Genomic DNA, 121,896 nt, shown 5'->3' with positions numbered 1-121,896 from the left:
GCTCAAGAGAGTTATAGTTAATATCTCAGGATATTTCGTTATAAAACAGGTTTGGAGTCTGATAGATTGAGAACTCTGAATCACGCTGTTTGCTGAGATTGATTTCAACATACGGATAAGACCCAACACGAAGAGGCCTTTTTATTACTATTATGTATATTTTAAAAAAAAAAATTACCACGGTTACATAAAGCGTTTTCAGGCACTATCCTGTCCTCTGCCTCCGGGCCGGGAACATTCTGTCCCTCCTGGACAGTCCCGGTGGAGACTCAGACCGGAACCTTGGCGCGGTGACGCAAGTTTCCGGCGGGCTCCTTTGAGCGCTGAACAGCTTTGGGCCCAAGGACCATGCGAGGGCCGGAGCCGGGTCCCGAACCTACCATGGAGGGTGACGTGCTGGACACACTAGAGGCGCTAGGGTGAGTGTTCCTGGGGACGCCTTTCCTCCCGGAAAGCGTAAACCCCGTCTCTGCTTGACCGCTGCAGCCTACTCCCCGTGGCCCTCCGCCAGGCCCGGGCGGCCGGGGAGGCCTCCTTGCCTGCTCGCTGCCTCTGGCGCCGACGGAGTTAAGCGGGGGGCGGGAGAGAGCTCCGTGCGGAGGTGGAGCGGGCCCGGGAGCTGCGGCGCGCGGCCGCTCTGTCTCGCTGCTTCGCTGGGAGCTGCGCGGCCGGGGCCTCCGGGGCCGGCGCGGGGCGGCGGTGCTCGGGGCGCGCGCGTCCGGGCCGCGGGGATACTTGCCCTGACGTCGTTGTGGCGCCCGGGGCGGCGGGCCTGGCGTCCCCTACGGCGCCCCACCTGGGGCGGACGCGGGAGCCATTGTCTCCTGCCTCCTGGGCCCGAGAGCGTGTGGTAGCCCGTTCATCGTTAGCAGCGTGGGAACTTGGCTTCAGCGCCTATTTATTCACTAACCCACTGCCGTTGAGTCGTTCCGACTCATAGCGACCCTATAGGACAGAGTAGAACTGCCCCATAGAGTTTCCAAGGAGCGCCTGGCGGATTCGAACTGCTGACCTTTTGGTTAGCAGCCATAGCGCTTAACTACTACGCCACCAGAGTTTCTTATTTATTCACTAGTGCAGATGTGTGTGCCAGGCAGTGTTGAGATTACCAGTAGTTTACATAGCCCTTGTCTCTCTCCCAAATGATCTTGCCCCCGCCATTTTTTTGTTTATTGTCACTCGAACCCCCTTCCCCCATCCTTCCCTGGCCTCTTGCACCCTCCTCTCCCTCTAAAAGTAGCTCCGGAAAAACTGTTCCCTTACCTGTTTCGTTCACGGATACATTTCCAGTGACACCTAGAACGGGGTCAGGCGCAATAAGTAGTGATTTAATGAATGGGGTATGAATGGAGAAAGGCCCAAGGAAGAGAGTGCGCCGAAGTACGCTCTGGGCCAGAGAGTTGATAGTATAAAAATACACGTCCGTAGGGAGCTTGGAGTCATTTGTACAATCGTTTGCCTTTGCACCTGCTGGAGTTTTCTTGCCTGGGGTAAGCTATGCGTTTGCAGTGCTATTGTGAAGCTTGAAAAGCTCCCACCTCTTTATTTTTTCCTAAAACTGCGCTGACTCCTTCATCAACGGCTTCTTTAGTTGGGTCTGGGTAATACCTGCTTTGCAATGACCCAGTGTTACACAGCATTGCAAGTAGTCGGTCCTGAATAAATATTTGTCAAGTAAAACAACATTGCCAATGATGATTTAGGGGGCATTTGTACTGTCGTGAAATCCCTTGGAAATTCTCACTTTCCTTGGTTAAGGAAGTAACCAAAACAAAAGGTTAAAATACTTAGTAGAAGTTTTTGGGCCCCAAACAGTTTGAGCTCCCAGGTACTTCAGATAAGAATGGTGGGATTCTGTAAATACTTTATGAAAAAAGGAAAGAGAGTGCTTTTTCCTTCCTTCATTCCTTAAACTTATTCTCATAGGTGTTTTGAAAAATGAAGTTTGCTATAATTTTGACCTTTAACAAGGAAAATTAAGTTTCAGGTTATTTAATATGGGAAGTAAAACCATTTTGACACTTTAGACTTGTTTTTTCTTGGGATAACTGAGGACAAGATTTTGAAGTTTCAGTTCTCCTATGGAGATAATGAACTGTGAAAAAGGAGTACTTGTTATTTACAGTAAATGTGTATTGAATACGGTTTTTAAGTACCCATGCAGTTTATGAGTAATGCATTTTCTTTTTTTATTGTGCTTTAAGTGAAAGTTTATGATTCAAGTCAGTTTCTCATACAAAAACTTATACACACGTTGTTATGTGACTCTATTTGCTCTCCCTATACTGTGACAGCATACTCCTCTCTACCCTGTATTCCCCATGTCCATTCAGCCAGCCCCTGTCCTCTGCCTTCTCATCTCGCCTCCAGACGGGAGCTGCCCATCTAGTCTCGTGTGTCTACTTGAGCCAAGAAGCACACTCCTGGCCAGTATTATTTTATGTCTTATAGTCCCATCTAACCTTTGTCTGAAGAGTTGGCTTCAGCAATGGTTTTAGTTCTGGGCTAACGGAGAGTCCAGGGCCCATGTCTTCTGGGGCCCTGCCAGTCTCAGTCAGACCATTAAGTCTGGTCTTTTTACTGGAATTTGAGATCTGCATCCCACTTCTCTCCTGCTCCATCATGAGTAATGCGTTTTCTGTTGTGGTTAGAACATTTTAGATATCAGTGAAGGTGCCTTAGTTTGTCAGAAAGAAAAATAGAAAACCAAAAGGAAGGATTAAAAGAGGAAATCTACATGAAAGAACAATTTAGTGATACAGTGTATTACAAATAAAAACAGGGTGGGAATAACCTCACTTTTCTCATCTGAAATGAGCAAGCTGTAGAAGATGATTTCAGAAGTCTCTTTCAATTCTGACATTCTCTCATCTCAACCTTGGTTGTGCATCAGGCTCTGATACAGAGCTTGTGAGAAATGTTGAAGTCTGGCATATACACCTGACTAACTGAATCATAATATTTAGGCGTGTAGTGCAGACATGAATAGTTTCAAAAAGCTTCACAGCTTTCACTGAGAACCACTGTTACGGAAGGAAGCGTATCCTGAGTATTTATTGAGCACAACTGTATTGGATGAGGAGCCCTGGTAGTACAGTGGTTAAGTGCTCGGCTGCTAACGAAAAGGTTGGCAGTTCGAACTCACAGGCACTCCACGGTAGAAAGATGTGGCAGCCTGCTTCTGTGAAGATTACAGCCTTGGAAACCCTATGGGGCAGTTCTCTTCTGCCCTATGGGTTGCTATGAGTCAGAATCAACTTGACAGCGACAGGGATTTATTTATTGGACATTGTTCTGAAGAGCCAGTGGTGAGCAAAATAGACTTGGTCCCTGCCCCTGTGGACCTACAAGCTAGTGGAGAAACATGAGAACACAAATATTTGTGAAATATAGTAAGTGCTCCAAAGGAAAAGAACAGGGCAATATAAGAACATGGCAGGAGGACTTATGTTTTCTTAGGGGTTAGTGATAGATTCTTCAGGAAGTGACAGTGGAGTTGAAATAGAAAGGTTAAATAGGGTTAACTAGGTGAGATTTTGCAAACCGTGATGCCATAGTGGTTAAGAGCTACGGCTGCCAACCAAAAGGTCGACAGTTTGAATCCACCAGGTGCTCCTTGGAACCTCTGTAGGGCAGTTCTGCTCAGTCCTATGGGATCACTATGAGTTGGAATCAACTCAGTGGAAGTAAGTAGGTTTAGGTAGGTGAGATTGGATGATGTCATGGATTGAATTGTGTCCCCAAGAAGTATGTCACCTTGGCTGGGCCATGATTCCTAGTATTGTGTGATTGTCCACCGTTTTGTCATCTGATGTGATTTTCCTATGTGTTGTAAATCCCATCTCTATGATATTAAGGAGGCGAGATTAGCAGCAGTTATGTTAGTGAGGCAGCGCACTCTGCAAAATCAGGTTGTGTCTTCAGTCAGTCTTTTTAGATATAAAAGAAGGGAGCAGAGAGGCATGGGGACCTTATACCACCAAGAAACTAGAGCCAGGGGAAGAGCACGTCCTTTGGGCCGAGGGTCCCTGTGCTGAGAAGCTCCTCAAACGGGGGAGATTGTTGAGGAGGACCTTCCCCAGAGCCAGCAGAGAGAGAGTGCCTTCCCTCAGAGCTGGTGCCCTGAATTCGAACTTCTAGCCTCCTAGGCTGTGAGAGAAGAGATTTCTCTTTGTTAAAGCCATCTCCTTGTGGTATTTCTGTTGTAGCAGCACTGGATAACCAAGAGAGATGGGGGAGGAAAAAAAAAAAACCAAACCAAACCTCTTGCCGTTGAGTCGATTCTGACTCACAGTGACCCTATAGAGCACAGTAGACCTTCACCATAGGGTTTCCAAGGAGCGGCTGGTGGATTCAAACTGCTGACCTTTTGATTTAGCAACAGTAGCTCTTAACTACCGCACCATCAGGGCTCCTTGGATGGGAAGGGAGGACAAAATGTCCTTAAAGTGAGAACAAAATATGCAAAAACCCTGATGTGGGCAGGAACATGCTGTATTAAAAGACTGGAAAGAGGCCAGTGTGGCTGGAGGATAGACAGCAAGGGGCAGAGTGATGGCACCTTGGATTGGAGAGTTAGGCGAGGTCATGCAGCACCTTTTAGGCTGTGGATTTTCTTTATCCTAACAGCAGTGGAAATTCACTGAAGGACTTTAAATAAGAAAGGGAATGATTAAATGTCTATTTTGAAAAGATTAGCTCTGTAAGTAAGGTGGAAAATGGGCTGTAGAATTTAGTTAGTAGACGAGGAAAGAAATGATGGTTGCTTAATGGCAATGATGGAAAAAAGTGCATTACAGGACTTAGTGATTGATTGGATATTAGGGCTAAAGGAGACAAAGATATCAAGGATTAATGTTTTAAAATAGCTTTTTGTTGAGCACCAAAATGAAATGATACACTTAGGAAACTAAATTGGATAGGGAAGAAATTGAAGATAGCAGGGAGCTAATAAACATGGAGAGTGCAGAGGAACCGATGGAATAGAAGTAGTGATGGGATCAAAGAACAGTTGTAGGCAAGTGGTCAAAAAAGCCAGGTCGAAGGATAGGTGTGGTCAGAGAGTGACAAGTTTGAATTAGTGATTTTGGAAGTGGAGTAGTTCCAGGTCCGGGGGTGGCTGACTGAGGTGTAGTGAGGAAAGATGGAAAAGAAGAAGTTAAGGAAATGAGGACTCTGCATATTAGTTAGGATATTAGACAAGGAGCCCTGGGTATTAGACAAGGAGCCTTGGTGGTGCAACAGTTAAGCGCTTGGCTGCTAACCGAAAGGTTGGCAAGTCAAACACACCCAGTGGCTCTGTGGGAGAAAGACCCGGCAATCTTTCCGTAAAAATTACAGTCAAGAAAACCCTATGGGGCAGTTTTTACTCTGTCACGTGGGGTCACTATGAGTCGGAGTCTCTATGAGTCAGAATCGACTCACTGGCACCCAACAAAAACAACAACAGTAACAGTTCTAATGGACTTTGAAGAAACTCAGTATAATAACAAGAATAGGTGTGGGGAGGAAAACTGAGCAAAGGAAATGTCAAGAAGTACCTAGGAGATTGATAGACGACAGCCACAAGAGAACGAGCGTGGCAAACCCGACTGGCCTGGGCCTCAAGAGAGCCGGAGGTATTTATAAAATAATGGGAGAGCAATGATGTGTATTGCTGTACGGTACTGGAAACAGAGGAAGCCAAAACCCTACCATTTGTTGTTGTTGTTAGGTGCCTTCGAGTCACTTCTGACTCATAGCGATCCTGTGTACAACAGTATGAAACACTGCCCAGTTCCGTGCCATCCTCACAATCATTGCTTTGTTTGAGCCCATTGTTGGCAGCCACTGTGTTAATCCATCTCATGGAGATTCCTCCTCTTTTTCGCTGACGCTCTGCTTTACCAAGCATGAATTCCTTCTCGAGGGACTGATCCCTCCTGGTAACATGTCCAGAGTATGTGAAACAAAGTCCCGCCATCCTTGCTTGCAAGGAGCACTCTAACTGTACTTCTTGTTAGTGCTCTTGCATCAGGCGCGCCTTAGTCCTCAAAGTGACATCTTTGCTTTTTAACACTTTAAAGAGGTCTTTTGCAAGAGCAAGCTTCAGAGTCTCTTCTGACATCCATTTTGGTCTTTTCTTTCTTTCCTGTCTTTTGATGACCTTTTACTTTCTTCATGTATGACATCCTTGATGTAATCCCACAACTCATCTGGTCTTCAGTCGTTAGTGTTCAATGTGTTAAATCTTTTCTTGAGTTGGTCTTCAGATTCAGGTGGGATCTACTCAAAGTCATAATTTGGTGGTCCTTGGACTTGTTTTAATTTTCTTCAACTTTAGCTTGCATATGAGCAATTGATGGTTTGTTCTGCAGTTGGCCCCTGGCCTTATTCTGACTGATGATACTGAGGAACTTGAGAGAGTAAGAATAGCCAGTACTGGTGGTGGCAGAAATAATCTCTCTGAGAAGAGTTTGAGAATATAGGAGAGTTTTTTTTTTTTTTTTAATGGCTGGAGCATAGTGGAAAGAGTTTGGGAAATAAGGAAAAATGGAGAGCTGAATCAGAGATCAGGCCAAAAGGGTGGATAAAAGATAGGGGGAAAGAAAGGATCTTGTATTTTTTATGTTGGTTGATGAAAATAGTAAGTAAGTGAGGCCCTGGCTGTCTCTTTAAGGAGGGTTGCCAGTAACCGTAAATAGAGTATAGATTTGGATCATCCAAGTTGAGTGTCAGACCAGCCAGCAACTGTGGTTCTGGTGCATGGCTTCTGCGGGGGCCCTGGAAGGTCTAGGCCTAGGGGTGTATCTTCAGAGTTTAGAATAGCAGAAGTACTTTCCTAAATAAATAGGGTTTCCAAGGAGCGGCTGGTGAATTTGAACAGCCGATCTCTTGGTTAGCAGCCAAATGCTTAACCACTGTACCACCAGGACCCTACAAGAATAACTAGAACAAAGTAAAAGCATGAACAGTAGAATTGCATTGAGCATCACTGGAATTGCATTGGAAATGAAAGAAAGCATGAAATAAACGAAATGTGACAGGTATGAGATTGTTGTCAACTGTAACATAAGTAGACTCTTAAATGTCGTTGTTAGGTGCTGTCGAGTCCGTTCCAATTCGGGGCAACCTTACATACAACAGAATGAAACACTGCCTGGTCCTGCACCATCATCACAATCATTGTTATGCTTCTGCCCATTGTTGCAGCCACTGTGTCAATCCATCTTGTTTTTTTTAACAAATTTCCTAAACTTTTGTTTATCTGGAAAGGCCTTAATTTCACCATCGTATTTGAGAGACAGTTTTGCTGGTTATATAATTTTTGGCTGGCAATTTTTTTCCTTCAAGGTTTTATATATATCATCCCATTGCCTTCTTGCTTGCATGGTTTCTGCTCAGTAGTCTGAGCTTAGTGTTATTGACTGTCCTTTGTAGATGACTTTTCATTTATCCCTAGCTGCTCTTAAAATTCTCTCTTTATCTTTGGTTTTGGCAACTTTGAATATGTCTCGGTGACTTTCTTTTGGGATGTACCTTGTGTGAGGTTCCCTGAGCTTCTTGGATAGATATTTTCTTTAACAATATCAGGGAAGTTTCCTGCCAGCAAATCTTCAACAATTCTCTCTGTATTTTCTGCTATCCCTCCCTGTTCTCATACTCTGATCACTCAGGTTGTTCCTCTTGATGCAGTTCCACATAACTCTTAGGGTTTATTCATTTTTAAAAATTCTTTCATCTCATTTTTCCTCAAATAAGTTGGTTCAAGTGCTTTATCATCAATCTCACTAATTCTGACTTCCATTGCCTCAGTTCTGTTCCTAAGACGTTCTGTTGAGTTTTCTAATTCTGAAATTTTATTGTTAATCTTTTGGATTTCTGTTTGCTGTCTCTCTGTGGATTCTTGCAGCCTGTTAAATTTGTCGTTATGCTCTTGTATAACCTTCTTAAGTTCCTCTCTTGCTGTATCTCTGTATTCCTTGGCTTCTTCTGTGTTTTGCCTGATTTCCTTCCTGATTTCTTGAAGAGCTTTGTATATTAATCTTTTGAGTTCAGCCTCTGGTAATTCCAAGTTATCTTCCTCTGGAAGGTTTCTTGATGCTTTGTTTTGGGTGCTTGCTGAAGCCATCATGGTCTGCCTCTTTATGTGATTTGATATCGACTGTCGTCTCTGAGCCATCAAGAAGTTATTATATATATTTATCTTATGTTTGCTTACTGTGTCCTAGCTTCTTGTTTTGTTTTGTTATGCCCAAATACACTGGTTGTGTGAGCTAGTTTGATTATTGACATCTTTGAAGCTCTCATGTCCTGTCACAGGTGGTTAGAGCTGTCACTAGGTTTGTGAGTCCAGGAGTCTGTTTACTTTTGTTGTATGGATTCAGCTTAGGTGTCCAGGAAGTCAGTCACCGAGTGTGTGGTGCAGGTTCTCACCTGCAGTCCTAGATGGGCAGTAGGTGTAGGCACAAGTATCTTGCTGCAGTAGGGGGTCATGCGCTGAGCAAGGCAGGGGGCTAACGGTTGCCCTTGAGTGTCTTGGAGGAAAGCGTGTCCCTGTTCCCTAGAGGGTATAGGTGGGTGGGTTTTGCAGCTGGACTATGGGGATCCAGTGCTGTTGACTGTAAGGACTGGGAGGCACCACTTGTTCTTGAACCCCTGTTGTGAGTGGCTAAGTAGCGTGGGTAGAGCCACCAGTTGTCAGGCCCTTGATGTGGGTAGGTAAGGACCCTGCTTAATGGGTAGAGTGGTGTCAGATGTCACGAATCTGCCGTTCCACCTTATAGCTGATACAATTGGAAATAGACTTTAGGTATATACCCTGTTGTACTGTGCTAATGAGGGCCTGTGCATTGAAATGGGCCCACACAGGTCTATGTGGGGGTGAAAGGCATTCAAAGTCCGTGGACCCCTTATTCCTGTGCCTAGGCAAAGGGGCTGTGTGTGCCCTGAGTTCCTGGCTTAGGGGAGCTGGCAGGTTATTTTTTTCCTGTTTGTTAATTTGTTTCCACTCCAAAGTCTGGAGAATGGCCCAGGGCACGTGACGGGTCCTACTTCTGGCCTAGGGGACACAGCAGGCCCAGGGGACACAGCAGTCGCTGAAGCTGGCCTGGGGCCAGTGCAGAGCAGGGAGGGGGCAGATAAATGGGAGAGAGGTTCTTCCCAAAGGGGGTGTGTTTTGATCTGCACGGTAGGTTAGATGCATGTACTTTTGCAGATTGAGCGCTGCATTTCACTGGTTCTGAGGGCTTGAGTAGACTCTGCGCTGCCCGATCTCTCCTGATGTGGAACATGCATCCAGAGCACTGCTGCTTGCCTCACTGCGCATGCCGGCGGATCCAGCTTGCAGGGTGTTGGTTCTCACCAGGTCAGGTCTGGTAACTCCTTGTTGCTTCTGAACCGTTTCTTCCTCCCCCTGCCACTCAGTCCGATTCCTCAACTTTACCTTTGATGTTCAGGGCTCCTAGATAGTCATATATATTTGATTCACTTGATTTTTCGGTTCTTAAAAAAAAGTTTTTTTGTTGTTGTTGTAAGAGGGACGACAGGAAGGGTCTGACTACTCCACCGTCCTAGCCCCATCTCCCTCAGTCCATCTTTTGAGGGCCTTCCTCTTTTTCGCTGACCCTCTACTTTACCAAGCATGATGTCCTTTTCCAGGGACTGACCCCTCCTGATAACATGTTCAAAGTATACGAAATGTAGTCTCGCCATCCTTGATTCTGAAAAGCATCCTGGCTGTATTTCTTCCAAGACAGCTTTTTTGTTCAGGTCCTCTTCACTTTCAGCAAGCAAGGTTGTGTCATCTGCATAAGGCAGGTTGTTAATGAGTCTTCCTCCAATCTTGATGCCCCGTTCTTCTTCAGATAGTCCAGTTTCTTGGATTATTTGCTCAGCATACAGGTTGAATAAGTATATGAAAGGATACAACCCTGACGACTTTAAACCACAGAGTATCTTCTTGTTCTGTTCGAATAACTGCCTCTTGATTTATGTACCGATTCCTTATGAGTACAATTATGTGTTCTGAAATTCCCATTCTTCACAATATTATCTGTAATTTGTTATGATTCATATAGTCAAATGCCTTTCCATAGTCAATCAAACGCAGGTAAACATCCTTCTGGTATTCTCTCCTTTCAGCCAGGATCCATCTGACATCAGCAGTGACATCCCTGGTTCCACGTCCTCTTCTGAATTTCTCTCAGTTCCCTGTCGATGTACTGCTGTAGCCGCTTTTGAATGATCTTCAGCAAAGGTTTACTTTTATGTGATATTAATAATATTGTCTGATGATTTCCACCTTCGACTGGATCACCTTTTCTTTGGAATAGGCATAAATATGAATCTCTTCAGTCAGTTGGCCAGGTAGCGGTCCTCCAAATTTCTTGACGTAGGTGAATGAGCACTTCCAGTGCTGCATCCATTTGTTGAAGCGCCTCGGTGTTCTGTTAATTCCTGGAGCCTTGTTTCTCACCAGTGGCTTCGGTGCAGCTTGGACCTCTTCCTCCAGTACCATTGGTTTTTGATCATATGCTACCTCCTGAAATGGTTGAATGTCAGCCCGCTCTGTTTGGTACAGTGACTGTGTATTCCTTTCATCTTCTTTTGATGCTTCCTGAGTTGCTTAAGTTTTTTTTCTGTAGAATCCTTCAATATTGCAACTTGAGGTTTGAATTTTTCCCTCAATTCTTTGAGCTTGAGAAATGCTGAGTATGTTCTTCTCTTTTGGTTTTCTAACTGCCAGTCTTTTGTGAATGTCATTATAATACTTTGTCTTTGAAATCTTCTCTTCAGCTCTTTTACTTCATGATTTCTTCATTTGCTTTAGCTACTTGATGTTCAAGAACAAGCTTCAGAGTCTCTTCTGACATTCATTTTGGTCTTTTCTTTCTTTCTTGTCTTTTTAATGACCTCTCGTTTTCATGTATGTTGGCCTTGATGTCATTCCACAGCTCCTCTGATCTTTGGTTATTAGTGTTAAACACATCAGACGGTCTCTAAACTCAGGTGGTTTGTACTCAGGGTCGTAACTTGGTTCTCCTGGAGTTGTTTTAATTTTCTTCAACTTCAGCTCGTTTATGAGCAGTTGATGTTCTGTCCAGCATTCAGCCCCTGGCCTTTTCCTGACTGATGATATTGAGGTTTTTCATCCTCTTTTTCCACAGATGTAGTTGATATGATTCCTGTGTGCTCCATTTGGCGAGACCCACTTGTGTAGTCACTGTTTACGTTGTTGAAAAATGGTATTTACAATGAAGAAGTCATTGGTCTTGCAAAATTCCGTCGTGCAATCTCTTGCATCATTTCTATCACCAAGGCCATATTTTCCAACTACTGATCCTTCTTTGTTTCCAACTTTTGCGTTCTAATCGCCAGTAATTATCAATGCTTCCTGATGCATGTTTGATCAATTTCAGACCACAGAAGTTGGTAAAAATCTTCATTTTCTTCATTTTTGGTCTTGTGGTTGGTGTGTAAATTTGAATAATAGTCGTATTAACTGGTCTTCCTTATAGGCCTATGGACATTATCCTATCGCTGACAGTGTTGTACTTCAGGAGAGATCTTGAAACGTTCTTTTTGGTGAGGAATGTGATGCCATTCCTCTTCAAGGTATCATCCCTGACATAGTAGACCATATGATTGTCTGATTGAGAATGACCAGTACCAGTCCATTTCAGCTCACTAATGCCTAGGATATCAGTCTTTATGCATTCCATTTCATTTTTGACGATTTTCAATTTTCCCAAATTCATATTTCGTTCATCCCGGGTTCTAATTATTAATGGATGTTTGCAGCTGTTTCCTCCCATTTTGAGTTGTGCCATATCAGCAAATGGAGATCCCGAAAGCTTGATTCCATCCACATCATTAAGGCCGACTCTACTTTGAGGTGGCAGCTCTTCCCTAGTTGTCTCTTGAGTGCCTTCCAACCTGAGGGGCTGGCTCATCTTCTGGCACTATATCAGACAGCGTTCCGCTGCTATTTATAGGTGTTCACTGGCTAATTCTTTTCAGAAGTAGACTGCCAGGTCCTTCTTCCTGGTGTGTCTTTGTCTGGAAGCTCAGCTGAAACCTGTCCACCATGGGTGACCATGCTTGTATTTCAATACTGGTGGCATAGCTTCCAGCATCACAGCAACACGCAGGCCCCCACTGTAAGACAAATTGACAGATGCGTGGGGGAAACTCTTAAATACTTGCTCCAATTTCTCATGTATCGCAATCCTCAGGAAGAGAGCAATGGGGAGTGATGATAAATATTGAGAAATACTTTGGTCAAAATAAAAAAGTACTTGAATACTATGCTACTTAAAGTGAGGTCTCTGTACCAGCAGTGTTGACATCACCTGGGAGTGTTGTAGAAATTCAGTAACCTGGACCTCACTCTAGCCCTGCTGAATCAGAATCTTTACTTTTAACAAGATGCTCAGGAGATTCATATGCACATGAAAGTTTAAGAAGCACTGAGTTAGTAAGATATATAATTTCATAGTCATTAAATTATGTAGTTGAATGGTTTTAGACACTTCTGTTGTGTGATGCAATTAGGAAGATAAGTTTTTGGCTGGCGAATGTTCAGTAGGGGTTGAGGGTGTGATAGGTTGCCATGGTTTAGATCCCAGTCAGTTGTTAGCTGGGATTCTGGCAGTCCTGGGCGAGTTATTAATCTCTCTGTTCTGAGTATCCGCATCTGTAAAATGAGGATGGTGGTAGTACCTCGCTGATTGGGTATTGCGGCCATCAGATGAGGTAATTTATGCAAAGCACTTAGCACAGGCCTGGCATACAATGAGTACTTCCTAAATGTTACCTGCTATTTGTGATTATGTTTGTTATTAGATGTTCAGGTTTGTTACATGTGTTTATTTTTTTTCTATTTTTATTTTTACCTCATCTGATGAGCTTGAGGCATTAAGGATTGTGATGCTTATTTATTTTTTTCTTCCCTAAATTAATTCACTATTTTTGGTGATTTGATTAACTTTTGTTGAATTTTTTAATTGGCATTTCAGCAAAAATAACTTATCACCACCAAGTACACGTTAGTTAAATTTATGAATGTTGCTTTATTGCAGAAATGAAAGCAAGTAGAGAGAAATAAGGTGTTTATTATTAAATCTCAGTGAGAGGCATTGTGAGGCATGGAGAAAGGGTAATGTGTAGAGGGAGCAGACCTGGGCTGGAGGTGCAGAGACTGTTCTAGGCTCAGCTCTGCCATTGCTTGGCCAGGTTATTTGCTTAGGCTCCTTATAGTCGGAGACAGAGTTTTGAGAGTTTACATGGAGAATTTGGAGTCAAATCTGGATTTGAATCCTGGTGCCATCGCTTAGTTCTTATCCCAGCCTGCAGTATTGGGGTAATACTAACTTCAAAATGTGGCTCTGAGTTGTAAATGCATCATAAATATGTATATATGCCTAGCACTGTGCCTGGCCTGCTACTTACAGTGGGTATCCTATCTTCTTTAAGCCTTAATTTCTTATCTGCAAAATGGAGATTTGATAATACTGTCCCTTTAAGAGATAAGAACAGAGAACTCTGAGAAAAAGAAATGCAAATGGCTTTTAAACATATGAAAAGACGTACAGCCTTACTCATAGGAGAAACATAAATTAAAACTAAACAGATATCAGACTATCAAAAATCCAAAAGTTTGATGACAATGATGAACAGCGAGGAAATGGATATTCTCATACCTTGGAAGTACATCCCCTAGAGAGGAAAATTTAACAGTATCTAGCAAAATTACATATCTATTTACTCTTTGTCTCAACAACCCCACTTCTAGGACTCTATCCACGGACAGAAATTTGCAACAAAATTTATAGTAGCAAAACACTGGAAACAACCCAAATATTCTGATTTAGTAAAAGAATTTCCTAAATTCTGATTTAGTAAAATATGATGCATCTAGACAGTGGAGTACTATACATCTGTAAAAAGTGATTGAGTAGTATCTCTAAACACTGCTCGCTAAGGTTTTTTTTCCTAATTTTTTTGTTTTTCCATTACAGGTATAAGGGACCACTGTTAGAAGAGCAAGCTCTGATCCGGGCAGCAGAGGGCGGACTGTCTTCACCTGAATTTTCAGAGCTCTGTATTTGGTTAGGCTCTCAAATAAAATCATTGTGCAACTTGGAAGAAAGTATCACCTCAGCTGGTATTACTATTGATTTTATTTACTTTTTTTTGTTTAATAGTAAAAATGAAATGATAGCTTATGATTTATCGTTTTATCAATAGTGTGCCCGCTGTGCAAAGATAAGTCATTAATGTTATGAAGAAATTCAGTTTGTGATATTAAAAACCTTTGGATTAAATTTTATAATTAAGCCAAAATTATTTCATAAATTTGCAATCGAATTATAAGTTATTACTGTTTATCAGATGTCTTAGTGTTAGAAATGAATCTGAATTTAGTTACTTAAAAGTTTAATTTTTGAATGTTGCACCTTTTAAGATTTTTTTTTAATTAGAAAAAAAAAAAAAAAATACAGTCCCTCATTTGAGTTGTATTCCAAAGCCTGTAACTGTGGACATGAATTCATATAGAAACACCAATAAAACATTCCTCTACTGGCTCATAAAAGTTTGTTAACTTACTACTATCTTGGTAGCTGGAGTCCTTGTGGTGTCTTTCATTGGTAGAATTGCAGGTAGTGTGATAAAATCAAAAAATGTTAAAAAGGTGGGCATTTGGCTCGGAGACCAAGTTACCCTCTCTCCCTTCTAAAGCTGTCTTTACTTTTTAATTTTTTTTTCCTTGCCGTATCCAACAGGATTCAGTTGATGCAAAGTAAAATCAGCAAAATTGAAAACATCTAAGTGCCTATGTAATTCCGTTATGAAATAACAATAAGCGGTGAGGCTTAGAGATGATATTTACTATCTGAACACAGAGAAATACAATAGAAATGGAGCCTTTGCTGGGAAGTCAGGCAGTCATTGTAGCCACGATAATGCTTTCAATATTCTAGTTGCTGACGTGTTTCCCGTTTATCTGCTTTAAGGAAAGTCCCTTAGAAGAGACGGAACAGGGATTTAAATATGGAGTATGTCCAAACTCACGTTCTTAAATTGAAAGTCGTGGTTTTAAATTTATGTTACTTTCTGTATGTAGAAACTGTTCGCTTTTATTAAGCTTTGGGGTCATACATGTAAGGAGTTAATGTGAAAGTGAAAAGAAAAAGTAATGCCTGTAATTTAGAATTGCATGTAAAGTTGAAATCCATTAGTGGTAGATTTTATAGTATGGGGAAATATGGTAAATACTCAGTAAATGTTTTATGATTTTTGTTTTTTTTAAGGGAGAGATGACCTAGAAAGCTTCCAGCTTGAGATAAGTGGTTTTTTAAAAGAAATGGCATGCCCGTATTCTGCACTTGTATCAGGAGATATTAAAGACCGTTTACAAAAGAAGGATGACTGTTTGAAACTTCTATGTAAGCTCTCTTTCTTTGAACGTTTAAGTGTATATGTTCAATCTGGTTTTTGTTTTTAAGTCAGGATTTGTGATATTTCATTAATGAGGCACAAGGCATTTGGAATATTAAAAAGGTTTTAATATTTGATTTGAAAAATGAAACCGTCTCAGGAGTATTTAAAGAAATGTAGTGTGAATCCTAGTCATATACCACTTCAGGTTTCGAACACTTGTGATGCATCTCGCCAGTACAGAATGCCCTGTGTTTGTGATTATTATGTAGTACTTCAGCGATTTTTCCTTTAGCTAATTCATCCCTTGGCATTTATGACTAGATGGCTAAAGATGGTGATTTCCGAAGTCCTATTTAGTTTTATTTGTATATTTTTTTAGTCCTGTTTAATTTTAAAACTCTGAAACCAGGCTGCTAAGCAGTACATTAGATCTTACTTGTTCAGAAATACTTGTTGATCAGCAATTATTATATCAAGAATTGTTGTAGGCATAAAAGTTGTATCAGTTAAAAACAAAAACAAATTCTGTGCCCTCAGTGCACTTAAATCCCAGGGAGTGTGACATATTTTAATGGGGGGGGGGTTGGAGTATAGATCACCCTGTATTCAAGTAATTATCATAAATATTTGTTCTATTTCTGTGTATTGAGTCTCTTTAAAAATTTTTTTTTACTTGAGCTAGTTTAATTTTGTAATATTTTTAAAGTTCTGCAAAAAAGGCTATTTGAAAGCATTTGTCTAGTATCTATTATTGAAGATTTCTGTTAGAAATAGAAATGTTTTTATAGAAAGATCTATGTGACATGTTTTTCCTTGGCTTTACTGCCAGCAAAGTTTGTTTCATTAGAGCAGAAATTGTGTGTGTGTGTGTGTGTGTGTGTGTGAGAGAGAGAGAGAGAGAGACTAGTGGTGGTGGTGGAGGGGTTAGCATTTGAACTACCTTGTGTGTATTGGGACGGGGATAAAAATTTTGTTCCCTTCACTCCCAGTTCTTACAGTGCTTCCCCGTCTACCTGCTGTTCGGTGTGACTCAGTGATTTAATGAACCATTGTTATTAATGGGGGTGGGGGGAGGTCACAGTACCCTTACGTCTATTGAAACAGAAAGGAAGCAAAGAAGCACAGGCCTAGGGGAACTTGCACACCCTTTATGTCAGTCAATTAAAAACCCAAAACATAACTCCTTCCCGTACTGTGGATTCTGACTCATAGCGACCTTATGTAATCCATCATGTTTCCTCTTTTGCATTAGCTGCAAAGACCTCAGCAATAATAGTGATATTATAGGCTTCTGGTACAGGTAAGAATATAAAGGAGATTTAAGAAGAGTTGCTGTATTTTCTTCTGATTGTAAAAATTTATATCATAGAAACCTTAGAAAGTGGATAAAACTATGAAGAAGAAAATTATTTATAATCTCATTGCTCCGAGAGAATCATGAGTAACCTTTTGGTATATTTCCTTTTCTTTCTCTTTTTCCTATGTGCACGCACACATTCACACACTTAAGTAAGATTGCGATCTTGTTACAGAAGCAGTTTCTTCCTTCCTCCTCCTCTTCATTTACTGTGTTGCAGCTCTCCAGTTCCACAGCAGCTAGCAACAACAGTGCGCTGTGAGAAGTGCTGGGCTGTCTCTCCGTTCCCCCTTGGCCCGAGTACTCTGTGCGTAGGAGAGAGGGTATTTTATCACAGAGTCTTACATGTTCTCAAATTGTTGATCCGCTTGTAGGTCCGTTCTACTGGGCTGTGTGTAGGCTGTATGTGTCTGTTATTTGACTTTGTATCCTCATTGTCCACACAGTGCCTGGCTCAGAATAGGCCGTTGGTAAATGTGTGCTTATTGAAATAGCAGTCTGCGTCATTTAATGTATTAATTAAAATAAAACAAACCAGCTAGTGTGAAATCAAGGAGAATAAAATCAGCCATTCCATGATTCCCTGACAGTATTCAGTAAATTGACCCTTTAGGACCCTTTTTTGTACTCATTCATATGTTTCAAAGTAAATTGACCCTCTAGGACCCTTTTTTGTACTCATTCATATGTTTCAAAGTCTTAGCCCAAACCTCTATTACAGGGAACGTAGATAAAAACAAAGCTGCTCTGATGGGGAGCTGCTCAAGCACTTCCAGTGTGGAAAACAATCGGCCGGTTAAAGTGTAGTACAAACCTTGAAGAGAGTATAGCTTTGTTTTTTTCTCATTTCATTTTCAAGTTTATGGTGCTCTACAACTATTGGTATTGCTCTTTGGTTCTCTGTAATTTGATATTTCTTATTGGTATTGTTGACATTGGTTTTAAGTATATTATTTCAGTAAAATAGTTTAAGGAATTCTTGTGCATTTATTAATATTATTTGTTTTTTACTTTTGTATTATAGTATTTTTAAGTACAGAGCTTCAAGCTTTACAGATACTTCAGAACAAGAAAAGTAAAAATTCTCATTTAGATAAAAATAATGAAATTTATCAAGAAGTTCAAGCTATCTGTGATACCCTTGCTATACCCAAGTCAACAACTTCTGACATTCCACTTATGCTAAGCCAAGTGGAATCAAAGGTAATAGATTGGTTGTATTTTTCATTTTCTGCAGAAATTCACCTGAATGCTAATGTTTAAATGTTATATTAAAAATGAAAATATTTCCTTTATGTATAAGGTATACTTTCCATTTAGAGAGAAGTTTATCTTCATGTAAACTAAATTTTGGATTCTGACTTAATGTGCACGTGACCCGATGTAACTTTAGCTGATATCCAGGAATCAGATCTTAATAATTGCACGTCCTTACATTTTGCCAGAGTTTGCCAGGATAGAAATCACTTTGCAAATTTAACGTTCACTTTCCAAAACAGGGTTTTAATACAGTATTGTGAAAAAGTAGAGTCATTCTATAAATTCAAAAGGCAGATGTCATGGATTGAATTATGTCCCCCCAAAAATGTGTGTATCGACTTGGTTAGGCCACGAGTCCCAGTATTGTGTGGTTGTCCTCCATTTTGTGGTTGTAATTTTATGTTACAAGGATTAGGGTGGGATTGTGACCCTGCCCTTACTCAGGTCACTCCCTGATCCAAGGTAAAGGGAGTTGCCCTGGGGTGTGGCCTGCACAGTCTTCTATCTCTTAAGAGATAAAAGGAAAGGGAAGCAAGCAGAGAGTTGGGGACCTCATACCACCAAGAAAGCAGCACCAGGAGCAGAGGGCATCCTTTGGACCCGGGGTCCCTGTGCCTGAGAAGCTTCTTGCCCAGGGGAAGATCGAGGATGAGGACTTTCCTCCAGAGCCGACAGAGAGAGTAAGCCTTTTTCCTGGGAGCGCACACCCTGAATTTGGACTTGTAACCTGCTAAGCTGTGAGGAAATAAATTTCTCTTTGCTAAAGCCGTCCACTTGTGGTGTTTCTGTTATAATACCACTGGATAATTAACATGGCAAACTAAACTTTTTTCTTCCTTTTAGTGGATGTTCTTAATAGAATTGCAATGTGGTTGTCTTTGGCAAACAAGTTTCTGGTGGATAAGTGGTGTATGGTTAGCAAATGAGTACCTAAAAGTAATAACAAGCTATGTACTTCTTGAATTTTTGAGAATTTTTTCCCCAATTATTAAAGCATGCTGGTTTCTAGTCTAGCCATATATTAGACTACCACTCTTGCAGACTGTTCAGATTCTGGCCTAGTTGTTTGATTTTGTCTGCTCTGTGTGGAGTCTTCTAGGGGAATAGTATAGGATCCCTTTTAAAGGAAAAGAAAATTCTCACTAACCCTCAAGAAGAGATAGATACTAACACCGTACACTGCCTTAAACTAAAGCCTCGTTCAATAAAGATCTCTTTTATAGTGGTAATTCATGAATTGGAAAGTAAGATTTGTTTTAGTGATTGTAAGACAATTTAGTATCATTGAGATGAAAACACAATATTAAATGGAAAAAAAAAAAAAATCCTGGCACTTGCAAGCCAGAGAATAAGTGTGAATTCCAGCTCAAAAACTTTGTTTTAATGTTAATAAGTTACTTTTCAGAATTTTTTTCTCTTTTCCTCTGGATTAATAGTGATTACAATTTTGGGGACTATTTTGAATTGAAATAGATTTCTGGACTATTTGTAATCATCCAGTGCTTCCATTATTGAATCTCACATAGGCTTTTCAGTGTTATGGTTTTCAGTTAGTATTAACAACATCCCCAGGCCCCTGTTTTCCCTGCTTGAAGCAGGGTATAATGCCTGTTTTCAGACGCTAGCAGGCTCTTTATAAGGTGGCTGTTACTGTGGCCCTTGTGGCTAAATATTTACCTGAAAGAACTTCCTGTTCCATTCAGTTTCTATCAAAAGTAAGAAAGTTTACGTTTCCTTTCTTCTACATACGGTGTGTTCAGAAGACACTTTGAGGGTAGGTACTGCTATTATCTGCAACAACTATATGAGAAAATTGAGGCACTGAAAGATTTAATAACTTTTAACAAGCAAGCTTCCAAGTAGTGACAGAGCTGAGGTTTGAATCCAGGCACACCGTAGAGTTTATGCTCTTAACTCCCTCTGTAACAGGTAATTCTGAAACTCACTAAAACTGTTATATAATGTTGAAATCCTAGGAATTGAACTGGATGTGATTACATGTAAGAAATGACAGGTATACATTTAGAGCTCCCCTTGACTGAGGAGTTAAATCTTTTAGGAATGTATAAAATAACATGATCAAAGTTGGAGTTTCTTCCAGTAGTGGGTGAATCTACAAAAATGGTGTATTTTGAGAAAATAAGTTAATAATTCCTTATAATCTGTACGAATTTATCAATTATGTCACTGGTGTAAAGAGTAATTGTATTATATGTTATATTTACTATGAAGCTAATAATTTTTTTAAATAGCTTTCTGGAGCTATTATTTATTACCGTAAAACTCACTCATATTAAAGTATGTAATTCAATGAATTTTAGCATATTTACAGAGTTGTACAGCCATCACCAAATTCTAATTTTAGAACATTTCTGTCACCCTAACCTAAAACAAACAAACAAACAAAGTCTTGTTCCTGTGACATTCATTTCCCATTCCACCCCCAGATGGTCACATCCTTCTCCCTGAAAGCGGCTCCTCCAGGGTCACTTCATGAGCTGCAGTCGACTCAATGGCAATGGATTTGGTTTCAGTTTTTGGTTTGGTAGTTGTCTGTGTACATTATTTCTAGTTATTCTGGAAAAGAAGGTGTTCTACAACTCGAATTAATATATTTGAAAAATGTATTCTGCATTGTAGTGAATTATTTATTTTTGGTGTGTGAGGGTGTATTTTAATTCACTTTTAACGTTTTGTTTCTTGTCTAGTTTTCAGAACAACACTTTAAATTGGGGATATATATTTTCCTCAAAGATGCTTTCTTTTGTATATGTTTTCAGGTGAAGGATATTCTCTCAAAAGTCCAGAAAAATCATGTGGGAAAACCACTGCTGAAAACTGATTTAAATCCAGAACAGGCGGTAAATCTCTTCCTCATTAGTTTTATGTAATTAATGAATATGACTTAATTCTATAAATGGACATCTTGATTTTACAGTGTGTTGTTGGCATATATTTTTTTGTAGAATTAAAATGGATTAATATTCTAGAGTAAGAGGTCCTAACTGTTCTTCAATCGAATTATTAATTTTAAAAATACCTGGCCAAGAATATTTATAGCAGCCAATACGTTAGCACAGTTGTGATTCAAAAAGGATAAGTAGCTCAAAGCCAACAAGATGGGAAGTTACTGATATTTTCTTTCCTTAACTTGTCCCGACTACTTAGCAACTAGATGTTTTACATAAATTAACATGTTTGTTTGAAAATAAGACAAATTCTACCAGTGGTTGGGTTTAATTTATATTTTAATATCTTCTGTATATTATAAATGTTCTATCAAGTGCTCTTTATTATTTAAATAACTTATCATAAAGTCTCATAATGTCAGAAAATGTTCATCAAGTGAAACTTCTTTTGAATCAGTAGGAAGCATTTCCAACAATTTTCACATTTCTGTGCATAATGAAAGCCTAAAGTTTATGATTTTTCTTTCCAACTTCTTTAGGAACAACTGGAGAGAATCAATGATGCTCTTTGCTGTGAATATGAATGCCGCCGCCGGATGCTAATGAAACGTTTAGATGTGACAGTGCAGTCCTTTGGGTGGTCTGATAGAGCAAAGGTAAGACTGTTTTTCCATTTGTGTCCTGTAGGTGGTAGCTTGTGACAGCTCTCCAGGCTGTCCTTTACACTCTGATGTAACTGTTACATTTCTGCTTTATCACTCTATCCTGGGCCAGCTACTGGTCTTATGTAATGGTCCTGGTCTTATATAAATCCTTGCTTGCAAATACCTTAATATCTCTCCAGATCTTTCACATTTATTTTAAACTCATAGATGTTGTGGTTTATGGAAGGATACGTAACATACGAGATAGTGGAATGTAGTGAGCAACCAATCAAGATAGTAGAGCTTAGGAATAGGTACAGGTAGTATTGCTGCTTGAAAAGGTCTCATTAAAAGTACCTTAAGGCTAGGCAAGTGTGGAGCGTGTTCCAGTGGAAGAGTGGGGTGGGGACACACCCAAATATGAATCTCTTCAGCTAGTTTTCTAGAGAGCTGTCTCACATTGCTTACTTTATGCCTTTAACCTGTACCCAGGCTTCCTCTAGACCCCCCTCCCTGCAGCATAGTCAGGAAACTCTCTAGGTAGTAAGCTGGGGCAGTTATTGGGCTTACCTCATTTGCTCCCGTCTCTCATGGGTCACCGTCCTGTGCTCCCTGATATCCAGTGCCTGGTGGCTGGGCTGGGCTGGAACATCTAAGATACTATCTCTCTAATGTCTAGGTCCTTGGTGCTGACTGCCTGCTGGCATGCTTCGGTTTTCCCCTAGGCGCTCACGTGGTCTCTGACTCCATGTGGCGTCTTACACACCTATTCCTCACTTATCGACTATCTTGTTATTTGACATTTTGCATTGACAACAGTAGTAGAAAATTTACTGTCCGACTATTTGCACATTAAGGAGGCAGCGGACATGGCGGCAGTGGCTGCAGAAGGTCTCGTCCCTCGAGGAGACTCTCTGGGCAGTCTCCAGAAAGCTCAGCCATGCTGCACCGTGCCCTCTGCTCCCTCCGCTTGCTGTGTCCAGCTGCTGCATGGGGCTGGCCTCCTCCGTGGCCATGGTCAATGGGTAGATGTGCGGGCAGCGCCGAGCCAGTGGTTGTCTGTTCTGACTTTCTAGCTTCTAGGCGGCCTGACACCCTGCAGCTCAGAATTGCTGTGGAGTGGGAAGGGAGGAAAGGAAAGAAAGAGGCATTGAAGAGGGCGTTTGAAAGAAATGCATGTGAGGTTAATGACATATCAAAGTGAGCTGAACTGGGCCTCAAGCCTCTTTCTTGGGGGGACTGGGTGTGCCACCAGACTTCCAATGGCCTCTCAGGAAGCTCCAGCCTTGGTGACTCGCCAGGATCCTGAACTCTGGGCTTGCAGGCGTGGGAGTGGAACCCTGGAGGCAGCTTTGCGAGGGAAGCTTTAACGCAGCACAGGAGGAATGTGAAGTGGTTAAGTCATGGGCCTTCCAGTCACACAGCCTGGCTTTATCCAGCTTTGTCTCCTCCAAGCCTCCTCTGCAGAGGTATAATCTGTAGCTGGACTCCTCAAAGCGATGAGCACATTAATAAATCATACCTGTTATTATTTCTATGATCATATTTTCTAAATAAAAAAATAATAAATGATCTGAAAACAGGAAAAAAAAATCCTCCTTTTTCTCATAACAACCTGGTTTTTGGAATCTAACCATGTCAATAAGTGAGGAGTGGGTGTATTAGTTTTCTGTAGCTGCTATAATAAATTACTGCAGGCTGAATGGTTTAAATTATATAAATTTATCCTCCTGCGGTTCTAGAGGTCAGAATGAAGGTGTTGACAGGGCTGATTTCTTCTGAAGGTTCTAGGGGAGAGTCCTTTTCCTTGTCTTTTCCACCATCTAGAGGCCACCTTCATGCCTTGGCTCATGGCTCCATCCTTTGTCCTCAAAGCCAGTGGTGGTGCCTCTTCTCTCTTCCCTGACCTCTGCTTTCATCCTGACATCTCTAAACCCTGGAGGCGTAGTGGTTAAGTGCTACAGCTGCTAACCACAAGGTTGGCTGTTCGAATCCACCAGGTGCTCCTTGGAAACTGTGTGGGGGAATTCTACTCTGTCCTTTAGGTTTGCTATGAGTCGGGATTGACTAGACAGCAATGGGTTCTTTTTTTTTCTTCTTAAGAGGACCTTGTGATTACATTGGACCCACGCACATAATCCAGGGTAATCACCACATCTCAGGCTCCTTAACCTGAACATGTCTGCCGAGTCCCTTTAACTATGTGAGGTGACAGTTTACAGGTTCCAGGGATTATGATGTGGCCATCTTTGGGAGGCCATTATTCAATTTACCACATGCCTCATCTTCCTTCTAATTACGTTTTATTTTTTCAGGTGTTGTGTTGTATTATCATAAGCTTTTCTTTTTTTCTTTCTAAATATCCTTCTTAAAATCAGATATTCTAATGAGTTTTTCATTTTCTGTTTACGCACTCTCCCAGAAGCTCGTAATTGCAATCTGGGCTGTTTGCATAGCTGTTCTTTGTTCCACTGTTTCCTGGATCCCATGGCCTCCTCCATCTTTTTTTTTTTGTATTTCTTTATTGAAATATAATTCATATACAATAAACTTAACCATTTAAAGGTGTACAGTTTATTGGTTTTTAGTATATTTGCAAGGTTATGCAACTATCACCCTATCTAATTCTAGAATATTTTTATTACCCCCAAAAGAAATCTGATGCCCATCAATACTCACTTCCCATTCTTTGTTTCCCAAACCCCTGGCAACTACTAACCTGCTTTCTGTCTTTATATATTTGCCTATTGTGGACATTTCATATAAGTAGAATAATACGATATGTGGCCTTTTGTGTCTGACTTGTTTCACTAAATACAACGTTTTCAAGGTTCATCCATGTTGTAACATCCGTGTGTAATTCTTTTAATGACTGAATAATATTCCATTGTATGGACTTAACAACAACAACAACACAAAAAACCAAACCCATTGCCATCGAGTTGATTCTGACTCACAGTGACCCTAATAGGACAGAGTAGAACTGCCCTGTAGGGTTTCCAAGGCTGTAATCTTGACAGAAGTAGACTGCCACATCTTTCTCCCCTGGAATAGCTGGTGGGTTTGAACCACCAGCCTTCTGGTTAGCAGCTGAGCCCTTAACCACTGTGCCACCAGGGTTGGATCTAACACATTTATCCGCTCACCCATAGTTGGATATTTGGGTAGTTGCCACATTTTGGCTGTCGTGAATAGTGCTGCTATAAACATTTGTGTACATGTTTGAGTACCTGTTTTCATTTCTTTTGGGTATATGCCTAGGAGTGTAATTACTGGGTCATGTGGTAATTTTATGTTTTAACTTTTGAGAACCACCAGACTGTTTTCCATAGCAGTTGCACCATTTTACATTTCTACCAGCAATACACAAAGGCTCCAGTTTTTCTACATCTCACTAACATTTGTTATTTCTCTGACATTGCTTATTCCCTCACTCTGCTGTAGCAAATCCTCAGGTAACTTCCTAACAAAGGGTGCATAGGAGATGATTTTTTCCTGAGTACTTACATTCTGAAAATGTGTGTATTCTGCTGTCGTATTTTATATCTACTCAGACTACCAAATTTAAGTAAATATAAAATTCTAGGGTGGTAAAGTAGAGGGTCAGTGAAAAAGAGAAAAACCTTCAACGGGGTAGATTGACATAGTCACTGCAATAATGGGCTTAAACACAGCAATGATTGTGAGCATGGCGCAGGACCAGGCAGTGTTTTGTTTTGTTGTGCTTAAGGTCACTATGAATTGGAGCTGACTCGATGGCACCTAATAACAATAACAGGTTGAAATCATTTTTCTCTAAGGATATTGAAGACATTGCTTCATTGTTTTCTAACATTTAGTGCCATTGTTAAGAAATCTGATCCTTTAAGGTGATCTTTTATTTTTCTCTGAAAGCTTTTAGGCTCTTTTCTCCATCCTTGGAGTTCTGAAATTTCACAATGATATGTATTGGTATGGGTCTTTTTTCTTTCATGTGGTGAACAGTAGGTGGGCCTTTCAATCTGTAAACTCTTGTCTTTTAGGTTTTTATATTTTCTTTATTAATTTCTTTGTTCTCTCTGAAACTCGTTAGTCAGTTATTGGACATCCTGGATTGATCTTCTCAAGGTGCTTTATTTTTTCTCTCATTTTCCATCCATAGCTCTTTTTCGTTCATCTTCTTGGAAATGTCCTCAATTTTATTTTCTACTGGGTATTAAATTTTGTTTTTGTCATCATGTTTTGATTCCCATAAATTCTTTCTGACTTGAGTTTTTCTTTTTCCCTTTTTTTATGGATGCAGTATCTTGAATGAGCCTGAAAAATTTTTTTTGTAACTTCCCCCCCGCCTTTCATTATCTGTTTTCTTCTAGGATCATTTGTTGTTGCTTACTTGCTTGTTTTTCCTGGTTTCTCTCTTGGTGGCTTTCTTCAAATGTGTGGTGGTCCTTGGTTGTTTTCATTTAGAGTAAGACACTGTAGTCATTGATAGGGATTATTGACATCAGGCTTTGGAGTTGGCTGTTGTTCTGTGGGAATTCTCTACACCAACAGGTAGAAAATTTGTCTTTGGAGCTGCTATTTTTTCAAGAGGAAACAGTTTTTCCTGTATACCCCTATAGAATTTTTTTTTTTTCTTTTGGTCACGAAGAGTGACAGGATGGCACCAGGGGTTCAGATAGACTTTAAATTAGCCCCGATTTTCAGCTCCAAATTTTATTTTCTGAAATGTTCTGTAGGTCAGTTGGTTCTCTTCTCATCTATATCTCTTTCTTCCTTTTTTGTTATATAATATATTTTTACGCAAGTAACACGTGCCTTCTATGTTTGCCAACCTCACCCCGCCCCCCAACCAGGTATTTTCAGAAGCATGCTATGCTAATTTTGCTGTAAAAAAAAAAAAAAGAGTCCAACTGCCCCATAGGGTTCCGTAGGCCGAAATCTCTACAGGAGCAGATTGCCAGATCTTTTTTCCCACGGAGCGGCTAGTGAGTTCAAACTGCTGACCTTTCAGTTAGCAGCTGAGCGCTTAGGCATTGCACCACCAGGCTCCTTGGAAACTTAACAGAGGGCTGTATATATGTCGAGTCACTGGTTTAACTTGATAACTTGATAGAACTTTAGATGAGAAGAGGAATTTAGGAAAAACGGGAAATTGTAAAAGCAACATTAAAGGTATCTAATACTAAACTCAGGATGTTTTTCAGTGCTGTATTTAAGATTAGTGTAGAGAATCCAAGCGTGAGTTTTGACGTATTCTGTTTTTGAACATTTAGAAGGGCGTGGATTTGTGGGCATATTGACTTTTTACTGGCCTTAAGCTTGGGGAGTTTGAGCAGATACACCTTTAGTGAAATAGCTTAGTATTTTCATCTTCTGATCTTGGCTTTTCTCATCATGTTTTCGAGCAGAGGGGGTTGTGTTTTTGTTTTTTTTTCCTTAGCCTGAAAGATTTTTAAAAATATTTTTTTCTTAGACTGTTTGTAGGTCATCTTGGCCTTTCATCTGGTCTTTTTGCACTTGATTATATGCATTTGGATCCCTAATTTTTCTTTTCCTGTTACATTTGTTTTAGCTTTATAATTTCTCCTGTTTTTATGATAGAAAAGTATGTCTGATATTGTTGAGTGAGCATCATCAAATTACTGTTTTTATAGCATTTTAAGTCTTTTGAAGAATATTTGATCATATTGTTATACTCTATTGACATACATTGAAGCTTTCTCTAGTTTTGTCTCTTCTTTGACCCTTTACTGAAATCCCTTGTAGTAAATTCTTGTCTGTGGAATTTGTTGATCAAAGAATATGCATGGTTTTAAGGCTGTTGGCAGGAGCCCTTGGGTGGCATAAATGGGTAAACACTTGACTGCTAGCCGAGAGGTTGGCGATTTGAACCCACCAGAGGCACCTCAGAAGACAGGCCTGGCAACCTGCTTCTGAAAGGTTACAGCCTTGAAAACCCTATGGAGCATTTCTGCTCTGCATACATGGGGTCACCATGAGTCAGAATCAGCTCGATGGTAACTAACAAACTTTTGATGCCCACTAGAGTTACCTTCGGAAAGATTGTACAGATTTATTCGGAAAGTTCATCTAATTTTTTTCCTCTATTATTTTGCGAGGACACTCTGAATATAATTTTAGTTTGCATTTTTCATTTAGTGTATTATGACCATTGTCCATGTCTGTGAGTGCTCTATTTCAATATCCTTTTTAAAAATGTTATTTATTCTTATTTTTTTTATTGCATATAATTCACAGACATAAAATTTACCATTTTGAAGTGTATAATTCGAGGTTTTTAGTATATTCAATGTGTTGTGCAACCGTTACCACTATCTAATTCTAGAACATTTCTGTCACCCTAAAAAGAAACCTCACACCGATTAGCAGTCAGTCCCAGTTCTCCCCTTCCCCTGGCAACCACTAATCTGCTGTCTGTCTCTATGGATTTCCTATTCTGGACATTTCAGATAATGGGGTCATACAACATGTGGCCTTTTGTATGTTTAGCTTTTTTCACTTAGCACGTTTTCAAGGTTCATCCATGCGAAAGCATGTAACAGTACTTCATTCCTTCCTGTATCTATATTTTATCATGTACTATAATTTATTTAGTTTATTTTACAGTTTCCCCTCTATTAATCAACACTGGGAATGTTTCTGTGCATAATATTTTTATGTGACTTTCTAAGTATGTTTGTCTGGTGGATTCTTAAAAGGAAAATTGCTGTGTCAAAGGTCAGGACTCCTAGTGCCCTTCAGCCCCATGGCCAGACTTTCTAGAAAGTCGGTATGAATTTAGATTCCTATTGGTAGAGTAACTAAAATTTTATCTCATCTTGCCCTCTTTAATATTTAGGATATTGTCCATTTTATTGTTAACCTGATGGTTTAACAAGTCTAACTTGTTTTAATTTCTTTATTTTTACTGTTGGTAGAGCTAAACATTTTTTATAGGCTTCTTAGTCATTTGAATTTCCTCTTTTTTGCAGTTTCTATTTATGTCTCTTCATTTTTTTCCCTTTGAAGTCTCCCTGTTTTCCTTTTGATTGAGCTTTTTATATATTAAGGAAGTTAACTAAGTGTCTTGTTTGTTGAGAGTATTTTACCCAGTTAGTTTTTGATTTTGTGTTTTCTTTCTTTTGTTGTAAAGATGTTTAATCTGTATTTTGTAGTTAATTTTTAAAATTTAAAACCTCAAGCAATTAATGCTTTATTCTATTTGGAATTCCCTTTGTTATATGGTGTGCCTTATTATTATTACTACTATTTTTATAAGTAGCTAACACTTTATTCCAGCCCTATTTAAAAAATAATCCTTTCTTTTCCTGCTGATCTTTGATGCTTCTTCTGTCACATACTGTGTTCATGAATTTATGAGACTGAATCTCCATTGTCTATTCTGTTTGATTGTTGATTTTTTTTTTTTTTCTCCAAAGTTCCAATTAATTAGACTCAAGTGGCAAAGTATATTGTTATCTGTACTCCAGTACTTGGGGGTCAGGTAGACCTTTATTAGTCAGTAGGCAGAGCCAGGATTCTCTCTCTCTATTTTTTGGAAAGTGACTTAAGCTTTCTAAGCCTCTGTTTTTTTTTCCCCCCATCTGCCAAATGGGGTAATAAAAACCAACCGTTCTAAAAGGATATTTTGAAGATTAAAGAAATACCACCTATTAAGGTAATATTATATATTAGTATCTGGTGGAGCCCTGGTGGTGGCATAGTGGTTAAGAGCTCTGGCTGCTAACCAAAAGTTTGGCAGTTCGAATCTACCAGGCGCTCCTTGGAAACCCTATGGGGCAGTTCTACTCTGTCCTATAGGATCGCTACGAGTTGGAATCGACTCGAAGGCAATGGGTTTGGGTTTTTATTTTTTGGTATTAGTATCTGGTAGGGTTCTTCCCCAGAATTCTTTTGGTCATTCTTACATATTTAGTTTTCTAGGTTAACTTTAATTACAGGTTTATTTATTTTATTTTATTATCGTTATTTTTTATCTTCACAAAAACCATTCCAATAAGATTGCATTATGTATGTGAGTTAATTTGGGGGAAAAAAACTGACAATAATGTTCAGTATAACACCATTTTTAGGTATTTTTTTGTTGATATGAATGAATTTTTTTGTGTTATATTTTTGAATGAGTTATTGGTGATAGTTATATATTCTTTGAGCATCTGTTGGTCTATTTTTTCATTCCGCATAAAAAATGATCAGATATTTGAATGCTTTTACTCTTTTTCCATTTCTGTTCTTGTGCATTACCCTCTTTTTTTCTTTCTGAAGGTTATACTTACCATTACTCTTTTGGTGAAATTTACTTTGGTTTCTTTTCTCCCTAACTTTTGTCATTTAGGTAAAAACAGATGACATAGCAAGAATTTACCAGCCTAAGCGTTATGCTTTGTCACCCAAGACGACTATTACATTGGCACATTTATTTGCTGCTCGTGAAGATCTATCCAAGATCATTAGGACAAGTAGTGGCACCAGCCGGGAGAAGACAGCATGTGCCATTAATAAGGTTGGTTTTTCTTTTAACACAGTGGAGAGTGAATTTATAACAGTCTCGTTTCATGTTTTAACAGATTTTAATCCATTTTCCTTTTAAGTACTGGTGAACTCCTAGAATAAGGGTGGAAAACCAAAAAAAAACAAAAACAAAACCAAACCTGTTGCTGGCTCATAGCGACCCTGTAGGACAGAGAAGAACTGCCCCATAGGGTTCCTGAGGAGCGGCTGGTGGATTTGAAAAGCGGGGAGGGGCTTCAGTTCATTTAGGTGTGGTTATGGTTTGTGTCTGTTTGTGTGGTTTGGCTTTCTGTATTTATCAATTAAGACAGAGTTTTATCTTAATTAGAAGAATTAATAGTTTATGCCTTAAGAATTGTTTTTATCAATAGCTTTAGCAAGAATAATTTGTCTTCTTTCAAGAAAGTAATCATTTTTTTTGTCACTAAGAATCTGTTTGTAGGAATGGTTTTTGGTACAGAAAGATTTCCTCTTTCCTTGGTGTAAATGGAGAGAGTACATGCTCTGGAATCATTCAGATCTCGTTTGCATGCTAGCTCTATCATTCTCTTGGAGGAATGACCTTGGTCAAGTTCCTAAACTTCTTTGAGCTCGTTTCCTGATTAAGAGTCTAGATTAATTTCTTAAGGAGTGTTCTTAAGTTAAACAAGCTCAAAGAGTTTTATTAATTTGCAGTAGGAGCACCAGTAGAATGCTTACGTCAGCTCGCTTAGTATGTGGTCTCCATTTACATAAGCAGAATGCTTCATGGCAAACCCGATTATAATCGGAAGGTGAGCATGCCAAAAATCAGAACTGAGGAATTTGTGTAATTTAAAAACCTTGTTTCTCACTCAGTATAGCTAGGTTGAGATATACTTTCTTATTAAAGCGATACCTAGCCAGGGGACTGTTGTAGTTTAAGGTGAATTTACTAATTATTGCTAAGCTAGGCCTCAGCAGGTTTGCCTCTGTGATGTTCCTTTTTCTGTACCTCCATTTTAGACCAATCTCCTCTATCTTTTGAAAGGTAATGCTCTCTTTAAAAATATATTACTTCATAGCTTACACCAGGTTATAATCTAGCCTAGCTGATTATATCAAGAGCGTTTCCTATTTTAAGTGGCATTGCCCATCTCTTTTCTGAGTTTATAACCTATAGGCTCATTATTGGAGGCAATCTTATGACCAGTTCTTAGAGCAGTGTCCACATATGCCTACCAGTAATATATCATGTTTGGTGGCAGGATCAGCGAGAACAGCAACCAAGTAAAAGCCGTTTTTTGGATTTGGTGATCAGGGGCATCACTGATGTTTGCATACTTAGAAACTTGCCCTGCAGTGAAGATTTTGTCTTTCATTTATGACATAAATTACTAAATCATAGTTTTGGTTAGAGGAGCAATGGAGGTAGAACCAGATGATTTGTAGGTCATTTTGGTTGATGCAGTTACTGTCTTGCCTCCTTTCCTGGAACAGACTGTAGTAGGAAGCTCTTGGCTTCCGCATGGCTGTGGGAGGCGGGGGTAGCACCCCCCAAGCCCCCGTCTGTCTGTCTGTCCCTCTGCTCATAGCACGTGAAGGAGCCTTTCTGCACAAGTTCTTTCCTGGTTTATCCAGAGCATGATTAAGGAAGCATATCAGTTCTTGATTGTCTTTATAATAATATAATAACAATGTCATCATTGAAAGTTGGTGAGCCTAAGTTTCTCGTAAGAAAGGAATAATGCATTGGGAATCCTCGTTTGAACATTATTTCCTTGCAGTAATACGTTGGATTATAGTCATTATATTATCTTCTGACTTCATTAGACCCACATGATATTATGTCTACTTCATATTTTGTTGAAATAAAATGCACTTAGGAATACAACCTTTCATTGGCTAACCCAGTACCAAATTAATGACATTAGAAAGTCCAGAGTTGTCATATAAATGCGTATGAATTAATGTAAGGTATATAGTTTTTTTTTTTATATATAGCTTATATATATTGAAAATGTTTTTGTGAAAAAATTTTCTTAGTGTTCTGAGTACTATGTTTGTGATGGAAATTTGCTAAATAAATTGAAATGAGGGAAAATTAACAAATCCTGAAGTTTCAGAAATATGCCCCTGGATTGTCTAAAAGCAGTATTATGTTCTGAAGACTTTGTCATGCATCATGCTTACACTGTCAGTATTAAGTCATATTACCATGTCCCACACTTTCATGCCCTTAAATATTTGGCTTCTGTTTTATTAGAAACAATAACTTCAGTATCATCTGAATCCTTTATGGAAATTTAACTTTTAAAATATTTTATTATAAACTGAAAGAAAATGTTTCTCCACACAGGTGCTGATGGGAAGAGTACCTGACCGGGGAGGACGGCCAAATGAAATTGAACCACCGCCCCCTGAAATGCCTCCATGGCAAAAGAGACAAGAAGGCGGTGGAAGGGGCGGTTGGGGGGGTGGTGGTGGTGGTGGGAGAGGAGGTGGTGGGGGTGGAAGGGGAGGCTGGGGTGGTGGAGGAGGTTGGGGAGGTGGAGGAGGAGGGGGAGGAGGGTGGGGAGGAGGAGGTGGTGGAGGTGGTAGCAGAGGAGGAGGTTTCCAAGGCAGGGGAGATTATGGCGGGAGAGGGGGCTATGGTGGGAGAGGGGGCTATGGTGGAAGAAGTTATGGAGATCCATATGGGGGAGGTGGTGGTTATAGAAGATACTAAAAACTGCAGAAGTTAGGTAGCAGTGCTTACTTCTTGATAGATACATTAAGCGTAGTGTTTTAAATAACATACTCGGATATCATTTTTGAAGTAAACACATGTTAGATGCTCTGATATCATTCTTGAATCGGGTCGACGTGTAAGAGCATTGTTTTATACTACCATTTGATCTCTTGGACGAAGTGATGTTTTTTCCCTCATATTCTATGTACCCTTGAGCATGTTGTGTCTTTTTAAAAAACAAAAAATGAACAAAAATAATTTTTAAAAATGTAAATATTTATTACCATCAAACTTGGAAAATGGAAAGTATTTTATTGTCATGACTGAATTTAGATTGTCACCTGTATTTTATTCAGGTTCGAGACACGTAAGTGATCCCATCTGTAATGGAAAGGAATATAGACTACTGCCACATTCGTATTCCTGTGGATGTGTTTTGTTTGTTAACTCTGCTTTACAAAATACGGAAGGGACTGATAGCGGTGTTCAGTAGGCAGTTACAGGCATCCCCCGCTTTTTGAACGCTTGGTTTCCGCCACTTTGTTTTTATGAAAGACCTACATTAGTACCTGTTTTTGCTAACTGAAAGAAATCCAAAGAGGATCTTTGCTTTTATGAAAAGAGCGAAGAGCAGAAATAGCATTTAGCATTTGTTTTGCAGCGAGCTGTTAAAAAGGCAGTGCACACCCAGCAGCGGGAGTGGCATCACCAAGCTCCTTCCCTGGGAACTACACCCAGCATCTCAGCTTTTACTGTATTTAGTGTTATTTTGGGTTTTGTGTGTTATTTAGTATGATTTGGTGGGCCATTTTTTGGGTCTGGGAGTGTTGAAAAATGTTTCTCATATAAAGGTAATTGCTTCTTTGCTTTACACCATTTTGGCTTAATGAAAGTTTTTCATAGGAACGCTCTAGTTTTGGATAGCAGGGGAAACCTCTATCTTGAATTGTTTTTCTTTTAGAGGAAGAAATCCCTTTGCCCAGGCTTCTGTTAAAGTTTCATTAATTGAAGCCCAAGTCTACTTTTTGCAGTGCATGTTTATTTTCCACTTGGACTTAAAAATCTGTGTGATTTTGTTTGACAAAGCAGAGTTAAAGATTGAGGTGAGACTTACTCTGAAGAAACAGTGACATATGCCACTTTTACATGATGGTGTGAAAAATCCTATAAACTGGTTTCTTCGTCATTCCTGTCCTCACGTTAGCCATCTGAATATTAAAAGGCAGCCTGAGCTGTATGACACAGGGTTAAGGCTGTGATTCACAGCCTCAGTGGGGCATCCCGTGGCGGTAATTGTGATTCACAGCTAGATTTGGGAGACTCTGGGGCTAGGGAATGTCAGTCTGTGGTTTGGTAGTTGAGCAGTCAAAGGCTCAGGGATCAGGAGTTGTGAATTCAAATCATGGCACTAGCCCTGGGATCTAGGGCTGAAATGACTTCCAGCTCTCAAGGATTTATTTGGTCTCATTTGTCAAATGAGGAATGAGACACTTGCCCCCTCTCAGGTGGTTTAATAAATACCTAAGTACAAATGCAACTTGTTGAGAACTGTAAGAGGGCCTGTGTTGAATGGTTTAGGAGGTGGGTCAGATAATGCATCTTTACTTGTAGTATAGAGTTAGAGAAAAAAAGAGCTAGCCACGCAGTTTTTTTCAGTCCTGCTATAAAATCAGTATCTCAGAGTAGGCTTCTGGCTAACACCTACGCATAACACCTTTCTATGATCTAGCCAGTTCAGCAGATAGAAAGCTGTATTGTTACCACTGGACAAATGGTATTTCATGTCTGACAGTTGTTTTATTAATACAGTAAACCCTGTGGTGAAATCAAAAATAATGTTGAAACTTTAAAAGTGAATATTGTGTATACTGCGGTCTTGGATGTGTATTTTAAACTAATCCTTCAAAGAAATGTATTCAGAATAGGAAAACATAAAAATTTTTGGTTATTTGTCAACTTTTTTTATTTGTTTAGAGCTAATGAAGAGCCCTGGTGGTGCACTGGTTAACAGCCCATCAGCTAACCAAAGCGTTAACAGTTTGAATCCACTAGCTGTTCCTTTGTAACCCTATGGGGCAGTTCTTCTCTGTCCCGTAGGGTTGCCTAGGGTTGCTGTGAGTCGGAATCAACTCAGACAGCAATGGGTTTTTACCAGTTTCATCCATAGTTTCAAAATTTTTCTTCTTTACTTGCTAGTTTGCTTAGATGAAACTGTAGAATTAAAGCTGAAAGCCACAGAGAAGTGACAACTTCCAGTGTGTCTCCTTTTATGTTAAATGTTGAAAGACTTAATATTTACTATTTGGAGATTGCTGTAAGTCATTATACAAATAGGGTGGGAAGAGGTTAAATATTTCTCTGATGCTACTTCCTGTTATAAAAGATTTAGAAGGACTGAAATTGAATAATCGAGTTGCTTTGCTTTTCCTTCCAGGAAAACGTGGTTTGGTTAACAGAATAGGGGGACGGTGTCAGCTCTAGGTTATTGTGGAAATTCAGGTGAAGTTTCTTCATATTCATGAACTGGAAGGAAGACAAGAGATCTGTGTTGTAGGGATCCTAATATCTTTTATCATAAATATTACACAGAAAACTTACATTAGGTATCAAAAAAACCTTTACAATCTGTACATTAGTTTTTTTCTGCAGTTCTTTTACATTATACATCTTTAGACAGAAATTCACAAATGGTAAAAAGGTGAATCAATTACCAGAGAAAATGAGAAGTGACATTGCTTTAATAAAATAAGATTAGCCTTTGTTTTACGAGATAGATACTTGCCAAAACTGACTTCAAGTCAGTATGAGATGACCCTGTTGGGTAGTCTATTCTGTTACATGGAGTCTCTATGAGTCAGAATCCACTTGACAGTATACAGCAACAACAACGTGAGATGCAAAAATTTGCATCCCGGATGGCTCACCCAAAAACTTGTTTCCGATTATTTCTGTAGATTCCACTAACCCCATATAGCTCGGTTCAGACAGCATAAATTCACACACTAGACGTCTCTGGCCACTCACTAGACTGTAAAAGCCTGTGATGAGATTACTGCCTCCTGTCCATTTCGTGGATAAATTCTGGGATGCTGGAGCCCCTCTAACCATGCAAATTTGAGTAGTTAAGGAGAGTGTGAGCTTTTGAATTCCTATAGGTTACACATAAAAACTAACCTGGGGTTTATATTTTAGATGGAGGGTACGAAGAATGAAGACTTTTTAATTGGGTTACATGACTATATTTAAAGAAATTGAGCTGTACCTTCTTTGGTTTGTATCAGAAGAAAACAATAATAGTGAAGAATATGAATTTTAAAGATTGTCATAAACTCAGAATTGTTTTCTTTCTTACCCTATAATGATAGCAATGAACAAAAGCCAAAGCCTTTCCATTTTTCACATAAAGTAGGTAGCAGAGTGTTTCTGTGAACTTACACCGGGTGGTGGACCGAAGCGGCCCTGCTTTGGGGATTTTGGAGTTTAGATTCAGAAAACAGTAAATTTGTGTTTAAGTGATTCTTTAAAATTTAATGAAACATTTGAAAGAAATATTTAAAACTAAAAGCTAGTTTTATGTCACTAAAACTAACTACAGTATACTGTACAAGATGGTGTGCAAATGGAGACTGGTCTTTGATCAAAGGAACTTCACAAGTGGTCTGAATCCTCCAAGTAAGAAACACTGTATGTATACTTTGTACTCTGATTAAGATTTGGCACTGTGGGCTTTAGGTTTGAAACTTATTAATTGTTAAGGTTATATTCTTGGCAGTTAGTCAGCTAGTGTAAGAATTTCAAGTCAGCCTAGTACTACTAGGCTTTCTGAGCATGGAAAGCACCGCTCCCCGCAAAATATGAATTTTTGAGAAATAAAAAGAGGCCGACAAGGGAGTTTGTGAAGTTGCCCAGACGACTAAATGAGCCCATTTATCATTTAATCTTGGTTAATAGAAAGTTCACAGGACTGTTACTTTGTGATTTTGTCCAGCTTAATACAATCTACATTGTGAGAAATTTCTCTATCTTGTAGCAAACTGAACTTGATATTTGTGAGTTTGTGTAAACGACTAAAAGTTACTTAATTCACTTCCACATTTTATAAAGAAGGAAAAAAATTCCAAGCCACATGCCTGATACTGTAGTCATGCTGATACTGTCTATATATACTGTGTACATATGTACAAGCTGTCAGCTGTTATTGAAGCCACTGATTCAGTTAGCTTATTTCTAAAGCATAATTAATAATGAAAACAGTTTTAAGCACAAATTCATTTCGAAAGGAAAAATTTACAAATAGTATACTTCAAAAGAAGATAAAGATGGAACATGAAAGAGTTACATAGACTCTTCACAGACTGTTTGGAAAAAAACAAGCCATAAGTTCCTAATTCTATGTACTGTAGAATACATAGGACAAAGGTCATGTTTACATGTATTTTAGCTAGTTAGCTAGTTATGTATGTGATGATGATAGCTGTCTTTCCAGGTACTTAATCTGGTTACTTATGATGCTTATAAGACTGAAGAAACTATGACCTCCAGCTGGAAAATGTCATGTTCTTTAATAGGCCCCTAAAAAAGTTGTGGCTACGTCTCTATAAGGTCAAGGTAACGATCCTCATGTATGGGTGAGTGTGGTGGAGGGAAGAGGGGCAGAGGCTAGACCTGAGGTAGTGAAGCAGGGACCAGATTGATAAAAGAATGCTGGGATATAGAGGCAGTAAATCTACTTTCGGAATTTGGGTATTTTTCCATAAGCAAGCTTTGACTGGATGGAACAAAGTAAATCTCTCAGTTTCCAGAAAAACCAGGAAGGAAGGAAATTCGTTTCCCAGTGATTTTAGTTCTAAAGAAGCAGCAGCCAGGCAGGCCATGGAAGGAGAAGTTACTTTGTCAGGAAACTAGAGTCATGTTTTCAGCACTCTTGGTGTTACTCCCAGGAGAAAAAAAAAAAAAAGTTTGTGCTGTGAATGGCGAAAGTTTTGCATTCTTCAGCTTTCCTCCGATTCAGCTGACAGAAAACAAGGCTGCACATTAGGAATCATTTAGGTCAAAAGAGTAACTGGCTTTCCCTTTTGAAAGCACCCTTTTAAAAGCAGACCAGTCTAAGGTCCCCTGGGTCTTTGTGTTAATCAGTTTAGGAGCCTGAGTTCCCCGAAATACCCTTCTACGGACTGTGCTCCTTGAATTTCTGGGTTAAGAACAGTCACCCTGCTCCATCTGAGCTAAGACATAATTGCTTCTTTCAAGCTGCAGGGACTCTATTTTCTTCTGTGCATATTTCAGTTGGATCTTTAGGGCATCGTTATCTGCTTTCAGAGTATTTATTTCCTAAAGGGAAAGGAGAATGAGGTATGTTAATAAAGCAGCAGTGAACAGCAAGTCAGTTACAACACTGGAAACACTACACTTGATTGGCGTTTCCTAGTCACTGTGGTTGAGAATTAAAAACTATTTTCCAGGTAGTTATTTTGCCCTGCATAGAAAAGTATCAGATGAGCATATGCAAACAGCAATTAGTCTTTGTTATATGAAAGATCTGAGTGGCTAGCAGGCAGAATAAATAATTTCCAGGCAGTAGGTGGTTAATGACAAGACCTTTGGATGTTACATAGCAGAAAGTCTTTGTCAGGTTTGGGCTGTAAAAGCAGTGACTCAGAGTACTGTCATTGTATGAGATCTTATAGTTCATAAAATTTAGGGTTTTTGTTTCTCTAAATCATTGAAAACTAATGCCCCCTTTGATAAAGATAAGAATTTTATCCCACCCCCTAACTGGGATTTAGTGATCTCATTCACAGCTGTGTAACTGTAGAGTCAACAGTAGATATCCAGTCTTCTGACTTTGGTCCAGTGTTCTTATCATCATACCACATTGACTATTCCAGAAGGATACAGGGGCAATTGGGGTACATGAGGCTCTTTCTCAACTAGAATTTAGACCTAAAGAGCTGTCAATTCGCTATGTATATACAGTAAAACCTGCAAAAAACTGGAACCTGTTGTCAGACAAGGAATACTCAAATATTTTCCACTAAAACAAGCGATAGAAAAGTGGTAAGACTACACCCTGTCAAAGGTGGAAAACATGCGAGACCTGGAAAAACAAGGCAGTCTTGGCAAGTTCTGGCTCTCACATGTTTCTCTGTAATACTGAGCACCTGCTTTGTGCCAGGTACTGTGCTACATCATAACAGAACATCTTAATCCTCACAACAACTCGGCAAATAGGTGGCATCCCAATTTTAGAGAAGCAGAAAAGGAGGCTGTTACGTAGTATGGCGCTGAAGATTTGAACCCAGTTATATCTGACCCTAAGAGCCTTTGCTGTGTCTTTTTTCCTGTGCTGCTTCAGAGGTATACACAATCAAAAATATTAAAATCCTAATGTATATTATGTATTATTTTAAACACTGTTTTAATTTGGCTCGTTATTGTAGGTGAGACTGTTGAGTTACAGACAGACAAGTCACGACACAAGGATTTTACGTAACAGGGAAGTGGAACTCCTTATTGTTCCTCTAAAATGTACGTAGTGAATTCTGGTCCTTAGGCCCCTTTCACCAGGGTCAAAGAAAGCAGGTGACGAGAAGATGGTGAGAGGGCTAACTGACGGGTAGTACTGGCTACAGATTATTCTGGGCCTAACTCACCTGAACTTTCTTGATCACCTGTGGCTTGCATTAGGAAGTCATTGTTACCAACTAACTGCACCCCTTTCAAAAGCCATGCAAAATGTCAGGGTTTGAAAGCAAACCTTAGAGAGCGCAAAGTCCAAGCCTTGTATTTTACAGATGACCAAACAGGACACAGAGTTTACCAAGCGGCATAACAAACATTTGGGACTGAAAACACAAATCTTTGTATCATGACCAAAGTTCTTTCAACTCTACTGAGATCATTTTTCAGGGTTTCTTTCATTGTTCTTAGAAGTTGCTTTTGCAAGTTTCTGCTCCTAAAGGGTGCTTTGTGTAATTCACATTTTGCCACCTGATTGACTTGATTCTTAAAGCACTTCTTAAAAATACCCTGAGCAAGAGAGTACCTTTCATTCAGAAAATCGGTTCGTTTTCATTTGTTCCTAATATTAAGTCTGTTCCAGGCACTAAATCAGGGGCTTCACACTCAGTATCTAACTTGTTTCATGCAAGCGTTTCTCTAATTCAACTCCTGGGAGTCTAACAGGGAAGGTACGGGGAGCCCTGAACCCTCTTGGGGTAGCTTCAGTACGTAGTGTGTAGGGTTATTTAAGGAAGTCTAACCAGGTGGATGTTGGTTCTGTGTTTGTACTGATTAAAAAAAAAAAAAAAAAATTTTTTTTTTTTTTTTTTTGCCTCCAAAAACAGGGCAAACCTTGATGCTTTTGGGAAACAGGCAGACTAAGGAATTCTTTTTTAATAAAATGAATGATAATGTTGAAACTAATGTATCCTTGCCTTCCTGTCTTAAGGTATCTACAAGGGGCTTATCAGCAAGCCCTGACAATGAGCTTTGTACCCTAAACAACAGCAACAACAAAAAGTATGTTAATAACGAGCCCTACAGAATTACTTGGACAACTATATCTTGTCCCTAGTTGAAGGTCCTCCCACTCCCGTCTCCCATTTTGCTATCTTCCTTCCCCTCCCCTTTCTTCCCTTCCTTTCTCTTGTTAAAACTTCTGCGTCCCTTTCTCTTAAACCTTGGTACCACGTTCCCAGGCTCCTGTACTCCTTCTCTTGGTAAACTTGATGGCTTTTCATCTGCCTCCGTTAGGATGCCGTGAGCCTTGTTTCAGAAAGCAGTTCCTTGTGCCAGGACCGTTAGAGTTTTATAGATTATATTGCTGTATCCTGTATCCGGCTCTGCATTTGCTGCCACTGTTGCTTTGTTGCAGTCTGAGTAGAAGATAAGCACGTTCCCTGGTGTCTTAGAAAAGATTTCCCTCGTTTGTACGGAGGGAGGCTTTTCTGTGGTGATTTACAGGACATTCTCCTTTTTTCCCTTTTTGTTTTTGTAGCACTAAGATTACCTGCCTTTTGAGGGGAAGACACCCAGGCAACTAGGAAGGTTCCAAACCAAACACCTGATGAACTGGTTAACACAGACCTCTAGAGTAGGAGGATTTGAGTAAGTTTATTTTAGTTATACCAAAAAAAGGGGTGGGGGGCGGGCCTCGATGTAGTACAGTAAGGCTGACCCACAGAAACGGGTTTCTCAATAGGCCTACCGTGAGCAGAGCTTTGGGGTACTGGCCCCAACACGGAATGGCACCACTCTGGTAACAGGGAACCCTGTACACCCTGTTCTACTCCTGTAATATGAACCCAGGCCCACACTGGCTTCTTTGTGAAAAAGCCAGGATTGGTTTCTTTTTTCATATTGCTTTCTTTGTTTTATTTATCCAGCTAGTAATCAGCCTGGTCTAAATCCACTTCATGTGCTGTTCCCTGGCATAACCCTACCTCTCTTCCTCTCAGGGTTCAATCTCCTGTATTAAATGTGAGTGAGATGTCTCTCCCTGCCCCCACCCCCTCTGAAAACTGGGGAGGAGAGATCCTGAAAAAAGGAAGAGGAAAGTACCTGTTCGAGCTCTTGGAAGGTTGGGAGTCTGAGATGACGGAGCTCCTCCTTGGACTTTATGAGGGATTCTTTATTCTCCCACTTGACAAAAGCCCGCTTTCTTACCAGGACTGGGCTGGGGCATGGAGACGTGGGACTGGGAAGCAAGTAAAGAGTATCCTGGGCTGTCTTCCTTGGGGAGGACAGCACAAAAGGACCAGAAGGACTGTCGCTGCCAATCCAAGGCAGTGGCTCGGTCTGGGTGGCCTTGTGGGCAACAGTTCTCTTCACTCGAACAGAAATCTTCTGTGAGGACACACCCATCAGCATGATGGTCCGATCTTTACTTTCTTCACTGTGTTCCACGGCCTCCCCATTGGGAAATGTAAAAGGTCCTTCCTCAGGTCCTGTAGGGAGATAAACAATGTGTTAGTACTCTGGCCCAGAAAGGCTAGATTGACACATTAGTCTCACATGAGACCTTATTGCTCTAGGGGTTCCACTGACCCAAACTGGGCTATTTTCAGGCCCTCGATTTCGGGAGTGAGCGAGGGGTGAACTCCAGAGGCTTTGCTGGCCAAGCTGCAGCCACTGGTATCAGGCTGTGTCCACAATGAGGAAAGGGCATCTTTTTCTGTTTTGCACAGAGGCTGCCTAGAGGGTTCCTGTTTCTGTAGGTAAGTTGTAACTCCTGCATCAATTCCATAGTTTCATAAATTAAAGGGATAAGGGTCAGTATAGACAGAAATACTCCATAAATACTTTCCGTGGACCCTGGTAATCTGGGAATTCTCACTACTGATACAGGTGCCCTCCAGCAGCTGGTAGGAACTCTGTGGGACCCATCTGCCTGCTTGTACAATGGGGCATAGCTTAACTGTGAGGGAGAAGTTGTAGCTTTGTGGAAGTGAGTCCCAAAATGTGCTGCCCATGTTTGACACTGATGGGAAAAGGACAAAGGAGTCACTCTGGGCTTTTCTGAAGCAACACCCCTGCCCAGGACCCATTCTGGTAATGCCACCCATAAGGATCATTTCTTGGAAAAGCTGAGTGAGAGTGGACATACTTGGGGTGGGTGGTAGGTTTTAAGGCAGAATGCAGATATGTAAGGTCACTGTTTCGCTAGACTTAGCAGTAATCCTGGGCTCTTTGGAAAGTCATTAAGTCCCATACAACATTTATTAATAAACACAGATTGTGGATTCTATTTAGTCTTTCATTAAATGGTGATGGAAAAAAAAATATTTCCCAGGGTTTGGGAAATTAAATGATGATATAAGAGACAGTGCTTTCTAAAAAGTATATAAAAAAAAAATACATTTCTATTGAAATGTTATATGTATATTTTTCTGTTACTGAGTTTTGTAGCCAAGACATCAGATTGGGATAGTTGAAATGGCTTCTGGACAACATCAAAAGTTCTCTGATTTGTAACCTGAGTCAACAGTTCTAGTCCTAGAAACCTAGGTATTTTTGGTCTCCGTTACTCTGCACAGATCAAATCCTCAGCCACCTCTGCCTGCTTCTGGACCTGGAGCCAGCAGGCCAGTGGGTTTCAGCTCCCATTCACTGCAGTGTGCTTGTAGTACATTTCTGAGCTACAGGGACCCTTCTTTTGTTTTGAATACAGCTGTGCCTTTTAAACTAATACATATGTTATCTATATACCGTGTGTTATGTATTCTGCACGTTATGTGTACACACACACACACATACACGCACGTACTTATTCCATCATTGTTTTGAGTTTGGGATGGGGATGGAGGGGTGTGGTTAAATGTTAACTTGTGGCACTGTCTTGGCCAGAAGTCAGTGTCTACGCTTGGTGTAAACCAAAAAACCAAACCATTTGTTAGTCAGTTCTGACTCATGGCGGCCCCAGGTGCTGCAGAGCAGAACTGTGCTCCAGAGGGTTTTCAAGGCTGTGACCTTTCGGAAGCAGATCACCAGGCCTTTCTTTCTTCAGACTCACTTTGGGTAAGTTCAGACTGCCAGCCTTTTGGCTAGTATTTGAGTGCTTAACCTTTTGCAACTTCCAGGGACTCCTGCACTTGTTGTAGGTGCTCAGTAAACATCTTTTGATTTTTGTGCCTAATTTGGTTGTTTCTGCTGTACAGCACCCTGAGGTCTGAGACCTAGGCTGGGAGCTGAAAATCCAGAACTGTGGAGGGGTCGGCCCTAGCCTAGCAATTGAGGTCAAGCTTAACTGAAAACCCAGGCCCTAATGAGGTAGCCTTTCCTCCTCCATACTTTATCCTTCCCACATCACTTTGCAAGATGACCGTTACCAGTACTTACCATGGAGTAGATCTTTGGCTCCCACTGAGCACAGGTTGGACATTGGACCCACAGAGGTGCTGCTCTCTGAGGCAGCTGTTGGGTTCTTGGCTCGCTTCTTGCACTCAAACACAACTAGGTCTTTGCATTGCTTGTGGCAGTTCATCCCACAGTCTGTGGACAAGACACTCGGTCAGGACGTCTCACTTTCTCTCTCCCCCAGACTCTCAAAACCAAATTCACGCAGTGCTCTTTTGACACACACATCTATCCTATCTTCTGGAGCTAGGACACCTAAAATTCCCAACAAACCTGGCAATTTTCTTACTCTGTAAGCCCTGGATTTTGCAATCTTGTCTTAGCCCTCATCAGTGAGACTCAGAATCAGAAGTGGCGTCCTGCTATTTTGGAGGGAAAAGAAAGTGCCTTGGTCATCCTGCACATACTGCCTACTCCAAGGAGATGTCTGGTGAAAGGTCTCCTCTCCGTCACTCCTGAAATTTCAGTTACAGGGAAGGACGATGAATGCCCTGAGGTATCTACCTACAGGAAGGAAGCTGACCAGGGCTGTTGGGAACCATTTATCTTCTGTTCCAGAAGTAATTCTCTTTCTTTGGGGACCCACCCTTTCATGACCATTAGAGGGCAAACTCTCCTACCAGCCACCTGTATTTCCAGGGCAAGAGAGGATCTTGTAAGGGGAAGCTGCGTAACTGGTCACCCATGCATTCCTTTCCTGTGTGGTGGTGGTCACTCTCGGGCACTCGAGGGAATGAGGACATGAGCCCTGCCGAGAAGTCGTGGACTGCATGGACAACTACAGGTGGAAAATGCAGGGAAATTGAAGCAATGGGTAAAGCTGAGTCTTACCTTTACATCGATATCCTTGTTTGATCACTCCCCAGAGCTATGAGACAAACAAGAGCCAGTTAGAACGCTCCACACGGCATTCATCTCTCTGGGGTCAGGCTACACACTGACATCCATTCCTTATTTTCCCTGATTCTACCACCTACTTCAAGTGTGAGGGAAACCTCTCTCATATGCCTTGTCCCTTCTGACCTTAAATTGAAAACAGGAAAAGTTTGTCCTGATCAGAGTCGGAGTTCTGGAGAGGGTCACTATCGTGGATTTATGATCCAGGCTTCCTCCAGGCCTGAAATGAATGAGTCATAGGACAAACAGGCTCCTCAGGATTCCAGATTGAGGAATGGAAAGAGAGTCCTGAGGTTAGGAGCTTGGGTTTGGGAGGAAACTACTGGATGGGACGGAGAAGGGGCAGAGTCTACACGATTTCTTTAAAGGCAGTTCCTTTGACAGAAGGTGTCTAATATTTCTTTTGTCTAACATTTGAAACAGCGTATGAGTACTTAAAAAGTATGTCCCCAATTAATCATTTCCACATCACTCTTCTCAGGCTTTATGCACCAGGCAGGGAAACAACATCAGGAGGAAGGGGGTGGAGAGGATGAGAACAAGTGTTATTCAGGTGTTTGCTTTGGCTCTAAGCTGGGATGAGTTGATAAGGGTCTCAAGGTCCGGGCCTGTCTTTATCACATAAATGTCCTGTACCCCTCCCCAACTTCAGCCTTGAAGCGTTCTAAGAAGAACTTACAAATCCAGCACAGTTGTCACAGAAGGTGGGCTTCAGGTAGGTGGTCTCTTGGAAGTTGTGAGGAAAGCCCAGGCCCAGCTTGGAGTAGATAGAGCTGGCCCTCATGAAGTAGGCGGTGATCTCGTCCCTGCTGATGAGGCCCTCCCTGCCAGGATGACAGAGGCAAGGATGTCAGCCAGGGCTGGGGCCGGGGTTGGCAGGAAGGGTAGATTCTAGCCTTAGAAAATGACCTTTCTCTTTATCCTCTGGTGGTAATAACAGTGTGTGTTATAACCTGATGATCACGTCCTGGAGCCGTACTCTCAGTAAGGATACATGGATGGTATATAAGTGAGATGGCGCTACTCATTTCCACAGGTTGTTCTTTGCCTAACCTCGGCTCTCCTAACTAATATGACCACTGCCCATAAGACTTGAAAAAGAAAATGGTGTAAAATGTATGAGAGGGAGGGACATGACTCATCCTACAGTTTCTGCCTTCTGACAGTGTGTCACTGGAGCCCACCAGCCATCCATCTGGTTTCATATAGAGAACCAAGACAGAGCCTACGTAACCTGAGGAAAGTAAATGTAGAAAGCGTTAATAAGTATTCCCATTGCCGTCGAGTCGATTCCGACTCATAGTGACTGTATTAGTTATTAGTATTTAGTGTCCCCATAATCTGTAAGGACAAAGCAGGAAGACTGCACATTTTCATGTTTACAGTTGAGTGTTCCTAAGCTGGCAGATTAATGAAACCTTCAATTCTGAGGTGTTTGAAAAAGCACACACTTTTTAAATGGTCTATTGTGGTCCAAACTAAAGACAGGCATTCATTTGATGATAGCTGTCTTTGCTCCAACATTCATTAAGGGATTGCCTCAGCTATCTGACTAATTTGGACTAATCTGGACAAAATTTTAAACTCTGCACCTGAGTTTACAAATTAGTCCAATGACATGCCCATAAACCAGATTATTCTAGTGACACACCCATAAACCTACTGTCACTAACTAGGGCCCATAACTGCACATTCCTATGCATAAATCCTCACCTGTCTTTGTCCATCACACAGAAGGAAAATGGAAAACTTGCAGCAATCTTTTCAAACTCTTCCTGAGAAATGTATCCATCCTGGTCGTGATCATAGTTCTTGAAGACAGACTGAAAAAGGCGTTTTTTTTAGTGATTCCCAAAGAGAAACCAACCATCTCTCCCTTTAGCCAGTTGACAGAGGGGCCTGGGGTGGCTGGATAAAAGCCTCTCAGCCTGAACGAGAGGAACAAGGAAACATACTCCTTAAGCTCCAGCAAAACCCAGGCCTTTGCTGGTACCAGTACCTGGAGGGTGGCCATGTGGTTTCAGTTCCATTAGCTTCTCAAGTATGCCATCCCCTCTGGCTACTGTGAACTCCTAGTTCATCACACAGAGGGATGTGCCCTCCCCGCTCCGCCCCTCTTTCTTTGCTTGGCTCAGAATGGACCTTCTCTGTGGGGCAGCTTTGAACAGCTCAGCTGGAAGTGCTCCCCACCGCCCTGTCCCATACTCATTAGTCTGGCATTCTTTGGCTCTGAGCTTTCTATTGTTACACTGGAGGACGAACAGTGGCCCACAGGGATAAATGTAGAAGCAGGAAAGTGTGTGCTCCTTCCTCAGCACTTTGCACAGTGCTTTGGATCAAACAATGCCCAAAAATTTCAGTTTTAGATTTTTTGTGTTACCCTTACTTTTACTTAAACCTTTCCCAACACCTCTCTGGCCCAAGTCAACCAACGACCTTTAAACATAGGCTCTCTTGCTAGGTCTTCAATAGGAGACACCCCTCCCCCAGTATGAGCCAAAGTATGTGGGCAAAACTTAATTTCTGAACTGTCCTGCAGCCACAATATGAGAAGTAAGTGGTTTCCTCTGCTCACACGTGAACAAGTTTCAAGTTTCTCACCCTTGTGTTTCCACCACCGTGCTCCCTTCCCCGCCCTTCCACATGCAGAACTGAAGCAGGCAGTTCCCGGCTGTTGTCCGGAACAGCTGTACTTACGTCCACCATCCTCTGGACATGCTTGCTTATGGTCTTTGGGTCAGGTTTGGGAGATACTCCTGAGGCCCAGTCCACTACTACTGGTGGCTTTGAAGGTGTTAGTGGCTAAAATGAGAAATTCAGAGAAACCCTCATGACTACAATGTGGTATTATAATCTGCAGCTCCTCCCTTTCCCTCTGTCTTGACAGTTGAATCCATGGACAACCCCTATTACGAGTGGTATGGTGGCAAGGAGTAGAGCCCACATGTAACAAATCTGTAACAATAATCTTGACTAACACATGTATTGGTACTTTACAACTTACACGTATGTTATCTGCATCTACAGGAAATTTAAAGTTCTCAATTTCCCTGAGTTTACATTCTTTATTAAACCTTTTGTCAGAGCTACCAACAAAGAGTAAAGTAGATCGTTTAAATTTCCTCTCTGTTATCTATTCCCTTTTTAATAGAGACGTGGATGACGAGGAAAATAGCTAAGAGGCAGGAAGACACTGAGAAAAAAAAAATCAGGCCTGTACAAGCTGAGATGTGATCTATTTCTAAATATTTGAGGTTTAGCCCAAAATAAAATCTCTTCTGAAAATGGGAGATGGTACCCTTGCCATTAAAATGCCTTCTTGTAACACCCTGGAAATGGGACCTGCCCTGTGTTTTTCAGTGAACATTTTCCCCTACCATAGGAAGTTAGCACACGACCTTTCTGTAGTGACAGTGAAATTTAGCCATCTGGACAGGAAAGTGGAGTTTTTTAAGAGCAATCAATTCTTTCCTTGAGTACCCCTTGCTTTTGGGTGGGAAATCTCCCAGGAAACTGTAGGGACTATCTACCCTTCAGAAGAAAGATGAAAATTATTTCCCCTGTTTGTAGAAGAGAAGCTGCTACTGTGTGCAGTGCCAGGACTGTGCACTATTTTGATGGCTTAGCATAAGAGGTAAAAAATCCAGCAGACTGCTCTTTCTCATCCCAGTGAAGATAGGATGATTAGGCTTTTCTACCTACCAAGCTGGAAATCCTCTGGAGTTTAGCTTCAGTTGAGCATGCATATTGCTCATTATTTCCAACAAATCACAGAAAAGAAACACGTGCAGACACTTTTTAATTAATGTGAGGAGATGTCACTCTAGCCCACAATACAAATCCCTTCTCTAGTTTGCAAACCACTGACTGACCCTGCTACTACCCACCTGACACCCTTATGGTATAGAGTTATTTACCATTCACGTATTAGTCTTATCTTTCAACTGGTGGCACAGTGGTTAAGAGCTCAACTACTAAACAAAAGGTCAGGAGTTCAAATCTATCACCACTCCTTGGAAGCCCTATGAGTTGACAGCAACGGGTTTTTTTTTTCAACTAGACGGTAAGCTCTTTATGGACAGGAACCACTCCTGACGCACAGGCTAAAACGTCATACATTTATTTAACTGAACTAAAAGGCTGTTTCTTCGGTCAGGGAACCCAACGATCGGCCTGTAAGGCACCCTGTTACGAACAGGCGTTTACACAAAAAACTCACTGGGGCTCGGTGATTCCTTGGCTCCCGGGCATAGGAAAGCTCGTAGATTTCATCCTCAGTGTAGTAGAGATCCAGGGATAACTGCAGGTCAAAGCAGAACCAGGTTAATTGCTAAGGTGCTGTGGGCCATTCCCATGGCTGATACGTTTTCTTCCTTCTTGGTTGTTCTCTCCAGTGGTTTACTCTCTTAGGCTTTTGGCAGTTTGTTTTTAAAGTTTACAAAGTTTGAGGGTGTAACACTGACTATTTTAGTAGGGGAAGTGTTAACTCTTAAAATGTTTTTAAATTTTGGAGCCGTCCCAGTATGCCCTCTTTTTAACTCTGGCTTCCTGTCTAAACCTCTGTGTATAGTCCAAAAGGCCCTACCTTGCCAGACGGTCCACACCTCACTTGTTTTCTCCCAAAGCAGACAGAAGATGTGAAAGGATAGTTTGCGTGTCCTGATACTATTAAAAATTTACATCCAGCCAACAGAGCCCAGTTTAGACGATAATAGGTAATTACTAATGGATATTAAAAGTTAACGAGTTTCAGATGCCTCAGAACTATAACGTTTTAGAGAAGAGGGGCTTTAGAGATGATCAAGTTCTAACGTAGGGTCTGTGGATGGACTGAGGAGGCTCTAGACACCTTGAAATTGCAGGCATGTTTCTGAGTATGTAGTTTATACATATTTTTCTGAGAAGAGGCATCACAGTTTTCGTCACAGGATTCATGACCCAGAGAAGTTAAGGTGCAGTGCATCTTTCTACATATGAGGAGTCTCAGGCAGAGACCCACCAAGGTTAATTAGCCCAAGCGGAGGCTAATTAGCAAAAGGTCTAGGTTAGACAACAGAATCAGACACCAGCCGAAGGTGAAGCCCGGGGCTCTATCAGAAGTACGAAATTATTCCATTCTGCAAAAAAATAATTGTATAATTTTAGAGCTGACAGCGATGTTTAGAAGTCATCTAGAGAGTAACCTCTCTGATTTTACAGAGGAGGAAACGGGCTTAGAGAGTTACGTCCCCACAGTCACACAACTCACAGTTTTCACCTTGCTCTACTGCACCATGGACGAGTGTTCACCTATCCTGGGCTTGGAGACCTCCGAGAGCAGGAATCTCTGCCAGTGGTGGCAGGATCCAAATAATAAACCTGATTTTTTTACTCACTTCTTTGTCCTTTTTTATGAAAACACACTGTCTCCATGTCTTACCAAGCCTTGTATCCTGATTTGCCAGTCAGCTCCTCCCGAAAAGCTTAGCATGCTTTTGCAAGGGAGGGGACACTCCCACAAATCTGAATGGTATACTGTTTACGAGCACTGCCTCTGGAGTCCACAACCTATCTGAATCAAGGTTCTGCTACTTAATGATGATAAAATGAGGATACTACCGACTTCATAGAGCTTTTATGAAGATTAAACAAGCTACTATACGTTAAGGTACATAGAAAAGTGCCTGGCACACAGAAAGAACTTAGTGAATGTTCTCCAGTGTGAACCTCACCGTCAGCAGGTGCACCAAGTCCTTGTTGGCCTCCAAGGGTGGGGCCACCTCTTGCAGCTGGACCAGTTCATTGATGTGATTGTAAAGGGCCAGCAACTTGTGGACGTTCACCTTCCCGTCGTCCAGGTAGTCGGGCATGGCTTCGTACAGGGAGATGAGGTCCTTGAGGTGCACCCCCAGGATGGGGATCTTGAAGTGGGTGCACTCCCCGTAGGCTCGCCGGTAGTTGTCATAGTTTCTGTAGGAGGACAGCAGCTCAGTCATCTCACCCAGGACCTACGGAGGCAGAAGAACAGACCAATCACAGGCATCGCTGGGGAGGGTGGAGTGTCTGCAGTGGCTGCTTGATTCCTCTCATTCACAACCATGATGTCACCCCATCCCTAATATGTTGGGTAGAAGATGATTCATGGAAAAGATGCAGAGTATGACTCTAAAAACTTCAGCTTAAGTCAGACAGCCCAGGGTATATTGTAAGAAGCAGGTATGCTTTACTTGATTCTATATAACTTAACAATTTAAAACAAGGTTTTATCATTTTCAGATTAAAATGTATTTCCTTTAAAAAAATACATAGTATAAAAAGGATTGCACACAAAAAGAAAATCTTTGATGGTTATGAGAGAGGAAGTGGTGGGGATGGAAAAACACTGACTAGATAAGTGGTAACTTTGGTAAAGGCTAAGACAGTACACGGTACTGGGGAAGCCAGCACAGCTTGTCCAAGGCCGGCTCCATGGACACATCCAAACTCCCTGAGGGACCAAATCACTGGGCTGAGGGCTGTGGGGACCATGGTCTTGGGGAACATCTAGCTCAACTAGCATAACATAGTTTATAAAGAAAATGTTCTACATTCTACTTTGGTGAGTAGCGTCGGGGTCTTAAAAGCTTGTAAATGGCCATCTAAGATACTCTACTGGTCTCACCCTGTCGGGAGCAAGTGAGAATGAAGAAAACCAAAGACACAAGGGAAACATTAGTCCAGAGGATTAATGGATCACAGCCTCCACTAGACTGAGTCCAGTATAACTAGATGGTGCCTGGCTATTGCCACTGATTAGATCACAATAGAGGGTCCCAGCCAGAGTTGGAGAAAAATGTAGAACAAAATTCTAACTCACACACACACACACAAAAAAAAACCAGACTTACTGGTCTGATAGAGACTGGAGAAACCTGAGAGTATGGCTCCCAGCCACCCTTTTAGCTCAGTAATGAAGTTACTCCTGAGGTTCACCCTTCAGCCAAAGATTAGACAGGCCCATAAAACAACAATAACAAAAAACATAGTATAAGCACCTGTTATAAAAATGTAAAAGGTCTAAGAATATATAGTGAAAAGTCAATGGCCCCTGGCCCCAAGCCACGTAATTCCTTTCCCTAGTGTCTTGTGAATGCTTCCAGAGACATCGTATTGCATACTTGTTTGTGCTGTGTTGCTGACAGAGGGAGACACGCGTTGTAAGTGTGGCACTTCAGTGGTCTATTGCATGTTCTCCTCTAGGAGGCACTCTGTGGGCCTTATTGCAATGACTCCTGAAAGGGGCCTGTGTTTAGGAGGTAGGGGACACCCACAGACTGAAACCTTGAAATAAAGAGACTGAGCAGACTAGACCAGTTCTCAGCAAAGGACAAGAAAGAGGATGAGGTGAAGTCACATGGGGGCTTTACATAAGAGCAGACCCCTGCCTTGGCCCTGGGAGTGGGCACGGCTGCTCACTAGCACAGAATGTGAGCAGCGACATCTGGCGTTCTTTTCAAACCTGGTTTAAGTCAGCAAGCAGTTCACAGGACCCCACTCTCCACACGTCATCAGAAGCAAAGACATGAAAGATAGCTATCATGTTAACACACAAACTACCACTTTAAACACTGTGCCCCAGACTCTTTTAATATAATCATGTCCTGAAGTACCATTTCTCCATAATAAACGTCTTGAATCTTGGAGTCAGCTTCCCTCGATCACCGTAGGATGGTAAGAGCGCCTCCTTCTCACGCATCTCTAGCAGACAGTGTGGGTGTGTGTGAAGTACGGGTGTAATTTGACATCGTCAAGTGCATGGCTAACTGAATCGAAGGAATATTAATCTTTCCCTTCTTTCATCTGTAAGATACAGGTAATTGGTTCTAGCCTGAACTGCAGGAGATTAAAAAATAACTAAAGATCCCCCTTTTGACCAGACTATTGGGAGGAGGACAGGTGGGCAGCATCCCCAGAGCCCAGCCTTGTGACAGCAGGGAGGATGAATGAGAGACTCCCCAAAGGGAGGCTGAACACCTGGGGGAAACGGATACGAGGCTCAGGCATCTCTCCCTAATAAGACAGTCTCCCTCTGTGCCAGCTTGGAGGATTAGGGTTTCAGTATATTAAGGGAGGGCTTGCTGGTCCTCTTACATGTTATGAAAATGCCTACAGAGCAGTCATTATCTAACCCATACCAGACAAAGCTGCATTTATATCTTTAGTATGTTGTAGTGATTTATATTTATAGTAGCTCTGCATCATATAGAAAAGGTTAAGTTATATTCTATAAGATCTAATAAAGTAGAAAAGGTCTTAGGACATTTAAGAAAAATGTTTCCCAATGAAACATTATCTGTTACAATGTACTCTTTTACAACCTAAAGAGTTCATCTCCAACTCTCTGGGAAAATTCAGCTGTGCAGGGTGTCATTCATCAAGTGTTCTGGACAGCTAGGTTTTTAATGTATCGCTATACAACTACACTCTATATGCAAATTTAACTACTGTCAACTGAACCGTTATTCCCTTCTGGGAAGAAGTTTTGTAGCAGGGAGCTGCAGCAAAGCAGCTAGGATTAACGATGGCGACTCTCATTATTCAGCAGCATATGTACATGGACAGTGTTCACTGCTACTCATAAGGTTTTCACTCGTCAGTTTTTTCAGAAGTAGACCACCAGGTCCTTCTTCCTAGTATGTCTTAGTCTGCTGAAACCTGTCTACCATGGGTGACCCTGCTGGTATACTTGAAATACTGGCGACGTAGCTTCCAGCGTCACAGAAACACACAAGCCACCACAGTGTGACAGACTGATACAGTGCCACAAGATGAGCCCCTCAGGCTGGAAGGCATGCACACTCAAAATACGACTGGGGAAGAGCTGCCTCCTCAAAGTAGAGCCAACCTTAATGACATAGATGGAGTAAAACTTTTGGGATCTTCATTTTGCTCGTGTGGAATGACTCGAAATGAGAAGAAACAGCTGCAAATATACATTAATAATTGGAACATGAAATGTACAAAATATGAATCTAGGAAAATTGCCAGCCATCAAAAATGAAATGGAACACATACAGGTTGACATCCTAGGCATTAGTGAGCTGAAATGGAGTGGTATTGGCCATTTTGAATTGGACAGTCATATCTACTATGCCGGGAATGACAACTTGAAGAGGAATGGCATTGCATTCATTGTCAAAAAGAACATTTCAAGATCTATCCTGAAATACAACTCTGTCAGTGATAGGATAATATCCATACCACTACAAGAAGAACGGTTAATATGACTTATTCAAGTTTACACACCAACCACTAAAGCCTGAGATGAAGAAATTGAAGAGTTTTATCAACTTCTGCAGTCTGAAACTGATCAAACATACAATCAAGATTCATTGATAATTACTGGTGATTGGAACGTGAAAGTTGGAAACAAAGAAGAAGGATTGGTAGTTGGAAAATATGGCCTTGGTGATAGAAATGCCAGGATCGCATGATAGAATTTTGCAAGACCAGTGACTTCTTCATTGCAAATACCTTTTTCAACAACATAAATGGTGACTATACACATGGACCTTGCCAGATGGAATACACAGGAATCAAATCGACTACATCTGTGGAAAATGACAATGGAGAGAGGCTCAATATCATCAGTCAGAACAAAGCCAGGGGCCAACTGCAGAACAGACCATCAATTGTTCGTATGCAAGTTCAAGGTGAAGCTGAAGAAAATTAAAACAAGTCCATGAGAGCTAAAGTAAGACCTCGAGTATATCCCACCTGAATTTAGAGACCATCTCAAGAATAGATTTGATGCATTGCAACACTAATAACTGAAGACCAGATGAATGGTGGAATGACATCAAGGACATCATATGTGAAGAAAGCAAAAGGTCATCAAAAAGACAGGAAAGAAAGAAAAGACCAAATGGATGTCATAAGAGACTCTGAAATTTGCTATTGAACGTCGAGTAGCTAAAGTGAATGGAAGAAATGAACTGAACAGAAGATTTCCAAGGGCGGCTCCAGAAGACAAAGTATTATAATGACATGTGTAAAGACTGGGAGTTAGAAAACCAAAAGGGAAGAACATGCTCAGCATTTCTGAAGCTCAAAGAACTAAAGAAAAAATTCAAGCCTCGAGTTGCAATAATGAAAGATTCTACAGGGAAAATACTGAGTGACAGAGGAAGCATCAAAAGAAGATGGAAGGAATTCAGAGAGTCACTGTTCCAAAAAAAATTGGTTGACGCACAATCATTTCAGGAGGTAGCATATGGTCAAGAACTGATGGTACTGAAGGAAGAAGTCCAAGCTGTACTGAAGGCAATGGTGAAAAACAAGGCTCCAGGAATTGACAAAATACAAACTGAGATGTTCCAACAAACAGATGCAGCGCTGGAGGTGCTCAGCCGTCTATGCCAAGAGATTTGGAAGACAGCTACCTGGCCAACCAATTGAAAGAGATCCATATTTGTGCCCATTGCAAAGAAAGGTGATCCAACCGAATGTGAAAATTATTGAACAATATCATTAAAATCACACACAAGTAAAATTTTGCTGAAGATCATTCATAAGTGGTTGCAGCTGTACATTGACAGGGAACTGCCAGAAATTCAAGCCAGATTCAGAAGAGGACGTGTAATGAGGGGTATCATTGCTGATGTCAGATGGATCTTGGTTGAAAGCAGAGAATACCAGAAAGATGTTTACCTGTGACTTATTGACTATGCAAAGGCATTTGACTGTGTGGATAACAAATTATGGATAACATTGTAAAGAATGGGAATTCCAGAACACTTAATTGTGCTCACGAGGAACCTGTACATGAGTCATGAGGCAGTCGTTTGAACAGAAGAAGGAGATACTGCATGGTTTAAAGTCAAGAAAGGTGTGTTTCACGGTTGTATCCTTTCACCATACTTATTTAATCTGTATGCTAAGCAAATAATCCAAGAAGCTGGACTATATGAAGAAGAACAGGGCATCAGGATTAGAGGAAGATTCATTAACAACTTGCGATATGCAGATGATACAACCTTGCTTGCTGAAAGTGAAGAGGACTTGAAGCACTTACTGATGAAGATCAAAGACTGCAGCCTTCAGTATGGAGTACACCTCAATGTAAAGAAAACAAAAATCCTCACAACTAGACCAGTAAGCAACATCATGATAAATGGAGAAAAGGTTGAAGTTGTCAAGGATTTCATTTTACTTAGATCCATAATCAACGCTCATGGCAGCAGCAGTCAAGAAATCAAATGCCATATTGCATTGGATAAAGCTGCTGCAAATCTTTAACGTGTTCAAAAACAAAGATGTCACTTTGAGGACTAAGGTGCACTTGACCCAAACCAAGGTGTTTTCAGTTGCCTCATATGCATGCAAAAGCTGGACAGTGCATAAGAAGACTGAAGAAGAATTGATGCCTTTGAGTTATGGTACTGGTGAAGAATACTGAATATACCATGGACTGCCAGAAGAACAAACAAATCTGTCCTGGAAGAAGTACAGCCAGAATGCTCCTTAGAAGCAAGGATGGCGAGACTTCATCTCATGTATTTTGGACATGTCCCTGGAGAAGGACATCATGCTTGGTAAAGTAGAGTGTCAATGTAAAAGAGGAAGACCCTCAAGGAGATGGATTGACACAGTGGCTGCAGTAATGGGCTCGATCATAACAAGACTGTGAGGAAGGTGCAGGACCAGGCAGTGTTTATTTCTGTCGTACACAGGATCATTATGAGTCGGAGTTGACTTGATGGCACCCAACAACAACATATGTATGTGGGGAGAAGGCACATGTGCACTATTTCAGCTGACCCTGCAGGAACAGGTGCAGCGACACAGCTTGTGGCCAGACTGATTACAGTCACTCTGAAATCTGACTTCCCCATTCTGCGGGTTTTCTTGATGTGTACCTCCCTGGTACTTTGCCTGGTTGGCGGGGCATACTGCAGTTTGGAAATGCTCTCTGGATTGCTTCTCAAGGAGAAAACATCCACAATGGTTCTGGGGATGCTGCCAAGGGCCACAGAGAAGGCAGGAGCACTGACCTTATTGATTTCGTGCGGGACGTGTGAACTCGTCTCCTTGAGCCTGGAGATTGAGCTGTGACACAGCCCACCTATCACGGCCATCAATGTGTTGAAGTTCTGTAGTTGGTGGAGCTTCTGTGACACAAAGACAGAAGACACAGAGTCACTGTATATGTCAGACGCCTGGGAGGGAAAAGGCTGCGTCTCTTCCCTGTGCTGTAAGTCTTCTTTATCCTGGTCAGAGACTAGCAACCAGCTGTGGCAATTTCTGTCCATTTCTCCCATTAGACTTAACTGCAGACAAGTGGGTCCCAAATCTAGCAAGGTGTCGCACCCCCTTCTCTGTGTTGCAGCTGGTCTGTAGGCCACTACATAGATTAATGGTTCTTAAGAATCACCCAAAGTACTTGCTTAACATGGATTTCTGGCCCCAACTGCAGACACTGTGATTCTCTAGATCTGTGGTTAGCCCTAGGGGTCTCTACTGTCAGCATGCCTCTAGATAATACCAGAGCAGATGGTCCATGCTCTGAGAAACAGTGAGAAACACTGGTCTGTCTACACCATTCAGGGTTGGAAAATATACTATTATGTGAAGTCTTTTCTTTTACCCCAGATTAACCAGACTGTTATGTTTTTGAGGACAAGGGCTTTGTCTTATTCACCTGTACAAGACAATAACTGGGACAGAGAAGCTAGAATCTCCAGGACATTTCAAATATGGGTCCATAGTATCTGCTTCCCTTTTATCAAATGCTTAAACTCTGCCCCTCAAACATTAAATCCAGCCACTTAACATAACATGGGCTCAAAAACTGAAGACAACCAAGGTTTGTCCAGACTCAGTAAAGCGTGGCATTGTGCTTTCCTTTGCCATGGGTATGGGCCAGATGAGGAGAAACCAATGTAAGCTGGTAAGCATCTTTTGAAAAATGTTAAATATTTAACCAGCAGAATAAAAACCTTATCCTGACTCCTGAACTGGCCTGTGTGGCCCTCTCCATGTTGCCCTTGTGTGAGGAACAGAAAGGTCAAACATACCTGGGGACAGGTGAAGGCACCGTCTCAGGAGCGAAAGCCCCTCACACGGACAGACTAGGCCTTGGAAAAACAAGGGTAGAGAATTTACATTATAGCCCAGGCCCACTCACCTGAGCCACCTGGATGAACTTGATAAAGACTTCTGCTCGGAGCTGTGGGGTGGGGCGGCTGAGAACCATCAGTTGCACCCACTGGGAGATGCCATTGCACAGGGCAATGGACCGCTCCATGGTGGGGTTCTCCTTCACGCAGCTGTTCACAAGGTAATTCTGATAGTCGGAGAACTGGGGAAAAAGAAACCCATCAGGACTGCTCCTCTGGCATTCTGGGTGACCTGAAGAGGGGGCACCTCTGCTGAGCTGACGGCTGGGGACTGTTCTGGGACAGAGGCACTCCTGCCCTTCTCACGCATCTTCTCCACTTGGCTGCCAGGCATGGTGAAAGGGGAGTCTTTATTCCACAGCGTGGCCTCATTTAGTCTCATTTAGCATGACCTCTCTATGCCAAAAGCCATTAAGCACAAGTGGATGGGCACAGACCCCAGTTAATAAAAAAAAATGCTTTGGTGTAGATACACTGTCTCTTCAGAATTCTAAAGAATACAGTACTGAAGAAAGATCTCAGTACTGGTTCCAGGTCTGACGCTGAAGTTAAAAGAGAGAATTTTTCCCACAAAAACATTTAATCTGTCTCTCTTGCTTAATCGCTTTCCTCCCCCCTCTCCCAGCTGTTTTTAGACTTTAAAAAATGGGATGATAAAAATGTGCCCTACCTATCTAGGACAAAGCATTGTAACGAAGATCAAACAAGATAACATGATAACTTTAACTTTTCAAAGTGCTACAGAGACACGTGAGCTGGTATTAATGGGAAGAATACTAACCTCATGCTAAAAATGCCTGTGTGGATTCCTTCTACTACATAGCATCTTGATCAGAGTCTGAGTGGGGGACAATGTGAAACTTAGTCTGCAGTATTTTCGGTGAGCATAGTTCCTACACTTGACAGTGACACTGACTACGGCTGATGGTGAAAAAGCATGTGTGAAGTTGGGAACGTCCTGGAAGATCCAGTATAAGTGACGACCGTATTTGTTGTGCCCCTGTCCCAAGGAATCCCTCTGCTCAGTCAGCATCACCAAGAGGGAGGGATGGTCTGCTCTCCTCCATCACTGCTGTGGGATCCCTTAATGTGTTCCACAGATTCCCAGTTCTCTGCGTCTCAGCGCTCCCCTTTGAAATCAGGGGCGACCATGTGACATGGTTTAGCCAAGGAAATGTGATGTCATATTTGAGTCAACGATTTAAGAGCCAGTGAGTGATCTGCCATGTTGCCTTCCCGCTGCTGCAGAGATTGTGGAAATTCATGTCAGGATGAAGCCTCCGTCACCCGGGTCCCTGAGTGATTATGATCGGCAGACCCACGTTAGACATGTAGCGTGAGTGAGAAACAAGCTTCTGCTTGTTAAGCTACCAGGACTGGGGTGGGGAGGGGTTGTTCTGTAGTACAACTTAGTCCTGCCTGATGAGTGAATACACTGATGAGAACCCATCATCTAACTAGAATAGGTGCAAATTGACTGATTGTAATTTTAATGTGCTGTGTGGCTGCTGAGGGGTGAAAAAATATGAGTAGGACCAAAACCACTGTGTAAGGGAGACATATAAAGCAAAAATCTTACTGAATATAAAAGCAAGTTCTCATGACTCATTCCAATGAATTCATTTTATATACACCTCCCACTGTAAATACAGCATTGAATCCACCTGCTTTTTAATCGCCCCAGTTATCTCTCCCACGCCCTGCATAGAAGAGTTAACACAGCAGGCCTGACACCGCTGTCCTTAGAAAGGCCACTCGCAAGGTTGGCCCTTAACTGACATTTGAGGAACTTGGATTTCAGGAATGTGCCCACCTTTCTCTAATTGATAAGTGTGTCTAAGCTGTTTGTGTAAACAATATGGTTTGTGCTGAACACCTGCTTTCCTTCTGGGAGTGTGGAATTTTGGTCCAGGCTAGGTAGAGGGTACCTACATGACCAGCACCCCCACAAAAACCTTGCACATTGCATCTCCCGTGAGCTTCCCTGGTAGACAACACTGCACGTGCTGTCACAGTTTGAGGCTGGAGAAACTAAGTGTGTCCTGGGTGACTCCACTGAGAGAGGACTCTTGGAAGCTTGCACCTGGTTTCCTCTGGGCTCCCCCCGTGCCTCTTCCCTTTGCTGCTTTCGTTCATATCTTTCACTGTAATAAAACAGCGAGCCCTCCTCGTGAATCACCAACCATGGAGGCATTCTTGGGGACCCTAGCCGTCCGTCTACCCTGAAGTGTTATAGTAAACACAAAATATACAATACGACTCAATTCACAGTGGAGATTTTCTCTCCAACCCCATGTTGAAGGGAAGGTTACAGTTGGGGAAAACTGTTCAGAACTGTATAGGGAAAAAAAAAAAAAACCCTAGTTTTCTTCGGTGAAGGGACCATGCCACTTCAAGAAGTGAAGGCTCAGACTGATGTTTCCCTTTGCAAAGAAGACACTGCCTCAACCCCAGTGAGCACTGGCTCAGCTCCCTGTTCCTCACTGGCTCTTCACTTCTGCCTCCACTGATCTGTGCTCTGGCATCCCACAGACCCTGCCCAGCAGCCCTGCCAGTCTAGCCCCAGCACAGCTCTGATTTCCAGTGTGATAAATGGCTCTTTTCAGTGGCTCTCAGCTCTGACTGGTGTCCTGCCCCATGATGAGAGAGGCACTGCCAAATGACAGGTTCCCAGGTGAAGCCTCCCAACTGGAGCCTGTGGGTCTGTCTGAGGGCTGCCAATGAAGGGATAGGGGTAGTGCAGATTAATGCTCCAGACTTACTTCTGAAAGGGAGCTGGGCAGGAGGGTTCTTGGCTGACTGGCAACAGTTGTGTGAAGACAGGAGAGATGTTAACATATGGGAGAAAAGATGAAAGAATTTCTGTAACCTGGTCTGTGGGTTCCCTTCCAGACACAACTGGACTGGGAAGAGGTGCTGAGTGGCTGATATGCAGAATGGTGACATAAAAGAAGAGGGACCTGCCTATGACCTGTGCCCAAGTTCTGACTTGAATAAGCTGTGTGACCTTGCTCAAGCCATCCCTCCCCTCACCCGGCAGACATAGGCCATTCTAAGAAATGCATCCACAACTAGATCAACTCTAGTTTTAGAGCAAAATAGAAGATTGTATCTGTTGGTAGGGGTGGGGCTAAGAAGAATAAGGGTATTATTTCTCTGGAAACCATGTCGGCCATTGAGGGTCATCCTACATGTTGACGAGTTCTCCCGGATGGAACCAATGCTCTTTTGGTATCACATACGGAGTTCTAAGGCTTGTAGTAAGGAAGGGATGTACTTGCGTGCTCTTTCTGTCCCTGATGATAAATTGAAATCTTCTCTTTCCCTTCATCTCTCTCTGCCACCAGTAACTTTGCCTCTGCTTAGTGACCCCATTAGTGAGGTTTGAGACAGCGTAGTTTATCTCCAGGATCATGGGTGACTGCTGGGCTATGTCAGTACTACTTCAAGGGTTTAAGTATATTCTGGGCTGAACCAGGAGTATCTACTGAATTTTGGGACTTCCAGAGCTATTCAAAGCCTATCCAAGAGTGAACTCAAACTCTTAGAGGACAGGACATGCCCCCATTCTTTTCTGGAGGGAGTTTTTTTTTTTTTTTTTTTTTTTTAAATTTCTGGGAGTCTAATCATTATCAGAGATACAAGAAGTGTGGGTGTGATGCTGTTATGTGTGCTGAGTGTTGTGAAGGGAGTGAAGGGTGGGGTGGGGTGGGGTGAGCACAGAGGATGGGAGCGGGGAAGGCACAGCAGAAGTAACCCAAGAGATTCAGAGGGTACAGATTTTCTGGACTCTAAGAAGCCTGCTGGCTAAGCTCCTCAGCACTGAGGGGGCCTCTAGGATGAGGGGGTGGGTACTGAATTTCTCTGCTGATTTTCAGACAGGCCCCAGGGAAGTTTTCCTCTTGTCCCTTGGGTACATACAGATATCCTCCGGAAGGACTTGAACTCAAGGTAGGTGAGATGCTCAGACAGCTCTTCTGGTTCCAGATGGTCAAAGAGTAGGGAGACTTTCCTTTTCTTGCTGGTATTCGACTTTATCCTTTGTGTAAGCTTCCTAGACCAGTCACGGGCATTGCTTTTGAGGATAAACAGAAAAGGCAGGAAACAGGGAGAAAGAAAAAAAAATCAAAATGGCTTTTTATAAGTAAATCCATTAACGTTTCCCAGGAGAATATACAAAGCACTGTTAGCTAACTTCCACTGGTTAAAATAATGCATGCACCGTTTCCCCAAATTCATTTTGTATATGACAGTAACCGGGAAGCCTTGCTGGTTTTCAATGATCCTTTCAAGTGGGCCATGGGAACAGGGTAGAAGGAGTGTCTACTTTGAGGTGATAAAAGAACAAAGTCACGGGCACTGGTCACAGTCTCCTCCCCTTTGCCTAGCCCCTGGCATGTCCGCTCTGTCTGTGCCTTCTGTGTTGCGTCATTCCTGTGAGTGTGACGGGGATTCTCTCTGGTTGGCAACTGCAAGGGTGTGGAGTGGTTTTCAGGGTAGAAGGGCACAGGGAACCAGCTCTTAGCGCTGCTTGAGGGGAGATGTCTTGCTGCAGGGCATCACTTGTGGGACCGTCACTTTGGGCAGGTTTGTGGCACTTTCCTAAAATTCCCCCGGCCATTGGAAATGAAGCCTAGCTGACCCTAGGGTACCCTCCATATTTTCTTTTAATCAGCCAATGTGTGTCTTACTCAGTTTCAGTTTCCTCTATTAAGGAAGCAAAGGGGAGCTGCCCAACTGTGAGAGGCAGCAGGGCGCAGATCTGTGTTTCCCGTACTGGTGTTCCTAGGGGACCTGATCATTTGACAAGTGTTCTGTGGTCAGGAGAGTTTGGGAAATGCTATAAATTCTGTAGTCCCATGAGCCAACGAGCATATTACAGGCTCTGAGATGCACTGCAAAAGGAACATTTAACTCACCATTTCTCAAATATATCTGGTCAGGCAATATCTTACAGACTAATTCCTAAAGAAGAGACTATGGAAAATACTGGTAGAGGAAAACCACTTATACACATGTTGGGACAAGAAGACCTGGGTTTGACAAGTGCCCTGGGCCCTAGGTTCTTCATCCTTAAAAGAACAAATTGTTACTTTGAGAGATCTCTTTAATCTTGTATAATTGTAAGGACAGAAATACAGAGAAACCAAACTGCTAAACGGATCTACTTAGGGCCATGGAATGTGATTCTGAAGTCATTTCTACATGGGTATGGCACAGCGCACTGCAAACAGGGGCACTGAGTCCAGCTTCTGCTCTGCCGCGAACTTAATTAGCTATGCAGTCTACCCGAGTCACAACCTTGCTGAGCCTCAGTTTCCCCATCTGAAATATCAGGATGTCGAATTAGACCAACTCTAGAATGCCCTTCAGTTCTGGAATTCTATGTCCTAGGGGTCTATCATATCCCAAAATAAAGCACCCACAATGTGAAAACCTTGGCATTCGATGTATTCACTCCCTTCTCCAACTGAGAAAGATCCTTTTTCCCAAAGTGGGCCAGTCAATCTCATAAATAAGTAATCAAGGAATAATTTGAGCTGGTCCTGATATCCCAACCAGCTCTAGAAGTCTAAGTGCTTTTTGCGGACATCGTGTATGTTGTAGACCCCACGCTCAATACATTTTCAGCAGTCCCTTCCCTGTTCACAAGTTCAGGGTGGCTCTTGGCACTAGCTGTTGAAGAGGCCTGAATTCAGCCACCCTGCTTTCAGTTTCTAGTGATCTGGATAACTTTTAGTCAGTATCTTGCTACCTAATTTCTTTTTGACTGGGACTTATTTTTTTCTGCTCTCGGATATTAGTCACCTACAGCTTCATCACCAGGGGGCTTCTCTGCTTTCCTCTTAACTACCTAGCCTTTTACTTTGGCTGGGCACTTGGAGTGTGAGGGCCTTTTCAGAGTGATGAAGGAGCAGCAGTCGTAGTGGGAGTCAGAAACCTAGCGGAAGCAGCCTGGATTGCATTACAGAAGGGAGGTGGTTTCGAAAGATTAGTCAAAACCTTGACACTCACATTTGAGTTGTGTCAATTAGGCGGCAGTGTGACTCCTCACCATTAGCTCTCACCAGCTCCTGAAACTCCTCCATCGTGTTGGTCAAGCTGGCATCCATTTTGAACATGACCCAGAATTCTGTTATCCAATACCTATGAGGAAGGAGTTTGAAAAAAAAAAAACCACAATCCAAAACCGAAGCCAAAGACTTCTAGTCTGGTGGGTTCCTATAGGAATCTGTTGCCTGGAAGGGACTCAGACATAGACAGAGGCTGATTTGTTCTCTCATATCCTTGCGGGGGCTACTACGGTAGGGGCGCCAGGGAAGAGAACTACCCACTGGTCATCTTTTCCCACCACATTCAAAGTGCTTCGATAGGATGATGTGTATTACAATCAAAGGAGCCATGACAAAGATTTAAACATAATCATGCGTATCGGGGTAGTTATAAAGGAAAAAAGTACAAAGCAAATGTCTAAAAATGGGGCAATGTAACTGTCAATTATATTTTATCCTATGTTGGAATATTATATGGCCATTAAAATCATGTCTTTAATGACTAGAGAACATTCCTATTTAAGTGAAAACTATAGGATACAAAACTTTATATGTATTTTGTTTCAGCTATGTTAAAAAAATATGCTTGAAAAAATGACAAAGGAAATATACCATTTTACCAATGGTTTTCTCCAGGTAGTTGGATTGTGAGCAGTTGTTACTATAGATACATTCTTTTATATATTTTCAAAATGTTCTACAATGAGCTATATTACTTTTTTTTTTTTTTTTTTACTGTTGTAAAAACGTAAAGAACACAGCTGAGAGATCTTTCACTATCTCTTATGTTGTTTGATACTAAAACGCTTTAAGACGGGAGAAAACACATGGCATAAAATACTGAGCTCAGGTACTGCACAGAAAAATCACTGTGCTCTGTGAGGAATTCCAGTATTTGATTTGAGATCGCTCTTTCCGGTCTATCCAGAGGGGTTCTACGAATCGTTGGGAAGGGAAAGGCAGGGAGGCACAGGGAAGAGATAGAGCCCCTTGCTTCAGCTTTTCATTTCACCGACTCCACAAATCCTTGAGTGCGTGCAGAGACTTTACCTTACAAAATAGCAGATCTTTAGGCAGAGCCCTGGTGAATTCTTTGCCAAGGCATCTTTATAGGTGGGGTTGCGGTTAAGGGAAATGGAAGCTTCTGTTAGAGAAATCAAACAACTTTTCATCTTTGGAAGTATTTGCTAAAAGTATCCCCCTGAAATAAGTTTTTCAATGAAAATACTATGTCTTTCTGGACACAAGATAAAAGACAACCTGAGGTTGGCACTGTATGCTGATGATCACCTAGGAGAGCAACCACGGTGCCCTTCTATCTAGCCCAGGCTGAAATGGGCTATGCAGGGAGGCTGCAGCAGCTCTTTCCAGAACTGGCACTAGGAATTCAGTAGTGTGGAAAGGTCTCAGTGCAGGTGACCTACAAAAGGTCACGAGGGGCAGATGATTCCTTCCTGTGCCCCAGAGACTAGGAGCCCAACCGAGACAAGCTGTAAAGCACAGCCCCTTTTCATTTTAACATCCTCCTAAAACAAAAACAAAAAATAAAACCATTGCCGTCGAGATGATTCCAACTCATAGCAACCTTACAGGACAGAACAGAACTGCCCCATAAGGTTCCCAAGACTGTAATCTTTACAGAAACAGACTACCACATCTTTCTCCCACAGAGTGGCTGGTGGGTTTGAACCGCTGACCTTTTGGCTAGCAGCAAAATGCTTAACCACTGTGCCTCCAAAAAACCAAAACCAAACCCAGTGCCATCCAGTCAATTCCGACTCATAGCGACCCTATAGGACAGAGTAGAACTGCCCCACAGAGTTTCCAAGAAGCGCCTGGCAGATTTGAACTGCCGATCCTTTGGTTAGCAGCCGTAGCACTTAACCACTATGCCACCAGGGTTTCCACTGTGCTTCTAGAGCTCCTCAAATGCTTCTAGTAACTGACAATTTGTAAAGTAAACTAGAAGGAATACATATTCAGACATATTGTCATGGTAATTAAGAACAAGAATGTGAAAACTATAATATACACAGAGAGGAGCTCAGCAGAACCACCTTATAGTTATGATGGCACGTCAGATAAAAAAAAAACAAAAACAAAAACAAAATAAATAAAGCCAAACCTGTAGCTGTTGAGTTGACTCCAACTCATAGGGCAGAGGAGAACTGCCCCATAGGGTTTCCAAGGCTATAATCTTTACAGAAGAAGGCTGTTATATTGTTCTCCCATGGAGTAGCTGGTGGGTTGGAGCTGCCAACCTTTTGGTCAGCAGTCGAGCGCTTAAGCATTGTGCCACCAGGGCTAGCCACGTGAGTAATCCAAAATACAATCAATATCACGGTAAGGATCCGTATCATTCTGAATATTCCAGGAGAAGGCTGCTGTTCCTAAGAATATTGGAGAATAGCAAGATCCCATGAAGTTCATGTCTTCAGAGACACGGTCAAGCCTTTGAGAGCTGGAACTCCACAGGACGGCCTTGTTTTTCTGGGTCTTACAAGTTTCCCGCCTTTGACAGGGTACAGTCTTAAACACTTTTCTGTCTCTCTCTGTAAGTGGAAGATATTTGAGTTTTCCTTCCCTGACAGGTTTCTACCTTACACACATTCTGGCTTTTGCAGGTTTTACTGTATATGGAAAGAATATTTATTTAAGAACAAAAGATTTGCAAAATCCAATCCAGTGATGAACCTGGGTGGATCCTGCCATCTCCCATTGGCAGGCAGAAGAATCAGGCTACATGGACTGTGTGCTCTGCAAGACAATGCCCTCCTTAAGTTCTGAAAACCACGGCCTAATAACTGTAAAAGGAGCCCTGGTGGCGCAACGGTTAAGTGTTAACTAAAAGGTTGGTGGTTTGAACCCACCTAGCGGCTCGCTGGGAGAAAGACCTGATGATCTGCTCATGTACAAGATTACAGCCAAGAAAACCCTATGGGGCAGTGCTACGCTGTCACATGGGTGGCTATGAGTTGGAATCAATTCAGTACACACAACAACACAACAGTAACTGAGATAGGATTCAGTGACTCCCATCAAGGTCACTGACAGGGACCCAGTGAGCAATCCAGCAGAGATCTCAATGAACTGGGATGGCAGCAGTCTTCTTTAGGTGTCTATGTGCCTGTTTTAACCCTTGGAAAATTTGGAGTTTAAGATAGGAAAGTAAAAATAGTCAAAATCATAGTGCTGATGTTTTGTATTAGGAAGTAAACTGTGCATTTTGAAATTTTACATGCCTGTAATTTGTAATTTTTTTTTAATATTTAAAAGCATATTAGAATGAAAGCCTTGAAACTTCAATTTGGAACATATAATTGGTTGATTTAGACTTGTGGTTTTAAATTGAAATCTTATTAAGTTTATGCATAGCTTTGAATATCTAAGATATGTTAGCATTACTGTTGATGACTTTATTAGAGTTATAAAAATTATTCAGAATTCAGGAAGGCATTTGAAGGATTTAAGAATAATCTAAGATGTTAAATTCATAATTGCAGTTTAAAGCCACAGAGTATATTTAATTAATTAGCATTTTTCAAGTTAACCAAGCATATTTCAAGACTCCTTAAAAGCTTGGTGAAACATGCTAGGCTTATGGGAAGAAAAATAAGATTTGCAAGCTAAACTTAAAAACTGTAAAGAAGAACTATGGTTGTGAAATTTGTCATTTTAATAAAGTGATTTCTAATTTAAATAATTAAATTTTGAATAGTTTTACTGCCTATAAAATCTGTCCTTTAGAGCACCAAACAAAATAAAAAAAAACAAACAAAACCTCCCCACATCAACAGGCAAATTTCATAAATTTAGGTGTTCAGATGCCTGCCTTTCTTGGGTGTAACAGGTAAGAGTGAGAATGAGATTTTACATTTCTTTATGCCAGACCATTAAGAAAATACATCACTTCACTTCAAAGAGATTCAAGTGTAAGGTACATTCAAGGTAACGATTTCCCAATTTCTTCATTGCAAATACTTTTTTCAACAACATTAGTGTTGACTATACATGTGGACCTTGCCAGGTGGAGTACACTGGAATCGATTCAACTACATCTGTGGAAAGAGATGATGGAGAAGCTCAATATCATCAGTCAGAACAAGACCAGGGGCCAACTATGGAACAGACCATCAACTGCTCATATGCAAGTTCAAGCTGAAGCTGAAGAAAATTACAGCAAGTCCATGAAAGCCAAAGTACGACCTTGAGTATATCCCACCTGAATTTAAAGACCATCTCAAGAACAGATTTAACGTATTGAACACTAATGACTGAAGACCAGACGAGCTGTGGAGTGACATCAAGGACCTCATATGCGAAGAAAGAGAAAGGTCATTAAAAAGACAGGAAAGAAAGAAAACACCAAAATGGATGTCAGAAGAGACTCTGAAACTTGCTTCTGAACACAGGGTAGCTAAAGCGAATGGAAGAACTGATCACATACAGGAGCTCAATAGAAGATTTCACAGGGCGGCTTGAGGAGACAAAGTATCATAGTGGAATGTGAAAAGACCTGAAGTTAGAAAACCAAAAGGGGATATGCTCAACATTTCTCAAGGTGAAAGAACTGAAGAAAAAATTCAAGCCTCAAGTTGTAATACTGAAGGATCCTATAGGGAAAATACTAAACAATGCAGGAAGCGTCAAAAGAAGATGGAAGGAATACTACAAAAAAGAATTAGTCAGTGTTCAACCATTTCAGGAGGAAGCATATGACCACAAACCGATGGCACTGAAGGAAAAAGTCCAAGCTGCAATGAAGGGAATGGTGAAAAACAAGGGTCCAGGAATTGAGGGACTACTAATTGAGATGTTTCAACAAACGGATACAGCTCTAGAGATGCTCACTCGTCTGTGTCAAGAAATTTGGAAAACAGCTTCCAGACCAATCAACTGGAAGGGATGCGTATTTGTGCTCATTCCAAAGAAAGGTGATACAACAGAATGTGGAAATTACTGCACAATATCATAAATATCACACACAAGTAAAATTTTGATGAAGATCATTCAAAAGCAGTTGCAGCAGTATATCGGCAGGGAACTGCCAAAAGTTCAAGCCAGATTCAGAAGAGGACATGGAACGAGATCTATCATTGCTGATGTCAGATGGATCCTGGCTGAAAGCAGAGAATACCAGAAAGATGTCTACCTGTGTTTTATTGACTATGCAAAGGCGTGAGATTGCGTGGATCATAACAAATTAGGGTAACATTTCGAAGAATGGGAATTCCAGAACACTTAACTGTGCTCATGAGGACCCTGTACATGCATCAAGAGGCAGTCATTCCAACAGAACAAGGGGATACTGTGTGGTTTAAAGTCAGGAAAGGTGTGTGTCAGGGCTGTGTCCTTTCACCATACTTATTTAATCTGTATGCTGAGCAATAATCGGAGAAGCTGGACTACATGAAGAAGAATTCAGCATGAGAACTGGAGTAAGATGCATTAATAACTTAGGATATGCAGATGACACAACCTTGCTTGCTTAAAATGAGGAGGACTTGAAGCACTTATGCTCCTTAGAAGCAAGGATGGCAAGACTTCGTCTCAAGTACTTTGGACACATTATGAGGAGGAACCAGTCTCTGGAGAAGGACATCATGCTTGGTAAAGTAGAGGGTCATCGAAAAAGAGGAAAACCCTGAAGGAGATGGACTGACACAGTGGCTGCAACAATGGGCTCGGGCATAATGATCATGAGGATGGTGCAGGACCAGGCAGTGTTTCATTTTCTTGTACGTAGGGTCGCTATGTGTTGGAACCATCTCGATGGCACCTAACAACAATAACAACAACATTTTTATTATTTGATCTAAGTGTTGAACTTTTTTTCTTCCTTTGTAAAGGAGGAAGGCATAATAAACGCTCTTCTCTTTAAAAGCAACTAAGTGGATATATTAAATCAACATGGTGACTTTTACTGTGGAGTTTGTCTTCCTCTACCATTGCTCCTTATTTTTCCCTTTAAATGTCCATTCTGACAGTGCATGCTGACTGCCTTTGGGGCAGTGCCATCTGCGTAAACCCAGTGTCATTCTACAAGTGAGCGCTGAGTGCGTGGGGCACTCAGAACGCCATTCGTAAGGGCAGGTACAGAAGCCTCCTGGAGACATAAGAGCCCGTCTGCCAAAGCACAGGTAACCGGCTGTTTCTCAGCTTCAGGAGATGAAGCAAACACCCAGCAGGAGCTAGAGAGAGGCGAGTAAATGAGAGGCTCAGGGGTCTGATCTGGAAAAAACTTCACTGCTTCCTGAAAGCCTCAGACTCCACACCTTTTTTCTTCTCGGCATAGCCAGTGCTATGGCTATGAAGTACAAGTAATAGTTCTGGCTGTACTTTTCAGGCATACAAACTATTCAAAACATGCTTTTAAATTTATTTCTATCTTTTAATAATGGCCTAATATGAAAACATCTGAGTTTATTTAACTAACAATTCTATTACTACCAGGTCAGAGAACAGGGAAATTAAGTGTGAAGGAAGAATTGTTTTGCTTTAAAAATTTAACCTGTGTTTCTATTACCCGAACCAAAAAAACCAAACCCACTGCTGTAAAGTTGATTCTGACTCATAGTGACCCTTTAGGACAGAGCAGAACTGCCCCATCCCTGTGGTTTCCAAGGAGTAGCTGGTGGATTCAAACTGCCGACCTTTTGGTTAGCAGCTGAGCCCTTAACCACTGTGCCACCAGAGCTCCAGTTTCTATTACAGGAGGTCTTATTTCATATTCTCTTCTTAGCATTCCTTTCCACATCCCAAGTTACCTCTTAATCTGAGCAAAGTTGGGGCACAGGAGCCCAGATTCCTCACATAAATGTTAATGAGAACTATAGAAAAAGTATCCCAATGTTTTGTACCCATAGTAATTCAACTTTTATTGACCCCTAGAACCAAGAAGGAAACCCTGGTGGCGTAATGGTTAAGAGCTACAGCTGCTAACCAAAAGGTCAGCAGTTTCAATCTACCAGGCACTCCCTGGCAACTCTATGGGGGCAGTTCTACTCTGTCCCGTACAGTCGCTATGAGTCGGACTCGACTCGATGGCAAAGGGTTTGGTTTTTTCTTTTTTAAGAACCAAGAAAACCCTATGGTGCAGTTCTACTCTGTAACACATGGGGTCTCCATGAGTTGGAACGGACTCAACAGCAACCATGAGATGAGACGGCACAGGACCAGTAGGCACTTCATTCTGTTATACATAAGATTGTTGTGAGTCGGATCTGACTCTACGGTAACCAACAGCAATAACCACAACAACAACCACGAGATGTCCACTCAGCTCCATTCCAGAGAGCACAGATAAATAAGCCTTGGTCCCTGCCCCTGAGAAACACAGAGGCTCATGGGAAAGGCAGGCTAGGAAACAGGTAAGGTTATAATAGGGTGTGCCAAGGGTTATATCAGATGTATTTTTAAAAGGGAGAGGGCTGGGATAGTCAGGGAAAACTTCAGAGAGGCGTCTGAGAAAGAGAATTTACCAGGCAAAGGAGGAGGAAAAGGCATTTCAGGCACAGGAATTGTGAAAGGGCTTGTTACGTCTGGTGCGTTAAGAAGTTCACTGTGGAGGGACGAGGGCTCCTGAGAGAGCTTTAGGACAAAGCAGGAGGGACATCGGGGTCAGACTGTGGAGGGTCTTTGCCTGCTGAGCTGAGGGGTTTGAACTTAACCCTGTGCTTTGTTGAGGCTCTGAAGTGGTGGCCTACTCCATTTCCTTTTTAGGAAAATACCTTTGGGAGTCACGTGAATAATGAACTGGAGGGGACCTGCTGATCTAGCTGCTGAAATTTCCCTTCTTCCTTTGTAAAAGGGAAAGGCACAGTTAGTACAGTTCTCTTTAAAAACAACTAAGTGGATAGGTGAAATCTACATGGTGACTTTTATGCAGTTTATCTTCCTGCCCCATTGTTCTTTCTCTTTAAATGTCCATTCTTACAGTGCACGTGGAAACCACATAGCTAAGAAGACCCACACAGGAACAGAGGCCTAGGAGAGAGAATGCCAGGAAAATGGAAGGAGGAGACCAAGTAGGAGTCAGTCGTTTCTGAAGTAGAATCCCTAGGGTTAGGTGGCAGACTGGGTAGGAGGGGAAAGGCAGGGAGGAGGCAAGAGGGCTTCAGTTGTTTCCAGTTTGGGCAGTTGGATGGATGATGACACGGTTAACTGAAACCAAAAGTGAAAATACAGGCGGTGAAGCAGAGTCAGTGGAGTAGTAGTTGGGACGTGGGGGTGGGGAGCTAACGAGTTATGTTTTGAACATATTAAGACAGAAGCATCTGCACGACAAACTAGTCCCAGCCTTAAAAAAATGGTTTGAGTTAGAGAGACAGAGACTTGATAGTCATCAGCACAGAGGAATAGTGGCGGGAATCCTGGTAAGAAATCACCCAGGGAAAGGAAGTAGAGTGGGAAGAAAACCAGGACATTATCCCCATGTTTAAAAGGTGCTCAAAGACACTAGATGGAGAAGGGACGGCCATAGAGGTAGGAGAGCCTGAGGCTGCAGCTCTTGGAACCCTGGAGGGAGAGTGAATGGGCAGGGGTGTCAGTAAATGCCCGATGTTCTGCGAGGTCAACTTAAACCAGGATGGAAAAAGCTGCTGGTGGCACTTAGGACGTCACTGGTGACGTTGCAGGAAAGTACAGGGGTGAAAACCATGGTCGAGTCTAGGAGTGAGTGGGAGTCGAGGACTGGAGACAGTGAGTACAGACTATTTTAAGAAGTTTGTCCATCAAATTTCTAACCCTAACAATTGAATGGAGGGGAGGTACACTTGAGAGTTTATTTTTAGGTTTGGGGTTCTTGAATATATTTTAGGCTGAGGAGGAGGTAGAGCTTACAACTTCAGGAGAGAGAGGAGATAACCTACGGGGTAAGACTCTGACAGGTGTGTGTGTTGAGGGGAGGGTTAGGATGGGAGAGTGGATCCATTCCACCAGGTGGCGGGGGACACCCAGTGGTGAACCAAGGGCCAGGAGGTCAGAGCTGTCAGCCCTGGGTATAATTTAGTACTTAGGCCAACAAATAATTTTTTCAGGGAGAAGTATTTAATCACTGATGTTGTTAAGAATTGCCAGCGCATGGAGTTAATAAAAAGCAGACAGACTTTGAGTCAGTTTTATTACAGTTTTTAAATTCTCTGCAGACAAACCAAACCAAACCAAACCTGTTGCCGTTGAGTCGATTCCGACTCATAGCGACCCTAAAGAACAGAGTAGAACTGCCCCATAGGGTTTCCAAGGAGCGCCTGGTGGATTTGAACTGCTGACCTTTTTGGCTAGCAGATGTAGCTTTAAACCACTACACCACCACAGTCTCCTCTGCAGACAAGGCAGCCCCTTATTACCTGCACCTCCTATTACGTGGGCCTCTCCTAGCACTCTGCCCTTAGTATGTCCTTTGAGATGAGAGCTAAGGATATATGAGTAGATTTACAGGAAGGATTCAGTCCTGATGGCTTTTATGCTTTCTGTGTACCATAAGATGAAAAGGGGGGTCAGAAGAGTGGCAAAGGATTAGAACAGCCTCAAGTCATGACTCAGTACCAGCTACCCGGGCCTCAGGTGCTAAACCGTCTCGCCCCACCTACAGCCCTATCTTCGTCGGGACGCTGGCTTACAGTGTTATCAGTGAAAGGGAGAAGGCAGGCGCTTTGTTCCTCCTACCCCCCTCACACCCCACAAGAAGGTGGAAACACAGCAGGGTTTGCTTGGCACACAGTTACTGTCTCTGCCTGCAGCAATAAGCCACAGCAGATTCTCCAGACGCTGTGACATCGGGAAGCTTTCTTCAGATCCTTGAGAAGCTTGAAGAATTGGACGGGAAAGCCAGGACCAAATTTGTCATTTGAGTCACGCGTGCATCCTTGTCAGTTTGCACAGGATGAATGTGAATTTTGATTACGCTACAGGAAAAGCATTTTTTACTAGCAACAGATAGTGAAGGAGATGGCGTTTGCATGTTGATTTCTTTGACTGCCCCTCAGAACAATCAGCATGAATTATATCGCCACCTCCGACAGAAGACATACGTGTGTGCACATGCACACACACACATACACACGGTGTCCCCCTTGAAAAGACATACAAACCCATTTACCACTCAGGGTTATTCTAAACTAATAAAAATGAAAGTATACTTCAAAGAAAGTTTGACAGCAATACAAATTTCAAGGCACTTCTGAATGAATTCGTTCAAAAGCTGCCATTTTGGGATTCCCGGGCACTGTCCTAAAGGATATAGAGAGATGACTTTCTGGAGCAGCTCAGCAGAGGAGATGATAATTCGGTGCATGGTCAGCATGACTTGCAGCAGCTGGTTACTTCGACACAGGTTTCCATCTGCATCTGGAGACAAAGAGCAGCATCTGGGTTAGGCAGGACACCTGATAACCCTCCATGACTCCCTGAGCCTTACACCGTGACTCATCCCTACCTTCTTCGCTTTTCTTATCCTCTGTTATGGTCTCTCCTTCCCAAAATGTCCGTTTTCATGCTCATTAACCAACCACCCCCCCCACCCCCCACAAAGGTGGCAAAATCTTGGAAAAGGGATGAAACTTGCATCGGTACACTTCAGTCTTCGTTAAAAGCAGAAGCAGCTCCAGGTTTTGTGGGGCCTAAAGTCCATACAACTGGGCGGTGGGGGAGGGGGGTCCTCTCTGATGTTAGAGTGAGAAAGGTACAGTCTTAGTAATTGTGGTGCAAAGACTACGTTTGCAGATCTTATATATGAACATAGGCATACGTTTCCAGGCCTCCCCAGGGTCTTGGAAGGGGCAAGAGATGGGCCCTGAAATGTAAGCTTCCATAGTTTCATGAACAATGTACCTCTGGATGGAAATAAAGGAGGAAGGCTGTAGGCAAAAACATTACATTTGGAGGTTATTTATGGATTACAAGTATCCATGATGACTTGACTCAAAGAGCATGCTTAGCTAGGTTTTGCAAATCCCACCTGGTGTCAAATAATAAGATGCATTCTATACACTGGCATGGGGTATACAGATCCCCCCTGAAGTGGTTTTCAAAATCTTTTCAACATTAATGGCATGAAGTGCCAGGGGCTGTGCTGGTTACTCCATGCCAGATCTCGTCTCTGTTCTTCTAGACTCACATAGGCTGCATCACCCAGGCTCCCTTGCTAGCTGGCTTTCAGCTGGGTTCAGCCATTGGGAAGCACCAGCAAGAGAAGGGAGGAGAGAGAGGTCTGGAGAGTTCTTTCTCACTCCCTCTCTGCTTTGGCACCATGTTCTTGATAGTAGCTATATGCTTTTTTGATGAATAATCACAGTGGTTGGCCCCTCTTCCATGGCACCAGCTCTCACTGGACTCTAGTAACTATTCACCCCCTTCGACCCTCTGGGTGGTAATGACTCGGGCTGCTGAGAGCCGCTGGGTGCAACATCTTATCATCCCATTTTTATCTCTAAGTAGTCCCTTCATTAAAGTGTCTTCATTTAAACAGTGAATTCTGTCTCCTGGTGGGACCTTGAATGATTCAGGAGAATAGTATCAAAAGAAAGAATACATTAGAATTGGTTTGTCATATGTATAGCTCTTTAAAATACATTATACAAAAGGGTTTATCATTTTTATTCTTTTCTGAGTGTACCAAACGGTAAATGAAGGACATAGTACGTTTGGGCTTGGGTTAGATGTCCTGGCTCATGCTCACCTGATGACCTAAAATCATACTTCATTGAGAAAATATAAGCAAACTGACAGCATCAACTCACCTTCCCATCACCAAATCCACCAACTCACCCACATTCCATTACCCTTCTCCCTGCCGTGCCCTGTCACCATGGAAGGCCTTTCAGAGGCTAATGCTTCCACCGTGGTCTGGGTCTGCTCCTTTCCCAGGGATGCCGACCCCGCATTTATCCACTTTCCGTCTTGCAATATTAACTTCTCTCTCTCTTTTTCTTTCTCTACTGGTTTGCTTCTGTTGGCATTTAAATGTGCTCTAGTAGGGCCTACTTTATCATGCTTGGTAAACTAGAGGGTCAGCGAAAAAGAAGACGCCCCTCGACAAGATGGACGGACACAGTGGCTGCAACAATGGGCTCCAACGTAATGATTGTGAGGATGCCACAGGACCGGGCAGTGTTCTGTTCTGTTGTACGTAGGGTCAATACGAGTCAGAACCAACTCGACGGTACCTAACAACAACAACATAGCCCACTTAAAACAAAATTAAAGAGAAACTCTCATTCCCTCTAGCTATCTCTTTATTTCTCTGTTCCCCTTTTCAGTAAAATCTCACTGTCATCACTTTTCTACTTACTATTCGCTTTTCAGTCATCCTGTTTTGACCCGTCTCCAGTATTCTACTACATCTTTGATTTTCAAGGTCTCCAACCAGCTCTAAATTGCCAAATCCAAGAGTTAATTCCCTGTCCTCATCTTCCCTCATGACTCAGTGGCACTCAACCCAAGTTCTGTCTCTCTCGTTCCTGAATACTCTCTTCTCTTGGCTCCCGTAGCCCCACACTCTCTCAGCTTCTCAGGCTTTTTTTTCTGTCTTCTCTTCCTCTGTGAAGATTTTAAATGCCAGTGTGCTCCGGGGCTTAGTCCTCGTCCTGCTTCTTTTTCAAACATTCTCTCCCTTGGTGAACTCATCTAGTCCTTTGGCTAAAATACCACCTAGATGCTGATCACTGCCAAGCTTATAGTTTCAGCCTACCCAGCAGCTTACTTAGCATATTCACTTAGATGTCTAAGTGGCATTTCAAACTTCAGTTATTGAAACAAAACTCTTGATCTCTCCTTCCTCCCACCCCCAACCTATCCCTCTCCATGCTTCCCCATTTTAGGAAATGGCACCACCAACCATCCTCTCGGTTACCAAAGCTAAACTCTCATTTTCCCTCACATCCAATCCATCAGCAAGTCTTGATTCTATTTCCAAAATCTCTTGCACACCTGCCCATTTCTTCCCATCTCAGCCAGCATCCTAGTTGTAGCTGGCACGGTGATGTAGTGACCTAATTGATCTCTCTGCTTCACTCCTGTTCTCTTACAACCCATTCTCCACACAGTAGCCAGGAGTAAGCCGCTAAAACCCGTAAATCAGGTCATGTGTTTAATATACTTATTCCTGAACACTTTTGTGAAACTCTGGTGAAAAACAGGGGAATCTGTGAAATATCTTGGTAGGTTATGCATTAGAATTTTCATATAAGTTATGGACACAGCCCTAGGCTTATTCAGTACGGACAGGATCTAGGACTTGCCACCTCAACATTCCTTTGTGGCTGGCTAGCATCTCTCCATGGGTGGTCATATCTGAGGAAAAGGGGCTTGGAAATATCCTGGCTGAGATCAAGTCATTTATGGAAGAATTCAAGGACCTAAACGGGTTTACTATGGAGAAGAAAAGACTCAGGAGAGACGCTGAAATTGTCTCAAATATTTGAAGTGTTATTTGAAGGTTTAGACTTGTTCTTCAGGGCCACAAAGGCAGAACCAGAGCCAATGGATGAAAGAAGCTACCAAAACAAAAAAACAAAAAAACAATTCTGACTCATAGTGACTCTATAGGACGGAGTAGAACTGCCGACATTTTGGTTAGAGGCTGAGTTCGTAACCACTGCACCATAATTGGGCTTAACTTGTGGCAGAAAATTCTAACCAGTACAATGGCCCAACAATGGAAGCATTCTCATCACAGAGGCATTCAAAAGGAGGCTGGAGAGGCTTGAACTGATATTTAATAATCATTATTGTAATTGGTATAGCAGCTATTGTTTATTAAAGTCCCACTAAATACCAGGGGCTATGCTAAGCACTTTAACAATGTTATTTCTACCTCTCACAACAACCCTGCAATGTTGATATTGTTCACAATTTACAGCTGAGGAAATGAAATCTCAGCAAGATTAGGGAATTCACTCTAGGTCAAAGAGACAGTGAGTGAAGAGCTAGGATCTGGCCTCGCATCCGTTTGATTCCAGAACCCCTGCTCTTTCCACTACACCTGGCTGCAGGCTGCATGACCACTTATCAGGACGGGGGATTCAAGTATTAAGTGGGGGGTAATATCAACGAGCTTGAAGATCTCTTCCGGTTCCTAGGGCTACAAATCTAAGAGATGCCGCTGGGATATCAGGGAGCCAGTGCATATTTGGCAGAATAGCTTTTGTCCTCTGATAATTCCTGAAAACGTTTGTAAGCTTTGGTTGATCGATATTGCTCATTAAAGTTGCCTTTAAGCTAAGAACCCAGGGTGCCGCGCCAAGGTTCACAGTCATATTCACACTTCACTTTTACCTAGCACCCTTTCTTCCACAGGGTTTCAGTGCCTTTCCCACACTGTGGCTTGTTAATACTCACATAGTCTCTGTAGGGGTGAGGGCTGGCAAATGGTTAAGGCCGGGAGGGATGACTCATTCAGCAAGGGGAGGCAAAGAAGGGGTGAGGGAATGAGCAGAGAGAAACGCTCCATTGCTACATCGAGGTCCAGAACTCCATTTCCTCTCCCTTCCGTGTTCTTCAACAACAGAATGCCTTGATGTACCTCACCCTCACCAACATCTCTCCCCTACACAACCCTCCACCTCTCCACCGCCTCATCGGGGATGCAGACCCTGTCTGCCTTCATCTTACAGAGTGTGCGCTTATTCCTTCCAAGGGGAAGAGCTTCCCTTTTAAAGTTATATTTTCAAAATGGGTGGTCAAGGGGACAATACCGTCTAGACTGCTGGATTTTATTTTGATATTGTGATATAATTGCTGTAAGTGGATTTGAATATTTCAATGAATAATTTCATCTTGTTTGCATCTTTAGGTTTTTAAAAATGTAGGGTGTCTTGTTAAAAATTCTAATAAATACATAAAATGTGCAATGCAAAATAAAACATGCATATTTTTCCATTTCCATCTGGCTCTCTTTGCACTTCAGGGAAAGTCTTCTTTAACAGGTTGAAACCTCAGTGAAGTACAAAATGTCAATCTCACATACTCTAGCACTTGACCTGGGGAGTAAGGAATGCTGCTAGAGAAGTGCACTAGTTAAAGACCCACCCAACCTGTGGACCATTTGTTCCACAGCATAAACAGAAAAGCCATGTGGCTTCTGGACAGTCACTTATCTCGGAGCCAACCACCCATTTCCCACCATTAGACTCAGAATCTCAGAGTGGAAACGACTGTAGACATCTTTTGCCCCAACCTTCTATTCAGTTCATCACAGTAAGTGGCTGTCTAGTCTCTCTGTACGCCCCCAGGAGAGGGTGCAGCTCCTTCACTACTCTACACAGCAACTTTTCATTCTACTTTAGTTAAAAAAAAAAAAAATTGCAGAATTAACAAGTATCGATGGTTAATTTACTCTGTACAAGGCACTGTTGTTATTGTTCCCGTTGCCGTCAAGTCAATTCCGACTCCTAGTGACCCTACAGGACAAAGTAGAACTGCCCGATAGGGTTTCCAAGGAGCAGTTGCTAATTCAAGCTGCTGACCTTTTGGTTAGCAGCCGAGTTCTTAACCACTGTGCCACCAGGGCTCCATTGTTATTGTTAGGTGCCATCAAGTTGATTTTTGATTCATAGCAACACAAAGTGACAGAGTAAAACTGCCCCATAGGGTTTTCTGGGCTGTAATCTTCTCAGGGGAAACCCTGGTGGTGTAGTGCTTAAGTGCTACGGCTGCTAATCAAGAGGTTGGCAGTTCGAATCCTCCAGGAGCTCCTTGGAAACTCTATGGGACAGTTCTACTCCATCCTATACAGTTGCTATGAGCTGGAATCGACTCGACGATAGTGGGGCATTTTTTTTTTTTTTAAATCTTCGCAGGAGCAGATGGTCAAATGTTTTCTCCTACAGAGCCACTGGGTGGGTTCGAACCACCAACCTTTCAGTTAGCACATGAGCACTTAACTGTTGAGACACCAGGATCCCTTACAAGGCACTGTACTGGGGACCAAAGGATATGAAGAAAGCCTTTGTCACCAAGGAGCTTGCAATGTACTTGGGAAATAAGACACACATTCGAAATACCGAATAACATCAGACAGTAAAGTTAGGGGCAAAACCCATAGAGACTACACTGAATGAGGGTAAATTCAGAGAAGGAAGGATACTCTCCAGGTGGGCTGAGGAAGGATCTCAGATTATCTGTGGTAAGGTGACCCAGAACTGCAAGATTCAAGAAGTCATCTGGTCCAGCTTCTGCCTCTAAACTGGCCTGTAAATTCTTTTCTTCCTTCCCTTGGCTAAGCCTTAAGTGAGGCGCCTGCCTCTGAGAGTAATGAACTGCTCCTAGCGATCAGGATCCTGGGAGAGCAAGCTCAGAAGGGCTGCGTTCCAGGCCCTGCTTTTTGCTGACAGGAGTTGGGGGCGATTCTCCTGAGAGGTGAAGCCTTCTCTAGGGGATGAAATGGAAACGATCCACTGCATAATGGACAGGAAACATGAAAACAAGTTTCCAACACCAGAGAGAAACTCCAGAACCGTCTTTTCTTCCCCTTTGTTTTGGTTTCCATGGAAATCTGTTGATGTGTGAAAGGATTTTCAATGTACCAAAGGCAGAATGTCAGAAACTGTGTATGGAGGGCAGGCAAGCTGTCAGCATTGGGGACACGACATGAAATCACAGGTGTGTTGCAACCAGGGGCCAGAAAATGGTAATGGGAAAGCTAGGATCAGAAAAGTATGGCGGGCAACATGACCGACACAATTAATGTCACTGAACTGTACGTGTGAAGATTGGAAATGGCAACTGTTTCCTCACATATGTATTTAGCACAATAAAAAAAAAAAAAAATCTATGGGGGTAGAGTTGGATCTACAGCCCACTGCAGGGCTAAAGCTGCTAATGGAGGTCAATATTTCCAGAAAGAAAGATAAACTGGATCCAAGCAGAACCTGACAAATACACACACAGAATTTTGAATGGATAAAATGCAATAAATAAGACCTACCTGACAGCAAGACCAAATTACTAGACTCAAATCCTGTTTGGAGAATGTACAAAATTTAGTGAGCTGAAAGTAAGTCCACTCGTTTTTTGTTTGTTTCGTTTTTGTGTTAACAGTTGCAGCTGGAGTGGGAAGTGCACGTGAAGAAAGGAGGTGAACTCTCATACATGGTCTGAACTCTCATAGCTTGTTCCACCTGAGCAGCTACAACATGTAACCAGCGCCAACTGATCTTTTTCATCTCCAGCTCCTCAGGCCTGGAGGAGAACCACCAGGATAAAGCAAGTGATTGGCTCGGGATCAGGTTGCATATTGCAGGCAAGTTGGAGAATCAGGTTGCTGCCGGTGGGGTGCTGGTAAGAGTTGAACAGCCAGCTCTCCAGGAGGAGTGTGGGGAGGACCCTAATGCATAGTGTTTGCAGATTGCCGTGGTGTAAATACTCCCACTGCAGCCAATTTCAAGCTGCCAATGTGGAGGCGCACGCAGAGCTGGGGAGACAGGCTTGCTGTCAGCTCAGGTGCAGGCCATCTCATCAGCAGACCTAGGGTGGAAAGAGTTGCTGCTCTCTCAGGTCCCTGTTGTGGTCTCTCCTAGCTGGTCTGTGCAGCCTCCTTGCTCCCTGGGTGCTCCTGAACCCACTGTGCTCCTTACCTCACTCCTCATCTCAGGCCCATTAAGCAGAGATTTATCAAATCCGGGAATAGGGCTGCTGGTCAGTGTCGCTTCTTCCTTGGCTGCCACCCAACCTTTAGGGGGTGATGATGATGGTGCAATACCAAGGCCAAGGGCACACAGAAGGAAAAAAGCTGGCTACGGTTTGATCTAACTAGGCCTCCCTCCGCTCCTAGCCCAGAGAGAACAAGTACAACCTGTGCTTCCTCTCGCCAGTAGGATAGGTCCTTCTGTGCTCAGGGGGAGGAGCCCCAAGAAAGGTGGAGCAGGAAGGAAGGATAGAACTTTCAAGCTGTGAGGCATCTAGATGCACACACGCACGCGCACAAACGTGCATACAACGTGTACACGCACACACACAAACCATGCCTGAAACAGGTCAGCGGCTGCAGAACCACACTATTCTAGTGAAATAAAAACACCTGGTAACACTTTAAGAGGCCCAGGTGGTGCAGTGATTAAGCACTCCCCTGCTAACCAGAAGGCTGGCAGTTTAAACCCTCCAGCTGCTCTGCAGAAGAAAGATGCGGCAGTCTGCTCCCGTGAAGATCACAGCCTTGGAAACCCTGTGTGGCAGTTCTACTCTGTCCTACAGGGTCTCTATGAACTGGAACTGCATTTGGTTTTGTTTTTACAGCACTTTATGATCAATGAACAGCTTCACTTGTGTTGAACTCTGTGTGGTAGCAGGGGCTCCAGGCTCTATTTTAAGGATAAGGAGCCCAGGGCCAGAGCCTTGGCCACGGTCATGGGGATGGTAAATGGGGGCAAGCGGATGGGAGTGGGCAGCCGGCCGCCAGCCCAGGGCTCTTTCCTTGGTGCCTGCCTCCATCTTCTTGGTGTCTCCTCAGGGATTAGGTTAGTGGGGTTAAGACAAGTTATATTGGGAAGGGTGCTAACTTCTGGCCATCCATGCTGCAAGACTAACCCCTTACCCATGCTCCTACTCTGCACATCTCTTTCTCCCTAAGAAGTCTACACTCATATGGACCAACCTAGCTCTTCTCAGTACCTATGCCGCCCAATCGATTTCGACTCGTGGCAACCCCAAGTGTGCAGAGTACAACTGTGCTCCAGGGGGGTTTCAATGGCTGATTTTTCAAAAGCAGATCACCAGGCTTTTCTTCCGAGGCAACTCTTTCTTCCAAGGTGAACTCCAACCCAGCGTTGTACATACTCTAAAAATCCCCCTGGAGAGCCCAACCCTTAAACCCACTGCTCTTCTTGACATCGACACAACATACTACTAGCACAATCTAGCTAGAACAACTAGGACCCAGAGAGCCCATGAGTCTCTCTGGTGAAAGTGCCAACCCCCTAGGGGTTCCCCGCCCCCCAAAGGCCCACTTCCCTCCTGCAGTAGAAATACTCTCTACTCCCCCAGCCAGATGAGATGGCAGCAGAGACGCTGCTCCCTAGGCACCAGCTTTTCTTCTGAAGCGTGAAGTCCTATGCAAAGAGTGACCTAGATTCTTTCGGATAAGTGACTACAATCTATAAATGCCTAACCAAGCGCACGAACCGCCTAAAGTGAAAAACAGCTTTTAGCTGCCTTTTCTCTGCTGAGCAAGACAGCCCGCCTTCCTCGGGGATGGCTGCCCCAATCTGGACCTAGCACTTTTGAAGAATCAGGGGTCTCAGGTGTCGAGAGGGAAGCTGTCCTCTCTGATTCTGCAAATTGGACATTATTCTGTGGGTGGGGGAGGGGGTGAGGCTGTGAACTAAAAGACAAGTGGAGAGAGGAGGCATAAGAAGTCCTGGGACACTCAGTGGCCTACTCCACCAGAACTCTAAGAGTTTTTCTTGAAGGAAGTGCCAGGAGAGCACCCCAGATGGCTGTTTCTCCCAGGGATCATCAAACTCCCTGGGATCAATTGAATTGTCTGGCTGGGTAGTCGTGGTGCCATTTAATTCTTTGGTGAGCTGCCCTTCCACGCTGCCTACTTGGTTCACAACAGTGACAATTCACATTGGAGACCCGCAGGAATGTGCCTGGCAGGGAGATGAGTGGGGTGGCCGGTCCCAGCTTCCCAGAGGAACACAGAGAGCTGCGCAGATGGCTGGGAGGGGACCTGCAAAGGGGGAGCTGACCCAAATAAAAAGCAACAAACACAAAACGGGTTAGGAAATCTCAAGTGGCACACTTAACTTGCTCTCTGGAGCATGCTCCTATCTCTTAAATCTTGTCCTTTTTGCATATTTTTAAACAGGTCAATTAGGTTCTTTTTTTTGCATCTTTTTAACAGGCCAAATAGGTCCTTTTTTGCATATTTTTAACAGGCCAAATAGGTCCTAAGAAGCAACTTGGGGAATTTCCCAAATAATCACAGAGCGAAATAATATAAGGCCTATCAGAATTACCACAAACTCAGCCTTCTTCAGAAGTTTTTTTTCTGTTTGTGACTCGATCCTATCAGATCTCCAAACCTGGTTAACCTCATTCCAGGGCGTGAAAGGATTGTAAAGATTGGTGTGTGTTGACAGGAAATATCAACATACTGAGTCCAGTCTCAGCACAAAGCATGCTCGGCCTCACAAACACTGGCCTTTCCTTTGCTTAGAGTTCTCCTCAACGAAAAGTCCTGTACAAGAAACATCACATCACCATGTATGGCAAAAGTAATCAAGCGAGGTCTTTTATAGTAAGATAGAAATTACTCTGCATGTCTCCCTTCCCCTTCTTTGGTTGTGGTGAGGATTAGATTACATTTGATTAAACATATGAAAATGCTCAGTAAACTTAAAGCACTATAAATAACAGTGACAAATTGTTCTTCTTTCCCTTGCTGGATTTGGAACATGATTTTGTGCTTTTCCCTTTGCAAATTGACTACTAAAAGGCTAGACTTCAACTCCTGTTAAGTCTTTGGCTATTCCAGACTGGGAATGTGAATTTTCATGAAAAGCTTAACAATAACCGCAACCAAAAGAGTGGCTGTCCGATGTGGTTTGTCACACCATCTGGGCCAATGAGATTGGATTTGGTTTTTCCCTGTGCATGCCTTGCTCCCTGGCAGGGTCCGTTGGTGGCCTTCTACGGTTTCTTCTGATCTTAGGCTTTACTGTACCCTCTCCTCAGACAGTCAAGACAGAAGATTTTCTTAAGAGTTTACGGAGGTGCTAGAGAGCAAATCAGCAGGCGGGCCCGGAGAATGACTCTGGAAGAGAGAACTGCACAGGTGAGGGAGGAATCTCTTACTGTCTGAAGGGAAGGAGAAAGGGTTTGGTTTTAACAACCCTATGGGATGAGTATTATTATTTTCATTATTTTATGGGTGAGGAAATAGACTAAGGCAGTGTGACCTGAGAAAAGTCACACATCTGATGACTAGTGTTGCCACTTCAGTTCTGGTGTTTTAACTCAAACCCTGCCCTTTCTGCCCACCCCAGTGCCTCTTGCCCTGAGAGTGGTGAAGAAAAAAGGCACGCTTCAGCGTTTGAGGGCTTCTAGAGTGATCCCGCACACTAAATGAGAAAACTACTAACAATAATCCCCATCACATATTGAGCACCTACTACATGCCAGATACTGGCTCGGCCGTATTGCACTCATTCTCCCTCATTTTTACTAAAACTCGGCATGGTAGATGTTTTCTCCATCACGAAAGCAGAAACAGGCTCAAGAAAGGTGAAATAATTTGTCAATGGTCCCACAGCTAAGGGGCTACAAATTATTCTGGCTATTTTATCACTCTGATTCCATGGTTATTTTACAACTCATACTTATGATAGTCCTATTAAGGGAGGATCATTCAAGGTCAAGGGTTGGGTCTAAACCAAACCAAACCCATTGCCATTCAAGTCAATTCTGATTCATAGGGACCCTATAGGATAGAGTAGAACTACCCCCATAGGGTTTCCAAGGAGCAGCTGGTGGATTTGAACTGCTGACCTTTTGGTCAGTAGCCAAGATCTTAACCACTGTGCCACCAGGGCTCCAAGGGCTGAGTCTACTTCTTTTCAATTCCCTACAGTCTTTAGTGCCCTACTGTATATACTACATGAGGCCATTTTGTTAAATTACAGTATATAAGATCAGACACTGATACCAGTACACCCAAAACACTACCTTTGGGCACTCACTAGGAGGGAAGAGTTAAAGGCCTTTGGAAGGGAGAAGTGGAGAAAGATCTGTATCCCTAGGAGCTGGAGACGTGAGGGGATGCAAGAAGGTGAGAATGGGGAAATTGACATAGCTTTTAAGAAAAAAGGGTAAAAAGCACAGATAAACAATAAGGACAAGGAAAGAACTAAGATTTATACTCCCCGCCCCCGCCCCCCGCCGCCTGCCACTCTATATTAATGTGTCTGGCATTTACTTCCATTTACACATCTGGGCAGAGCAGCTCTTAACATACAAGGACAAAAACATGAGTTTGAGGTCACGGGGTATCTTTAAGGATTCTACATTTTAAGCTCATTGTGCAACAGACCAAGGTGTCCCCAAGTGAGAAAAGCTTAGGCTAAAGTTCAAAAAGCCTTCCTAGAAATATTTGGATTCAATTTTCCAAAACTTACTGAAAAATGGGTATTTTCCAGAACTGAAAAGGTAAGAAACCATGTTTGAAGCAGCTAATATTCTGACTTTCTATGGCCCTAGTAGGCTGACTCCAAGGTTTCTCAAAGTTTGTTGTGTCCTGTTCAACTCATCAACAGCTCCTTGGTTTGCTTAGGGAGTCTTCTCTGGGCAGAACGGTACATGAGGTGACACTAAGGGCAGGACAACTAACCCCACACATGTGCACCAGAAACACCAATAACAACCCTGACTTTCACTTGCATAACACTTCAGATACACATCCACATGCATTATCTCAACTGAGCAACCCAGCTGCCTTGTGAGCTGGGTAGAGACCACATCCATCTTATAGACGGAAGGCACAATGACAGGACTGATATTCAGAATGTCCACCTGTTCTGATTGGTGGGTGCCTTTACCAGTTACTAAATATTTTTGAACATCACCCCTGGATAAATAACTAGCCCATAGATCATACTACCAACACGTGGCAGAGCTAGAGTTCCAGCCCTGGAGCTCCTTATCACAAGTTTAAAGAGCACTATGATAGATACTGTGGGGTTGCAGAGAGAACCATAATACCACGAGCTTCAAGAAGCTACAGTCTATGATATGGTACAGAATACAGTGACGGCCTCGAGGCAGGGCCACACGGAACACTAAGGCAGTGCAGAGGAGGGGGAAGGCCAGATCTGACTAGAAGAAACGGTTAAACCTTCATGAAGAGGATGGCATTTGGGGTGGGCCTTGATGAAGGGGTCAGATTTTGCCAGACTAAGATGAAGAAAAGGGTATTTTGAGTAGCAGGGAGAAACAGTTTCAGGGTTTGGAGATGACTTAAAAGTATATTCAGGACAGATTGAGAAGTCCAGTTTGGTTGAATTAGAAAGCATCTGTAGGCAGAGGGAACCAACTCGATGGTAAAGAGTTTGGTTTTGGTATTGCAGGTAGAGGAGTCCCCAGGTGGCATAAGCAGTTAAGCGCTCAGCTTCTAACCAAAAGGCTGGCGGTTCAAAACTACCCAGAGGAGCTGGCAATTTGCTACTGAAAGGTCAGAGCCATGAAAACTCAATGGATCAGCTCCGCTCTGCACACACTGGGTTGCCACGAATCGGAACTGACTTGACATTAACTGATTTTCTTTTTGGAGGTACAGGGAGGCCCTTGGTGGTGGAAACAATTAATGCACTTGGCTGCTAACTGAAAGACTGGAGGTTTAAGTCTAATCAGAGGTGCCTCAGAAGGAAGGCCTGGCATGCTTCCAAAAAATCTGCCACTGAAAGCCCTACAGAGGGAGCACAGTTCTACTCTGACACACATAAGGTTGCCGTCAGAATTGATTCAGTGGCAACTGTTTGTTTTTTATAGGTAGAGAGACGTGTGGAAATGTCGATCAGGGTCCTGGAGTGGGGGACCTCGCATGCTAAATTGAAGAGTTGCCCTTATTCTGATCTTTTGGTTAAAACTCTGCAAAAGCAGGTGCTCCACAGAGACAGGACAGCTGCGCCCTTTTACCTGGCCTACTGTTAAAACTGCCAAGTTGCTGTGCCATACAGCCTGGGCCCTAAGGGCTTTTTTTCAAGGTGAATCATTTCCAAAGAACCTTGGACTTCATTTTAATTCAGTTTCTACTTGTGTCCCTTTCCCTGACCAAACAGCCCTTGCAGAGACACAACTGCCAAATGAAGACTAGAGTGTGCGTGCATGTGTATGGGTGTGTGTACATGCAGGCACGCTTGTTGCCACACTGAGGGGATACTGGGGCCTGCAGCTAGGGTAAAGTCGAGCTGACACCAACGATTGGTTCTGTCTGAAATCCACTAATTCTGTTGTTATTTAGGAAGTGCAGTTAGTTGCCATTAGTATTTTTTCTTCTCTTGGTTTACCAGCATTAACATCTTAGCCCTCAATTCCCTTCTTAGTCCATATTCTTTCCTGCCTCCTTTAGAAGGTGAGGAACCATAGTGGAAGTACATCCGTGGTTTTGGGGGAGCAGCAGCTGTAGGGCCTCTCAGATCGGCCATGGGGATGCTGGATCATTCACTTTTGGAACAAATTCAGATCCCCCAAACACATAAGAAGTCAGCAAGAATGGGGCTTAAGATCGGCAAGTCTTTGGCTTCACCTGCTTGGTTAAGGGTTTTATCACAGTGGGATAAATATTGTTATTTCATCTTCTGTCTCTCATTAGAATTAGCCAATACACCCATGCTTGACCACTATGCAAGTGATTTAAGTAAACCTATAACCCTGTAGCTGGTCAAGATAGGTCTAGGGTGGACTGTAAACTAGGTGAGGACTTCAATGATTCCCCCACTTCCTGTGTTTTTATTCCTTTACCTCCCATCTGTCAGCACTCTAAACCACCTGGTTATATATGGAAACCACAGGAAAGGTCTACGTATAGGAAGGTGTTAGAGACTTAGTTCAGTATTCTTCAAATTATATTTGCATAACAGCAGTCATTCTGAAGGAGGTAACACAATGCAAAGAAATATTCACAACAGGTGAAATTCGGGGCTTTAGTTGGGGAACACTGTTTTTCCTTTTTCCAAGTGTGGAGGACTTACTGACAATACCCTACAGGATCCTACTCACTCTTTGGAGAGTTTCCGAGGAAGACTCAGTGGTGGTGCCTCTTAGAATGAATATGTGTCGGCTTATCCAGAAGCAAATGACTATGTTAAACCTGAATGACTTTTCCAGACCTTCTGGGCAGCTTACAAACCTCATCTCTAACTGGATCATGATATCCAGGAATGGGGCACAGAATCTGTATTTTTAAAAAAGCTCTCTGGAGTTCCTGGGTGCAAAGGGTTAACACACTAGGCTGCTAATAGAAAGGTTGGAGGTTCAAGTTCATCTAGAGGCACCTCTGAAAAAAGGCCTGGTGATCTACTTCCGAAAAATCAGTCATTGAAAACCCTATGGAGCACAGTTCTCTTCTAACACATACAAGGTCTCTAGCAATCAGAATTGGCTCAATGCCAACTGATTTTTTAAAAGCTCTCCAGGGAGCAGATGATCAGTTAAGTTTTATTCGGCCAATTTAGACCAATCTGCTTCTCTAACCTGCCCCAGCAGACAGCCACTGTTCTTTTTTTCTTTTTTTTTTGTAATTGTGCTTTGAGTGAAAGTTTACAATTCAAGTCAGTCTCTCATACAAAAACTTATACACACATTGGTATATGACCCTAGTTGCTCTCCCTACAATGTGACAGCATACTCCTTCTCTCCACCCTGTATTTCCTGTGTACAATCCCCTCCTGTCCCCCTCTGGCTTCTCATCTCCCCTCCAGACAGGAGCTGTCCGCATAGTCTCATGTGTCTACTTGAGCGAAGAAGCTCACTCCTCACCACTATCATTTTCTGTCTTATAGTCCAGTCCAATCTTTATCTGAAGAGTTGGCTTCCGGAATGGTTTTAGTTTTAGGCTAACAGAGAGTCCAGGGGCCATGACGTCTGGGGTTCCTACAGTCTCAGTCTGACCATTAAGTCTGGTCTTTTTACTAGAATTTGAAGTCTGCATCCCACTTTTCTCGTGCTCCTTCTGGTATTCTCTATTGTGTTCCCTGTCAGGGCAGTCATTGGTGGTGGGTGCTGCTCACAAGCTTTTAAGACCCAAGGTGCTACTCATCAAAGTAGAATGTAGAACATTTTCTTTACAAACTATGTTATGCCACTTGAGCTAGATGTCTGCTGGGATCATGGTCCCACAGCCCAGTAATTCGGTCCCTCGTGGAGTTTGGATGTGTCAATGACAAACTCAGAAACAGAAAAGAATTCTTATTTTTCTCCAGCAATAACTTATTAACCAACTTTTACTGATCATCCACAAAGGCTTTTAGTGATTAAAAAGACAACTGAATATTCATCAAACCTTTGGAATAGGGGTTTTTTTTCAAGTCCGGAATTAATAAAAGATTAAAGTGAAGCAAAGACACATTAAACTATACAAAACTTAAAAATTTCTATACATCAAAATCCCCAAACCAAGATAAAAATGGAAATGAGGACAGGGAAAAATAAGAACGGGGAAAAATGCTAGTACGAAGTGATAACATCCATATGCCTACAAGGAAGACCCGTTAAATTGACTATTATTCAAATTTATGCACCAACCCCTAAGGCCAAAGACGAAGAAATTGAAGATTTCTTCTGCAGTCTGAAGTTGATCAAACATGCAATCGAAATGCATTGATAATTGCTGGTGATTGGAATGAGAAAGGTGGAAATGAAGAAGGATCGAGAGTTGCAAAGTATGGCCTTGGTGATAGAAATAATGCTGGAGATCGAATGATAGAATTTTGCAAGACCAACGACTTCTTCATCGCAAATACCTTTTTTCACCAACAGAAACATCGACTATACACACCGACCTCACCAGATGGAATACACAGAATCAAATCGAGTACATCTGTGGGAAGAGATGATGGAAAACCTCCATATCATCAGTCAGAACGAGGCCAGGGGCTGACTGTGGAACACACCATCAATTGCTCATATGCAAGCTCAAGTGGAAACTGAAGAAAATTAGAGCAAGTCTGTGAGAGCCAAAACACGACCTTGCATATATCCCACCTGAATTTATAGACCATCTCAAGAATAGATTTGACATGTTGAATACTAATGACTGAAGACCAGAGAGTTGTGGAATGACATCAAGGACATCATACATGAAGAAAGCAAGAGGTCACCGAAAAGACAGGAAAGAAAAAAAGACCAAGATGGATGTCAGAGGAGACGCTGAAACTTGCTCTTGAATGTTGAACAGCTAAAGCAAAAGGAAGAAATGATAAAGTAAAAGAACTGAATAGATTTCAAAGGGCAGCTCGAGAAAACAGGGTAAAGTTTTATAATGACATGTGCAAAAAGCTGGAGATAGAAAACCAAAAGGGAAGAGCACACTTGGTATTTCTCAAGCTGAAAGAACTGAAGAAAAAATTCAAGCCTCGAGTTGCAATGGTGAAGGATTCTATGGGGAAAATATTAAACGATGTAGGAAGCATCAAAAGAAGATGGAAGGAATACACACAGTCATTATACCAAAAAGAATTAGTTGATGTTCAACCATTTCGAAAGGCAGCATATGATCAGGAACCGATGGTGCTGAGGGAAGAAGTCCAAGCTGCTCTGAAGGCGTTGGTGAAGAACAAGCCTTCAGGAATTGACGGGAGTATCAGTTGAGATGTTTCAACAAATGGATGCAGTGCTCACTCGTCTGTGCCAAGAAATTTGGAAGATAACTACCTGGCATATTTATGCCTATTCCCAAGAAAAATGATCCAACCAAATGCAGAAATTATCGAACAATATCATTAATATCACATGTAAGTAAAATTCTGCTGAAGATCACTCAAAAGCAGCGGCAGCAGTGTATCAACAGGGAACTGCCAGAAATTCAGGCCGGATTCAGAAGAGGACGTGGACCCGGGGATGTCACTGCTGATGTCAGATGGGTCCTGGCTGAAAGCAGGGAACACCAGAAGGATGTTTACCTGTGTGTTATTGACTATGAAAGGCATTCGACTGTGTGGATCATAACAAACTATGGACAACATTACGAAGAATGGGAATTCCAGAACACTTAATTGTGCTCATGAGGAACCTTTACATAGATCAAGAGGCAGCTGTTCAGACAGAACAAAAGGATACTGAGTGGTTTAAAGTCAGGAGAGGTGTGTGTCAGGGTTGTATCCTTTCACCATATCTATTCAATCTGTATGCTGAGCAAATAATCTGAGAAGCTGGACTCTATAAAGAAGAACGGGGCATCAGGATTGGAGGAAGATTCATTTACAACCTGCATTATGCAGATGACGCAATCTTACTTACTGAAAGCAAAGAGGACCTGAAGCACTTACTGATAAAGATCAAAGACCACAGCCTTCAGTACGGATTATACTGCAACATAAAGAAAACAACAATCCTCACAACTGGACCAATAAGCTACATCATGATAAACAGAGAAAAGTTTGAAGCCGTCAAGGATTTCACTGTAGTTCAATCTACAATCAACAGCCATGGAAGCAGCAGTCAGGAAATTAAAAGACACATTGCATTGGGCAAATCTGCTGCAAAAGGCCTCTTTAAAGCGTTGAAAAGCGAAGATGTCACCTTGAAGACTAAGGTGCACCTGACCCAAGCCATGGTATTTTCAATCCCATCATATGCATATGAAAACTGGACAGTGAATAAGGAAGACTAAAGAAGAACTGACACCTTTGAATTGTGGTGTTGGCGAAGAACATCTAATATATTATGGGCTGCCAAAAGAACGAACAACTCTGTCTTGGAAGAAATACAACCAGAACGCTCCTTAGAAGCAAGAATGGTGAAACTGCGTCTTACATACTTTGGATATGTTGTCAGGAGAGATCAGTCCCTGGAGAAGGGCATCATGCTTGGTAAAGTACAGGGTCAGCGGAAAAGAGGAAGACCCTCAACAAGATGGACTGACACGGTGGCTGCAGCAATGAGCTCAGGCATAATGATTGTAAGGATGGCGCAGAACAGGGCAGTGTTTCGTTCAGTGGTACACAGGGTTGCTATGAGTAGGAGCTGACTCCATGGCACATAACAACAACAGATGAAAGAAACAAAGCAATAGCAAAGACTTATTACTTTCTTTTAATTAAAAAAAAACCAGTTGCCATCGAGTCGACTCCGACTCATGGCGACCTCATGTGTTTCAGAGTAGAACTGCGCTTCATAGGGTTTTCAATGGCTGATTTTTTAGAAGTAGATCACCAGACCTCTGTTCTGAGGTGCCTCTGGGTGGACTTGAATCTCTAACCTTTCAGTTAGCAGCTGAGCACTTAACCATTTGCACCATCCAGGGACATCTAATTAGGTGATAAAAAATAAAACTTCCAGTTTTTAGGTTCCCTTCCCATCTTAACACCTTGCTGTATGAGCACCATGTGTAACTGGGAGGCAGAGTGCTGGTAAATGTTTAACAACTGGCTCTCCGGGGGTGGGGTTGAGGAGGAAGCCCTGACAAGTAGCATCTGTGATTTCCATGGTACGAATACTCCCACCGCAGGCAATGTCAAACTACTAGCGTGACTTCACTGACATGGTGCTGGGACATGCACAGCAGCACATTATGACATAGTGTTTACACCATACAGATACAATAGACATGAATAACCTCAAGAGCACAGATGATAGTAAAATGTGGTAATATGTTAGGAAGTGATGAGTTTTGAGTAGGTCTTTGTTTTTAAATATAATTTAATGATGCGCTTATATTATTTAATTTTTGATGGCTGTGTTTAACAGCCAGCTTGCAAAATTCTGGAAAATTTTAACAATCTGCTTTCGTGAGCTGGCATGAACCAGTCGAGCACACCACTGCCGGGAGAAAATGAAACTTTCTTTTTATGAAGAAAGAAAACAAGACATAAATCCACATCGCCCTGTCTTTAGCACAGGCAAATAATTTTTGTCTTCTGGTCCAGCGCCTCTTACCCTCAGGACTGACTACATAATTTGTAGGACGCAGCACAAAATGGAAATGTGGGATGCCTTGTTCGAAAGTATTAAGAATTTCAAGACAGCAACAGCAGAGCATTAAACCAGGCGCAAAGCTCTGCGTGTACACACAGGTTGCACGCCCATGAAGCTGGCCCAGCTTAACGCTTGTTCTTTCCCTATTCTTTTCCTCCCAACGACTCTAGGGCAACCCCAAACGCATTAAAACCCATTGCTATCAAGTCAATTCTGACTCATAGTGACTATATAGGACACAGTAGAACTGCCCCCGTAGGGTTTCCAAAGAGTGGCTAATGGATTCGAACTGCCAACCTCTCTGGTTAGCAGCCGTAGCACGCTGTAACTCTTAACCACTGTACCACCAGGGCAACCCCAGTAGGTTGTAACTCAAACCCAATGCAACTGCAGAACAAGGCCTGAAGTCCAGCAAAACTGCTCCAGGTGGAAGCAGGGCAGGTTCTAACGTCGGGGAGTGGGGGAGGGGCTGGGCTGGGTCTGTACTTTAGATGACCTTCTCCAGCAGTCTCACAGCTGACCATGGCTGTTTCAGTCAATTATTGAATAGGCTGCCTTTGCTTTCACACTGTTTCCTAATGTGTTTCCATCATGGACTTGATAACCTTCATGTCAAGCTATTGCCTTAAAAAATCTGCTGGAAAAGTGGCACTTTTAGGGAAGTACTCAGGGGAAGCACCCTTCAGTTCTGGGCCAGCTAAGCCTTTCCTTATAGGCCTCTGACTCATGGGAAAGGCATAAGTTAGAGAGAAAGCCCCTCTAGCACCACAGGAAACTGGTGAGTGTTGATTAAAGGTGGAAATGTTGACCAAGAAAGTTGCCTTTGAGTGCAAAGAATCCAATTATAGTTGGAAGAGACATCCACATTCCGTTTATTTTCATGGCCAAAAGATTGGCATGCTACAAGTTCTAAAGGGCATTTTCTGCAGTTGAGAAGGGACAGAAATGCAGGAAAACCTGACTGAACTGGTCCCAGGGTTTCAAAGGTACACACAAGCAGGGCTCCTCTTTAATTAGATATGGCCAGGTTGCTTCAGAGATGCCCAAGAGGCTGACTTCACCATGAGCTTTCCTGTCCATGTGGCTGAAAACCTATTTGCTCTATTGCTTCTCCAGACAATTTGTACCCTGTAGGTCTTCCAGGTTCTACTAGAAAGTCCAAGAAAATGCTCAGGGGTGTCTGAGAAGCAAGTACACTCTAAGACAGTATTTTTCAAAATCAGTTCATGGGCCACCTCCATCTAAACCATAGTGAATGCCTGCCAAAAGAAAATCTCCGGGCTGACTCTCAGGTACCTGAACGGCTAACACACTCCCCTGGTGTCTCTAGAGAAGTAAAACCAGCAAAGTGTGTATGTGTATGTGCATGTATAGATACAAATACATATACACAATGTATACACATATCTGTATATATACATGCATACACACACACACACATCTACGAAGAGATTTATCTGAAGAGATTTATCTATAGTTGTAGAGTCTGGCAAGTCCCAAGTCCTTGGGCCAGATGTCAGGCTAGTGGCTTCTCCTGACTTATGTAGCTACAGAAGCTGATGAACCCAAGATTGGCGGGTCAGATGGCAGGCAGCTGGCTCAAATTCCAAAAACTGCAGGTCATATGATCATGAGCCAGATGCACGATCCAGAGCAAGAGAGCTTTGCCAGAATATCCATATATATACTGGATACAGGCCACACTTCAGAGGAAACTCCCCTTACACCTGATTAGCTGATCACATCATATCACATCATGGAGAATGACTACATCTTTATGTAATTCCAAATTACATCATTACATAACTGCCAAACCACTAAGAATCAAGGCCCAGCCAAGTTGACACACACCCTTAACCATCAGTCTACCCCTCGTCACCTGTACACATCTCCTTAAAAAACCCAGTGCCGCTGAGTTGATAACATCTCCTTAAACAATATATAATCTCTAAATATACACAAAGTCATGCAGAACTGAAAACATACTAACCCCATTTACATCTTATATTTTAGAAGTGAAGAAAACAAAAATATTTGATGCACACATACACAGAAACCAAAAACAAAAAAAACCTGTTGCCATTGAGTCGATTCTGGCTCATAGCGACCCTATAGGACAGAGTAGAACTGCCTCATGGGGTTTCCAAGGAGCAGCTGGTAGATTCAAACTGCTGACATTTTGGTTAGCATCCAGAAGAAATACTCATAACAATTATAGTCCTTGTTTCTGCAACTGTTCACATGGTCATAACTGGTGTTTAAAATTACCTTCTTCTACCACCCATTCCATATTCCCTTTACCCTCAGCAAATACCTCAGCTGGTTGTGGTTCTTTGCCTGGTGGGGTGACCTGAACCTTCATTCCTGAAGGGTCTGGGCCATTACTAGTCATATGAAATTGGGTTGCTGTAGTTTTCCATTGACTTTAATTGAAAGGATGGTAGTACTAAGAGACACCCTAAGGGATCTCCTATATTCCAGAGATACTCTTCTTTACCTCCATTATGTAGCATCAAACCGATTTCCCCTTGGTAGTTAGGGTCAATTCACACCAGGCAATATGGTAACTCCTTTCTTTGCCTGTTGATCCAGAGGCATGAGGAGCCCCAAGTGACTGCGTGGCACTCTTAACTTTCAGTTCAGTGTGATCCATGTTGTGTCTCCAGGTAGGAGCATTTCTTCCTTTGGAACTAAGACATCTAGACCTGCACAGCGTAAGGTTGCGGGGACTGGAAGTAAAAATTTTGAGTGAGTCACTAGGGGTAATAATGCCACTCCCCTCTCCACTCCTTGAATCCTGGAACTGTGAATTCTGGCTATAGGAGAAACTGCACCATATACTGGAAGCTTGTTTGGAGCATACACAGCCTTTTGGAGAACACTGCCCTAACCTTGCAAAGTATTGCCACCTGGCTGGCACCATAATCGTGTCTTCAGAAGGCCATTCCATTGTTCTATCAAGCCAGCTGCTTCAGGATGATGATGAACTTGGTCAACTGAAAAATTAAACCTACTGCCATCAAGTCCAATCTGACTCATAGCACCCCTATGGTATGACCAGTGAATTCCATGAGCATGGGGCCACTATCATACTTCATTTGCTGTGAAGTGAGTCCTTTGATTTGAGGCAATGCTGCATGGGATACTGTGACAGTGGATAAGGCATTGTGTGAGTCCATGGATGGTAGTTTTGGCAGAGGCATTGTGGGCAGGGAAGGCAAACCCATATCCAGAGTAAGTGCTATCCCAGTTAGAACAAAACACTGCCCTTTCCATGATGGAAGTGGCCCTACGTAATCAACCTGCCACCAGGTTGCTGGCTGATCACCTTGAGGAATGGCGTCATGTTGGGGACTCAGTGTTCGATTCTGCTGCTTGCAGATTGGGCACTCAGCAGTGGCTGTAGCCAAGTCGGCCTTGGTGAGTGGAAGTCCATGTTGCTGAGACCATGCATAACCTCTATCCCTGCCACCGTGGCCACTTTGTTCACGAGCCCACTGGGTAATGGCAGGATTGGTGGGAAAAGAGGATGACTGGATTGAGCAGAACACATCATTCTATCCACTTCATTGTTAAAATCCTCCTCTGCCGAGGTCACCCTTTGGTGCACATTCAAATGAGATACAAATATCTTCACTTCTTTGGCCTATTCAAGAGGTCTAATTTTATACACATACCTCTTTCCCATGCCTCTTTTTCACCAATTTTCCAATCATTTTCCTTCCAAGTTCCTGACCATCCAGCCAAACCATTTGCCATAGCCCATGAATCAGTATACAGTTGTACATCTGGCCATTTCTCCTTTCAAACAAAGTGAAAAACCAGGTGCCCTGCTCAAAGTTCTATCCATTGGGAAAATTTTCCTTCACCAGTGTCCTCCAGAGAGTTCTCAGAAAGGGACTGCAGTATTGCTGCTGTCCGCTTTTGAGAAGTGCCTGCATATTGTGTAGAATGATCTGTAAACCAGGCACGAGATTTCTCTTCCTCAGTCAACGGGTCATAAGGAATTTCCCATGAGGCTGTAGGTGCAGACTGGGAGAGGGCAGGCAATGTGACAGGAGATGAGACCGTGGGCATATGGACCACTTCCTCATCCAACTTGTGGCTTCAAGTTCTGCTCGAGCCTGATCTCGTATATACCAGTTCCATTTAATGATGTAGTGCTGGTGTGCATGTCCAACTTTGTGAAGCTATGGGTCAGGCAACTCTCAGTTCACGATGAGCAGCTCAGGCTGCATGGTGACTTGGTGGCCCGTAGTTAGGTGTTCAGTCTCTATTAGGGTCCAGTAACAAGCCAAAAGAAGTTTCTCAAAAGGACAGTAGTTATCTGCAGAGGATGGCAGGGCTTTACTCCAAAATCCTAAGGGTCTGCACAGTGATTCACCAGTAAGGGCCTGCCGAAGACTCCAAACAGCATTTCTATCTGCTGTTGACATTTCCAGCACCATTGGATCAGCTGGATCATGTGGCCCAAGTGGCAGAGCACCTTGCACGGCAGTCTGAACGTGTTGCAGAGCCTTCTCTTGTTCTGGGTGTCGCTCAAAGCTAGCAGCTTTTGGAATCACTTGATAAATAGGCCAGAGTAGCACACCCAAATGAGGGATACGTTGCCTCCAAAACACAAACAGGCCCACCAGGCATTGTGCCTCCTTTATAGTTGCAGGAGGGGCCAGATGTAACAACTTATTCTTCACTTTAGATGAAATACCTTGACATGCCCCAAACCACTGGACTTCTAGTAGTTCCACTCAGGAGGAAAGCACCTGAATTTTTGTGGGATCAACTTCTACCTTCTATCAAGCAACTGTTTTACCAATAAGTCCAGAGTCATTGACATTTCTTCCTTACTAGGTCCAATCAGCATGTTATCAATGTAACGGACCAGTGTGATATCTTGTGGAAAGGAAAGGCAGTCAAGGTCTCTGTGGACTAAATTCTGACCTTAGGCTGGAGAGTTACATCTCTGAGCTAGGACAGTAAATGTGTATTGCTGGCCTTGCCAGCTGAAGGCAAACTGCTTCTGGTGTTCCTTCAAAACCAGAATCAGGAAAAAGGAATTGGCCAGATCAATAGCTGCAAACCAGATACACCAAGAAATGTATTAATTTGATCAAGCAATGAAACCACATCTGGAACAGCAGCTGCAATCGGAATCACCACCTGGTTAAGTTTATAATAATACTCTGTCATTCTGCAAGATCTATCTGTTTTTTTGCACAGCCAAAGTAGGCGAGTTGAATGGGGATGTGCTGGGAATCACCATCCCTGCATCCTTCAAGTCCTTGATTGTTGCACTAATCACTACAATCCCTACAGGAATGTGGTATTGCTTTGGGTTTACTATTTTACTAGATAGGGGCAGTTCTAATGGCTTCCACTTGGCTTTTACTACCATGATAGACCTTACCCTACTTATCAGGAATCCAATGTGGGGGTCCTGCCAGTTGCTGAGTATATCTATTCCAATTATGCATTCTGGAACTGGGGAAATCACTACAGGATGGCTTTGGGTACCCACTGGACCCACTGTGAGATGAACCTGAGCTAAGACTCCATTAATAACCTGACCTCCATATGTCCTCACTCTGACTCGTGGACTACAAAGATGTTTTGGGTCTCCTGGATTTAGTGTCAGTTCAGAGTCGGTATTCTGTAATCCCTGAAAAGTCTGAGTATTTCCTTCATAAAAGGCTGTAGATCCCTTTTGGGAAAGGATGAGAGGAAGATTAACAGTATAAATTTTCGGCAGTATAGTGGGTTCCTTCCTCAAGGGGACCTGGCCTCCCCTTCATTCAAGGAGTTTTGGGTCCGTAAATTGGCTCAGGTCTGGGAATTGATTGAGGGGCCATGACTCTCTATTCTGGAGATCTGAGTTAGACTCCCGTTCATTTGACCTAGAAATCTTTCACTTGTACAGATCAAGTAAATATTTACTAGATTTCCCATCTATTTCACTCCAAGGGACACCGTAACTAAGTAGCCAACACCATAAGTCCATACGCGTCAGACTGTTCTGATTACTGCTTTTGACTTTGCAGTCCGTTATGGTAACCATGCCTACCCTGTCTTTGTCAATTGAGTGCCGCCACTTGGCGCCTACCATCACGGGGTCTAATCAACTCCACTGCAGTCAGGTGTCTTGATTTAGTTAGGGCAGTTCCCACTGTCAAATTTGACTTAAATAAAATAGCAATCACAGCAGTTTTCAGGGATGCTGGGGCTCACTTCGCAAATTTGCTCCTCACTATTGTGGTAAAAGGTGTGTCCTCTGGGCACTCCAGGTGTGAGTCTGTAGGTTTAACCTGATAGATCCACTCTAACATGCCAATTTTCCTAAGCCTTTGGATAACTTTTTCTACAGTATACTAAGGCAAGTCTGGTACTTCAACTTGACTACTGTAGGCCACCAGATAATCTATGCTTCAGCAAACCAACCAAATAAACTATTAGATACTTTCCTCACCTCTCGAGGTGAAACACTGAATGAAGAAGCTGTGCTTAGTGGGCCAATTTCAATAAACTCAAACTGATCCAACTTTATGTTCCTTGTGTCATTGTCCTACACCCTCATAGTCACTTCCACACATATTCACCCAGATTTCTGTTTGTAGATATTAGAAAAGTCAAGCAGTTCTTTTGAAGAGTACTGTACCTCCTCCTGAGTTACAGTTTGTACTTCACCTTTGGGGGCTGCTGGGACTTATATCTAGAAGCAAGTCTAGACTTAAGTCTAGAAGCAAAAATTGGTGGTGGGGTGGGTCCTGGGAACATTCAGCAATGTCTGTCTCAGGCTCTGCCCCAGGCAATGCTCCAGGCTCTGCCCCAGGCAATATTTAAGACAAAAACTCTTCAGACAGGGCTAGGTTAATCTCATCATTTGGGGAGTGGAAGCGATAATGGTTTTACTGGAGAGGGTGGCTTAGCAGACAAATGGAATAATCTCTTCATATGGGAGTAAAAGGGTTGGTTTTGTTGGCAGGAATGATTCAATGGAATTTAGGGACTCAGTTCCCAGCTTCCTGGTTATCTGCCCATATGTCCCCAACCCAAGTTCCTAAATCCCATTTCTTCCCAATCAATGCCCTCACTTTAATGTCAGACACAATTTAAAGTTGGGAATACAAATGGCATTATAATTCAGCCACTCTTACAGTAAGACTCTGGGTTTGGTTTTTGGCAGTATCAGCTCTGCTACTGTAAGAACTAAGGCTTTCTTTCAGGGCACAAGTGGAAACTTTTAGGTTTTTTATGTGGCTTTTGAGCTATTTCTTGAAGTCCTGAGCTCATCTCTTTCTTTCAACACTTTGTCTAGTAGGACCAGCCACCAGCTTCCCTATACTTCTCATTCTGACAAAACTGTAGAAAAGTGTCAAACATGCCATCACCCAGAGCCTCGCTTCTCACCAATACTTGGTCTATTGGTGGTGATATTTTGTCATTAATATTACTACCTCATGCTGTGGATTAGCAGCATCCTCTTTATCACTGGAGGCAGAGTCACCAACACCTTTAAGACTGGTCATACTTGAGAAACCAATTTAGAAATTTGTCCTTACGATTTTGTTTCTCTAGTACCACTCAGTACTAAATGTCTTTGGCTGGGTTCTCTAGAGAAGCAAAACCAGTGTTGTGTATGTATATATACATAATGTATGTGTGTGTGTGTATGTATATACATATATGTAGAGAGACAGACAGAGAGATTTATCTAAAAAAAATGGTTTATGTGGTTGTAGAAGCTGGCAAGTCCCAAGTTCGTGGGTCAGGCATCAAGCTGGAGGCTTCTCCCTACTCATGTAGCTGCAGGGGCTGATAAGCCCAATATTAGTAGGTCAGGTGGCAAGCTGCTGGTTCAAATCCCAAGAACCAGAGGTCATACGCTGATGAGCTGGATGCAGGATCCAGAGCAAGCAAGCGAGTTTTGCCAGAATGTCCATATATATATGTTGGATGCAAGCCACACACCCAAGGAAACTTCCCTTACAACTGATTTGCTGATCACATCAGATCACATCATGGAAGATGACTACATCATTACACAACTGCCAAACTATATCGTTACATAACTGTAATGCTACACCATTACATAACTGCTAAACCACTGGAATCATGGCCCGGCCAAGTTGACATACAACCTTAACCATCACACCTGGTGATTATTCCTCATGGGAACATGAGGCTCAGAGATAACCTGATCAGAGTTTAGATCTCAGAGTCTCTCCCACAACTGGGCTAGACTACCTATCATGGGTTACTTTCCTGAGCTTCAATTCCCCATTAGCTAAAAAAAGAGGTAAGTGTTTAACCAATGTCCGTTGTGAATGCATGTGTGTATGTGTACCTTCTGTCTCAGCAGGTCTGTGGATGGATTTACTGAACTAAAATGATGCTCAGAACTCCTGCAACACTAACTTATGCACAAGCATTTTTACAACTGCCTGTGTCCTCCATTCTAGAGAGAAACCTACCAAAGACATCACCCCATAGATGAAGACAGTGAAGGGGATTTCCCATCTCCCCTTTTCTCGGGCCTGGTATTTACTGTAACTCATGCTCATGAGATGGCAGATGTGCCAGCCTCAGGTGCTGGGTGATGCCAGTCTGTCAAAGATGCAGCAAAGAGGCTCCTTGGCATAAATAGCTTCCCAGTCATGTAACCCTAATTCACTCCCAAGGGCTAAGAATAGTCATGCCTTTGAGCTGTTCTGATGCCTAGAAGCCTTAGGACGTGGGTGTCCCGAGGGCTTTATATTTGAAACCTTGCCATGACTCCCAGGGACTGTGGGTTCACTGAAGAAGCTTCTGAGACAGCTTGGGTCATTTTCATGAAGGGCCTGTAGTCAGCAATGGCCTAGGCTTTGGAGCCCCTTCCCAACCCTACACTTGGCTTTGTTCCTTGGAGTTGCCCGTTCTAGAGTGCCCATCAGTGCTCACAGCCCTGGGCTTCTGGTCCTGTGCTCCTGTTGCCTGTGGGTACCTCGTTTTAGTGCACAGACTGCAAGTTGGAGAGTGGTGAGAAATATACAACCTTCCCTTTGACATGGAGGAAACTGGGTCCCAACCAGTGTGTGCTTGCCTTCTTTGGCTCCAACTTTAAAAGCAGATGTGATGTTTTACTCTTATTAACTCAGGTCTATGCTTTTAACAACCACCTGCTCCACGGTGGAGGAAACATACCTGTTAGAATTGGGGTACTTTTAGCTGGAAAACCTGTCCACCACTGATGACCCTGCTGGTATTTGAAATACTGGTGGTGTAGTTTCCAGCATCATAGCAACAAGCAAGCCACAACAAAATGACTAGGAAGAAACCCTGGCAATCTAGTTTTGAATATTAGACAATGAAAACCTTATGGATCACAACAAAATATTGTCCGATATAGTGCAAGAAAGTGAGCCCCCTAGATTGGAAGGCACTACACAGCAGGTGCAACAATGGCCTCAAACATACCAACGATCATGAAGATGGTGTAGGACCAGGCAATGTTTCATTCTGTTGTACATAAGGTCACCATAAGCCAGAGCTGACTTGATGGCAACTAACAATAACAACAACAACTAGTTTAGGAGATCTTTGGATAGCACTGAACAATGCACAAGAGAGAATTTCAGGAAGAGATCTAGTATACAGATGGGGTCCATTCAATGTTTCTTAAATTAGATAGAGCTTAATATCTAACCTGAAGGAGACCAGGCCTGCAGATCCATCCGCGTGGTGCGTAGTTCTCTCACGAGTATAAGAGGCCCGTCCTAGGAGAGGCACCCAAGCTTGCCCAGCTCAGGCAGCAAACATCTGCTGGGGGCAGGGGAGGAAGAACTTGAGCAGTGTTTTTTGTTTAGACTGGGGGCACGAGGCAAGTGATTTCAATTCTCAGAGGCTCTATTTATTTTCTTGTTTGTCTAATGGAGAGAATACCTGGCCTTTTTCACAGAATCACTGGGTGGCGCAAACAGTTAATGTGCTTGGCTGCTGACTGAAAGGATGGAGGTTCGAGTCCACCGGAGGCACCTTGGAAGAAATGCCTTGTGATCTATGTACTTCCGAAAAAATGCGCCATTGAAAATCTTCTACTCTGACACACATGGGGTCTCCATGAGTTGGAATCAACTCCACAACGGCCACAACAACTGGTCTGCCTAGATCATAGAGTTGCTTTAAGTATAAAGGAAAATCAGTACATATAGAGCTCCAAGGAAGCATAAACAACACTCTGTAAATATAAGACACTAGGATGCGTTTCCCTTCACATTGACAGGTACAGCAAAGACGCTGAGTTTCTTCCCTCATCTCACCCCGGAGCAGGGCGCTGCTTGCTGAGAGGTCCCTTTCTGGGACATGTTTGCGGTTGTCTTTCTGATGCTGTCAGAAGTTGTCTTGCACTCCAAGAGGACAAGGGAAAAGCTTTGTGAATTTGGACATCTGAAGACTTCCATTCGGCCCCAAATGCTGGCAGCCCTCTTTCAAAGTGAAATCTTTTAAAAAAGCCCAGAGGACCTCACAGAGCTTGGCTACCCTGAGACAGACGGCGTGATTCACAAAAATTTGACATAAATAAATGTACCAGGTTGAGATGACTGGCCTCATTATGCTCAGTTGAAGAGCGAATTAGCTAGCAATGACATGGTGAGAATGTAAAGCATGACCGCTGATTGAAACAGAAGGTGGGAGTGGGTTATTGCATGGGTAAAGCAGTGAACTCTGACTCAAGGCTCCAAGTTTCTAATCACAGATCTGTAATCCTGTAGATGACATTGGGAGGCTTGATGGAGGCCTTCGAAAGTACCCTTAATTGGTAAGTGGTACCTATCCTTTAAAGCCTTATAATAAGTCCTTCCTCTCAGAAAAGCTGTGGGTGGTAAGTAATGGCTAACAGTGATAAGAGCCATCAGTAAACACTTCAGAACGCCCACAATGCCTTAGGCATTATTCAGACTCTTATAAAGAGATGTAACCAAAATGCAAATCCCATAGTTTCCAAAAGATCTCTCAGTTGCTTTTGCCCCTAGTTAACCATCTACCCTCTCTACAATTGTCCAATAGACCTTCTGAGATGATGAAAATGCTCTCTATCTATGCGTGTCCCACTGTAGCTGTACTTGAGGTTATCGAGCACTTGAAATGTGGCCAGCTAGAGAGGCCGAGGAACTGAATTTTAAATTTCATTTAATTTTAATTAATGTAAGTGTAAACAGACGTGGCTAAAAACCATAAAGCCCTTTGCCATAGAGTCGATTCCGACTCATAGTGACCCTATAGGACAGAGTAGAACTGCCCCATACGGTTTCCAAGGAGTGCCTGTTGGATTCTAACTGCCGACCTTTTGGTTAGCAGCCATAGCTCATAACCACTACGCCACCAGGTTTCCAAGTGGCTGCCAATTGGGCAGAGCAGCTCCATCTAATTCAAGCCTCCTGAAGTATCTGTCTGAAGATGAGTTGAAAGGGTAATAGAAAGTAAATAGAAGGTAATAAGACTGACGTTCAAAAAACAGGTTTTTCTTTCCTTCTTTCTTTTTAAGCTGGTGGAAGGGTAACTAGAACCAGGGTATGAAGTAAGAGATTACAAACAAAACAAAACAACAATACTTTTATACTATTTCCCTCTCTTTTCACAGGTATTAAAATTAGAAGACATCTAAACTTATTAGCAAAAGCTAAGCTAGACTACTTTATGCTAAAGCCAAACTTTTCTATACAAACCCAAGAAAATAACCAGTTAGGTAAGAGTCAAGAGAAAATTAGGCTGGCTTTTTTTTTTTTTTTTTCTGTTCTAGTCTCCGATCACCTCCTACAGAGAAAGGGACTCACAGAAACACAGGCACAGAGTCTGCCCCGGAATTGGCCTTGTCACCAGGCTGTGCTGAGCCCAGCTTTACTCCCCTCTCTGCCTCATTCTCTATCCACCTCCCCGCAACAGAAATCCCAACTGATAACCAACGAGCCAGAAGCACATGAAAATCACAGATGAAAGCTGCTGTCTGTCTTCTATTCCCTCCAGATGTAGAATGTTCTTTTTTGCCCCTTTATGTAAATTCTGAGACAGGAAACTCTGCAGCACAAGGCACAAACCCCGAGATCTTACCTTCTGCCTTCCCATGACACTGCCACAGCTCCAGAGGGATTTCAGCAAACTGGCTGTTCTTGGGATCTCTGTCCTTACCTGAAGTGCACTTACTCAAACTACATGGTATGAAGAACTTAGGCTTCCCGCATGCCTTAGCTGGTTACTGCCCTGTCCTTAGTATGTTTGTCCTGAACAGTGCTTGTCTTGGGTGTCGTAAGCTCTAAGGGTACAGGGATTTGCTCACTGTAATTCTCCTTGTGCACCACCCAGCACAGTGTCAGATGCAATTAGTGACTTAATCAATGCATGTTGATAATGGATAAGAGACTATTAGATTCAATAGGATTTTGAACCACTTCTGGCTTTAAGGTTTTTTTTTTTTTTTGATTCAACATATTTCAGAAAACCATGTCCTTTGCCCTTGTAGGGTTCATTGACGGGTGTGGATTAGGCTTGGTGGCTTTGGGGAAGGACTTCAGAATTGGCCATGTATTTACTTGCTTGAAGGTTAGGAAAACAGTCCTGAACTCAGCCTGCAGGTACACGGTTGGCATGGGAGGAAGGAAGATAGCATGATAAACAGGCTTTTGGTTCCAGGTTTCTCAACAGTGAGATGGGAAGAGAATAAAAATCTTTAATTCTTGAAATAGCTACACTGCTCCGCTAAAGACCAGTAAATATGACTACCAAAACTGCGTGAGGAGTTAAAACGTCTACAACACTTTAAAGGAGTGATTCTCAAAGTGTGGCTCTCAGATCAGTGGTGTCTTGGCATCACCTGAAACTTGTTAGAAATGCAAATGCTTGGGCCCCTACTCTAGACTTACTAAATGTGAAACTCTGGGGGTGGGGCCCAGCCATCTGTGTTATAAAACACCCTCCACGTGACTTTGATGCACTAAAGTTTGAGAACCATGGCTGGTAGCCAACGGCAAAATAGGTGAAACTCTTCTTTGCAATGAGGACTAAATGACTCAAGTCTTTCTCAATTTTAGAAATAAGTAAGTGCTCAAGACGTCGAGCCAACAATCCTTGGTTCTGAGTTCTAAGTAATCTTCATCTTGTACTACTAGGGACATGATCAAGCCTCCTCTGTGCTCCCCAGGAGGCTCCTGGGGCTGAGGTGGGCTGGTGCTACCGAGCTACACGCGGTCATCTGCTTCACAGCGGGAGACACAGCAACATGAAAAGGCGTGCAGAGGGAGGAATGCGAGATCGCTGGAGATTTTGCATTTTCCCCTCGGTTCTATTCATCGCTCTTTTGGAGGGCGGAACAGATATTTAATACTTTGCAATCGCTATTTAATGAATAATGATCAAGAGAAAGACAGTGCACATAAAGTAATATTAAAAAATAGGGCTAATAGGGCCTCTTTTCAGATTATAGCTCATTGGCTGCACCAAGGGGTGCATCCTTAATGGCGAGTCACGGTGACACCCAAGCGCAGCGTGTGATACTTCACGGGCACCGTGCGCGTCCGTACACTTACTCCTAACATCCTTTGCTCCGAATCACAGCACAGATTAAGCAGTATCGTCTAGTCACTAACACTCTGGCTTTACCTCGTCCTTTCCTGTTCTACCACAACTACCTTCCAGATTGTAAAGGGGATTATTAAGACTTTATTTGTCCAAGTGATTCAAAGGTTTTGAAGTTTCTGGTCGATAACAATGTTTCCTCATGTAAAATGGTCTTTCTGTGCCCTAAGAACACAAGGGTAAAGAAGTGTGAAAGCATCAGATGCATGGTGTCACCTGACGCATTTTTCATCATGACAAAGCTCTTGTCTGAGAAAAATGGACCTGCCAACCTCCTCAGTGCCTTTTCTGCCTTACGCTGTACCTCTCATCAGCACCCATCGCGCCCACACTGTCACATGCCACAGGCACTGCAGAATGTCTCCAGCGTTTCAAAGACTCTTTCAAAAGCTATTTTTAAAGCCCAAATACAATCTAGGTTGCTATTCTAGAAAGCACTTTTTAAGGAAGAACAAAATAATATAGCAATTTTTATGCACGTGGGCAGTTAGCCAACTCACCAAAAGACTGAATGCAGCTGTCAATGAGGTCATCCAGGCTGGCTCCTTTGGTTAAATGTCCCAGAGACACCATCATTCGGAACGGGGTGATGTGGGCCAGGCTGGGATGGGCGGGGAAGGGGCTGCTGGTTGGCTTCGCTTCTAGTCTTGCTTTAGGGGCAGCTCTACAGCCATGGGCAGGTTTCCTGGGGAAGAGAGAAGGCAGGAATGTAAGCAGAGCAGTCAGGGGATGAAGAAGCTGTTAGCTCCTAGCTCCAAAGGCAGACTGGACGGGAAAGGAGCAGACTTAAGACAATTAATCCCGGGAGCTGGACTGATGGAAGACATACCCCTCCTACTTGGCAAATGCACCAAACAGACTGGTTGGCTGTTAAACATCTCCCCAGCAAATAATGAGGTGTGATTTCAGGGTTGCAACTAGGGCTTTTCATCCTGGGGTTAGGATTGTTCTGTCCTGCTGGGTCCTAGTTCCCCACGGGGAGAAGAGGCAGCCCTTAGCTCTCGGCAATGATTTTTTATTTTAGCTCGTAGGCCAGAGACTGGGGTTTTAAGAATTGTTTAAGTTGGTCTTCTCTTGAGCTAAGCTAATTCATCTTGGACAATATCAGGATGCTGCAGAAGGTCAGGCAGCCTTGAAAACATCTATAAAGACACTGGAGGAGAAATCAAAGACTGAGGACCCGTGTGCAGGGGGTGACAGGTTATGCTGCTGGTGGTTAGGTTTCAAGACAGGCCTGGCTTTCTCACAAATCTTGGTTGGTTTTAAGATCGTGATTTTCATTATTGATAACATGGGTAATCACTATGGGTCATTCTATCAAGTCCTCACTTGGGGCCTCACCAATTGAAAAAGAAAGCAGAACTATGAGAGCTTTGTTCCAGATCTAAATGTGAAAGGACAAGACTGGATCTGAAAATGCCTTAGAAGTCCAAGAGTTCACCTTTGTCCACTCACAGTTAGCTTTAGCTTTGATCATGACCTCAGCAGCACATGTCAAGTTGTTTGAAAAGTGATATGAAGAAGATTAGGCATTTTATTTTCCTCTCTATTAAAATTAATAGACACAAGCACACATACATACATATAATGATAATCTTTCAAGGTTTAATAGTCCTGGGTATTATTGTTTCTTTGAGCATATCGTTAATTTTCCTCTCCTCACTGTGGTTTTGGTCATTTCATAGTTTATTAACAAAAAGGAGAAACGAAAAAGAAAAAAGTATACCTCAGATCCTTAACTTTAGTTACTGACTAAATATTATGATAAACACATGATGGCATCAGTTAATATTGATTAATTAGTCAATAAGAGCTTTTTCTATGAGGAAGACATTGTGATAGGCTGGGGTGACCACAGTGAGATAGGCTACGTGAAGGCACTTTGTAAACTACAAAATATACTCTTTCTATGTTAGGGTTTCTTGTTGTTGATATAGAAAGGAGATCTAGAAGTTCCTCGCTATAAAAATCTAGTTGGAGAATCAGACCTAGGCAGTGAAAGGTAACTCCATAAATCTTTACCAAGTGTTCTATGCTTGTCAAGGGTAAGAAGTGTGATGGTTCCCAGAGCAGGGAGAGCTCAGTTCCAGCTGGAGTGTCTGGGAAGACTTCTCTGACAAGGTATAATCTCATGCAGAAAGGGCTGAAGAAGAGCTTAGATAAAAAATAAATGCTTAAGTATGTGTGGACTTTGGGAAACCAGCTGCTAAAAGACAGTGCACTGAACTATGGAGCCACTCAGTGTGCCGCCAGACTCATGGAGGGTACACCCTGGCCCTTACAGTCTGTTTCAAACTATTTCCAGAGCTCTGGTCTGGGTGGCCACTGGGCTCTGTTCCCACCTGGGGTGGGTCCAATGAATCCAATCAATGACTGACCCAAGGCTGTAAGCCGATGCTGCCCAGGATTCTTGGCAGATCAAGTTGGTGTTACAGGACTCAGCTAAGTTTCTGGCCAGTACTGATTTCTGTCTGGGCCCTGTGCTAGCCCCACAACCAGATCAGTATCTGCAAACAGGAGAAATAATAATAGCCAACATGAATTGAGCCACTACAATATGGCAGCCACTGTGCTGGGGATTTACATTGTCTTCAAAGCTTCTTTTTTTTTTTTCAAAGCTTACAGACCAGAAAGATGTTATCTCCATTTTATGAGATAACACTTGCTCTGGGAACCATCACACTTCTCACCCTTGACAAAGTCTAAAACTGAGTCTAAAAGAGGTTAAATGACAGCCAGTGGTGTACAACTCATATGTGCCAGTTGTGGGATTTGTACTTGGTGCCTCTCTGGCTTTATTCATTTAATACTTACTGTGCACTATTTACTACAACACAGCTAGCAAGTAGATCCAAACAGAGAGGCTGAAAGGCCAATTCAATAAAAACAAAATCCCCCCAAAGCATAGCTGATAGCAAAATGCTGAATATCAAACCCCACTCTTTCTGCAGGTCGCCAGAACCATCCTGAGAACCCTGGAACTAGATGGACTCTCCATGATCCAACCTCCTTCCCCCCATTTAAAGGTGTTTAGAAGGGCAATGTGACTTGCCTTTGGTGGCAAACACATGCTAGAAGCCAGGCCTCCCATGCTCCGTGCCATTCTCCCTTCCCTTCCTGGAAGCACTGACAACTCTCTAAATCTGGGGCTGGCCACCTTGTGTCAGCATTAGTTAGCTTTCTCCCTTAGCTGCTGCCTTTCCACCATTAAGACCTCCAACAAAGGCAGAGTAGGGAAGTGATGAAAATAAGGTTGTTCTCAGTAGAAGCCTCTTTCTCTCGGGCCTTCCACACCACCTCTCCCTCATGCCTAAAGAAGAGGCAACCACAACTAGAGGCTGTGTCTCCACGCAGGGCCCCTCCTGCTGGGGCCGGCAAGAGGGCTAACTCACGCTCTCAACCTGGAGATCCAAGCATAAATTCATTTTCTCTCCTGGTCAGTGGCATCGACCATTCAGGACTCCTAAACCTGCCCTGGCCTCTAATTCTGGTAACGTTTCCTAGCGTCACCAGCAGGGGAAACCACTTTGGTTCATAAGGTGATTCTCGGAGGTAGAAACTTTTACCAGAACTAGGAGGAACTGGGTAGACTTAGGTGTTAAGAAATTGAAGGGCGTATTTAGGATGAGAGAAAGGGAAGAGAAGGTGAGAGGTGCAATCTGGGAAGTACAGGGGCCAGAGAGGCTCAGAGGGCTTGGGCATGAGAAACCAGGGAGAAGAGAAGCTATTAAAAACCAAACTGTAACCTAAGAAATGTTGGAAGACGGGGAGCTATTTGCACCATAAACTGGGGAACTGCTCTTTTGCTGTGGAGTCTCTTGACTGGCCGCCTTGGGACAACCTTCAGGGTACTCTGTCTCTTCCGGTGAAATGGGCTAGATAGGATTTATGCAGTCCTTTATTATAGGCAGGCATGAGGGTGTTTTAATGACCAACCCATAGAGTGAATGGCCTCTAAGTCGGCAAAGGTATATTTTTAAGGGATAGTAGCCAAATGTTTCCTGGCCAACTTCCTCGTGAATTACACACACACACACACACACACACACAAACACACACACAAGAGGAGGAAGAAAGAAAAGAAAAAGAACTAGAGAAACAAGTGAAAGTGTTTTTTAAGCCTAAATGTGACCAAGGCCCCACAGGGTTTGCTAATGGAGACTCAAATCTCTCAACTGGTTTAGGTGAAATCTTCTCCAGGCACAGGTACCTCCATGGAGGTCAATTTCAGCCTCAACTTTTTTTTTTTTTTTTAAATGAAACTCAGCCTAGAAGAGTAAGGGATGAAATGGAGGAAGAGGACTGGAATTTCCACAACCTTTTTTGCAGTAGAAGGTGACTTTTATCGGCTTCTAGTAAGGATTCTTTACAGTCCTGTCATCTTTCTCCAAAATATAAACTCAATTTAATTTACTGAACTCTATCTAACCCCCCCCCCAGCCCAATTTAGTGCAAGGTACAGTGGTGGATTCTCTGGGGATACTTGGGGGGCGGGCACGGAGAAGACGAGCATAAAGGGCCAAGGACCCTTAATACCAGGGAACTGAACGTAAGTGGGGCAAGTCCAGCAGAGCAAAGCTTCCTGCCTCTGCTCGGTATGTTGTGCAGGTCGGCCACTGCACATTCACACATCAGAGGCGATGCAGTTAGCCCCCTGGAACTGTGAAGTGCATAACTTGCCCAGCCCTATGCGGAGGCCAGGCAGCTATCCAGGCAGTTGCCCTGTTCTGGCACTTTGGGGGAGAAACTCAAAGTTGCCAGGCCCCTCCATGTCTTTCTCCACCCGAGCCCTTTCAACCACTCACTTTTCATCTTCTGTCACTCCAAGACCCTTTCTAGAATGATAAGCGGGTAAAGGGTTGCAGATTTCCACCCGGAAGGTTATACGGCTCGCTGACCCAGGGACCTGGAAACTCCTCTGGAGCCGGGGCGACCAAGCGGTATCACCTCTGCTTGTGCCTCCGACAGGCCCGAAGCAGTAAAAGCTGCTGGCCGTTCCGGGCCGAGCCCGAGAGCCGCAGAGCCGCGAGGGGCCACCAGATGGCGTTGCCGGTGCCCCGCGCTCGCAGCAGGTGCGGGTGGCGCGGTGAGTCCGCGCGTGGGAGTCCCCGGTGCTTCGCCGCGAGTATCCCGGGGAGGAGGTAGCGGCCGTCCGCGGACGTGGGCTAGGTCACTGAAGGGCTTTCGCCCTCGCAATGACGAATTTACCCCGGCAAACTCTGGCCTCGCGGCCGCGCCGCCTCGAACCCCAGCTCCCTCGCCCACCGCCGGCCACGACCCGCGGGGCGCTCCGGCCTTGCCCGCACGTCGCGCCGTCTCCCTGGACTTCAGCAGGAGCCTTTGACCTGCGGCCGCCCCCAACCCCGGGCCAGCAACCTCCCGTAGGAAGAGGCGCCCTCGCCGCCCGCCCCCCGCCCCCGTCAGTGAGAGGACCTCAGGGCGCCGCCCACACAGCTGCCCCGTCCCCGAGAAAGCGAGCGGGCGCTCCCGGGCTCGGGCCGGAGCACGACGGCCTCGGCCGCCGCCTCTACTCACCGCGGAGCCTCTCTGGCCTTGCCCAGGGTTCCCATCGCCGCGGCCCGCGCTCCTGCGCCGGCTCACCTCGCGCGACGGGACGGGCTCGGCGGGGCGCGGCGCATGGCCACCGCCGCCGCCTGCCCGGGCCTCTCCGCCCCCGGGCCGCCTGCCGCCGCTCTCCGTGCCAGGCGAGCCCGACGGAGGCGCACCGGAGGCACAAACTTTGTGTGAGCGCGCGCCCTCGCCCTCGCTCGCTCGCGCGCGCGCGTACACACACCCAGACACACACTCTGGCACCAACCACCTGACAAACGCTGATGTTATCGGCTGTAGGAAATGTGTGGCGCTCCTCAGCTCTTCTCCGAAACCTGTCCCCATTACTCGGTAGTGCCGAGAGCCCTGGGCCTCTCTCAGTTCTCTTTTTACACCTGACTTCCACGACCCCCAGCCAAAGGGTTAAGTCCGAGGAGGAGGTGGGGGAGGGGCGGCGGCTCTCGGTTACACCGAATGCCACCAACTCCGCGTCTTGCAGAGGAGGCTGTGAGCGCCAGGAAACGGGCTTCACGAAGCGACTCTCGTGGGACCCCCCTTTCCTTCGCGCCGTTTCGCAGCCTGGGACCTCTGCTTGAGACGTGTCAGTCCTGGCTCCGGGGGACCCCTTGTCCTCTCCCAAGCCTGTTTAGCTCTCAGAGCCCAGGGCCGGGGTCGGGGTAAGGACTGCTACAGCTGTGGACTTGACTTAGCCTGCGCCTTTGGGTCTCTCCTAGGTAGCAGTTTGCAAGGCTGGTGGTAGTCACACGTCCAGTTGCCCCGGAGGAGGGCGGCGGGTGTGGAGGTGCGCTTCGGGGGTGTGATCTATATTGGGCCGAGAGACAGCTGCCTAGCAGCTGTGGGTGTGGGCGACCTGGGGAGAGGAGGAGAGGGATGGGGAGAGGTGAGGAGAGGTGTGCGGCAAGCTTTCTTACAATACCACCGCGAGCCGGCGGCCCGGAGCAGGCCAGGAATGGAGGCCTTACCCCTGCTGGTCCAACTGGGAGTGAAGGTAATAACGATAGCGATTTGGGAAACTGGTGCGTTCTCCTCACCAGGCGCTGTGCTAAGTGCTGTTTATACATTACCTCGTTTAAGTCACCACTCCTCAAACACAAAGAGTTCACTGTTTTAGAGATGAAAAATTAAGGTTAGAGGAAAATTTGCCTAAGATCACACATGTAGTGAACAGCAGAGAGAGCTTGTGACCTGGACTGATATCTGCCTCACCCCGTGTAATCACTGCTGGATGGTCCTAAAACCATGCACCACACACGGATTATCATTGTCATAGACCATAACTCTAGCCACAATAATAGTTATCTTCTTAGCCATCATGTTCTGGACTTTAAAGCCTCCCTCTGCTCTTTAGTTTATGTATTTATATGCCATCTTGTCCAAAAAAAAAAAAAAAAAAAAACCCAAATTCAAGATTGCTTACAAGCTATAACCTACAAAAAAAATGTGCCAAATGAAAAATAAGGTACATAAAATGAAGCCAGAAACGAAAGTCAGTTTTTCAAAAATGCACCCAGAGTTCAATCACTGCTGCAAAAACCCTAGTCGGCAAGTCTATTAGGACTCACAGCGACCCCATGTGTTAGACAGTAGAACTGCTCCACAGGGTTTTCTTGGCTAATAGAACTGCTCCACAGGGTTTTCTTGGCTATAGTCTTTAGGGAAGCAGATCGCCAGGCCTTTCTCCCACGGCACTGCTTGGGTGGGTTTGAACTGCCAACCTTTAGGGGTAGTAGTCAAGTGCAAACCATTTATGCCACCCAGGGACCTCACTTGCTATAAGTGGGACAAAATTTGTCTGGTGGGTTTCTAGCACTCATGTTAAAAAGGGAGGCCTTGTCTAAAATTCAATTTCTGTCACATGCAAGAAAAAAAAAAAATTGCCCAAGAGACGATCGCCTCTGATACTGGGACCAGGGAGACATTTCTCCAGAGAATTTTCATGAAGAGGACATTGGGCAATATAAAGAACCAAGTCTTCAGTCATAGCAACATATAGAAGGTACGTTGTGATGTTACATAAGCACTAAAGAATGGCACGCTTCCTTACTCAGGGGTTCTAAAATTAAAAAATTTTAGGCTATCTACTACACCCCCACCTCACGAAAGCCCTACAAATGTAATCAGCCAAACTCCGTGGATGTCTGAGGACAATGAAGAATCCACAGGCACCTTCTGTATATTCCGACTTTAGTCCCACCACTCACAACTTCACAGCTTTGACTTAGTTCACAGAGGAGATGGTCTCTGATTCCCAGGTCAACTCTGATCTTCGCTGACCTCCCCACCCCGGAATGAACTCTTTACCTCTTCTCTCCCCTCCAATACTTACACATTTTACTTATGTTTTATATTGCCACATGATATTCTGTGTCCTTTTCTTATCTGCATGATTAAACTGTAAATTATTTGAGGTCAAGGATCAGGCCTTATGCTTCTTTAGCTTCCACAGAACAACCAGCATTGGGCAGTACATGTATGAAGTTCTCAATAGATTGCTTTTGGTTTCATTTTGAAATGTGGAATACGGTGACCTCAAAGAGTATTGGATCCTTCTAGATTATTTCTGGAGAAAGGGTGCAAGTATCCCTTTTAAGTTCCCTGCGCACACAGCAGGATTGATAAGCTTGCTGGCAGTGTACCCTCCAGTGTTTCGTGGGACCCCCTTCACTGGATTATCTAAGACCTTCACCTCTTCTCTATTGCGTCACCCTTGAAAATGGTGCCTTGCGTTCTCTTCCTTGCACTGAGTCTTTGGTTGTGTGTGTGGCAAAGGATAATCCACATTTATACTCTACATGCATATGTATATATGTCAAGTGGATCAGTAGGTACCTTTATGTGTACATATATACATATATAATTGTGTTAATACACACACACATGTACACACACGGGAAGAGTGGTAGAATTCTCACCTTCTGTGCAGGAGACCTGGGTCCGATTCCCAGCCAATGCCCTCATGCACAGCCACCATCCACCTGTCAGTGGAGGCTTGTGTGTTGCTATGATGCTGAACAGGTTTCAGCTGAATTTCCACACTAAGACTAGGAAGAAAGGCCTGGTAATTTACTTCTGAAAATCAGCCAGTGAAAGCCCTATTGATCACAGCAGTCTGATCCACAGCCCATTATGGGCATGCTGCAGCACCTGGCAATGTTTTCTTCTGCTGTGCGTGGGGTTGCAATGGCAGCTAATAACAACAATGTATGCATATGTGTGTATAAACGTGTGTGTGTATATATATGTCCACATGTATATGTGCACACACACAGGTAGATACTCAGTGTATACACACAATCCCGATCACGCATGTAGGCAGTTATACATACCTACACACACGCATGATGTCTTTCTCCAGGGATTGATCCCTCCTGATAACACAAAGACCCTCAATGAGATGGAGTGACACAGTGGCTACGACAATGGGCTCACGCCTAATGAGCATGAAGATGGCGCAGGACCCGGCAGTGTTCCATTCCGTTGTACATACTGTTGCTATGAGTTGGAAACCACTCGATGGGCACCTAACAACAACATACATGCAATCCATTATACATACAAAGAGTATAAACTGAGGTTGTTAGTTCATTCAGGAGACGAGCCTTGGTGAGTTTTCTAAAGAAAGGGGCCTACTTCTTCCATGGAAGGTTCTTCCTCTCAGGCTTGCTGAGAGCTCTGCACTTCGCTTGCATCTGACTCTATTTCTGGACCACCCTGAGCTCTTTGATGAGGCTTTCTAGCTGCTCCTACCTGAGCAACGTCTTTTCAAAACATCTAGAGGACTAGAAATCAGCTCCATCTCCAACTCTTCTGGTGTTATCTGAGGCTCTTCTGAGCACACGAACAAAGTTCCCCTTGTTTTCTCTGCTTCTTTCCTCTTACCCTCTCTTCTGCTTCTCCTGCCTCTTTGATTGGCAATAATCATTGTTTCCGTAGCAGTCAATAAGGTTTGGGGACCATAGTCCTCCTCAGCCCACCCCTTGAGTGAGGCATTCCTCAGGACTCTTTCCCTGTCCTTCTTCTTCCTCTCAGTCAGGGGTTCTTGACTGAGACCCATGGACCTTTTACTTAGATCTTGGGGAGTATCTGTGAAGTGTCTGAAATTATATTAAATTTTTTTGTATGTTTTTATTGGGGAAAGATCTTTAGCTTTCATCAGATTTTCTAAGTGATCCATTACTCAATTTAGGTGTTTTGATTCTGTTCCGTGGCATTAACTGTGACTTACGTGACTCTCATATCTGAATATCAAACATCTCTCTTAACATCCAGACTCACATTTTCTGTAATCGTCCCACACAGGCTTCCTCTCCATCTCCATGGCCACATCTTGGACTAGGCCCCATCACCTCTTATCTGGACATGTGTAATAGCCTCATAACTGGCCTCCTTGATTTATGAGACCTCCTGTTCTCTGATCGTCCTTTCATGTTCTTCCAAAGTTATCTGGTCATGCCATTTCTCTGCTTCCAAACTGCCCAAGAATCCCCATTTGCCTATAGAATAAAAATGCAAACTTCATAACATTGTGCACCTTCACAGCTAGATCTTCTCTTCCAGCCTGACCTTCAGCCATGCCCTCCCAGGTATCTGACCTCTTAGGCTGCACCTTGGCCACTCCTGATAGTTGCTGTTCCCTGTGCCCTTTCAAGCCTCGGTGCCTTTGCTCATGTACTTCCTTCCTGCCATTTCTTTTCTCTTGGTAAATACACAAGGCACAGTGATATCAAATGCGTTCAAACTAGTGGGTCACCATACAGGACACACACAGGTGCAGAGGGGTGCAAACTTCCTGTGTCCCTCCTTTCAGAATCTCCTGATGACTGGCTGTGTTTGGGGAACCACTGGCTACCACAGCCTCCATTCTGCGGTCTAACATTTATTCATCCTTTTAAAATATATGTGACGTAGCCCCAGATGCTGTCCTTGGCACTGAGAATCTGGCGGAGAACAAGAGTGTGCTCATTCTCATGAGCTCACATGTTAGCTGAGGAGACAGACAGTCACCAAGTCACCAAATGAATAAGTAACTAAGCCACAATTTTGCCCCCCGATATCCAGGAGCTGAGGAGTCGGGACACCTCCGCCTTCCTGGGGACACCTCTCCTCCGTCCCATTTGAGGTGTCCACATGGCTGTGAGGAGATGGCCACCACATTTAGGGATACAGCTCCAGGGGATAGTGAAGGGATATAGAATAGGAAAAGCAGGGAGGGGATAAGGCTCTGTTCTTTATGCTCCTGCTGAGCGTTGCTCCCGGGAGAATGGGCCTCATTACAGGCCTTATTATAACTGGCTGTCTCATACACCAGTACATTAAACACGGTAATTCCCTGTTGCTTCTTTCCTTGGGCCAAAGCTCCATGGAGTAGTCCACATGAGAAGTGGCTCCTTTGGCCCCTGGGCCTTTACGTTTGGGGCTCATTGTTGGACTCCTGCTTGTTTCTTCTCGCGTGTGCGGCCTGCCTCCTTGGGAGTCACTCCCATCTAAGGGCCAGCTGCTCAGGAGAGTGTGGTTTCTTTGAGGTGGCCCCCAGGATTCTCCAAAGGGAATTTTATGAATGTCATCTAAATTGTATGTTAAGCTAGATCATTCCAAATATAGAGCCCAAATGGAAAAATTCACCCTTGTTTTCAGTTGCTTTGAAGGGTGCTGTCTCTATGGAGTCCCTTCCCAGAGCCCCCCAACCCCTCAAAGTCATTCTTTTTTATACCACAGAGCCCATATTTTCAGCCAGATTGGCTTAAAATAGTCTCTCCAAATTTCATGAAGTTTGATTTTGTTTTTTTTAGGAAGCTGTCACAGACAAATGGAAATACATATTGTCCCATGGCTTTTACTCTTAGTGAGATGGGAGACCCTGGAGTGATAGGATCTAACTCTGCTTTGACAGAGTCGCTCTGGCTGCTGAGTTCAGGAGTGCCGGATGGGAGGTAAGAGTGGAAGAGTCTCAGTGGAAGTGGCCCTCATGATTTCCAACTGTGTGGGTCCACCAGGTCAGTTTCAAACTGTTTTGAACATTACTCTGCAGTAAGGAAGCCATTTTTCATTGTGTGACTCAGTCAGATGTGTGAGTAAAACTGAACTACAGGTTTCATGAAATAAAGTTTACCCTTGCTGGTGTGTGATACACTCTAATCCTCTCAAATACGTGTATTTTTTCTATGACACTTAAAAAAAATGCTGATCGGGACCCATGAAATCGATTCACTACTGGGTTGGGATCGTGGTTTCCAAACTAGCTCTAGGTCTGTCTCTCAGGATATCAATAACCAGTTGCTATAAAGTGGGAAGCTGGAAGCCTAAATTGCTGCAAGTTTGGATCAAGATTGATCTCTATTCCTGCCTAATTTTTAATGGACTCAATCATGTGGGTCAAAATAATTTCTTGGTATCCATCCATATGATAGCAAACATTTACTGTAAAGGAAACACTGCTTTTTTTTTTTTCTGCACCTTGCATCAAGCTGAAAATTCTCGACCCTGATCAAAGCGTGTAGCTGGAGGAGAATTGTGTATTGTGGCTATGTAAATATGGGCTGAGACCTAACTCTTGACTGTATAATCGACCAGGTGTTCAGCTGAATTCATTTTAAATTAAATCAATCAGAGAGACACATTGCCGCGTGTGATGACAGGGACAGCTAGTGAGCGTTTCTGTGCGATTTTCAAGCGTCCCTTCAGAAGGGGGGCTTTGCCCCAGAGAAGGGCTATCGCACCACGGATCTAAATTTGGATGATGCAGGTGTGATCCTGATGGAAGTGCTTTGATACCATTAGCTTGCATTTGGGTTGTGGTGTGAAGACATCTGAGTTAGACTTACGATGGGTATGTGAAAAGTTGCACATAATCCATGTTGGTGGTCCCTGCAAAAATCCTCTTAAAATTCCAAGTTGTTGTTACTTTTGCCCTGGCTCAGTCAGATGAAATAGATGGGTAGCATAGGAAGCAGGGGCCGGGGGTAGGAAGTTGGAGGTGGAGTGAGCTTGCCTCAGGCCCCCCTATTTAAGGGGAGTGGCAGAGCCATATTTGACATTCATGGGCCCCTTCCTTCATAAAAAGAAGCCCTTGGGTATTACAGAAAACCCTGGTGGCACAGTGGTTAAGAGCTACGGCTGCTAACCAAAAGGTCGGCAATTTGAATCTACCAGGCGCTCCTTGGAAACTCTGTGGGGCAGTTCTACTATGACCTGTAGGGTCACCATGAGTCAGGATTGACTTGACGGCAGTGGGTTTGGTTTGGTTTGAGTGAGTGTTATACATAATTAGGGACTGGGCTACTAACCAACCAGTTGGTGGTTCAAATCCACCCAGAGGTGCCTTGGAAGAAAGGCCTGGCAATCTGCTTCTGAAAAGTCACTGCCTTGGAAACCCTACAGAGCACAGTTCTACTCCATAACACATGGGGTTGCCGTGAGTCAGAATTGACTCACCAGCAACTGATTTTTTTTTCCCCTCTGTAAAAAACATTTTACAACTGTGTTTGTATAAGGATGAATGTAGTGCAGGCTGGATTCTTTATTATAGATTTGTTATTATCATATGCATTTTTTTCTTCTGGGCCTCCTGTGCCTCTTAGATCAGCAGCCCTGGGAGTTGGACTCGCTCATTTTTGAAAGACAAAGCACACTTTCTTGGCTCTGGAAGGGTTAGTGTTTCTGGCTGTTGAAAAATGTGGTTGTAGCCTGTGCATCTGGGCGTAGCCAGGAATGGATATGAAAGATTGACACCTGGAGGTCAGTAGGGTAGGAAATGAACAGAAAGTCAGGACTTGCTTGGGGAGGAGAGAGAAATTCAAGGCCCTCTTTAAAAGTAGGGGCTATGCTGTGAGCGGCAATCTAAGCTATTCCACTGGTCTCACCCCATCAGGAGCAAGGAAGAATGAAGAAAACTAAAGACACCAGGGGAAGATTAGTCCAAAGGACTGATGGACCACATCTACCACGGCCTCCACCAGACTGAGTCCAGTACAACCAGACGGTGCCTGGCTACCACCACTGACTGCTGTGGGAGGGTCCCGGACAGAGCTGGAGAAAAATGTAGAACAAAATTCTCACTCACAAAAAAAGACCAGACTTACTGGTCAAACAGAGACTGAGGAAACACCGAGAGCATGGCCTCCGGACACCCTTTTAGCTCTGTAATGAAGTCACTCCTGAGGTTCACCCTTCATCTAAAAATTAGGCCCATAAGACAAAAAGAAACTAAAGGGGCACATCAGCCCTGGGGCAAGGACTAGAAGGCAGGAGGGGACAGGAAAGCTGATAATCGGGAACCCAAGGTTGAGAAGGGAGTGTTGACATGCTGTGGGGTTGTTAACTAATGTCATAAAACAATATGTGTACTGTTTAACGAGAAACTAGTTTGTTCTGTAAACTTTCATCTAAAGTACAAAAAAAAAAAAAAAAAAATAGGGGCTATGAAGGCTCATTCAAGGCTAGAGAGTTCAGCGTAAGAGGCCAAAAAAGTAGTACCTACTATCCAATTTGTTGTCAGCTTAGTGATTAAGAATCTGTTGTGCATGGGGTCCCCATGAGTCAGGGGCTGATTTGATGGCAGCTAATTTTTTTTTTTTAATTTAACAACAACAATAACCTGTCCTGAATCAAGGAGTAAGTAACTATTGCTTTCATGTCAGACATAAACTTGGGGTTGTCTTAGTAAGAGGCCCAGCCAAAAAAGAACCTGGTAACCCCAGGCTGCTGCAGAAAGTTGACTAGACTGCTGAACACGGTTGGTTGTAGGCAAAAGCAAACAAACAAGCAAACAATAAAGGGCAGACTTGCATGTTAAGTCCTCCTGAGCTGGATTCTCTGATTAAAAAGAACGTGTTTTTACTGTTTTCTCTATTTACCCTGTATTCTTCACACTGATTATATAACTCAACATTTCCTGAGTACTTCCTACATGTCAAGCACTGTGCCAGGTAATATGTATACAGTATTTCACTTCATCCTCATGAATACTTTCTGAAGGTTTATCACTGTTGTCCCCACTTCATAGATGAAGAACTTAAGGCTCAGAGAGGTTAAGTTACTTGCCCCGGGACATAGCTAGTGCGTGGTGAAGGTGGGTTTCAATATCAGGTCAATGCTACTGTGGAGCTCAAGTTTATCACTACTTTGCAACACTGCCCACTCATAATACATTAGGTTTTACACCCACCGCAGTTGAGCGTGTTGGCTATTACCCGTTGTAAGGTAGTGGGTGGGGCAGAGAGGATAAGTAACTAACGCTAGCTATTATCTCAACAAAGTGTTAACCTTCCAGCAGTCTTATCAACCACACGTTACAAACCTAATCAGAATGTTTGATCTAGTTACAGCTGCTCCTCAGTTAAAATTGTCCCTGAAAATACTTG

At 43.1% G+C, this 121,896-nt stretch overlaps 2 protein-coding genes across 5 annotated transcripts; one reads left to right on the top strand and one right to left on the bottom strand.

Annotated features, from left to right (window-relative positions):
* Positions 1 to 288: 288 nt before the first annotated feature.
* Positions 289 to 33,216, top strand: FAM98B (family with sequence similarity 98 member B). Its single transcript, XM_010598326.3, has 8 exons — positions 289 to 419; positions 14,001 to 14,146; positions 15,294 to 15,428; positions 17,805 to 17,983; positions 20,821 to 20,901; positions 21,489 to 21,605; positions 29,932 to 30,099; positions 32,425 to 33,216. Exons 1-8 carry the CDS (start codon positions 349 to 351, stop codon positions 32,791 to 32,793), a joined length of 1,266 nt encoding a protein of 421 aa, XP_010596628.2. The 5' UTR covers positions 289 to 348; the 3' UTR covers positions 32,794 to 33,216.
* A 410-nt stretch (positions 33,217 to 33,626) lies between these two features.
* On the bottom strand, positions 33,627 to 112,940 carry RASGRP1 (RAS guanyl releasing protein 1). 4 transcript variants are annotated; one of them, XM_064292213.1, is made up of 17 exons: positions 112,788 to 112,940; positions 107,467 to 107,651; positions 73,981 to 74,086; positions 64,790 to 64,852; positions 63,702 to 63,833; positions 61,608 to 61,761; positions 57,695 to 57,868; positions 56,562 to 56,678; positions 50,262 to 50,537; positions 48,770 to 48,850; positions 47,248 to 47,352; positions 46,264 to 46,373; positions 45,230 to 45,374; positions 44,485 to 44,521; positions 43,636 to 43,788; positions 41,359 to 41,744; positions 33,627 to 38,127 (listed from the first exon to the last, which is right to left on the bottom strand). In XM_064292213.1, exons 1-17 carry the CDS (start codon positions 112,859 to 112,861, stop codon positions 37,993 to 37,995), a joined length of 2,433 nt encoding a protein of 810 aa, XP_064148283.1. In that variant the 5' UTR covers positions 112,862 to 112,940; the 3' UTR covers positions 33,627 to 37,992. The 4 variants fall into 4 exon arrangements, with proteins under 4 accessions (XP_064148283.1, XP_064148284.1, XP_023414407.2 ...); XM_064292214.1 differs by lacking the exon at positions 112,788 to 112,940 and adding an exon at positions 112,502 to 112,605; XM_023558639.2 differs by lacking the exon at positions 112,788 to 112,940 and adding an exon at positions 103,044 to 103,156 and having other exon boundaries at positions 107,467 to 107,547.
* Positions 112,941 to 121,896: the final 8,956 nt, after the last annotated feature.

The sequence above is a fragment of the Loxodonta africana genome, chromosome 10, assembly GCF_030014295.1.
Source record: "Loxodonta africana isolate mLoxAfr1 chromosome 10, mLoxAfr1.hap2, whole genome shotgun sequence".
Classification (NCBI taxonomy): domain Eukaryota; kingdom Metazoa; phylum Chordata; class Mammalia; order Proboscidea; family Elephantidae; genus Loxodonta; species Loxodonta africana.
Note: the sequence above shows the minus strand (reverse complement) of the source record. Positions and strands in the feature narration are given on the sequence as shown.

Excerpts from the sequence above, each read along its gene's own strand:
- FAM98B (XM_010598326.3), top strand. The coding sequence starts at position 349 with ATGCGAGGGCCGGAGCCGGGTCCCGAACCTACCATGGAGGGTGACGTG. Across the intron at positions 14,147-15,293 it reads AGAAAGTATCACCTCAGCTG|GGAGAGATGACCTAGAAAGC; the intron begins GTATTACTATTG and ends GTTTTTTTTAAG. Across the intron at positions 30,100-32,424 it reads CAGCATGTGCCATTAATAAG|GTGCTGATGGGAAGAGTACC; the intron begins GTTGGTTTTTCT and ends TTCTCCACACAG.
- RASGRP1 (XM_064292213.1), bottom strand. The coding sequence starts at position 112,861 with ATGGGGACAGGTTTCGGAGAAGAGCTGAGGAGCGCCACACATTTCCTA. Across the intron at positions 61,762-63,701 it reads CTAATTGACACAACTCAAAT|CAATGCCCGTGACTGGTCTA; the intron begins GTGAGTGTCAAG and ends TATCCTCAAAAG. Across the intron at positions 45,375-46,263 it reads TGTGTGATGGACAAAGACAG|GGAGGGCCTCATCAGCAGGG; the intron begins GTGAGGATTTAT and ends TCATCCTGGCAG.